The sequence below is a fragment of the Erithacus rubecula genome (genome assembly GCF_903797595.1).
Source record: "Erithacus rubecula genome assembly, chromosome: 16".
Taxonomy (NCBI): domain Eukaryota; kingdom Metazoa; phylum Chordata; class Aves; order Passeriformes; family Muscicapidae; genus Erithacus; species Erithacus rubecula.
The window spans coordinates 6602808-6742827 of NC_136668.1; the positions used below are offsets into that span (position 1 = coordinate 6602808).

Here is a 140020-nt window from a genome sequence, read left to right on the forward strand (position 1 = left end):
CTCATCTCCTGTGGAGCACCTCTAGGCTCCTAGGACACCTTCTTCTGTGGAGCACCTCAACCCCTGGAGCACCTCAGGCAAGGCTGGCCACTGTCAGTCCCAGTGCTGAGCACCATCCTCCTCGAGCAGCTTTGCTGACAAGTGACATCTTCCCACCACAGCCATTGAGTCCTGCCTGGCTGGCAGCCTGGCTGGGGCTTCTGGGCAGTCCCTTCAGCTCGGGCAGAGCACATCCCTGCATCCCTCCTGAAAGATGCCGAGCCCAGGAAGTGTCTGGGCTGAGTCACAAGGCTGAAAACATGCTCTGGGTTATCCGAGGTGATGAGCTGTGCTGCCCCAGAGTGCTGGGAAAAGACCATTTTCCCTCTTTCCACTGAAGTTTGAGTTTTCTAGGCAGCCTTAAGCAGCGCTGGAGCTTTCCCAGAGATGCCTCGTGGCTCTTCATTCTTCCCATCTCTCCTGCTCTCCTTAACTCAAAACAAGAGCCGCACGAGGAGGGAGATGCATCCCAAGTGTCCCTCCTCTCTCCTTTGGAGGAGCACAAAATAGGTACCGGCCCCGTTTCCAGATGGAAACGTGAGGCCTGAGGATGGGTAAAGAGTTTTCGAAGGCTTCGCAGCAAGGTGTGGACAGCGCTGAGAATAGCATCGCGAAATCTCAACTGCCAAGCCCTTAGCCTAACCAGAAGGTTATTCTTCTTCCCTTATGCTCATACATATCCATTAGGATGAGACCATATGTGTGAGATGTAGATGAATTTCTTTCCTCTTGACAAGTCCAGTTGGTCTTCCTAGGTAAGGAGATGGTGGTCTGTTCCCATCCAACTCCAGGCTGGCTCTTTGCCGCGATTTCTTGGGTCGTGTTTGCCCCGGAAGAAATGGAGCTACACGTCAGACCTTCAGGCCTAACTCTTCTCCACATATCAGCTCTTTCAATGCCAGATGTCCCTGGGGGGTGTGGGAGTATCCCCAGAGCGTGGGGAGTGCAAGGAAGCTTTCAGCAAAGCAGAGCAAGCAGGTGGGATAGGGCAGGGGGAAGGGCTGTGGCCTGTCCCCAGCCAGGTCCCAGAGGGCTTCCTGGGGAAGAGGTGGCTTCTCTGATGGCAGCAGCAGTGGGTGAGTGCTGCCTGGTGCTCCTGCTCTTCAGCTGGCTGCACAGGGTGTCTCCCAGAAGACCTCAATGGGAGCCTTGCACACCTGAGCTCACCCAAGAGCTGGGTGCTGCCCTTGCAGCTGAACTCTGGTGCTGAAGGTAAAGTGGGGAGGGAGACCTTAGAGGTTTTAATGGTTACAGCTGTGATGAGAGAAACATCCAGGTGTTGCTCAGCTCCAAGGCTTCCTATCAGGAGGAAGAGTGGCCTGGACATAACCGGTCCTTTTGACACGTCACAATCCATGAGAGGCTTCAATCAGTGCAGGGCTGTGGTGGATGGTGTTTGGGTCACCAAGGGGGGACAGATTCTTACACCCACAGAGCCAGGTCTGTCAGCCCTTCCATAGCATCAACCACGTGCTGATGGCTGTTATGGGCAGAGGGGAAGGGGGTGGGTTCTGGGCATTGCTCCAGCATGTGAAAGTCAGGGAGAGATTGCTTCTCAGGGTGGTGGAGCTGGGCAAAGGAGACCAGCCTAAACAGAGAAGGCAGCCTTTGAGAGTCACAGAATCACAGAGCCATGCAGGCTGGAAAAGCCCACTAAGGACACCAAGTCCTACCATTAACTCAACACCACTGTGTTTACCATGTCCCCAAGTGCCACATCCACATGTCTTTTAGCACTTCCAGGGATGGCAACTCCACCACTTCCCTGGACAGCCTGTTCCAATGCCAAATTCCTTTCTGCAAGTCAAGGTGAGCGTGGTTCACCTCCACAGTGCCCTGGTCAAGGCTCAGCTGCAGCAGTGTTGATGGGAAGAGGGGATGTGGAATGGAGGGAAATGAGTCCAGGTGGGATCTCACAGGGGAGGAACCAACCACCAGGTTGGCCAGAGGCCTCAAAACTGTGGGAGGGGACAGGGCATCACCTCCTCCTCCTATACCCACAGGCTCTGCTGGTGCAGGCCTAAGCCAGATCTTATGCTGCACATTCCAGGCTTCTTCTTGGCCCTCCATAAAACACAGACATGCTCAGATGGCTCTCACCATTATCCCCAGGATCCCAAAATCCCTGCTGCCTGCTGGGACTGTGCATGCAACACCTGAGTGCAGGAGCATGGGGGTGGAGTGCTGAGCAGGAGGCAATTCCTGGCTGCCACAGGGGCCAGGACGAGGCTAGCAATGGTTTTCTCCATCATTTCTCCAGAACTCCTGGCTCAAGTGTGCCCAAATTAGCTCTTGCCATAAGTAACTTTGGTATTTCCAGTGGAAATCATGGAACTGGCACATCTGTTTTAAAACTCAGGGTTGCTCTGACCTTTCTGTCTCCTTGTTTGTGGGGACAGGCAGAAGAGGTTTGGAAAGCCCCATCTGGCTCTGCTGTGCTGTGGTGAGGGCTCATGAGGAGGGATCACATTGGGCAGCCCCCTCCCAGGGGCTGGGGCTGAAGGATCCTGTCCCACCAGGGCTGGGGATGGATTGGAGATGACACCACAGGGCTGGCCAGGGGATGAAACGTGGGAGAACATGGGTGGAGCAGGAATAATTCCCCCCTGGAGCCTGGCTTGCTCTGCAATTCAGCGTCCATCTGAAGGGCAACATTGTCTGGTCTGAGAGCGGCTGTTTTCATGTCACTGGTGTCCTCCCAGAGCCGGCTGCTGAGCACAGCTCGGGCTGAGCCAAAAATCTGCAGGCACTGGGAAAACCCCGGTGTTAAGGTGACCCAGGACCAGTGTCCCCTGCCTGCCATGCACCACAGCACCTGCCTGTCCCTCTGTCCTCAGAACGGCTCGGGCAAGGCTCCCGTGACCCCCAGCAGCAGCGGAAGGGAAGGGAAGGGAAGGGAAGGGAAGGGAAGGGAAGGGAAGGGAAGGGAAGGGAAGGGAAGGAAGGGAAGGGAAGGGAAGGGAAGGAAGGGAAGGGAAGGGAAGGGAAGGGAAGGGAAGGGAAGGGAAGGGAAGGGAAGGGAAGGAGGAGGAAGGGAAGGGGAGTGTGCCCCAGCCCCGCGGCTGCCCGCCCTGCCCTGCGCAGGCAGATGGCTTTTGCAGGGCGCTCCGGATGTTGGAGCCAGGCTATTTTGGACCACGTGGGCGTCTGAATTTCCAGGCGAATCCCCGGCTCAAAAAAAAAAAAAAAAAAAAAAAAATTCCCAACGCCTGCCAGGGTCCCCGGAGGTGGAAACGCTGCAGCTCGAGTGTCCTCGTGGTTCTCCTGCTGCCTGGCACGTAGGCGGGACTCTGGCTGCAGCCCACCCGCCCTGCGGCACGGAGCCCCTGTGCCCGTCTCCCGTCCCTGGCAAAGGCTGCGACACCCCGATGGCCGCGGTGTCCCCTGGCACGGTGTCAGCAGCTCCTCAGCCCCCAGACGGGCCGGTTTGGGTGGGGGTCTGGCCGTGCTCCGTTCCTGCAGGCTGGGGGATGCTCGCTGCCCGCTGCTCCGCCGTGCCTGGGTGGGAGAGGGCAGAGCGAGAGCAGCTTCCTGCCCTTCTCGCAGCCGCCGCCGCGGCGTCTGTTTGCTTTGAGGCCCGGTCCCTCCTGCCAGGACATTCCCGGGCAGCAGCGCTGCCGTCTGCACAGGAGCCAGGGGGACATCCCGGACCCCCCCGCCTGCCCCGCACCCGCATCCCCTCCTGGAGCACCCCAGGAACTCTCTCTGGGCTCCCACGAGCGACAGGAGCCATCCGTGACCCCGTGGGCAGCGGGGGCTGGTGTCACCCCCCCCTCCCCGGCCCTTTCCAGGAAGGGGTGGCCGGTCCCCGCGTGGCTGGGCATGTCCCCGGTGCGCGGGGCCAGCGCGCCATGTGGGAGACAGCTGGGGTTAAAAATTAACACAGCAGACCTCAGCTAAGGGGCAGCGGGGGCCGGCGGAGGGGTTCCTGCTGCCCGCCGAACCCCGTCCTGGGGCTCTGGGCTTGTGAAACCAGGATGGTGGCGACTCCCGGCGGGGAACGAGGGGCTGCGGTGTCCCCTGGCACGGGCAGAGCCGGGCACAGCGCCCTGTGCCACTGCAGCAGCCAGCTGAGCACCAGGGTGGGTCACCCCGACCCGCGCTCGAGGAGATCGGCGCCCAAAAACCACCAGCTGCACCAGCTCTGCTTTCCAGCACCAGCAGGGCTAAGGGGTTTGTACCAGCGTGACCCCAGCTTGCCAGAATGGGGGTGTCTCCCAGGGTCCCCCATCCACCCCCTCCCCAAAATCTGGGGTGTCACCAAGGTCTGGGGCTTCTGGCACAGCATCTGGCTGGATTTGGGTCCCCTCCACCGGGAGACACCCAGCACTCTGCACGGAGTAGGTGACAAGGCAGTGCCAGCTCTGGATGGCAGTGGCTGGCCTGGGGGAATTTGGGGTTGGGAATTTTGGAGGTGTGTTTGTGCTCTGGAGACTGTTGGGAGGCCTTGGCAGCCCTCCAGCCACTGTCTCATGGTGTCCCACTGCCAACCCGGGGGAGGGGGGCATGGACCTGCAGGACCCCCCCTCACTGCTGCAGAGTCGGTTGCCCTGTAACACTCCATGTCCCACCCCCAGTTATTCCTGGCTCTTCTCCTGGAGCTGGGCAGAGCTCCTGGATTTGTTCTCCCGCTGGGGAGGGGGCAGTGCAGACCCCACTGCCAGGGCCCAATGCTCAGCATTGGTGGGGGAGATTTTGGCCCTGGCCCTGGGCAGCACTGCTGTTTACTGACAGGTTTCTGCTGTGCCCCTTTGCCATCCCTCCCCATCCCCTGTCCCATCTATCCCTGTGCCCTGGCACCATCATTTTCCTGTCTCTCTGTCCCTTCATCCCTGTTCCATTTGCCCTTCATCCCTGCATTTATTTGTCCTTCAACCTCATCCCACTCGCCTCCCAACCCTGGCCTCATCATTCTCCATCCCTGTCCTATCACCCTCCCTTCCTGTCCCATTTTCTCATCATCCTCGTCATCCTCCATCTCTGGCCCTCTCACTCTCCACCACTGTCCCCCTTGCCTTTCATCCTCATCCTCCTGTTTCCCACAGCCCCCATTGGAAAAGGTTCCAGTAGCAGATTGGAGGCTCAGGGACTGTGTCCCTTGTCCCTGTGCTCTGGGGTTCTACCTGTCTGGGAGCACTGGGGGATCCTCCTCTCCTTTTGAGGGACTCCCAGTGACTGGAGAAATGGGGACTGGGCAGTGGGAATGCTGGGGAGCCTGGAGGTTTGCTGGGGGGCACTGGGCTGAAGCCACAGATTTGTTGCTGTCACTGTCAGCAAGTCCCAGCTTGGCTTTGTGACTCAGTTTCCCTTCTCTTTGAGGATTCCCAACCTTGGTAAAGGTGATTTGCCCACACGTAAGTTTTCCAAACACTCTGAGAAGTGAAATGCTGCTGCACTTGGGGACCTTCAGTGGGTGGCAAACTCCATTTCCACAGGCCCTGCCTTGGCAAAGGGGGCATCAACACCTTGTGGTTCATGGTGGTATCAGGGAGTCATGTCAGGTCCTTAAAAGTAGCCCAAAAGGGGCAAAGAAGATGCCCCTGCTGAAGCCCACGTGGGTGAGGAGGTGTTGCATGCTGGGCAGTGTCACCTGGAGTGGTGCTGGAGGGATGCTGTCCCTTCTCCTGTGCCACCGGTGCCACCTACATCCCTGTGCCAGGCACGAGGCTCCTCTGCTCCTTTTCTGGGGGGGCTGAGAGGATGAACTGGGGAGGGAGGCCGGTTGGGAACACATTGAGAGGGCAGCAGAGGAGCTGAAGGGGTGCCCAGGAGGATGGGACTGCGCTCCCCCATCACTGCCACCCGGGAGGGAGTTTTTTTGGGAAGCTGGAGCATCGTCACAGCACCCGCGGTTGCAAATCCCAGTGGCTAAATCTGCGAGAGGCGCATAATTAACGAGACGTGGATCAAATACAAACAGCGCATCCGCCGCTCGCCCCCCCTCCCCCCTCCCGCCCCATCGCAGATTTTTTTGTTTCATTTCGAGGCGGGAGCGGGGTGGGAAGAGATTTCGCATTCCTGTGAAAAAAAAAAAAATCAACGGCAACACAAACCCAGTTTCATTTTTGTCAGGGTTTCTGCTTTTGAGAGGGTTTGGGTATTTTGCTGGCAACTGAAAAGGCTGCAGGAATTGGGGGTGGTGGGTTTTTTTTGGGGCTGTTTGTCCCTGGAAAGCTGCTCTCGGCTGAGGAGTGGGGATTTAAAGATTTTTTTTTTTTTTTTTTTTTTTTTTTACTTCCAATATTTCAGTGCCCACAACTCCAAGGGGATGGAAAAAAAAACTTCCAAACCTAACAACAACTCTCCCCCTCAGCAGCAAAAAAATTCTGGCAAAAAGTTGAGCAGGAAACTTCTGGGCCAAGCGTGTTATCCCCCCCGCGGGGCCAAACCTCGGGATTTGTCCCCTCCCTCCGGCTGACTTATCGGACCATCGATTATTTGCTGTTTATTCAGGGGGATTTCAGCGATGTCCCGCTGTGAGACCGTGAGGTCCCTCCCGGTGGCGGCAGCAAGCCCGGGGCTCCGGGACTCTGGGACTGGGGCTCCTGCTCCTTCCTGAGCCCCTGGGCGGGATGGGGGAGCTCTGCACCCCCCAGTCCCCTCCGCTGCATCTCGGCTACCTGAGGGTGATTCTGTTTTCTGGGACCTTCTGCCAGCCGCACCCCACGCGGGGACAGAGAGATGGGAACGCTCTGTGGGCACCCCACGGAAGGGAGAACAGAGGGACTGGCACCCCACAGGGGATGGGGAGGGATGGGGGACCTCCAGGGGGACACCCCACATTGGGGACAAGGGGTGGAGCACATACAGGGGGACATCCCATGGAGGGGACGGACAGAGGGATGTGCACCCCACGGAGCGACAGACGGACTAGGAACATTCTGGTCTTGTGGAGACGCATGAGGGTGTCACCCCTCGGGGAACAGCGGGGTAGGAGGAGGCACAGTTGGGTGACACCCCAGAGAGAGGATGGTGACATCCCACCGGGGATCGGTGGGGATTAGGGGGGCACACTAAGGTGGGGGGGACATGGGTGGGGGGACATCATGCTGGCACCCATGGGTGCGGCTCGGGCACGGGGAGCACAGTGGGGTGAAACCTGTGGGTGCAGGTGGGACATGGAGGGGGTAAGAACAGTATATGACATCCTGGAGGCGGATGGGACACAGGGAGCACACTCCAGTCATGTGTGTGACATGAGGGGTTGGGACACCGCGGGGCAAGGGGAGGGCGGCTGGGACACGGAGGGTGACACACCACATCAACATCCGTGTCGGGTGTACAGCCCACGGACGACACGGCACAGTGACACCCATAAAGGCATCAGGGACACAAGGGGACACATCACAGTGACACCCATGGGGGCAGCTGGGACACGGGGGAGGGTGGGCAGACCACGGCTACACCCATGATGAAGAGGCAGATGAAACACGGGGGTCAGGGCGGTACAAACCCCGTGGGAGTGGGTGGGACACGAGGGTCACGCTCTGTCCCCAACCCGCGGGGTCGGCTGGCACACGGCTCGGCGGGGTGACACCCGTGGGGGCGGCCGGGCCCCCGGGGATGGGTGTAGCCGCACGGCGATGGGGGTCGGGCGAGCCGGGGCGGGGAGGGGGGCTGGGTGTGCGGGCGGCGCGCGCGCGGGGCGGCGGGGGGCGCGCGCGGCGTGTCGTGCCGTGTCGCGGCGTGTCGCGGTGTCCGGCGGCGCGGGGCGCTCGGCCCGGTCCGGTCCGGGTTTTGCCGGCAGCCGCGGGCAGCGGCGGCAGCGCCGTGCAGCGCGGAGCGGGGGCTGCGCACTCCCAGAGCGAGCGGCGATGTGGAGGTGGGTGTGCGGCGGCGGCGAGGCACCGAGCCCGCCTCGGCTCCCCGGCCCCGGCCCCGGCCCCGGGCAGGTGCTGACCTCCCCTCCCTGCCCCGCTCCCTTCCCCTGCTGCCCCCTTTCCCGGCGCCCGGGCAGCCCCCGCCGCTCCCGGCAGCGCTGCCCGCAGCGCGGCGGCTCCCGGACCGCGGGTCGCTGCCGGCCCCCGGGGCGCTCCGGCGGCGGAGTTGGGCTGGGGGGTGTCGGGGGGTTCTTGGAGAAAGGGGAGGTGGTGGAGAAGAAAAAGTTTGGCGGGGGGATCCGCGGCTCGCCCCGCTGCCCGGCGCCGTGCCCGGGCTGCCCGCGGCGGCGGCGGGGCCGGAGCTGGCCGCCTGCCCGCCTGCCCGCGTCGGGCCCGGCCGGTGCTGCCTGCGCGGCGCCCGAGCGGCCCCGCCGCTTCCCGGGGATGGGAGGGGAGCGGGGGGGGGGAACGTCGGGGTAACGAGCAAAGTTTTTCTCGGTGCGACTGAACCCCGCTGCCGGTACCCGCAGCCCGGCGGGGATGCGCTGGGAGCCGTGGGCAGGGATGGAGTGAGTCCCCCACGTCTCCCCCCGCCGCCCCGGACCGCCGCGGCAGCGCCCGGTGGTTTCCCGGGTGACAATGGTGGCGGCGGGGCCGGGGGGCGGCGGGGGCGGCGGCGCCGGGGGGAGGCGGTGGGCAGCGGGGCCGGCGCTGCCACCCGCGGCGGGGCTCGCGTGGGGAGCGCGGGGGAGCCCCGAACCCCACCCGGCGCTGCTGTCCGCGCGTGGGTCCCTCCCGCCTCCCCGGGGCGCGCCGGGCTCCCGCGGCAGTTTGGCTCCGTCACCGGTGCCCGGCTGCGGGGTGGCCGTGGGAGCGGCGCCGCTCGCCATCGCCCAGCCATGTGCGACAACTCACCCAACTTTATCATCCCCCCGTCCCCAGCGAACCCCCACCCCGTCCCGCTTCGCGGTCAGACAGAATTCCCAAAGCCCCTGTCCCCCCACCCGCGGCGGGGAGGGCACCCCACGCACCCTGATACCCATGGAGCCACCTCGATCGCGCTGTGGAACATCCCTCGTTCGCAGCGGCGTGGGTGCCATCAGCCCCCAAACCACTGTGGGGGCTGTGGATTAGACCCGAATTTGGGAATTACGGCCTCAAACTCCGCCGAACCGCGACCCCATGTGCCCCGCGGAGGTGTGGGGTATTTTGTTGGTTTTTTTTTTTTCCCTTTTTTTTTTTTTTCTTTTCCCTTTTATTTTAATTTTATTATTCCTATTTTTTTTTTCCACCGCATCCCGCAGCCGGCAGCGTCCTTCCTGCGGGGCCGGGGCTGCTTCGGGTCGGGTTATTCTTTGCTGGGATGATTGATTGGGAAGAGGAGGATAGGGGGGGTGGCATGGGGGGTTAGGGGGTGTGATGGGGATGTGGGGGGGCCATCCCACGCACAAACAAAGCTGCGCACACATCCTGCGGTAACGGCCCCGCGTGTGCGCTGACCCGGCCGGGCAACCTTCACCCCCCGCCGCTCCGTGCCGGGGGGGCCGGGGGAATGATGGGGCACGCCGTGCTGCGGGAGGGCGGCTGGGGCCGGCTTTGGGGGGGCGTGGGGGGATGCCCATCCCGGCTACCTGGGGTGCGGAGCCGGGGCCGGCGGAAGTTTTGTTTCTCTGGAAACGGGCCCTGCTGTGTCAGCGGCCCCTTTGTGCCGCTTTGTCCGCGCCCCCCGGCCCCCAGCCCGGCGGCGGGGCCGCACCTGGGGCTGCGGGGGCACGGGGACCCCTCCGGCCTCCCCGCCCGCCCCGGCCCCCCGCGTTCCCCGGCCCCGCTGCTGCCCGCGGGCTGCGCTGCATCCCCGGCGGCGCCGAGGCGAGGGGAGTCGGATGGGAAAGGGAAGGGGGGTGACTCTCCCCGAGGTCCCGCTCAGCGGGAGCGCTGGTAGGCATGGAAACCTCGCTCCGTCCCTCCGTCTGTCCGTCCGTCCTTCGCGTTCCCAACGGGAAAAGCTTTGGGGAAACGGCTCCTCCGCCGCAGCGCATCACCGCGGGTGGCGGTGTCACCCTCAGTGTCCCCGCGCGGGGTACCCCGGAGGTGCCTCCGGAGGTGCCCCCGGCGCTGCGCCCCCTCCCCGCTGCCGGTACCGGCGTCGCCCCGTCGCGCTGGCAGATGTCGCGCCCTGACCTCGGGGACGCCGCCTGGGGGGGCTGTGGGAGGGGTGTGGGGGGGACACGGTGACGGGACGATGGGGACGGGGACGCGCCGGCGTGTGACAACAAAAGCAAAGTAACAAAGGACCCGCCGGTGCCGCTCAGAAGTTGGTGCCGGCGCCGTTCGGGGCTCGGTGGCCCCGGGGGCAGGGTCGGGAGGGGCTGTTTGCCTGGCGGGATGTGCAGGCAGGGGGTGAGGGGGCTGTGCCCGGCGTCACGAATGTCCCCGTGTCCTCCCCCATGCCTCGGTGGGAAGAGGCAGGAGCCGGCCGAGGCGTCCTTGACATGGATTTTGTGGTGGGGATGCAGGCAGCCGGCGCCGCGCTGCCAGGCACTGCCCGCACCTCCCTGTGCCTCCTGCCCGTGACACGAGCTGGGTGGGCACAGGAGAGGAGCTCTGAGTCCTGCACTCCGAAATTCAGCCGTTGCAGAGGAGATGCTGTGGGGGGTGTTTTGGGGTTCCCCGACCCTGGGGGTCCCTCACCCACCGGCATCTCCTGGTGCCACCAGGACCTTTCCAGGCAGGTGGCAGCAGTGCAGGTGCTGCTTGTCTGCGACCTGGGGATGCTGCAGGGACTGGGGGTGACATCCTCTACCCAAAACTGTCTCCTCTGGCCGATCTCCTGTGTGGGGCACTGGGAGGATGGCCAGATCCAGGGTGCTTGGCCCTCACAGCCAGCACCTGGCAGCTCCTTGTGTGTTCGTGCAAGGCTTGGCCGAGGTTGGATCCAGCCCCAGCTGGTCCCGGACTCTCCACCTCCCCCAGTAGGGACATTCCTCGGGGTGGCCACAGCGGGTGCCAGCGTTCTCCTGCCTTCCTGTTTTGTTTTCCCAAATCCCCGCTGTAGGATCAACCTCTTGATTAAGTGTATTAATAGTTAAACTTTCAGCTCATAGCTTAAACTCACCAGACCACGAAAAGCTCCCTCCTTTACTCATGCTCTGGTGCTCAACTAAAATATTGCACTCAAAAGGCTTTTTTTTTTTTTTTTTTTTTTTTTTTTTTTTTTTTTTTTTTTTTTTCTCTTCCCTTCCTTTTCCCCTGACTCAACTTTGACTCCTGGGAGCATGGAGGGGTCTTGAGGGACTCCCAGTTGCCACTGCTGCCCCTTGCAGCCACCTCTCTGCACAGAGCCCAGGCATGGAGCATGGGTGTCCCCAAAGTGGTGCTCCTGAAACCCATCCAGGTTGGGGAGGAGGATGGGAGCCACTGCCCCAGGAAGAAGCTGGCTCTCCACCCAGCTGGGGTCACGAGAATGGATGGGCTGTGGTGGCTTGGGAAAGGGTGGAGATGCTGGCAGTAGATGGTGTGTGGCATTGGCTGTTTTCCTACCAGCCAGGTGATGGGGAAGGAGGAAGGTGGGAGGTTCAACCATGCCAAGTGCAAGATCTTGCACCTGTGTGGGAACAGCCCCCAGTTCTGGCACACCTGGGCGGGTGGAAGGGCTGGGAGGAGCCCTGTGGAAAATGGCTGGGGGTACTGGTGGGTGACAGATGGACCATCAGCCAGCACTGTGCACTGCAGCCCAGAATGCTGAGAGTATCCTGGGCTGCACCCCGGGCAGCAGGGTGAGGAGTGGGTGCTCCCCCTCTGCTCTGCTCTGGTGAGACCCTCTTGGGGCACCACATCCAGCTGTGGGGCCCCTAGCACAGACAGATGTGGGGCCTGTTGGAGCAGGTCCAGGGGATGCCATGGAGATGGTTCACAAGGGCTGGAGCCCCTCTGCTCTGGAGACAGGCTGGAGATGTTCAGCCTGGAGCAGAGTAGGCTACAGGGAGACCTTAAAGCTCCTTCCAGTGCTCAGAGGAGTTTCAAGAGAGCTGGAGAGGGACTTTGGACAAGGGCCTGGAGTGACAGGACAAGGGGTGAGAGTTTTAAACTATAACAGGTCAGGGTTAACCTGTACACAGGGAAGAAATGTTTTACACTGAGGGTGGGGAGATCCTGGCACAGGGTGCCCAGGGAAGCTGTGGCTGCTCCCTTCCTGTGTGTTTGAGGCCAGCTTGGACAGAGCTTGGAGCACCCTGGGACAGTGGAAGGTGTCTCTGCCCATGGTGGGAGGTTGAAAGGAGAGGAGCTTTAAGGTCACTTCCAACCCAGCCCATTCTGTGATGTGATGCAGGGAGCAGTGTTGTGGGAGGGGCAGGGGGGAAGAAGCGTGTGGGCAAAGGGATGGCTGGAGGAGGAACCACCTCCAAAGGTGGCCATTGGGAAATCCCAGGCTGGAGTGGAGTAAATGTGAGTTTGCTGCTGCTCAGCAGTGGCTCTGCCGTGGGGATCAGCTCTGCAGCTGCCTCTGCCTTCAGCTGAGGGATGTGTCCTGGTGGGAGGCTGGGACTCACCATCCTGGGGGGCCCACTGGGGAGCATCAGGACATGTGGGTGAGGAGCAGCCTGCATCCCTACCTGTGTTCCTTGGGACACCCATGGGGCTGGAGCCCCAGGAGGGCTCCAGGGACAGCAGACAGCAGAGCAGTGTGACCCCAGTGAGTGGCTGAGGGCCACCCTTTGCTTTTGGGAAATCCAAAGGACACATTTACCCCAACCACAGGCCCCCAGGCACCTGACATCTACTGTCAAAAAGCTTTGGGGTGTGTCAACATCTCAGTGCGGGTGATGTGCCCACTCTATGTCTTTCTTTTGGGCTGCTGGAGTGCTGTGATTTCATCCCTGCTTGTCTTTTCCCATGGCTTGCAAGCAGGTGGAGTGTGTTGATGGTGTGAGATGACAGCCTGTGCTGCACATGGGTGGCAGCCTGTGATTATGTGGATAAAAGGATTTTTGAGGTCAGAAGGTTTTCCAGTGGCTGCCTTGGTGTCCCTGGTTTCCACCATTCATGGTTATGGCATGGAAGAGGGGCTGGAGTAATGGCTCCCAGGCTGTGAGCTCACCTTGGGGTGTGCAGGTCTGGCTCCATGTCCTTGTCCTGGCACAGTGTCACTTGTCCCAAAGCATCTTCCATTGCCTGAGCTGGGACATCCTTTGTGCTGGGAGGATGAGGATGCATCCCCTCCCTGCAGTGATGCTGACAGTGTGGTGGCCCAGGCAGGGAGGATCTGTGTCAGCGTGACCCTGGAAGTGGTGGTACAGAATGAAAAAAGAAAAGCTGTTTTCTGATTTTCCAAGCAGGATGTGCTTTTCCATCTCCACCCTCCCAGCACTGAGAGGTGGGAGCTGGAAAAGGGCTCGGGTTACTGGCCCTGCCCTGTGACAGCCCTGTGATATTCTGGTGGGGGCACACTGTGGGGGATGGGTGGGACCTGCCCACGGGGTGAGATGTTCCCTGTCATTTCTGGGTCACTTCTGACATGGGCTCCATCTCCAGGGTCTGATTGTCACCTGGGTGGTGGCAGGGCTGGGAACTGTGCTGTCCTGGCCTTGTGAGTGACTCCAGTGGGTTCTGGTGGCTGCTGCCACCCATGATACCCTCGGCTGACCCTGGCATACATGGGTATGATGCCCAGGAATGAGGACTGGCTTTGTGCTCAGGTGTGATGAGATTGGGCACCTCTGGCCTGCTCTGGTGCTGCTGTCCCTGGTCCCCTCCTGGTTTGTGGGTGTCTCACTGTGGTTGGAAGCAGCCCTCATTTGATGGATGGTTTGGTTTTGCCTTTGCAAATCTGCCTTGAGTCCGTGCCCGTGTTCCAGCTTTTTGTAGGGCTGTCTAGGCAATATCTATGTCCCACAGTCTTCCACGTGGAGTTGTTGTCCATGTCTAACCAAGCAATGCAGCTCCATCCACTTAGCCTCCAGGTTTTCTCTTGGTGTCCCCAAGGATCTTGGTGTCATTACTTCTCACTTCTTTTTGCTAGGACTTGCCCTTGTGGTTTTTGTGCCTCTTTCTCTCCCTCAGAGATGGTATTTTGGTGTCCAGATCCAAGCCAAATGTCTCATTTGAACATCCTGACGGTTGAGACATTCTCAGTTGAACATCCCAACCCTGAAGGTTCCCCAGTGTTTGCAGATCCAGATGCTGTTATCCTGTAAGAGCTCTTAGTCTTCTGCACCCTCCTGCTGCTCAGAGGCAGCTTCCTGATCTCCTGCCACTCCTGGACCTGGAGCAGCCCAGGGAGGACCATTCATGCCCAAGCAGATTTGATGCCTTGGGAAGGGCAAGTGAACTATACCCACAGATGATGATGCTTGGAGGCTCTGTGGGATCTTGCTCCTTCTGCAGACTCCTAGAACAGTTTGGGCATGAAGGGACCTTAAAGTTCATCTAGTTACATTCCCTGCCATGGGCAGAGACACCTGTCACTATCGCAGGGTGCTCCAAGCCCCATCCTACCTGGCCTTGGATACCTCCAGAGATGGAACAGCCACAGCTTCTCTGGGCATCCTGTGCTAGGGCCTTACCACCCTCACAGGGAAGAATTCTTCCTGATATCCAATCCCAAACTTTCCTCTTTTAATTCAAAACTCTCACCCTTTGTCCTATTATGACAAGCCCTGGTGAAAAGTTTCTCTCTGACTTTCCTGTAAGCCCCTGTAATATGTTGAAAGGTATTTCAGCAGGCCCAGGCCTCACCTGGGCCATGGGGAGGTGGCAGTGGCTGGTTGCCAGGATGTGGCGGCACATTGGATTATTCTTCTCCACCCTTCCCTTGTGCATTGTGCTCTGCTGGGGTGGCAGTGGGGAGGCAGATCCAGCACCCATCACTCCTGGGTGCCTGTGGCCACTCTGTGCCTGTGCCCTGCTGCCAGCTGGGGACTTTTCCCCCAGTTCCCGCAGCAGGGATGGAGGATGGCTGCCTGGGAGCTGGGAGCACTCCTCTTGCCCTCTGCTTTACCTTCTGCATCTCACTAATCTGATGACCGGAGGTATGCGAAGCATTTCAAATATGGCCTCGTTAGCTGGCTCGGACAGAGCAGCAGGAGCCTTTCCTCACACTCCTATTGCAGCCAGCTCTGCTGCTCCCTCCTCCCACGGGCACCCGCTGCTGTTTGCCCCTTCTGCCTGGGATGGGCACGCAGCCCATCCTGCCTGTCTGGGCAGTCAGTGTGTCCCGCTGCCATCGGCTGGTGTTGGCTCCTGAACGGTTTGGGAGCATCACCAGGTGCGTGTGCTGGGGATTGGGATGTCCCCTCTGTCCCTACCCTTGGCAGGTGCCCAATCCTCCCACAGTGGACTCAGAGTCCCCCAGGACCTGGAGGGGATCCCATGGCACATATGACAGTGGAACCTGAAAGGCATCAGGGTGGGGGATGTGGAGTGGTAGGTGCTGACTGGACACTGAACTGTGAGTGCCAGGCTGGGCTGTCCCTCCCCAGCTTTCCCTCCTGCATCCATAGAAAGTACCCAGTGTAGGGAGAGAACTTGGAGGGGGCACTGTGAGAATGGGTGCAGGGGAGGGGACCCCAGTATCCCCACTGAATGGCTGCTGTCCACGGGGACTGCAGCACATCTGCATCTTCAGCGTGGTCCTTGCAGGGGTGACATGGCACTCACCTCGGGGTGCCATTCCTCCGTCCCTGGGATGGCTAACAGAGCATCCCATCCATCTGTCCATCCATGCCTATCTGTGCGTCCTCATTCCCTCTGTGCCCTGGGCTGGTGCTGCCTGCTGGACAGGGCTCCACTGTCACCCATGCTGCCAGGCTCCCAGTGCCAGCACTGATGGGGACCCTCCACTCTTGATGTCCCTGGTGTCCCTAGCCTCACTACTGTGACAGCACGGGCCTGGCACCGTCTCCCCATCCCGCTATTAAAAGCTGGGGCCGGAGGGAAAAAAATAAGCGCGGAGGATGAAGATGATGATGGTGGCTCTGGGCGCCCTTGGGGACAGCTGGCCCCGCGTTGGCGTCCCCGCGGAGGGGATGCCACGGCCTGGCACAGGCGGGCACAGGGCTGGGAGCTGGACGCCAGGCGTTTGCGCTTTAATGCATCAGGACAGCTTGCAAATTCCAGGCTGGCGCGGCGAGGTGCCGGCCGCGGCGGAGCGTGCGCGGGGAACGCGCTGCCACAACCGGTTAGCGCGGGCAGCGCCGGGGGCGCGGGGCTGGGCACGGCCGCCGCAGCCCCCAGCTCCCTCCAGGGCTGCGTGTGTGCAGCCCCCAACTCCCTCCAGGGCTGCGTGTGCAGCCCCCAGCTCCCTCCAGGGCTGCGTGTGTGCAGCCCCCAGCTCCCTCCAGGGCTGCGTGTGCAGCCCCCGCCGCGGCTGAGCTGGGGGCAGCCCCGCTGGGAGGGGGCACGCCAGCAGGAAAGGGCGGATTTGTAGGGATCTCTGTCCCCTCTCCTGTCTGCAGGACCCCTTGTCTCCCCTCCATATCTGCAAGAATCTCTGATGTCTCCTTCTGCAGGAACCCCTCTCCTCTGTCCCTCTCAGTCTGCTAGGGTCCCCGTCCTCTCCTTCTGCAGGGCACCCTGCTGCCCTTGTCCCCTCCTCATCTGCAAAGCCCCCATCCCCCTTTTACAGAGCCCCCTGTCTGCTCCTCAATAGGCACCCCTGTCCCCACTTCTTTAGGGACTCCTGTGCCCCCATCTTCAAAACCCCACGTTCCCTCCTGCCTGCAGGCATCCCTGCCCCCCCTGTTCTGCTGAGAGCCCTGTTCCTTCATCTTCAAAGCTCTGTGTTCCCTCATCTGCAGGGACCCCTGTCCTTCCATATGCAGATCCCCTGTTGCCCCTCTTTGCAGAGCTTCCCATGCAGAAAGCTGCCTGCTCTCCCTGCCCTCCTTCTGTAGAGTCCCTTGTCCCCCCATCCACAGGGATCTCTGAGCCCCCACATCCATAGGAATGCCTGTCCCCACATCTCCCTGATTCTCCCATCTGCAGCTCCGGGGTGATTCCCAGACTTGCCCCACCAGGAGGTTGTTCAGGGGCAGCGGGTGCCAGCTGAATTCCCGGGGGAGAGGGTGACCTTTACCCTCTACACGGGTAAACTGAGGCAGGGAATGGCATGGGATCCTGTCTACGAAGCGTTTTCTCATCCTTACCCCGAATATTTCCGCAAAATCTGAGCCTGTTAGTAGAGCCAAAACCCCCAGGCTTTGCCCCTATCTCTCCACTACCCTGTGATCTCCCTCCCCCATCTTCACATTCAGATTCCTTAAATTAAGGAAAGCCTTTAAAAACATGTATTGTCACCTCGTTGGGAAAAATTGGAGTTACCTGGAGTGCTAATCTCGACGCACCCTGGGGCTATGGGTGCTTCCTGGACTCGCTCCCGCGGGGCTGGGGGAGGAGGGGGCGCTTTGCTTTGCGAAGGCGTTGGGGGATTAGCGGGAGGATTGGTAAATCTGACCCCAGGTAAAGATTAAGACCCAAAAAAAAAAAAAAAAAAAAAAAAGGAAAATCGTTGTGTTTTTTTCCCCCGTGCCTGATGCACCGTGAAGATTAAACTGGGATGAGCCTGTGCGGCAGCCAGTTCGATTAGGGGTGGGGGGACAGCAGGGAGGGATGTGAGGGATGGGGGCTGTGTTTGGGGTCTGGAGATGCCAGAGCTGGGGGGAAAGGGGAACCTGGGGGAATGGGGGAGCTGAGGGGGCTGTGGCCAGTCCCTGGGGAGTCTCCAGGCTGCCTGTGGTTGGTGCTTTGGGGGAGAACCTTATCCATAACCACTGATCCCGGGAATAGCTGGCACGGGGCTGTGTGGGCAGCTCCAGCAGTTCATCCCAAAGACCAGCAGCTCCATGGGTAGGGCTGGAAGGCACCCTGGCAGTGGGGAGGAAGTCCCCACAGCCAGCAGCTGCCTCCATTAGAGATTCCTCCCACCCCTTGTCCCTGCATCCCACAAACCATCCCACCATGCTGCCACCTCCGAGGATAACCAGGGACCTGGTGCCTAATATTCTTTACCTTTGTCCAGGTCCCCACCCTCCATGGCTCTGGGGCTGGGGAGGCTCCCAGCAGAGCTTTGGGAGCTATCCTGCTGATTTTGGAGTCTGTCCTGCTGGTGATGCTCCCCTGGGAAATGATGGGAAAGGGGACAAGGGGCTCCCCTCCAGGACACAGAGTGGGGAACATGTTTCTTCCCCAGCCAGGGCGTTGGGAGCTTCCCTGCCATGGTGCTCCTGTGTCCTTCTGGTAATGAAGGGGCAAAGGAAGTTGGGGGAGCCCTTTCAGGGCTGTCTGGCCATTCTGAAGGACCATGTGACCAGTGGGTGCACTGGGAGCAAACTGGACTGGCTGTCCCTGGGGAGGACATGGAGTGGTTGATCCCTCCTTTGGGATAAGGTTTTTTGGGGGCTGAGCACTGACTTGGGGGTCAAGCAGCATTTTGGGGTGTTGAGCACTGTTGAGAGGCTGAGCACCATTTTGGGGAGCTGGCACCTGGTTTGGTGGCCAAGCATTGTTCTGGCTTGGAGGTCAAGCACTGATGTGGGGGTTTGCTGTTTTGGGGGGGCTGAGCACCAGCATGAGAGTCAGACAGCATTTTAGGAGATTGAACCAGCTTGAGGCTCAAGCACTGTTTTGGGGTCTGAACTCCAGTTTGGGGTCTGGGCAGGAGCTCAGTGGCTGGTTCAGGGGGCTGAGCACTGCCTTGGGAGTTGAACACTGTTTTGGGAAGCTGAGAGCCAGTCTGGCCACCCAGCACCAGTGGGGATGTCTGGCCCCATTTCAGGGGGCTGACTAGTGGCTCAGAGGTCGAGCAGTGGTTTGGGGGATGGTTTAAGCACTGTTCTGGGGCTGAGCCACAGTTTGAGGGGCTGGATCCTTCCTGAGAGGGCTGGGGGGCACCCCATTGAGGGTGTGATCCTGTCTCGTGTCCCATACTGGGTCTTGCAGTGCCAGGGCAGGGGTTTGTTCTGCTCTGCCTTTGCTCCCTGTTCTCAGCACAGAGGAGCCTGTGGATGGGCAGAATCAGGAAAAGCTGGCTCTAGGTCCCTTTGCTGTGCCAAGTGTGTGGGCCCATCCCAGCCCTTCCCTGCCTCAGTTTCCCTCCTGCAGTGGAAGCAGAGCATCCCCATTCCTCTTCAGGGCTCTCCCCACTGCCTCCTGCCCACAGTGTTCCAGCTGCTCTCCCAGTTCCTGCCCAGACAGGTAGGGATGGGAAGGGTCATCTCATCCCAGTGGCTGGGTGCTGCTACCCTGGGCAATGCTGGGCTACCAGGAGCATCCCTCAGGTGTGGTGGATGTCCTGGCAAAGCCTCACACAGCCACTCTCTGCTGGAGCCTCAGCTGCTCTCCCAAAGGTGCTGGCAACCAGAAATTGAGTCTACCTGCCTGGAGCAGGGTGGCACTCAGACTGGCACCAGAGTGTGAGGAAGGGCGTGGGTGGGTGCAGGGGCACAGTCCCCTGCCAGCTGAGCTGCTGCTCAGGGGTCTGCAGCTCTGGGGAGGTGGAGAGGAGCCCAAGATGTCTCTATCCATGGGGCAAGGAGGGCATATGCCCACTCTGTGCTTTGCAGGTCACCCTGGTGGCTCTGGCTGGCCTGGGAACCTGACACCCTGCCCATGCCTGAGCCAGCAGAAGCTGCACCATCCCCTCTGCCCCAGGCAAGGGGAGAGGGTGGGACAAGACTTTTTTCTGGTCTCAGGGCCATGCTGTGTCCCAGGGCTTGTTCCTTGTGCCAGCACCTCCTCTGGAAGCATCCTTGAGCTCCTTTCTTCCTGGGGGTGCAGCTCTCCCCCTCCTTGGATGGGGATCCAGACCAGGAGGAGGATGCCTGTGGCTCCATGCCCAGGGTTTGCATCACCCCAACAGGGTCATGCCAGTGCCATGGCCCCACAGGCTTCCCAGGATGTGTTGGTACTGGGAGCTGGTCAGGGTGTGATGGTGGCAAAAGGTCTCCTCACAGGAGAGAGATGCCCCTGGGGACACTGGTCTCTCCAAGTCCCATCTTGGAGGATAAATTCATGCTCTTCCATCCCCTGTCTGGCTTTGTCCTGGGATGCTATTCTTGGCTGCACCCTCAAAGCTCTCCTGCGGGATGACCATAGGGTGAGAGGTCCCTGTGTCCACCCTAGACCTGCCCAGGAACCCCATCCCAGAGCTGGAGTCAGTGCCCTGTTGGGAGTAGCTCCTGAGTCCCTCGGGAGCAGATGCACCACACCCAGCCTTACTGCCCCTGAGCACCCGCCATCGTCGTTTTTTGTGTGGAAATAAGGAGAAACTTGGAAATTGAGGGTTGGAGAAAGGCCTGGGGATGCTGGGGGTGGGAAGTGACACAGTGCCCCAGGCCAGGATGACGTATCCTGGTGATGCCGGGATGCTGATAGCATCCCTCTGAGTATTTACCCGGGAATGCGGCCAGAGGTGTGCGCGGGGGGCTGGGTGCTCCAAAAACCCTCCGAGCCCTCAAGGCTGAGACTGCCACTAACTCATCTCAGTGGTGAAAATAGCTGCGGGGCGAGAAGGGTGCTTGGCCACATCCCTGCCCACATCCCGTCAGGGGCGGGGGGACGCCTCGCTCTGCGGGGACCCTCGGTGGGCTTTGTGCCGGGGGGGCCGCGGCGTGTCGGAAATCACGTGGAGCTGGGGCTTGGGGCTTTACGGGAAGCGAGGGTTGAGGCGAGGGGCAGCTCCCATCCCCCCGGGACGGCTTGGCCGGGGTTCAGCTCGGGCTCGGGCCCCCAAAGCAGCTGCCCCGTGGCGGGGGGGACGGAGCTGCCGTGGCTCCGGGAGCAGATGGTCCCTCGGCAGCAGAGCTGCCCCTTCCGCATCGATTACCCGCGCCGGCCGTTTAACGATCGCTTTCCGGGGTTAATTAAACTCTTCTCGCCGAGGGCGCCTGTACCTGCCTGCAGCCCTCATGCACCCCCAAAACTGGGAGGACGAGCTGGGGTTTGCTTCCGAGCCAAACCTAAATATCCATGCTTGGGTGCAGCGTGGCTGCGCTTCTCCCCGGGGCACCCGGAGCAAGGTCAGCTGCCCGCTCTGCTTCTATCCCACTTTCCAGGCTGCTGGAACAGAGGCTGCCCGCTGTTTTCCCCTGATCGCTGCTTTTTTGGGAGCGATCCCCACAGCCCACACGGGGTTGGGTCTGCGCCCACCCATGTCTCTATTCACATTGATTTGGGAGGAAGGCGTCGGGAGCTCGGCGGCAGACGGCGGCTCCGGAGCAGCACGGGTTGCCGAGCGGGTCGCAGCCCTGGGATTGTCAGGAGTTGCTGCTTTTTGCATATCTAAATGTGCCCTTTCAGCCAGCGCTCTCGGTCGAAACTGCCATCTTTTGCTTCATTGTCAGCCTCGCCGAGGTTACGCATCGTTTGCTGACTCACAGCCTCCTGCTCTAATTACTCGTTCAACTCCCTGCTGGAGCCGCCCGGCCAGTCCCGGCACATCCCTTCGCTGCTGCACGGCCGGCCGGGGTGCTGGAGCCGGGCATCCATGCACAGCCCCTCCCTGCCCCGTCCCTGCCCGCGGGCATCGCTCCACGGCCCTTGTCTGGTCCAGCATCCCGCTGCTCGCACCCCCGTCATGGTTTTGGGGTGCAGCCGGACTCTGCAGCTGGGGCATCCATGCAATTCCCCCTCTCCGCACCCATCCCTGCCCGCGGGTATCGCTCCGAGTCTCCAAGAACTTCTCTCCTGGTTTTCTGCTCCACCCCGGCATAACCCTGGTGGTTTTAGGGTGCAGTGCGGGGGCTGTCAGGGCATCCAGGCGCTGTGCCGGGGGGGCTCCGGGCTGCCCATCCCACCGGGCATCTCCCCGCTGAGGGATGCTCCCACGCACCCTCCGAGCCTCCCGGGAGCATCCCGGGTGCGCGGCCCCCCCTCGCCGGCAGCGCCGGCTGGGACGAGCGGCGCGCTAAACCCCGTAAGCTGAGCCTCTTTGATCCCCGTCCGATATGATCAGCCGCCGGGCAGCTCTGAGCCGGGCCCAGCGTGATTTCCAGCGTGGCGGAGATTCGAACAGACGCCGCAATTACCGATGGGATCGGGATGATCCCGCTCTTGGCCTGCTGTTCCACACTGCCAGAAGCAGGGAAAGCACCAGCTCTGACCTTTTAAATATTATTTTCATTACCATCATCATCACCAAACTATCCCCCCATCTCAGGCTTGCCATCACTGTCACGCCAGTGGGAAGAGCCTGCTCTCCTCTCCGGCATCTCCCTTCTCAGATCCTTACACCTTCCAAGGAGAGGGGACCCAAACTCACCCATCCCAGCAAGCCAGATGGATGTAGGGGCTCAATTTAGCTTTAATTAACTTGATTTTTTACCTCCCCCTGTTTTTGATCGGTAATATCAAGGCGGAAACAACATCCCTGCAAATCCATCTTGCTAAGGGAGGTGAAACCAAGCCGGGTAATCCGGTGGTAAGGACAGCGCTCCGACGGGTAATGCAGTCGCGCTTGCCTTGGAAGAGGAGATATTTTATATATTTATATACCAAGGGAAAAAAGAGCTGTGTATGTGTTTGCACAGGCTTCTGCCTGTCACAGAATGGTCCAACCACGCATCTTATCTCATAAAGCCATATTTTGGCCCTTTTTTTCCCCCCAAGAAAGTGAATTTTAAGCGCCAGGAGACAGTGATGGTTTCTTTGGAGCTGTTAGGATCTGCCATGTACAATAAATCTGTCTTAGTTTGTGGATTATTGGCCCAATAGACCGTAACAGCTCTGTCAGCCCCTCCTGGCGCGCTGTGTCCGGCAAGCTCAGCCTTTGGTGGGTTTTCCTGGTTTTTTATTATTTTTCAGCAGGAATTTGCTAAGGATTTTTCTGTGCTATGTGCGTGTACAGCAGCTGATAGGGAATTCACAGGAGCTCAGTAACATTCTTAGGTTTTGGGGCTTTTTCTTTTTAAAAATATTTCCCGTCTGGAAAAACCAAAGACACAAAGTCCAAACCCCCAAAACGGGATGAAGAGGAGGGCAGACCCTTCCCTGGCAGAGTGCATCCAGCCAGGGGCTGCCTCCCCAAAACTTGTGCTGGTTGAGCATGGGGTTTTACTGAATGGGGTTTTACTGCTTTCCAGTAGAATTTTCCCTGGATGGCCCCGCTCCTGCTGGTTGTTGTTCCCAGTCCACTGTGCTTGATCCAAGCCTGGAAAAATAGGATTTTGGGGGATGACGTGGGATGATGTGCTGGCCCCTCCAGCCTTACCAGGCTGTGTAGCACATGCTCCTCTCACCCTCAGCCTGGATTTTCTGGACCCTCCAGAGTGGGGGAGATGTGCAGCTGGTCCTGTCCCAGTGACAGGCACCCCCTGGTGCTGCTGCTCAGCGTGGCCCTGGGTGATGATGCAGGGAGAGATGTGGGATGCACAATCATGATGGGGTGAGGAGAGGAGCAGGAACCAGTGTGGGGCACAGGTTGCAGGTGCAGGCAGGGAGGTGTGGGTGCCAGGCTGGTGGCACAGCCTGGGGACAGTGGATCTGCTGCAGGGCTGGGGGGGACACATCCTTAAGGAGGGCAGGAGGAGGGTTGTGGGATTTGGGGTGGGGGAGCCGGCTGAGCGCTCGGGGCGGGGCTGGCGGTGGCCCCTGGCACGGTGGGCGGTGCTGGGACTGCCGGCCGGGGATGCCTGTCTGTCCCCCGGGCACTGCGCTGGTCCCAGCGGCTCCCTAAGCCCATTAAGAGCTCAGGGAGCCTTACACCTCGGGGGGCTGCAGCAGGGACTTGCACTGCTTCAGCTTAAAGCCCTTGAGCTGAAGCGGGGGTGCTGCTGTAGGGACACAAGGATGCCTGTGGCACCCTCTGGAGACACCCATCCTGAATCCCTGGCGTGGGTGCTGCCTGCTTCCCCCAGGAGAGTGAGGGCTGCAGCCTTGGCACCAGGATTTGGCTTTGTTGTATTGTTAAAATGCATCATCAGGATGAAAAAGTACCTTTTTTGTCTGAAAAATCCTCAGAGGAGGATGTTCCCCCTCCGGGTGCTGTCATTCAGCATCACGGTGTGCAGGAGAAAAGTACAGGGAGGGCAGGTAGGTCCATCTGGGATGGGGATGGGGAAGTGACACTGGCTGAGGGGAACCTGGTCAGGAATTTTTCTACCTTAACCTAGATGTTCCTTATGTCAAAAGTATCAGAAACTGTGAATAGTAGGAAACCCCCTTCTCCCCATTCAGACCAGTCTTTGTGAAGCTCGTGGGATGAAAACAGCTGCGTCAGAACACTGAGGGAGATGCTGTGGACAGTCCCTAAAATTCCAGTGGCTCATTCCAGACTCAGGGATTGGTTTCTTTTTGTTGAATCCACCACCACCAAGTCCATATCTGCTGGTGTTCCAGCTCACTGGGGGATGGATTCTGTGGGTGCTCCCTGCCCAGCTCATCCCCTAGCCTTGCTCAGGCTCATCCTCCATGGATCATTCCACTGCAGGATCCTCTGGCATGGGGAGGAGGGAGGAGGATGGGGTGGAGGAGGCTGGGGAAGCAGCAGGTGAGGAGGATGTTCATCATGGGAAGCTGAGAGCAGGCAGTGGGAACACATCTGGCTGGGAGCCCTGTGTTCTGGAGCTTCCCTTACCAGTGCTGTGGGAAGACCCATCTGGAGATGAGGATGTGGGTGTTGGGTTTCAGAAGGGATCAAACCCTTCCCTGGTGAGGGAAGATGGTCTCTTGCAGGGGGTCACCAATCCAGCAGGCAGGTTCTGGGAGCAGGCTGGGAGCACTGAACCCACCCTGGGCTTGCTGGAGAAGGGCTGGACCACCAACTACATCCAGCTTGTTCCTTGTCCAGCCTGCCACCTGGGAAGTGAGGGAAGGCAGGAGCATTGACATCTAGCTCTAGTTTTGGTGTAATCCTCAGAGCTTGGGGCCAGGAAGGAGCAGTGAGCCCAGGCAGGGGCTGACACCCTGCACTCAGCCCTCTCAAAGCACGTCTCCAGTGTGGTAAGACCTTTCCAGCTCCCACCAAAGAGTGTTTCCTTCATGCTTCAGCTTCCCCAGGCTCAGTCTTGTGGCCCTTCCCTATCTTCCTCTGTGTTGTGACAGCTTGTAGATGGGTTTTTCCATGGCTGTTCTCCTCGAGGTCATAGAGTGAACCTCTCTATTTCTTACTGTGAGTCCTGCAGCTCCTTCAGCTGAGGGTCCTCCCATCCTGACTCATGCTCTGGCTGGTGGTGGTGACAGTGACTCCCTCCTTCCCAGGACTCCAGCTCTGCTTTCCAAATGTCCTGGGATTGGTTTTTTAGGATCTGCCAGCTTCCCCCACCTCACCTGTGCTTTTTAAAAATTGTCATAAAATCAGAAAAGGCTTTGGGTTGGAATAGAGTATCTCGGTCCACTCCTTGCCATGGGCAGGGACACCTCCCACTATGCCAGGTTACTCCAAGCCCCATCCAACCTGGCCTTGGACACTGCCAGGGATGGGGCAGCCACAGCTGCTCTGGGCAACCTGTGCCACCCTCACAGGGAATTTCCCCCTAATATCATATCTACCCCTGCCCTCTGTCAGTTTAAAACCCTTGTCCTGCTACAACAGGCCATGGTGAGAAGTCTCTATTCCCTGATCTTCCATATCCCCTTCATACATAGAAAGGCCACAATGGGGTCTCATGGCTCTGCAGGACCCCCAGGGACAGTCCGAGTGTTCCATAGCAGTCCCAGTGTTTTCTGTGGTCAGACTCGTATCAAATACAGGAGCTGGACCTCCCTGCCCTGCTATCCCATCCTGTGCCTGACAGTTTTCTGGGAACAGTTTTCCAGGAACAGTTTTCCTAATAACTCTTGCCAGCAGGTTTCTTGCCAGTGCTGTTTTTCTGTCCAGTACTGCTATGTACAGAGAAGGGAGACGTCTTTCATTTCAGGCTGATTCTTGAAGAAGCATCAAGAACCAAGGAAGATATCCATGAGGAATCTCTGGAGGAGAGCTTGGCTTGGGTCAGTCCAGATGTGTCCTCTGGCCTCAGGTGTGTTTGCTGGCCCAAGAGCACTCTCTGAGTTGGGTGCAGGTCTCTCCAGACCTGCTCCTGGTTGAAGGCAGACCTTGTGTCTGCGGACATTTGGTCACCACTGATGTCAGTGTGGCAGTGTCCCCACATCAGCCAGGACAGGGCACCCTTGGGGCTCCCTGGTCCCCAAGAGGTGATACAGTCCCTCCCTGTGGCTCTGCTCTCCTGGAGGATGAGATGCTGGCTGCTCCCAGGGGTCCAGCAGATGCAGAAGGGAGGAACATCATCTTCCTCTTGATCCCAGGATGCTTCAATTTGCCCATTTGTTTGGATGCTGCATTAACATGGTTTGCCCTACTGCCCTTGCTGTTGAGTGGGGGAGGATCTGGGTCTAGTGCTATGGCCATCCAACATGGAAAAGTTCAAGGAAGAGAGGAACACAGTGATGGGTGCAGGGATCTGAGGACCAGTGAAGTGTGTCCTAGGGTGAACCAAAATGGTGGAGCAGCTGCCAAGCATCCCAGTGCTGGAAGTACTGGCAGCAAGTATCCCAATCCTCTGGCACCCAATGTCTTGGACAGCACCCTCCCCCATGCCAGGGCTCCAGAACTGTCCTTGTGCTCAGCACCTTCCAGCCTGCTCGCCTCTGCTGCCTAGAGTTGTCCTGGGCTCTCTGGTTCCATCCCCAGTTCCCCCAGCAGGATCTGGCTTGCAGCAGGGGTCAGTCACCTGTCATGTCTTGGGGAGCAGGAAGGTCTTGGGGTGTACAGCAGTGAATTCAGCTTGTGACTGAGCTAGAGAGCACCAGGGTTTGCTCTGTGTTATTCTGGATCTAAAAGGAAAAAAAAAAAAAAAAAGGATTGCTCTTTCCCAGTTCCTGCATTTCCTGAGAGCAGCCTAGCTCCTAGCTTATCTTCAGACAGCCTCAGGGGTATTCCCTGGGAGTTTGGGAGTTTAATCAGGCATTGCTGGGGCATGTGAACTCTGCGGCGAGTCGCCGTTCCCAGGGAGGGGAGCGCCTCTCGCAGATATTTGGGTTGGCGTGCCTGGGCTGGGGGCTGGGCTGGCTGGGAACTCACTGCTGCTTTTCCTGGGGATGTGACTGGGAATGGCTGGGGGTGAGACCTGCCTGTCTGGGGGCACTGGGGATGCTGTGGGCAGGGTGGGTTCCCCTGGACATCCCCGTGGCGGGGCTGCCTGGGCTTTGCTGAGCTCCTTTGGACCTTTCATCCCCTCCAGCCCTGCCTCTGCCACCTGCCTCTTTTCCTTTCAAACCCATGGGTTTTCTTTGTAGCATGCTAGGCAAGAGCTTCTGGTCCCCACCAGCTTTCCTGATTATGACCTGGCACCCTTCTTCTGGCCCCTCTGGCCATAACCTGGCCCTGCTGCTGGTTTTATTTGGGGTGATTTTGCACTGGGCAGAGAATGTGAATTCCAGTGGAAATGCCCGATACCGGGCTCTGCTTCACCGGTGGAATCGAGGGCTTTGTTGCTGGCTCTTTTGCAGGCAGTATTTCTTTTTTTGGGGGCTGGATATATTTCTGGCAAGTAAAATGACGGATGCTCTGTTTCGTTTCCAGTGGCAGCGTTTCAGATTCCTTGCTCCAGGGCAGGAGCCGAGCGAACTCCGATTCCAGAGCAGCTCTGGTACCTTGGCAGCTTAAAGGCCACGGGGTTTGCTTGAGTGACAAGCGGTGCTGAGCGTGGGGAAAGCTTGGGAGAGGCAGTTTTGTGCTCATGCCTTCCATCTCTTGTAGGAGAGAGATCCCACGGAGCAGGGAGGCATCTTTATCCTGTCTTCCTGCTCTGCAGGCAAATTGGGAGGTGGTGGAAAGACATGGAGAAGGATGGCAAGCCCTGCCTTGAGGGGATACTCATTGAATCACTGCTGGGGAGATGGAGAGAAGCACAGTCTTGAGGCATTTCTGTGTCTCCTCCCTAGGAACATCCTCTGGATGCTCTTAGCCCAGCTCTGCCTCCCCTTGTACCTGTCTCAGAAGGATAGAATCATAGAATCATGGAATGGTTTGGGTTGGAAGGGACCTTAAAGCTCATCTCATTCCAACCCCCTGCCATGGGCAGGGACACCTTTCACTATCCCAGGTTTCTCCAAACCACATCCAGCCTGGTCTTGGACACTTCCAGGGATCCAGAGGCAGCTTCTTTGGGTGATCTGTTCCAGTGTCTCACTAGTGCCTCTCTGGTGATCCAGGTGTGGATCTCAGGGGCTGGCTGAGCTGCACCCTGCAATGTTGGTGAGCTCCAAGCTACCAGGAAGGACAGGACCTGCCAGCAGGGCTGGCCTCCAGTGGGGATGCTGCGGGGATGCTGCAGTGCTGGGAATGAGGTGTGAGGAATGGGAGTTCACAGCCCAGGGGGTCAGGGCAGGTCAGGAATTTATCTTCCTGAAGCTACCCAGCTTTTTTTTGGCCTGTCTGCATGAGAGACACGTGTGGGTCTGTGGGCAGGGTTTGCCCATCCCTCAGGAACTCCCTTGCACTTGGTTTTGGTGACAGAGAGAATCCTGACTGCTGCCTGCCTCCCAGAACCTGAACCCCAAAACCTCTCAAGCCTCTCTGGCCCACTGGGCTTACTGGAAGCAACTCCTGTGGGCACCAGTGGGGATGGGATGGTGCCAGCCCCATCAGTGTGGTGAGTTTTGGCTGTGCTCAGCAAGGCTGTGAGGCTGGGAAGAGACCGACTCGCACTCCCTGAGGGCTGTGGGGTGCCTCACTGCCCCCTCCCAAAGCTGAGCTGGTCTTCCCCCTCCAAACCCTGGCCAAGCAGCCTTCCTCCCCTTTCTCTTCTTCCTCCTATTTCCCTCCTGCCAGCGAGGCCAAGCAAAACGTGGTGCTGACCAAAAATAACAACCGCCGGCAGATCCAGACAATGGATAAAGCCCCGGTGAGGGCGAGGGCGACCCGAATCCTCCCAGAGGAAGACGGGATTATTCCCGTCCTCCCAGACATCTGTCAATAGCTGCCGGCTGCGGACCCGCTCTCCGACAGGGCCGCCGCCTTCCTGCTGGGAAAAGTGCTCCTTCCAAAGTGGTTGCCTTCAGGAGCAGGGGTTGTGGGCACTTGGGGTGGGGTCTCATCACTGAGCACCATCAGGTCCCCACCACCCATTAATGGCCAAACTCAAATGCACTGAGCTGGACCCAGAGCTCTCAAGTGGTGACAGAGACACAGGTGTTGGCATGGGCACTGATAGATTTGGGCACTGCTGGAGGTGGCACTTGTGGTGGCACTGATGGATTTGGGAACTGATAGAGGTGACACTTGGAGGTGGCACGAATAGATAGGGCACCATTGGGGGTGACACTTGGAGGTGGCACTTATAGACTGGAATACCACTGAAGGTGGCACTGATGGCTTTGGGGCTCTTTGCCATCCAGTATTCCCATGAGACTGTGCCTACAACTTTTCCCCTAGTTCTCAGTTACCTTCCCCTCACTCTGCCTATGCCAATGGGTCTCTCCATGACTTGGTTGTCGTTCAGACCCCAAGTAATTGATGCTGTAATCGCCCCATCTGTTAACAGAGCTATTCACACATCCTAGCTATGGGCAGGCATGTGTGGGTCTCCCCTTCAAAGCCACCTTCAGCCCCCCACCTCTTTGGGTGTTCTGCTAGGATGCTCATTGTTGTTGACAGCCCACCTGTCCCCAGTGCCCTGGGGTCATTCTGCCTGGTCCCCTGGCCTCACAGCCCTCAATCACCTTGGGGACCCCACTTGGTGGGCAGAACATAGGGAACCAGTTGGGCCAAAGAGTCCCTGCAGGAAGGTCTGGAGGGGGCTTGCAGAGGGCAGGGGGGCTGTGCTGGGCTGGGATTGATGGCGCATCTCCGGGCGATGCCAAGCCGGGGGGAGTGGGCGAGCGGCAGAGCCGTGCCACGGCGCGTGAATGTCAGATGCTGCTTGGCTGCGAGCTGGGCTCGTGCGAGAGCAGATCTGTTCAATCCCATTTGGAGAGGGGGGAGAGGCGGGGGGGGGCTCTTCCCCAGGCTCAATCTGGTAGGTTTTAGTTACAGTCGTTTTAGGATTTGGGCAGCGAATTGGTGCAGCTTTGGCACGGGGGGGATGGATGAGCACCGAGGCTGCCAAGCCTCCCTCATCCCCCGGAATTGGGGAAGGGGGGCACCACGCAGGTGGGTGCAGCCCCCGGGCTGAGCAGCGTGGCCGTCACCCGGCTCTGGGCAGCAGCTGGGCGAGTGGAGGAGGGGAGGAGGTGCTGGCGCTGTCCGCAGGGCACCCGCAGCCCTGCAATGCTCGGGTGGACGCTTCAAATCGCGTTATCTCCATAACCGCCCGGCTCTGGCCGCTCCGAGTGGCAGCGGAGATAAGTGGATTTCTAGGGAGCGCCTGGTCGTCTGACATTTAAGACTCCTTAATCCATAACCACCACCCCGCGGAGGCAGGACCAGCCACAGTTCCCAGCTGGGGCAGCCCCGGGAGCGGGTCGGTCCCTGTGGTTCAAGGATGTGCACGGAGGCCCTGGGCATTTCCTTGTCCTCTCCACGATGATAAAAGTCCAGGGCACATTGGTGATAGGCTCTGGGGTGTCGCCTGAGTCAGGCATCCGGGTGTGGCTCTGCTGGCAGATTTGGAAGCCTGCAGCAGCCTTGTGGCTACATGGAAAAATCCAGCACAGTGGGAAAAAATATGTCCTTGCAGGATCCCTGGTGGAGGGAGCCCACCTGGGGAGGTGGCATCACCTCCTGTCTGCTCAGCAGGATGTGGCATGGCCTCACCATGCTGTCCCTGAGGATGTGCCTGGCAGGACACATCCTGGCCCACCTTGTGTATGTGTCCAGAGTTGCTCCTGGGGGACATCACCGGGGCTGAGCGGCTGCCTGTGAGAAGGAGACGGGTGAAAGCCACTCTGTGCACCGTGATGATTTGCCATCTGCTTCCAGGGCAAGCTCCAGATGCTGGATTTAATCTTCCATAGCCTTTTTAATTCAGGAGTTGGCTTCTTAACATCCCTCAGTGCCACCTCGGCAGCAGAGACACGCAGAGTGGCTGCCATGACTGGCCCTTCGAAGGATGTTCTGGAGCACAGGAGATGAACTATGTCCGTGTGAGTTGCCCATCTGGCAACCTGTCATACCTTGACCTGTCATACCTCTGGCTCTTTCACCCACCCAGAGTGAGCCTGAGCATGCTCAGCACTGTCCAAACCTCCCCCATTCCTGGGAGTCCTCTCTTGATGTCTGGAGAAAAGGTGGTGGGTCATGGTAACTTCCATGGTACACCCAGGAGTGGATCTTCTGGCTGGACCAGTTTTTGGGAGGATGAATGCAGAGAGCAGAGCTTGGGGGCTGTTGGGTTGACAGAGGTGGTGGCTTGCAAATAACAGGCTTGTCTTTGCCTCAGGCACCTGGTTATCAGGCACCATGGATGGTCCTGATCATCAGCCTTGGGAAATCATGGATTGATCTCTCTCTTGGTTAACCTGCTGCTGGACATCTGGCTGGTGAGGCTGTGATAAGACATCTACGCCTGTTTCAGCTGACCTGTGTCACCTGGTGGAGGGAACAGCAGGTTTGCCTGTGCTGCAGAAATGGGCACCTGGAAGCTGAATCAGCTGTTGTGGTGCTGGGGTTGGAGTTGCTGTGAACCTTGTTCTGGTGGGGCTTGTTCTCCTGATCCTTTGACCTGGGTTGCTGCTGGACCTTCTGGCTTGTGACAGTGCTACAGGGCCGTGCTGCTGTTCTACCCACTGGGTGTCTCATCCCAGGATGTGTTTCAGACACCAGGCTGCCTCCAGGGTGTTGCTGTGGCCCCTGCTCCTGGCCATCTCAAGGTCCTGTCCACTGCTGGCCAGGGCAGCTGGGGAGCACAGGGACCATGTCCAGCCCCTCTTTGGAGCTGCAAGGGGAAGCAGCCTCCCTTTACCTACATCTTTCCTGGGATGCCTTCGAGAGGGGCACGTGCTGGTGGTGGGCACCCTACGGTGGTCAGTCCATGGCACGGCTGAGTCTGTCTGTCTGTTCATGCATCGCCAGGGAGTGATGGTGTGGGGAGGAGGTGAGGGCCATGGTGGACGGGCAGCCACGCAGCGAGGGGGAGGAAGTGGGGACAAAAACGCGGCAGAGGGGACAATTGCAGCCTTTCTCCAGGCTGAAAAGACGCCGGGGTCCCTTCCGTCCTCGTCCTCCGTCTGCTGCGGGCGGACAAAGCCACCGCCCCCAGTGCCCACCCAGCGCCCAGGGATTAGAAAAAAGGCGAATTTCGATTTTCTCCTTTTGTTTCCGGAGCCCGGGAGCAGCTCGGCTTCAGCTTTGCTGTTTCTCCTCCCTTTACGCCGTGTCTGTGCACGGCTGACCAGCCGGCAGCTTTTCTGGAAGGAGGGTGATTTATTTAAAATTAAAGGAAAGCAGAAGTTCTTTCTTGAAGATGAGACTTTTTAGGTCGGCGGGAGCTGATGGCTTTCCAGCCATGCAGCGAAAACACAGGGGAGCCAGCTGGAATTTGCAGCTTGTCATTTTTTTAGGAGAAGCGAAGCTCATCTCCTGCTCCCCTCTGACAGTGAATGGTGCCTGCAGCTGGGGGGACTCTCAGTCCATTGGCTGGCAGGGGTTTTTCTGGACCACCAGAGATGATCCTTTTGCAACCTTTATTTATTTTGGCATTGTCAGGACTATTGCAGAGCAGTCCCCTGTGTGCTGGGGTGCAGGGAGCCCTGGGGCAGATAAAGGAGGTGAGGGGTGGTGTGGTGCTGAAGCTGGGAGCGGAGAGCTGAAGAGGAGTTTCCCATTTTTTCCCCCCCTAGGGCCATGGGAGAGCACAGCTGCCTTGCCCCATCTGAGCATCCCAGGCTGGTGGGAGGCAGGTATTTAAGGTGACCCATGGAAATAATAGAATCACAAGATGGTTTGGGTTTGAAGTACCCTTACAGATCTCATTCCATCCCCTGCCATGGGCAGGGACATGTTTTACTAGACCAGGTTACTCCAAACCCTGGAGTAAGTGCCTAACCCTCCAACCTGCCCTATAACATTTCCGGGGATGAGGTAGCCACAGCTTCTCAGGGCAACATGTTCCACAGGTGCCCTCCCTCACCTGGGATCCCCTGGCCTTTGGACCCTGGACCTGGCAGGAGGCTGGTTGTAGGGGAAAAACGGTGTCCTGCAAAGGGCTGGGAACCCCGGGGTGTGGGCTGGGGCCTCCGACCTTGGTGGTGTCCCCTTGAACCCTGGCGTCCCTCCAGGCTGTTAAGCTGCCCCGTGCAAAGACCCGGGCGAGGGAGCCCATCACGTGCGCCTTAATGCGGCGGCCGGGACTAAGCACCTTCTGACAGGGACCCAGATGACGCTGCCCGGCGCCTTCCCCGAGGGATGGGGGCCGGAAAAGGGGCAGGAACGGGACGGGGGGGGGGGGCCGTCTTTACTCGGGTCAATCATAAAGAAGGGATTAAGATCATTAATTCCTCCCCCCGCTGCAATTAACGACGGGGCCGGGCAGCGGCTGGCGAGGAGCAGCGATCGCTGCTGTGCTGGGTGGTCCCACGGTGCAGGGTGGGGGACCCCGCCTGTAATGCGAGCTAGGCACGTACCCCCAGCACCCCGGCGTGGGGACAGTGCGGGGACAGAGCCGCCCCAGCTGGCACGGCCGCGGTGTCCGGCGCCTGCTGGCGCGGTGGCCCCGGGGGCTGGAGGGCAACGCCGGGTGGCTGCAGATGGTGGGAGCTGGCGGAGGCAGAGCGGCGGCCGGGACAAAGGCGGGATTGTGCGGTGGCGCCGCTGGCACAGCTCGGCACGGCTCGGCACGGCTCGGCGCGGCGCCCCGTGCCAACAGCAGGCACTGCCTTGCGTCGCCGGGGCTGAGCGCGGCCAGGGCGCTGTGCCCGCTGCTCTGTGCGTGCGGGGGCTGCAGCGGGCAGGCTGGGCCGGGCTGAGCTGCCATAGAGGCTGCGAGCGGGGGGCATGTCCCCCCACACCATGCCCGAGTGGCACGGTGGCACCAGCCAGGGGGGCTGGACGGGATGTGTGGCTGCAGAAGGAGATGGGGACTGGTGGAAGTGGTGACCACGGCGTGGCTTCAGCTGGTGTCCTCCTCACTTTGGCACCTGGAGACCCACGCGGGCAGGACCGAGCTCTTTGCCAGGGCGGTGCAGAGCATCTCCAGCATGTCCGGCTGGACACCACCCGTAGTTCCCCGGCAGCCCCGCGGCACGGCGGCTCCGGTGGCACAGGGCGAGCGGGCCGGGTGGCGATGCCGGGGCGATCTGCAGAGCGCAGGGCGGGCGGAAGAGGCGCAGGGCCGCAGGAAAGGCGGCTCGGGCAGGCTGAGATAACACCCCCGGCGCGTTATCGCACATCCTCCGTCCGGTGCTTTTCCTGCCGCGCTCCCCGCTCCGGCCCCGCGCCCGTTGCTGTCGGCTCTGAGGTGTGACCCGTCCCAGGGTCTTAAGGGACAGGTCCCCAGCTCCCTGGCAGAGGGGACGGGTGATTCAGCTGCCTGGCAGCAGCTCGCTCATCCTCCCGGTGCTCCGTCATGCCTTTGGGGTGCAGCCCACCCCACGGCTGCCCAGCATCCCCCTGCCGGGCTGGAGCGGATGCTGGGGAAGGGCAGCCGGTCCTGCCGCCGCATCCCTCCCTCCCCACGTGGCCTGGCGAGCTCCCGGCTGGAGCCCAAGCCTTGCATCGATCGGCGCTGCATCTTAAATCCCGCAGCAGCTGAAGCAAGCGGTTTTCAGCGCCAGGGCGGGGGGGGTTTCTCCGTGGGCGAGCCGGCTCTGGCACTGGAGTGAGACACCGGGGCTGCTTCCGCAGCCGGTACCACGGCAGTTGGCACAAGGACCGTGCCCCCATCAGCGTTTTCACAGCAATGCCCAAGCGCTGTCCGTGAGAAAGGGTCTTCCTGGGCTATTGTGGGGTTCCTGGGCTTGCACTGGAGAAGGAGATACAAAGGGTGATGGATGAGCAGGAGTGGGGTGTGGGGGTTCAAGATGCCACTCACTCTACTGCATCACCCCTACACAGGAGTGAGGTTCTCAGCAGAGCTCTCCACACTTGGCCACATCCCTGTCTGGGCTCTGGAGAGGAGGGTGCCAGGATAGCCAGGATGGAGGCATGGGGTGGGCAAGGGGCCTGCTCCCAGTGCCACCCTCCCCCAGCTGCCGCTGGGGTGGGGACGTGGGTTCCTGCTCCACTAAGCCCTGCAGCTTTTCTCCTCTAAAGCCTGATTACTTGGCGGTGCCTGTGTGCGTGCGTGCTTGGGAGGGAGGAGGAGGAGGAATTTCACAACAACAAGTGTTTGCAGCCACACTGGGCCCAGCTGCCCCAGAGTCGCCCCAGGGACAGCAGCATAGCATCCGCTCCAGGAAGGCTCTTGCTGTCACTGCTGAGCCCATGGCTCTACTGGAGCAGCTGGGCATGTGTGCTGGGCATGCTGGAGCAAGGCAGGAGGTCAGCATTGGGGCTTGGAGGTGGAAGCTGTGGCTCCCTGTGAAGTTGAAGGTGGGCACTGCAGCTCCTCATGAGGCTCGGAAGTGGATGCTGCAGCTCCCTGTTTGGGTTGGAGATGGACACTGCAGCCCTTGGTGGGGTTAGGAGGTGGATACCATGGCTGTCCATGGGATTTGGAAGTGGATGGTGGAAGTGACTCAGAATTGGATGGTGCTGCTCCCTGTGGGATTTGGGGTGAACACTACAGCTGTTGGTGGGGTTTGGAGGAGGATGCTGTGGATCCCTGCATCACGTGAAGGTGGACATTGCTGCTCTCTGTGTGGCTTCCTTCCCCTGCCCAGTGCTGGCTCAGGGACAATGGTCCAGAAGGAGAAAGAGGAGGAGAAGGAGGAGAAGGGGTGCAGCCTAGCCTGAGCTGGGTGAGCAGCATCCCTGGGACTGTGGGAGCTGGGGTGTTGCCTCCATGGCGCTTGGCCTGGGGGACAAGGGTGGCTGTAGGGTGGGAGGCAGGCACCCCTTGCACGAGCTCCAGCTGCTGGCCCAGGTGCATCGCGCTGGCGCCTGCGGTCCCGTCCGGCGCGGGGCCGTGTGCCGCTGGAGCGGAGCGGGAGATGAGCCCCGTGACTTCCCTGGGGCTGCTGTCCCTGGGGGAGGAGAGCCGTGCACAGAGAGCCTTTAAGCATCACAGTGCCATTGCTACCAGGCCAGGACTTCCCCTGTGACCCCCCACTTGTGTCTGGACGGCGACCCTTTTCGAGAGCAGCGGAACGGATCTCCACCGAGGTCCGTTCCCTGGAGTTCCTTTGTTCACGGCGCTGAGATTTTCATGGCAGGGGGAGGAAGAGCTGCTTTGAAAAGCTCTTGCCAGCACTAACTCTCTTTTCTTTCCTCCTTCCAGAGCCGCGTGGTGTGTCCCAGAGCCGCAGAGTATGTCTGTGCACTGAGAGCACCCTGAGTCCTCCGCAGCCGGCGCAGGAGGAGACACCCCGTTGATGCGCGGCCCCGTCTGAGCATCCCTGGTGGCTGGTGCTACCAGAAGGGCTTTGGGGATCTTTCACTTTGGCATTGGGGTGGGTTTTTGGGGATTTGGGGTTTTGGGTTTTTTTGGTTTTTCGAATTTTTTTTTTTTTTTTTTTTTTTTTTTTTTTGAATTTTGGGGTTGGTTTGGTTGTTGTGCTCCGGGCACCATGTCAAATTCGGGCTCCCATCAAGACACTGGGAACAAGCCAGAGACGGAAAAAAATAACCAAGATGACTCTCAACCCCCTGTCAACTCCGAGAGGAGGAACAAAAGTGGAATAATAAGTGAACCTTTGAACAAAAGTCTTAAGAAGTCCCGTCCACTCTCCCACTATTCCACCTTTGGTAGCAGCAGCTCGGTAAGCGAACATTCAGAGAAAGGCAACCCCTTAGCTAATGGCAACGATGCGACTGTGGATAAAAGTCATTCTACCTCAAAGCACAAAAACATCTCTAGTATGCTGAGCAAATTAGACCGGATGTCGGAGCTCTCCTCAGAAGGACAGACCGCCCTCCAACAGTTTGCTCAGTCGACAGAAATGCTCAAAAGAGTGGTACAGGAGCATCTTCCTCTAACAAGCGAGCACGGGACTGGTATCTCTGACATGGAGGCAGTCTCAGCTGCAGAGACAATGAACGGCCCCTCTGATTTTCCTTACCTGGGGGCTTTTCCCATCAACCCAGGCCTTTTCATTATGACCCCTGCCGGCGTGTTTCTGGCAGAGAGCGCGCTCCATATGGCTGGCTTGGCAGAGTATCCCATGCAGAATGAGTTGGCATCTGCCATCAATTCGGGGAAAAAGAAACGGAAAAGATGCGGCATGTGCCCGCCCTGCCGAAGACGGATAAACTGCGAGCAGTGCAGCAGTTGTAGGAATCGCAAAACTGGCCACCAGATTTGCAAATTCCGAAAATGTGAAGAACTCAAAAAGAAGCCTTCTGCAGCACTGGAGGTAACCAGCCCCTCTCAGGCACCCTAACCCCTCCTCGGGCTGCGCTCCTGGGTTTGGATCTTGCCCTAGATAATAAAACACCTGGTACTTCTTACTTTTTTTTTTTTATTTTTCCCTTTTCCATTAACAACTCTCACCCTGAGATGTGTGCTCTGCCCAGTGCCCCCAGTCCCCACCCCCTGCTATGTACTGGGGTTGATTGGTGTGGGGAGGAGGGCTGGGGTCTCTGGGCATGCTGGACTGCACTCTCCCCTTTGCAAGCACAGGCAGCAGCAGGGCTCTGGGTTTTGGTGACAGCATCCCCTCTCCTCAGTGGGTGGCAGCTCCCTGTGCTGGGGAGCAACATCTAACCCCAGAGGAGGGCGATGACATTTTGGAGCAGACCTTGGGGTAATTGTGATGGTGAAACCTGTGGCCACAGTGCAGGCAAAGCCCAGCCCCTCAGCTCACTCAGCTCTGAGCAGGAGCACAGTGATCCCTGGTTTTGGGAGCAAGCTGCTGCAGTGTGTACTGGGCAGCATCCCCAGTGGAGTGGCTGTACTGGGTCTCCCTGGGCCAGCATCTCTCAGGAGTGCTCAGGATGAGTCCCTAAGGCAGCAGCTGGATTTCCCATGGCAGCAGTGCTGCAGTCCCCACTGACAGTGCTCTTGTTTTAGCACCCAGCAGAGCCAGGAACATCCCTGCTCCTTCTGGGGATGCCCAGGTGCCCCGGTGTCAGCCAGGTGCTCAGGCTGTCACTGCCCACCATGGCCTGCTTGTGGATGTCCTTGGCTTTGTAGGAGAGCCATTGGGTTGGGATACCACCTTGCCAAATCCACTGGGGAGAGGTGGATTCATGTGGGGACTACAGGAAAAGTCTGGTGACTTGGGTTGTGTGGGCCTGAAACTCATTGGGGGCCGTGGGCAGCTGCTGGTGCTGGGTGCTGGGGACTGGGTGCCAGCAGGGCTGGGGTGTCCCATGGACATGCTGCTGTGGCACAGCCTCCCTCTTCCTGCACACCTGGGTGTTGTGCTGAAGTGTGAACTGACCCCACTCTCAGCCATGCCAGTGTGCTTCCTCCCTCTGGTGAGCACATCCCCATGGAGAGACAGCAGAGGCTAAAAAGTCACCTGGGCATCAGCTGGATCATGCATCTTGAAACAAGGGCTTTGCCCATCCTCTGGTGGTCCCAAGGCAACCAAAGCCTGCTGCTCCCCTAGCCACGTTCTACGTTTTTCAATTAGCATCAGCTCTGAATGAATACTGAAGGGGAAAAAAAATCTATTTGGGCGGTGGGGGTGAGGAGAGGGGGACTGTGTCTTTCAAAAACCGCTGTATTGCTAAATTATATTCTTGTTCTAATTTGCTGAGTCAGTGATCTGGAAAAAGGGAGAAAGGGAAAAAAAAAGTTCATTTCTTCCAAAGAGTCCTAAAGCGGGTCAATAGACTCGGAGCTCGCAGCAGCGGAGGAGTCTCTCCCTTCTCCCAGCGCTGGGTCTGGGGGTGATAAATAGCACCAGGAGTCCATGGAACGAGCACCATTGTGACATGATAACCCATGGTCACCCCTGTGATGGGTTTCTCCATCTCACAGCTGGCTGGGAAACGGAGGCTACTGAAACAGAGTTCTGCATCTGTTAGAGTTGGCCCCCACCAGAGAGGAATCCCCAGCCCTCCTGGGCATGACCAGGTGTGTTGAGGCTCAAGAGAGATGCCACTGTGCTGGTGGGGTGATGCCTGGGCAGGTGTGGGTCTTTCCAGGGCATCACCATCCCCTTTTCATGACAGACCATCCCCTCTCTCAGAACATCCACTTGTACCCTGTGTTGTCCTTGGTAGGGTTGTACAAGACTGTTGCTGGGACAGGGACACCATGAGCCCAGCTGATGTCCCAGGTCACCTGGGTCAAAGCTGGGTTGTTAAATCTGGCTTGCCAACCAGCCTTGCTCATACATTGGGCCAACTGTAGGGCAACCACCAGCAGCTGTGCTGTGCTGGAAACCAATCTGGAGAGAGGCAGGATGCAGAGTTCCATGGACTGCTGATCCTGGTGGGGTGTCCTTGCACCACTGTACTTGATACTGGGACAGAAGGGGCCATTCAGTGGCCTTCATATGGGGCTGAATCATTCACAAGGCTTTGGGAAACCTTGTCCCTGTCTGTGGGGGGCAGTGCCATTGCCCAGGGGCAGGACAGCAACTCTGTCCTGCCACCCCTGTGTATCCAGAAGAATATCCTCAGACAGCCCAGACAGGGGTTGTAGATACAATTAAACATTGATCTAAAATCAAACAGTAAAAAAAAAATAGAATTAAACCTTTATGGCAGCATAAAAAACCGGGCTAAATCCCTCAGCAGCCGTTAAGCTTTATCTGCACATCTCCAGAGCTGAAGAACCGGTCACTGCTGGTGTCCTGCTGTGCTGGGGCTGCCTGGGGCTCTGACACCAGCCAGGTTGGGTGCTGGGAGCAGGCAGCAGCACGTCCCTGCACTGACCAGGCTCCTCTGGGCTCTGCCAGCCCCAGCAACCTGGCTGATGCTGTGGGGGCTGCTGGCCAGGTCACCCTGGGCTTGTCTGCAAGCCTGTAGGTCACATCAAGGCCACAAATAGTTGGGATTTGACTCCTCAGAGCTGTTCTCCATCCAGAGAAGCTGTGCTGAAGAGCTTTGGTGCTCTAGACAGAGCCAGTGTGGGTCACTGTCACCCTCATGTCAGCCTCACAGAGAGACATTGGCTGTGGAGGACAAGGGGTGAACATTTTAAACTGAAAGAGGATAGACTTAGCTTGGACATAAGGTAGGAATGTTTGTGATGAGGGTGTTGAGGCCCTGGCACAGGTTTCCCAGAGAAGCTGTGGCTGCCTCATCACTGGAAGTGTCCAGGGCCTGGCTGGACAGGGCTTGGAGCAGTCTGGGATAGTGGAAGGGGTTCCTGCCCATGGCAGGGGCTGGAATGAGATGAGCTTTAAGGTCTCCTCTAAACCATTCTGTGAGTCTGTGAGTGTGGGGATGAGAGATCTCTCCTGGACATCCATATTAGAGCTGGTTGTCCATCTTCCTCTAACAATAAAGGAGCAGAGGTATTTATCAGACATCTTCCAGACCCATGAGGAGCCCCGTCTCCCCTCTCCTCTGGGGTGATGGGTCTGGGTAGGTGGCCCTTACTGCAGAATCCACCCTGCTCTGCCCTGCCTGTTCTGCATTCAGCCTTGAGTGGGATCCAGTGTGGTCAGTGTGGGGTGCCACAGCCCTGTGCATGGCTGGGCACAGGCACTTGTGCCCTCCCAGATGCCTGATTGCATGTCACAGACACCTTGGGGAAGGGGTGATGCCACCCCAGCTCAGTTTGCTCCCCAGCATGGGCTGGGAGCAGAAGCAGGTGAGATCTGTCAGCAGCTTGGTGGGCACCACCATCTCTTGCCCATTCTGGCCCTTGCCCAAGCCCTGTGTTTGGGTTGTGCCTCTGAAGGGGATGTCCTCCTGCAGGGATGAGGTGCTGCTCCAGGTTTTCATTGAGGCTTGGTAGGTGTCTTGGTCCAAGAGAAGACCAGTGAGATCTGGCTGACTCCTGCATGGAATTAGGGACCAAAATGTGTCTGGTCTGGCTCTTAGGATGCTACATGAGGTGTTCCAGCCCTGCACACTCAGTATTGTGCCCCTGCTTGCCCTGTGGCAGCCAGTCTGCTGGCCCATGCCTGTTACTGCAACCTGTGGCCTCTTTCCCATTGTTGTTCCTTGCCTGTTTGGAGATTTGGGAGCTGAAGGGTCCTCCCAGGTGATTGTGTGGTGATCCTGGGGTGATTGTGTGCCTGGCTGGCACAGCTCAGCCTTGCCTGGGGGCTGTTGGCATTGAAAGATGGTGTGGTCCTTGCCTACTCCACCCATATTCCCATGAACATTGTGCAGGCTTTCCACCTCATCCAGATGGGAAATGTCCCTGGCTCTCCTTCCAGAGGACCACAGTGCTGCTGGGGCATGGCCCCACACCATCTTTCCTGGAGGTGGCTTCCAAGAGACCTTGTCCATTGTTGGGCTTTGTTGGCCGTGGGGTTGAGCCTGGTGCTCGTCCCTGTTCCCTGTGAGGTGCTGAGGTACCTGCTGGTGCCTGGGGTTGCCCTGTTGGGGTCAGGGCTGTTCCTTGGGGCTGAGCATGTCCCATGTCCTGCTCTGGTATCCTCAGTCCCATCCAGCTCCTACTCCCTGCCCCAGTTTCCATCCACATGTGCTCCTAAACCCATCTGGTGGCTCTGGGTGTCTGTCTGTCCATACCATGACAGGCACTGTGGGGCTGGCAGTGAGGGATCTGTGCTGGGCTGTGCCAGGCCATGCTGACTGCCCATGGGCTGGCCACTGTGCTCACTGCTGGCCAGAGGGGACACTGGGGGCTGTGCCACTGTGCAGCTGCAGCACGGGGACAGGGGACACGGGGATGTGGGAACAATGGCTGAGCTGCTGTGCTGCTGCCCGGCCAGGGAGGGGTCTGGCAGCAGGGGGACCCCAGTCTCCCTCCTGCTGGAAATCCTGGGATGTAGAGCTGCATCAAAGGGTGCTGAGCCTGGGCTGATCCACCCAAGGCTGGGGCTGGGGTGGGTGAGGGGTGGGTGCCCAGCCCTGGTGCTGCACACCTGTGCCAGACCCGACCTAACGCCTTGTCCCTTCTTCTTCTGTCCCCCTCCCTGTCTCTCTTCTTTCCAGAAGGTGATGCTTCCTACAGGAGCCGCGTTCAGATGGTTCCAGTAGGAACGGGAATCCCAAAGCTCTGTCATCCAAGTGCAATGTCACTGCTTGCTTGTGTTGTCTCAGGCAAGGGATTTTTGGCTGAAATGAATGGATGCACCTGTGTCTCTTTAGAACCAAAAATATTTTCTCGCAAATCTCATTCCTGTTTTTATATTTTTTTTTTTTTTTTTCTTTTTTTTTTCTTTTTTTTTTTTTTGCGTTCGTTTTAACATCTTCGAGTCCTAGTCAGACATTTAACTGCTTTTCAAATAAAAAACAAAAAAAATAATTAAAAGAAAAAAACAATGGATCTGTAAAGTACCAAGACTTAATAGACAGAGTATGGACAATCAGTTTCTTTCTGTGTTTTGGTGTTGATGTTGTTTATGTGTGAAAGATGCAGTACTTGTGTAGGGAATGTAAATTTACAGTAACCTTTTAAAATCTAGTTACTAATAAGCACTACTGTAATTTAGCACAGTTGTTTAATTGCACCCTCATTTATACTTTTTATTTGATTCTTTCCCATCATACAATAGAGTGGATAGTTTCTAGAATGCCTCAACTTCATGTTTATAAATGAGAATATGTTTAAAGCGATGTAGTATCCCTTCTCCTCGCCATTCACCTCTGGAAGTTTAACCCACAAGAGGGTCGGTATAAAAGGTGGAAGAAAACAATTGCTACACAACTGGCGGAATTCAAAAAAAGGAAAAAAAAAAGAGTAAAAAAAAGGCAAAAAAAAAAAAAGAAAGTCATTGTTAGTTTATTAATATAGAACAAGAAATGCTGCGTACAGAAAATCCTCCTAATTGCAATGGTTTACTCCTAGAAGTAATTTTTGTAAACTTACAGAAGTTAAAATCAAAATAAAACAAATATTGCAGGACCTGTGCTGAAGCAGTTACGCAAAGTGATATTTCTCTTCTGTTCACCCCCCGTCTCTCCAGCTCTCTCTCCATCATTAAATTGAAATGCTGTTTGTAATGTTTTAGCGATCCAGGCTGTTTTTGTGAATAAAATGAATGCATGTTTTGTGTCATGATTTCCAGCTTGGTTATTTCTCTCCCACCCCTGTGTCCAGCCCTCCAGGCCCCCAGCAGTGGTGGTGGCCCATGTGCCATGGTCCTGCTGGCTGTGGGGACCTCACAGTGATGATGCCACAACGTGGTGGGATGGTGTGATGAGCTGAGCTAGAGTCGCTCTGGCTGCTAAATCCTCCTGGTTAATCCTGGCAGTGACTGGGCTAAGCCAGCCTCAGTTCCTCCTGGGGATATTTCCCAGCTTGACCTGCTTGGAGTTTTACCCAGCAGTGCCAGCACAACTTGTTTTGGTGAAATAATATTAATGTGCCATGGAGAATGGCAGTGAGGCTCGTGTTGTTGGGACAAATCTAAAATGAGCTTCCAAAGGTGACTGGGCTCTGGGATGGCTTTCCAGCCTGGCCTCATGTTGGTACTGGATCAGCAGGAGCTGTCTGGGATGGAGGGGATGTTGGATGGGCTCAGCCATGGAGAAGCCATTGGGTTGGTGTTTTGGGTGCTGTGCTGGGAATCGTGCCAGGCAGGTGGGCTGGGAACCTTCTCCCAGTCCCCTGGAGGTTCTCCAGGGTCATCCCAGCCTGGCAAGAGGTAGATGTGGCTGGATCTGGCAGTGTTGGCTCTGCCTTGCTGGGAGGAGGTAGCCAGAGCCTTTGTCCCCAGCTCCAGCCAGTGTTTGGGCCAGCATCTGTTGGCCAGATGTGCACCCGGAGGAGGGGGATGATGGCAGTGCGTGGGCTCTGTCCCTGCTGGGATGGAGCAGAAAGTCCTTGGGGAAAACTGCCCCAAATGCCCTCTCCAGCAGCATTTCCCCCAGCTGCTCGTGCAGCTCCGGGTGGTTTGGAGCCCAGGCACCCCATGATAGCAGTGCCTGCACCCAGGGCTGTGTGTGGGAACGACTGCAGCACATGGTGGCAGTGATGGAGCTGGGCAGTGTGGTGAGTGACACAGCTCAAGGCCTGCAGGGACAGCCAGTCAGCCCCTGGTCGTGCCCCAGCAGGGCTCTGGTGCGTGGCTCTGCTCCCACCAGGGTGGCAGTGGCTGGGGAGCTGCTGGGAGCTGGTTCCCAACCACTGTGGCTCACACAGCCGAAAGCACTTAGCAGGAATGTAGCAGGGCTGTTATGGGAAAAAGGAGTCTGGCTGGTTTCTTTACAACTGTGGCTAAGGGTTGGGGCTGTGTGAGGGCACAGTCCTGGCCCCATGCTGGGAGTGTCCTGGGGAGCAGCACAGAGCCCCTTCTTCAGCCCTGATCCTCTGGGGAGCTGCAAGGGGGGGCTGCTTTATCCCACAGCTGGGGCTGGGGACTGCTGGGAATGTCACCCTGGTCTGGCTGTGCCACCCAAACAGGGCTGTGCTTGGGGCTGTTGGCATGGAGTAATGCTTGGGGAATTGCCATCATGCCACCATGCCACACACCATGGGCATTAGCAGGGAGATGGGCACTGGCAGGGAAGGAGAGTGATAGCAGAGATGGAGCTGCCAGGGAGGACATGGACATCAGCAGGGCACAAAGAGAGCAGGGACTCCCCTATGCAGGAAAACAGGTTTGGGAGTAAAGAACCACATGTGGGATTCAAACCCTGCCTGTGAGTGGAAAGGTGGGATATGGTGTGCTGGGTGCCCTCCACCCCAATTCCAGCTCACCCCCGTGCTGGGCTGCAGCTCTGCCTCCCAGGTGAGTGTAGGAGGATGGCCCTGTGCTGGAGCCTTGCCTAACGAGCAGGACCTCAGGCATCCCCCGAGGGTGAGCCCATCCCCTCCATGCTCACCCTCCTCAGGCACAACCCCGGTGCTGGGCCATCCCCACAGCTGCTGCTGGGGAAGTGGCACCCAGGGCTGCTGTCCCCAGGGTGCCCGCTGGCAGCCAGGTGACACAGGGCACATGGGATGATGATAACGAGCTCAGCACGGCGCTGAGGGACAACCCTGGGCGCTACCACAAGGGCTGGCCTCGAGTCTCTCTTAATTAACATCCTCATTAAACAGACTTAGCAGAAGGGCAACCAAACCTGCCTGTGGCCCTAGGGCGTGCTGTCACAGAGGGCACAGCCGTGTCCCCATCCCTGCCTGGCCTTGGCGGCACGGGAAGTGCCAGAGCCTGGTGCAGGGCTGGTCCAGCGGCGATGCCAGCGGTGTTTTCCATGTGGAGTGGCCAGGCTAGGACAGGATCGACTCTGGGGCAGCAGGAGATGGAACCTCCACAGCGGTGCCAGAGACATGTCCTGTTCTGTCACAGGGGCACCCCAGCACTCTGTGGGGTGCCGGGCTCGGTGCGGGGTGTCCCCATTCCGTGCCCCTGTGCTGGGTCCCAGCCCGGTGCTGTGAGCTGGTGGCCTCGTCCCGCCGTGTCCCCCGGGCTGCAATTAGCGGGCTGACCCCGGGCTGACCTGCCCCCCCGGCCTGGGCATGGGGCAGGATGCAGGAAGCGCCGAACAAAATGTGCTTCAGCTGAGCCGGATGGCGAGTCCGCCGTGAGCGCCGCCGGCCAGGCGTGACCTCCGGCCGGCAGCGCGGGGACACGGCGGGGACACTGCGGGGACACTGCAGGGACACTGCGGGGACACTGCAGGGACACCGGGACACGGCTGCTTCCATCCCACTGCAGGGACACCGGGACACGGCTGCTCCCATCCCACTGCGGGAACACTGCGGGGACACCGCAGGGACACTGCGGGGACACCGGGACACAGCTGTTCCCACCGCGGGGACACCCAGGGGACGGCGGCTCGGCAGCGGAGGCTGCAGGACCTTGGCGCTGCGGTGGGAATCTCCATGAGCACCGAGTCCTGCTTGCTGGGAGGGGACCCAGGTGACACCCGCCACTGCAGTGGGAGGTGGGGATGGTGGGATCAGGTTTCCTTGGTAGGGACACATGACAGCCCCGGTGCCAGGTGTTAGAGCCATCCAGCATCTCCAACACGGCTGGGCGTGGTAGGTGCCTCCCAGCATGTCCTGGCTGAGCTGACACCAGTTTGGTTGGGGTTTTGGCAGCCCCAGAGCAGCTGGATGGGACTGATGCAGGTGTCCTGAGGGTCCCCAGGCATGGGCAGCTGTGGAGGATGCTCGCTGTGACACATCTGGCTTGGCTCAGGCTGGAGGCTGGGGCTGCTGGGACAGCTCAGTTGGGACCATTCATCTCAATAAGCCTCCCAAGTTCTGCTCCCCACAGCTGGCCAGGTGACCTTCCCTGTGTCACACACATCATGGCAGCTTTCCAGGCCAATTTCCAGCCTAGGCTGAAGTTCTTCCAAAAGGTTATAGAGTTTTTGAATTTGGGCTAAGGATGTCTCTTTTCACATTCCCCATTGGGAATGAGCTCTGGGTTGGCTTCTTCCCCACAAATGTCCCATGCTGGGTGTGGGACAGGGGAGGAGGATCCCACAAAGTCTATGGGATGCTGTGTTGTCTCTGCACCAGAGCAAGACTGAAAAGGGCTTTTCTCAGGGAAGAGGAGCCATGGGAGATCCTTTATCCATGATAAAAGCTTGACATCCACATCACATCACCTCTGGGAATTCCAGAATTCCTGACTACTGCCACACACTGAGATCTCCCCATGCCTGAGCTGGGGCAGGAGGATGTTTACCCAGCAGCATCCTTGGAAAAAACCCTCTAGGTGGAAGCTGACACCCATTCCTGCATCCCGCCAGCCCACCCTGGGATGAGCTGTGTCCCCAGCAAGGCAAAGCTGCGGCTCCAGCTGGCCAAGGGCCCTGGCTGGCCGCCCTGCTGCGGCTCTGCAGGAGGCTGGGGATGTCACTGCAGCCATCACTGGGTGGTTTCTGCACAGGAACTGCCTGAGCTCCTCCTGCCCTGGGGACCAGAGCACCACCAGGTCTGGCATCCTGCCTGCAGCTCCACGGTGCTGCCTCCATGGAGAAGCTGTCTTGGTTTGGGGTGTCAGGTCCCCCCCATGACCCCACAGAGCGGGTGACTGTGTGTGGTGTGCCAGCTGTGCCAGCATGAAGGAGGACAGCTCTTCCACTCCCAGCTCCTTCAGCCCCAGCAGAGAACCACAACACCCAGCACCCCAGGGCTGCAGGCAGCCAGGACTGTTCAGCCTTGTTGAGCCATGGTACTCCTGTTTTTGATCACCATCAATGCCTGATTATTCCTGATGATGCTCCCTGATCCGTGCTGCTCTCCAGCCACGGCTGCTGGCTGCAAAGCCCACGCCAAGCCACGGCAACTCCCGCTTAATCAGGGGCTGGCTGCTGTGCCAAGGCCGGTTCCAGCACTGCGTCAAGATGCTTTAAGGCCAGAGGAGTCAGGATTTGTGAGAAATAGGTCGGCCTGTGACAGCAGAAGGAGCTGCTCGGTGCAAAGGCGCTGCTATCGGGCAGGGAGGCGGCAGCTGGCGCGGCGGGAGCCCGCAGCCCCTGGCTGACGGTGACAGTGGCTGAGCAGGGCTGAGCTGAGGTGACAGGTACCACCCGTCCCAGCTGGGGGTGTGCAGCCTGCAGCCTGCCTCGCTTTTGGCCAGCCATCGGTGCTGACAGCCCTGCTGAAGCATCAGTCTGGGGAATGGGGAATTGTGCTCTGCCCCCACCAAAATGCTGGGAGTGGATGTAGTGCTGGTGGATGTGTCCAGATGGTATCACGGGTAGTGGGGACGCAGGACCAGGCTGCTGTGTCCTGCAGCCCCCCTTGCACCTCTGACCCAGGGCTGGAGCATGAGATGCCTGTGGGGAAGGAAGGATGCCTTGCCCTCTCCTGCCTTGCCTCTGAGCCCCCTGGGCTGGCTTCTCCTGCAGCCCCTCTCCCTGAGCCCAAGACAGCCTGGGGCAGGCCTATCAGGGATGGAGGAGCTGCTGGGCCTGTACTGTTGGCAAACCCATGAACCAATGAGTGATTAGAGCAGATTCTTCTAAACCCAGGATGGCTTCAGAAACAGGGGGAGCATAGATGAGACCTCCCAAATCATTAAAATGGTCCATCTGGTCCCACCTGCCTTCTGGCTTTGCCTGTTCTCCTGCTTCTTGTTGAAGAGGAATGGTGCCCAGGGTGTTCCACAAGGCCACCTCCTGCCATGAGGATTCCCTGTGGACAAGAACACAAGAGCAGGACAACCTTCCCCTCTCATCCCTGCACTTGCCAGACCACAGCAGCATTTTCCCCTGGCAGAACCCTGGGTTTCTCCATCTCCCCACATACCCTTGTCACTGAGGTGTCACCCTCTTGTCTTTGGGGGGCTTGGGAGTGGGCAGGGGGTGATGCCAATACCCACCTGCCTTCTGTCCTGGCAGCTGGGACTGCAGCAGAGTCAGCCAAGCCCACCCTCAGCAGCCAAGGGCTGATGCCTCCATCAGTACATCCTGCTTGACCTTTACAGTCATTAATTTCTGCATTTTACCTCATGTACTGGCCCTGTGCTTGCTGAGGCCCCACCTGCTGTGGGCAGCAATACCGCCAGCAGTGGTGTGGCACTGACCCTGCCCAGCTGCAGCAGAGCTCATTTTCCAGCTCTAGGACTGCACTAGGCAGGAACTATGCCCTTGAAGATCTTGCAGGTCTTGCACCTCTCTCTGGCAGAGCTGGACCCTGGCAGTGAGCAGGAGTGCTTGGCACAGCCCAGCACCTCTCAGCTGTGCCCTGTCACCCTCTGGGTGCTCAGGTGGCATCACTGCCACTGCCATCCTTCCACCTTGCCACCATGGACACAGGTCTCCTGCCAGGTGACCTGAGCACCAGCCAGTGGGAGATGCTCCTCCAGCAATATTCACTCTCTGAGCAAGAGACACCCTTCTCCTCTCTTTGTTTTTTCCTGGTGTTTTAACCTGAAGCAGGTGGGGTGAAACCAGCCTGGGGCAGGTCCCATGTGTGTGCTCCCCTCTCCCTGCAGTGAGGAATGGGGTGCAGGCCCTGGGCTTGCACTGAGCCCCATCTTCTGCCTCTCTGCTGGGCTGGAGGGCTCCACCAGCAGCACGGTTCACTGCCTTGCTGTGAGTCCTGACATTTCTCCACCGAGACAGCCACAGGGGGAGGTATAAACTGGCAAGTGTGTATGTGATGGGGGCTCCCTGTCTGTCCCCCAGCTCCAGTCCATGGAGTGCCTGAGCTGGCTGGTGACCCTGTCACCTCTGCTGAAGCAGGGTTTGGCCGTGGTGCCTTCCAGGAGCGTGGCAGGGGGTGATGCTGCAGGGCAGCTGAGGAGGCAGAACCACTCCTGGGAGCTTGGGGCCAATGTGGGGGAAGGGGCCGGGGCAGGGCAAGACATGAGGGGATGGGGAGTGCACAGGGAAAGAGAGAATACCCTTTAGGCTGAGGAATGAGAGAAAAGAGGAGGAGAAGAGGTGAGAAATGGGGGTGGGAAAGGGACACAGCAGAGATGGGAATCCTTGGAGAAAACACAATCTGTTGGGTGAGGGAATGGTGGAGATTTGGCTGCTCCCACATCCCACCAGCCCCCCCATGAGATGGGCCACCAGGGACCCCCATTTAAGCCCCAAGTGCAAGATGGGCAGCAAGTCAGGGCTGTGCCTCCAGAGAGAGCAGTGCCAAGGGCTGGGAGATGCCCACAGGCATCCCAGTGATGGGTGTTGTCCTGCTCCCACCCTGGGGACACTCTGCACCCCGGGCCAGCTCCCCAGCACAGTGCAGAGCTGCCTCTCTGTCCCACAGCTCCATTTGCTTACGTCTCCAGACAAAGTGACCGCTTATCCGCTTGGATTTCAAGCTGTGTGCACAGCCCCGTGCTCACCCCTTGGGCTGGACACGGGCAGGAAGAGGAATGCGACCAGGCAGGTTTGTGCAAACACAGGCACTGCGTGGTCCCCCTCGGTCTTTAGTCTGGTAAGCAAAATCAGCATCTAATCCAGATCAAACAGGACTTTAGCTCCTGTCAAAGGACTGATCCCCTATTCTGCCCAGGCTGTGGTATTTAAAGGGACACGGCCAGGTTAAGTATAGCTGGAAACAAAGGGTTTGTGAAAATCATCATAATAAAAATAACAACAACAAAAGCTGGGAAAGATTAGTGGGAAGAGAGACTATAATGAAATATAACTGCCAAAGAAAACTGTGGTTAATGGAGACATCTCCCTAGAGCATTTGAAACCTCAGGTAGTAGAGGAGGAAAGAGATAAGTGAAACCACTCAGAAACCAGCAGCAAAACAAACCAGACTGTTCCTGGATCAGGGCAAGATCTCTCCTCTCCTCTCCTCTCCTCTCCTCTCCTCTCCTCTCCTCTCCTCTCCTCTCCTCTCCTCTCCTCTCCTCTCCTCTCCTCTCCTCTCCTCTCCTCTCCTCTCCTCTCCTCTCCTCTCCTCTCCTCTCCTCTCTCCTCTCCTCTCCTCTCCTCTCCTCTCCTCTCCTCTCCTCTCCTCCTCTCCTCTCCTCTCCTCTCCTCTCCTCTCCTCCTCCTCTCCTCTCCTCTCCTCTCCTCTCCTCTCCTCTCCTCTCCCTCTCCTCTCCTCTCCTCTCCTCTCCTCTCCTCTCCTCTCCTCTCCTCTCCTCTCCTCTCCTCTCCTCTCCTCTCCTCTCCTCTCCTCTCCTCTCCTCTCCTCTCCTCTCCTCTCCTCTCCTCTCCTCTCCCATGCAGGATCGGGATGCAATAATGGATAATTTATTTATTTGATGTCCAGGCTGCTCTGGGTGTTGGGGATGGTGCCAGGGGGCACAGCCCCCCAGAGTACCAGGATGCCTCCCCAGACTGGCACAGCCCCGTGCCACAGCCCCAGAGAGGATTTAGCCACCCGACTCCTCCTGACCTTAATAACTGGCGCTGACTTAACCGGAGTCTGGTGGCTAAATCCCGCGTGAGTCTGGAAGTGTAGGAGTCAGTGTCACAAGTAATTTATTCCATGCATCTCTCAGCCTCCTAAACTTGGAGAAGCCAGTTCTTAACACAGATCCCAGCACTGCCACAGGCCTGGTGGAGCACATCTGCAGCAGCCCTTCTCTTTCCCTCACAGCTGCTGGCTTGGCCAGGCTGGAGAGCAAAGCCCTGCTCAGACCCTTCTCCCAGCCCAGGAACCTTCTAGACCCAGACAAAGCCTCTGCTGCCCACAGAACCTTCTTGGAGCATCCTTCAAGCCCCAGGTCAGCCATCTCCAAAGTGGGGCAAGATACCCCCAGAAACATGACTGGGATAGGTGCAGTCCCTGGGGCAAGGTGTGGCTCACACATGGGTGCTGCATCCTGGGGACCTCAGTCTTGCTCTGTGGATGTCGTCAGTGCAACGTGGCCCTTCTGCCTCATCCCAAACCTCTGTTGTGCTGAGGCTGGAGAACCAGAGGCAGCTCTTCAGCTGGGCTCTGTGGGGCTGGGGCTGGGTGAGTGTGGAGGGGTTATGACCATGGAAAGGGAGGACCAGGCTCCACTGGATACAGAGTGCAGAAGCCTTTGCTGAGGTTTCTGGTCCTTTTCACAGCCAAAGAGCTGGAGGCTGGTGGGGTCCCACTGAACACAGTCCTCAGGCAGGGCTGCCCAGCCCTGGCACCCCCTCACTGGCTGGGGGTGCAGCCCCTGTGCTCAGAGCTGGTGGATTTCTCACGTCCACATCCCCTACTCTGCTCTCCACTGTGACCAAACCCAGTGGCCTGGATCTTTCCCAGGCACGACCACATGTGAGTTACTCCCTCTCCTTCAGCATCTGCTCAGACACTGCCAGCAACCTCTGCTGTGCCATGGGGATGCCAAGGACTGCATGGCTGTGGCACAGGTAGGCAGGAGAGCCCCATGGGCAAGCACGGGGTGCAGGCAAGCACCAGCAGGAGGGCTGGGGCTGGAGGGAGGGTTTTGGGAGGTGTTTTTCAGCTGGGCTGGCCTCGTCCCTGCTGCCTGCAGCTCAGGATGGATCTCTGTGGCTGGGGAGTTCAAGCTGGGTTACAGCCACTGCCACAGCCTGAACATCACATTCATATTCTAGTCACAGATTTTGGGCATCTTTGCTTCTCTTGGCAGTGTCAGAGCTCCAGGACAGCAGGGAAAAGAGAGAAATGGACCTCACTTGCCATGTCTCTGCTGCTGCAGCTGTCTCAGAGGAGTTTGCTAGTTGTCCTGAGTCATGTCTGTGATGAGCAGAGCTGAGCTGACACCCAGCACAACCTGGGCTGGTGCATTTGCTGCCTTTTTGTTCCTCCCACAGTCAGGTCACAGCCTGTCCCAGCTGGGCGAGGCCAGTGCTGTGGGCACAGGCAGGGGTGGACATGCCTTTGCTGCCCAGCACAGATGGTTTTCAGCCCAGCAGCAGCTGCAGGAAGCTGGGCACCTGCCCTGGGGCTCTCCCTCTGCAGCCCTCTGGAAGGGCAGGCACAGGGCTGGCACCCTGCCCGGTGCCCAGGTGCTCCTGGGCGGGTGCCACCCGAGGCATGTGGGACAGTTTGGGAATAAGGCTCAGAAAACACAGCCATGGTGGGACTTTGTCAGCCTTGTCCTGTTCCTTCTTCAGGGTCCTGTGGGTTTCTTTGGCCCCAGTGGCATTGCTTGCTTCACTGGGTATTCCCTGCCTCCTTCTCCAGCTGCCTCTGGAGCTCTGCTGGGAAATTAAACCCTCCTGATGGTGTGAGGTCCTAGAGGAAGCTGTTCTGTCTGCAGCATCATCACCTCTCTTTGCCCTCAGGTGGGATCCAGGAGCCACACAGGCGAGGTGTGAGGCAGGTGAGTTCACAACTAGAGTTTGAACTGTCCTGCAGGTACAGCTTTCAAACCTGGCAGAGACAGATTAGGGTTTAAAAAAAAAGCCAGACAGAAGAGAAAACACAAACATGTCACCTCCATCTTGCAAAGTCCTTGAGTCACATCACTAGGGCTGGAGCATCTCATCCCAATGGACCCTGGCTGTGTCTTTTCCTTGGGCATCAGCTGCTGGGAAAAGTGATGCTGCACCCTGCTCCCTGGAATATCCCAGTTTTCCAGAGGCTGAGCAAATCTTGTGGCATTTCCAGACTTCAAACTCCTCTGCAAACAACCATTCCCAGAGGCTGATAATTCCCCCAAATGCATGTGCAGCTCCTTGGGCAATGGAGCAAGGCTCAGCACAGCCATCTCATTCCTGATTCCAGGCAAGGCAGTGGGAAAGCTCCATAGTCCTGCTTGGTGGGCAAAGCTCTCTGCTCAGAAATGAGTTTTTGCTTAAATTTTGGAGTGAAAAATGTAGTCTGACTCAGCCACAAAGCATGGAAAATTTCAAGCAGGCATTTGATGTGTGGCAAAAAGTATCCTTGGGCTGGGAGAATGAGTGGGCTTGTATTGTTTGGGCTGTTAAATCAAAAACCCAGGGGAAAGAAATAACTTTGGATCAACCCAAAATGAACTGTTCTAGATATTCTTTTTGAAACAAAATGTGTTGCTTTGAACAGCAGGATGCCCTTGGTTTTATCCACTAGTGATATAAATGACTTTTCTAGATGGCAAGTGAAAAGTCACAAAGTTCCTCTAATACCAGAGACATCAAAAATAAACATTGCTCTTCCCAAGATAACAGATGCTCCTTGTCCTTCCAGATGGAGCCCAAATTCCCAAATCTTCGAATCATAGACTCATGGAATATCCTAACCTGGAAGGAATCCATAAGAGTCATTGTATCCAACCCCTGGCTCTGCACAGGATATCCCAATAATCCCATCGTTTGTCTGAGAGCATTGACCAAGCTCCTCTTGAACTCTGTCAGCCTTGTGTCCGTGATCACGTCCTTGGGAAACCTGTTCAGTGCCTGACCACCCTTTGGGACAAGAACCTTTGCCAAATATCCAGCCTAACTCTCCCCTGATGCAGTTCCAGCCATTCCCCCACATCCTACTGCTGGTCACCAGAAAGAAATAATTAGAGCTCCTCTGAAATCAGGATTTTGGTGATGAACTATCAGTGTTAACAACTCCAGCCTGCTTGGGAAGCTGGGGATGGATCCGTGTTGGGATCTGCCCTTCCTACATCAACACCCAGAGGATGCAGTGCTGAGCAACCTTTACTGTGTGTGCTGCCACCATCCTCTGGGCTGGGCAGGGTGTGATGGCTGCCATGGCCACGCTGCCCTGACCAGGACAGGGGCTGGTAGCTCTCTCTCCTGGCTTTGCCCACGGATCCAGCTCTGGAGCTGGGCAGTGGAGGTTGGGTGGATGGGATGTGCAGCACTGGATGTGCCTCTGGCTGAAGTGGGGAAGGACACAAGACCCTCACTGGGAAAATGTCAGAGTATTCAGTTCATGATTTCCCTGCTTGTGCTACCTGGAATGTGTCTCTCCACCGTGACAAAGGCTGCAGCAGAGACACGTCGTGCCTCTGCACGTCCTGTGCTTCTGCTCCTTACCAAGGCAACCTGCAAGAGGCAACGAACTGGAGCAAGTCACCCCTTCAGGAGGCCACAAACAGCCCCCACTCCACCTGGATCGGGCTTCCCAGCCCAAATTCTGTGCCTGTTTTGAGAGGGTGTGGTTCTGGGCTCCCCTTGAGCTCTCATCCAGGCAGGATCTGGCTCACTGGGGAGAAAATTCTGCCCTCCACCTCCCTGTCCTGGCTCAGCTTCACTGCTTGCCAGTGGGGTTTGGCCAGGGAAACACGAGTCCTTTTAGCTGCCTCCCCTCACCTTTCCTTAGGCAGGACAAGCAGCAGAGCCTCTCGGGGTTGGGACAGCCTCTCACCCCATCCCCTGCTCGGGGGAGCTCCTGCAGCTGCCCCGCTTTGTGCTCTGCTTCCTCGGCACCGCTTATGCAAGAGGCTTTGGAAGCAAGACCAAATTACAGCGGGGAGAAATCATCGCACGGCTCTGGTGGGAAAAGATATTATCCTGCGTTGCCAGCGAGACTGGCCGTCGGCAGGTAGGGCCCGGAGGAGCGCTGCGTGGCAGGATGATCGCTGATAAGATGCCGGGTCCTGCTCCACGGCCTCGGGAGAGGGAAGCGCTGTGCTGTGAAGCTATGGAAACGGGCAGGCTGGGTGCGGAGCGGTAATTGGGCCACTCGCATCACCGCAGGTACGCGGCTCTTTGTGTGCGCCGCGCCGGAAAGAGCGCGGCTCGGGGAAAGAAAAGTTGCTCCATTGGAAGCGGCGGCTGTGGCGGCAGCTTCCCCCCGGCCGTGCCCCCCTCCCCGGCCCCCCGCTCTGCCTTTGAGTCACCTCGGCGGCGTGACGGCTGCATCCGCCCCGCGCCAAGGTCACGCTTAAAAGCATTGGACATGGCTGGGCGCGGAGGTGGGAGCGGCGCTGCACAAGTCGCATCGCGTTTGGAGGAGTTGCGGCCAGGGCAAACCTCCCCAGCGCGCCCTTCGAGGAAGGGGGCTCCCACCGCCTTTCATTATTTGCCAAGAAACGTAAGCCCAGAGGTCCGTGAAATTGTCAGGATGTGTGAAATCAGGCACCGCCGGGCAGCTCTCCTGCACGACCATTTTAAATATTTAACGCGTTGATTATACAACATTTGTATTGAAACGCTGGTGTGGGCCCGGACCCGGCGTTTGGGGAGGGGTTGGTGGGGGGGATTTGGGATTTGGCCACCCTGCCCTGGGCTCTGGCAGCCGCCGCAGCGCCGGGAGGGGCTGTGCGGGAGGCACTCAGGCGGCTCTGCGCTCCTGCTCCGAGCCTCCGAGTGACAAACGCGCTCAGGAGCAGGAATTCATTCCTGTAAATATGTTTGCATTATTTATTTTAAGCGTTTTTATAAATCATAATAGGAGAGACATCTGCTGTTAAAACTGCAAACTGCATTCATGCCTAGGGCAAGGCGGGAAGAGGCTTTTCCCCGGGAAAGCTTGGGAAAGTTTGGGGAGCAACGCAGATTTGGGGGGTGGGGACAGGGGGAAAAATGTGCGGGGACATTTTCTTGGTGGGAGTTAAATATACCCGTTCGTTCTCGGGGGCTTTATTTAACTCTTTCCCGCCTCCTCCTCCCCTCTGGCTTTTGACACCTTTTTTATAAGGGCTTTATCATGAGGATGGCATTTCCCTCTCCCATTTCCTGATGGCCAGAGGAGCTGGGAATAAAGCACCCCACTCCTCTGCAGAGATGGGAGGGCTTATGTGAGTCTCGGTGGGTTTTGTTTCCCTTGGGTGAAGAGGGAGGGGGATCCAGGACCACTCAGTGATGGCACAGCATTAAAAAAAAATATAAATAAAATCCCTCTCCCCAACCAGGTGGTGTCTGCAGGTCCCTGGAGCCGAAAGCTTCTGGAGACGGCAGCGGCTGGTTCTGAGTGAGGGGAGGAAGCTCCGGGTGACTCTGACTCACCGCTCCGCAAGATTAATTGCCGGGCGTTGCAGGAGGTTTATCACTGCCACCGGCGCTGCGCGGCTGCGGCTCCTTCTGCCCGGGGAGCCGGGGCCAGGAGGGGCTGCGGGCACCGGGCTGAGCCCGGGGAGCCGGGGCCAGGAGGGGCTGCGGGCACCGGGCTGAGCCCGGGGAGCCGGGGCCAGGAGGGGCTGCGGGCACCGGGCTGTGCCCGGGGAGCCGGGGCCAGGAGGGGCTGCGGGCACCGGGCTGTGCCCGGGGAGCCGCCGTGTCCCTGCCGGGGCAGGCAGTGTTGGGTGTCTCCCCTCGGGCGCAGGGGGCCCGTGTGTGTTTTCTGAACGGGTCACTCTGTCCTGTGCCTCAGTTCCCTGCCCCTCAGGGCAGCTGGGGTAGGGTTGGCTCCTGTTTTAGAGCCTTGTGGAGAGGCCCCACAAATCCACTCGCTCTCCAGGGCCCATCCAGATTTCCTCTCCATTCTGATGTCCTCAGCCATCCTGTCCCACAGCACTGACAAGCTCAGCAACTGTGATGAACAAAATCTTTTGCATAATCAATAATTAATGTCTGGGGTTTGCAAGCAGCTAATTAATCTCCTGGTGAATCGTGAAAAATAATGTTTAGGATAAATGTCGGTGTTTCCAAGCCAGGTGAGCAGAGGTTCACACTCAGCCCAGCTCTTCTCTTAACCCACATCCACCCCATGAGAGCTTCTTGCTGCAAGTGATGCTGTTCATTGCCAGAGTGTGGACAGTATTGATCATAAATATTTGCTTAATGAGATCATATCTGCTTTCCAGCATATGCAGTGAGTGACCTCAAAAGGCCCAGTGTCCTTTGGGTGAGCTCCCAACAAGCTTAATTGTCTATCTGAGTCTTGCAGCTCTGGAGGTGACCTGCACTGGGCTCTGTGGAGGGGTCAGGTCAGTCCCAGCAGTGCTGGCAGTGCTGGAGGCAGGGAACAAACCTTTGCTGGGCCACATCAGAGCCTCCCAGCCCAGTGCTCCCACCCAAAAGCTGGGAAACACAGCACATAAACAATTCAGGTTCCAGCCTTAGGCAGAGATTTGAGAGGATTACTCTGGTCACTGGTTGCAGATTCAGGGAACATCACAGACTTCATCCAGCTCATCTCCAATAAATTCCAACTTGGGAAACCTCTGTTGGGTTCTCTAGAAGCTTCAGCAGCAGTTGTACTCAGCCATGGCAGCCCTGGGCAAAGGCTTTGACCCAATTCCAGGCGACCTGAAGGGTTGAAAAGTGCTCAAAGCAGAGATTTCTCTCTGTGACTTTCAGGGAGCCTGTGTGGTTCTGCCCTGCTGGAGATCTGTGAGCTCTGGTAGATCAATCCCAAGGCAGATCTGCAGCCACAGCTCCTCGCTGGTGACCAGGGACAGAGCTCCACAGTCTCCCATCAGGTCCCTGACAAATGTGCCTGGGTGTTGGTCAGGTCCAGGCTTGCTGCAGTCCATTTCTGTGTAAGCAGGCTATGAATTCGTTCTCCCCAGCTCTGGCTCTTCAGCTCATCCCAGAATAGCCAAGTCAGTGACTCGTGGCTCATTTTGAACGATTGCCAAGCAGCTGCAGCTGTCCTTGACTTTATCTCTGCTCCAGTGTGGCTTTGCCCAGCTCCACAAGTTCACACTAGGAGACTCCACTCCCCCTTCCCAGAATAGAAGACATCCAGGGCCCAGTGTCAGCAAGTTTAGCAGCTGTGGGAAGTGTTATCCTTTGAGCAATCAGTAATTAGCCTGGTTGAAAGGCCAGAGTCCTTGTGGCTAATGAGTAGCTCGAGGTGAGACCAACAATCTCCTGACCCTCTTTAAGTCATGCTGGTTGCTTCCTAAGGCTTCCTGGATTGCTCCCACCTTTATGGAGCTCCCAATGGCCTTCTCTCATGGGACTTGATCCTCTCTAGCAGACCCAAAGCTCATGGTCACTCTTGCCTGGTCACCTCTGGTTATGTCCTGTTCCTCCCCACACCACCTGCCCTACACACTGCCCTTAACCACCTGTTTCCATCACACTTTCTACATCCCTGCTCACTTCCAGCCTCTAGCCCACAGCTGCACATCTGGATCTGCTGTCTCAGTGACCAGGGCTGGTCTTGGTCAGTGCTGCTAGAGGAGACTCTGTAGGGTCACCGTGGGAGGCAGAGGGAAATGGCTGATGATGGTGATACCCAGATCTGCTCCTGATGGATGGAGCTCACTCCTGTGCCTCCAGCACCTCTTAATCTTGTCAGCCTGGAAAAAGATACAGCTCACTTTCTGAAGAGCTCACCTTGACCATGTGAGCACTGATTTTTGGCTTTGGCTTGTGCTGAGGCTCTGTGAAATCAGCACAGGGCAGGAGATCCAGCCAGGGGAAGAGGCTGAGCAGGCAGCAATTGCTTCTCCATGCAGATACTTCATGATTTAACCAGTAGCTCCTCAGAAGCAGCATGGAAAATGAAGGCACGGTGGGATTAACAGATTTACCTGGGACCTCTGGAGCTTCCTTTTCCCTCATTTTACCTATTAAGTATCTCTGCTTCCCTGCCTTACAGACAGCAGCTTCTTCTCCTTCAGAGGTGTTCCAGGCTGGGAATATTCACTGTGTTATCTGGTGTCAGCAAAGAGATGGGAACATCTTGCACTGAAGTCAGTTGATTTATTGTTCCTAGTTCTTAGAGCAGCCCAGAGTATGACAGGATGGGATCTTCTCATTTGCCATCACTTTTAGAGTTTTAGTGGGATTGGAGTGACGAGGGTCACACAAGTTTGAGGTAGTTCTCTTTCTGTTTTGTTTTTTTTTTTTCTTTCTGGAGGTAGTTCCTCCCCTTTCCAGGATGATGAGAACAGCAGTGGGAGATTTATCCTTGAGAAGGGAAGGATTCAGAGGGATCTAAAGCAGATGTGTAGTACCTGTGAGGAGGTGTTCAAGAAGACAGCCAGACTCTTCAGAACAGTGTATGGTGAGAGGAAGGGAGACAACAGGTATGAGGTAAGTTAAGAGAAGCTCAGACTGGTGATAAAGACACACTTTTTTCCATGAAGGCAGCCAAGCATTAGCAGCTTGCCCAGCAAAGCTGTACTGTCTCCATCCTCTGAGGTTTTCAAGCCCCACTGGACAATGAGGTCTTGTAGCTGACCTTGCTTTGAGCAGAAAGTTGAGACCTCCTGAGGGCTCCTCTGACCTGGGGAAATCTGCCACTTTATGTTGAGGTCTGCATTCCAGGGGTGCTCCACCTCCTCATACAAGGAACTCCAAAGCAGTTTTTGGGGTCCTGAAGGCTGGAAGAGGGTGGCTGTGGATCTAGGGCCATGGATCACCATGCACTGACTTTATAGAATCACATCATAATATCCTGGAATGGTTTGGGTTGGAAGGGACCTTAAAGCTCTTCTCATTCCAGCCCCTGCCACAGGCAGGGACATCCAGGCTGCTCAGAACTCTCCCTGTTCAGCACCAGGACATGGGATTTGATAGAGCCCACACCCCATCCATGGCATCTCCTGGGCACGTGCCCCATCCCAGGATCATCCCAGGTATCAGAGTGAAGCAGAAGGAGAATCACAAGGTCTGGCAGCTGTCCAGCTGTACCTGAGCCAAAGGGAGGCAGCAGGATGCCCAGAGATGCCCTCCTGCCATCCCCTGCTGTGCTGCAGGCCAGTCTGGAGCACCTGGGGCCTCGGGGGAGCAGAGGGAGGCTGCAGTGGCTGAGTCAGTGCCTCTGAGCTCAGACTCATAAAAACCTACAGACCACAGTGGCTGATGTGCAGCACTGCCACAGTTCCTCCAGTCTGCTGTGACCTCTTTGCAAGGCAGCTTTTGGTGCTGAAGGTTCCCATCCTCTCCAGAACTGCTGGCTGTGGCAAAACAAAATTCGCTCTGCACAACTCCCCAGCTCCACACACACTTCCCTGCAGATGAGATGGGGAGGCTAAAACTGCAGCATGCTGGTTGTTCTGTCAGCAAGGCAAACCTCACCTGGGGGATGCTCAGGGTTCGTTCAGCCTGTGCAGCTCCCCCTCCCAGCTCAGCTCCCCCTCCCAGCTCAGCTCCCCCTTCCTGCTCAGCTCCCCTCAGGGATGTGCTCTGCTCTGAGTGGGGAGTGCCAGTTCTTTAGCAACTCAACGTCCAGAAAAACCTGCAGTCACAAAACTAAATATAGCCCAAGAGAGGCCATGAATATGGTGACGCAGTCTGGAAGTGGTTCCTGGCTGTTCTCCAGCAGCTGGGAGCAAGGCATGTGGCTTTGGCTTTTTAGGGGCAGTGGTGTGCAGGGGAGGTGGGGGCCAGGGCTTGGCAGCAGTGGGCTCAAGGGGGGCTCCATCCTCCCGTGGCTCTGAGCACAGGGTGGGGTGAGGCAGCAGAAATGGAGCCACTCGTGGTGTTTGGGGCTGGGGAGAAGTCCCAGTGGGACAGAGACCTGGTCCAGGATTCACTCAGCTGGAACTCCCTGGAAGATGGGACGTGAACAGTCCTGATGAGGAGACTTGTGACATTTCCCACTGTGGTTTGGGACCTCCTTTAGCTGAGTCTCACCCTACAGCCTGAGGACTGTGGGGTCTCCTGGGCTGCAAGACCTCATCAGAAGGGATGCACAAACCACCACCACCACTCGTGGCTCCATCAGGACCAAACCAGGAGGAGCAGAACACAGCAAGGAGCCAGGTAACCTCAGCTCCCCACCCTACACATTGCTGGGAAGGCTGGCAAAGGGCTGGAGACCTCAGGCTGGACACCACGCTCAGCCAGGGTGTCCCTCCTGCACAGGGAGGTACAGCTGGCTCTGGTTGGGAGCTGGAATGGGGTCACTGGGGACTGACACCCTGCTGGGTACCACACTTGTGCTGAAACATGGTGAGGGGCAGGTTTGGCCACTTCTGCCTCACTGGGAGCTGCTGGGAGTGTCCCCAGGGCAGACCACAGCACTGAGTGTCCTTCCTCTTATCCCTGTGGCAGTAAGAGCTCTTCAAAGAGCCAGACTCAGTGCCTGGCTGCTGAGAGGGAACCTCAGGAGCTATTTCCAGCATGAACTGCAGGTCAAATTGACAGAATTCTGCCCACCCAGCCTTTTGGGGTGTGCTGAGGGTGCTCACCCTGGTCACACCCTCAGTGTGCACTCCAAATCTGCCCTTGACTTTCCTGCAAAGTGTCCTCATGGAGGGGATCCTGCAGAGAGCCAGGTCTTGTGCCAAGGGAAAGGCAGGAGACTGGCAGAGCCAATCCTCACATCCAGAGTGTGCTGGGAGCTGCAGCCATCACCCCATCACGGCAGGGTGTGCAACCCTGTCTGCAGTTGCTTTTTTTGGACAATCTTTGGTATGATAACAGCTTGATTTTAACTCTGGAACCTACTGATGGGAACCAGAATCAGCTTTAGGTCTGCCCCACTATTTCTCTGAATGATTCCCAAAAATCCTAGGCAAAGCTAGGGAGGACAGCAGGAGCGTGCCACTGTCTGGGGTGGTTCATTGTGTGGACAGCCCTGGAAAGCAAGGCATGAGGCTGGGTTAGTGCACCCCTCAGAGCTTGCCACGTTCCATTCCCTGACTGCAGCAACAGTCATGGTCCTCCTCACTGATGTTGGGATCTTTATGGCCAACATTTTGGGAAAAATCATGGGAGAGGTGGGTGACCTGCACCTGGCCATGGTGACAGAACTGCTCACCCTGTCCCAAAATCTGTCACAGGTGCCCTCCCCACTCTGCTGGATTCAGGTTTACCCCTTCCCTGCCCATGCTGAGATGCAGAGCCAGCCTCCTGTACATCAAAATATTAATCTGTAGGTTTCAGAGAGCTGAAGGAGCAGAGAGAGCCGCAGCGGGAGCGCTGGGAAGCAGACGGTGCTGCTGCATGGAAATCTATGCCCAAATGCTCCATATCATATCCTACAGCATATGTCTAGAGACAGGCCAACAAATTCAGACCTGAAAATGTGTATAATTGCCAGGCAGGACTTTGAGACTGAGAGAGCTTCAAAGAAAACACAGTTCCTGTGTGTTGAGAGCAGCGTGGTGGCTCTCTGGGAGTTTAGTGGGACAGACCCTCCCCTTTCACATTACTTCAGTGCTAGCAGAGCCTGAAGGTCAAACTTGGCTCACTTGCACCACTCCAGTTTTTGCTGGTTTGGCTCAAAACCAGAGCTTGCTGGTCTTAGCACAATACACAATATCAGAGAATCATGGAATATCCTGAGCTGGGAGGGACCCGTAAGGACTACTGAGTCCATCTCCTGGTCCTGCATAGGACAGCCCATGAATCCCACCATGATTCTCATATATTTCCATCTATTTTTCCATATAGCTCTTTTTGCCTTTTCCTACTCTCTCTGCATCTTAGTTTTCCCAATCATTGCCCAGAAACTGCCCTGGAACAGTGGAAAGTGCTCTTGCCATCAGATTTTACCGTGGTCAATGGCACGTGGCCTGGAGCTTAAAGGGAGACCCCCAGTCACAGTGACAGATTCCCTGGAGAGCCAGTGCTCTGCCCTCCCTGGTTCCCAGCACATGTCCCCAGGCAGCAGTGCCACCACCTTCTGCTGTCACATACTCTTGTGCCCTTGGTGGGCAACACCTTGAGGGCAACCAAGTCTGTGAGCAGCTTGGAGGTAGCATTTGGTGGCCTGAATGGCTTGCGTGGGCTCCAGAAGTGACCTGAATGGTGGTATGAGCTGCCCAGGGGGTGCCAGGCTGGGTGCTGTCCCTCTGGTAGCACAGGCACCCTCCCAGGGCTCCTGCCAGCTCTGCTTGCAGCAGCAGCACAGCGATGCCTGGGCACGCCCCAGGCTGGGAGTCACGTCCCCTGTGGGAAGGTCAATCCCAGTGGGACTGGGAAACCTCATCCCAGCTTCCCTCTGCTCCTCCCAGCCCTTTTTCTCTGTGGGATCTCCTCTCACAGCCCACCCTGAGCCCTCCTGGCAGTACCACCAGCCACATCCCTGCAGCATCAGCTCCCCAGTTGCAGTCTCCCATCCCTCCCTCCCTCCCTCCCAGCACAGCAGGCTCTCTGTGGGCTCTCCCTTGCTCTCCTCTTTCAGCAGCCAGGTGAAACCCAGTAGTGTTTAGGATCTGTGTTGGCAGAGAAGAGCGAGCAGATGGTGCCCTAAAATCCCCGCGCCCCGAAGAGTGAGCTAGTGATCATTTGTGAAGCTCTTGAGATCTATTTTTTCCCCAGACCCTGCTGAGCCTGGCGAGGACTATAATTGCAGCCTGGACTGGCTGGAGAGGGCAATACCCGGATGGGCTCCTCGCCTTTCAGGCTGTAATTGGGCCCTGGCAATACAAAGCACAAAGCTCCTTTCCTTCCTGTTTGCCGGGCTCTCTCCGTGAAACCTTCCCCTGCCTGTGCTGGAAAATATGTAAATACCAGGGCACGGGAGAATTGCTCCCTCGTGCCTGCGTCACGTCTGAAATACCCATTAAAAATATATGTTCCAAAAAGAGCACCTCTGCACCGAGCACAAACTCTCCTGGCAGTGGGGGGTGTTTGAAAGGAGAGGGAGGGAGCGGATCAAAGGGAGAAGGGACGGCGCGGCCGTCCCAGCTAAATTAGCAGCAGGGATGGGGTTTGGAGGCTCCACAGGATCAATAGGACTATCTGGAAATGCCTGGCAGTCACGCAGGAGGTTGGGACTCGGCAGCGGGGGCTGCAGAGCTGTGCTGCGGCTGTGCCAAGCCTGGGGAGGGACGGGGGGAGCCAGGGAAAGGGGGCGAGAGGAGGGGGGAAGGGGCTCGTGCAGCAATAAGCAGGGTTAATGAAGAGCCTTGAGGACATCCTTGTCCCCCAGCACCAGCGGGATGGGGCTCTGGTGGCATCACCTCCCTGCCCCTGTTCGGGTCCTGTCCCAGTTCGGGTGTGGTGTGACTGCTGGGGAGAGCAGAGAGTCCACACACATCCTCCTGCCCCCTCCTCTACCTCATGGCCTTGGGGCCTGGGAAGATAATTACACATAAATTTTATTGCAAAATCTCCCCTTCAGAAAGGCAGGGGACAATAATTTGTCCCAGAGACCCCACGTGATGAAGGAGCACAACCTGGCGTTTTTGGGCGACCTGGTAGGACTCGGAGGATCTGGTGATGCCTCTAGTCCTGGTGTCCTCCAGGAACACCCCTAGGGATGAGCCTGGGGCTGGGGGAGCCACAGGGCTCTCAGGCTGGGCACTGGGATCTCTCACAGCTCCAGCCGGTGAGAAAGGGCAACCCACAGAGACATTTTCTTCTTCTTCAAAGGAATTCAGTGTTTGGCTGGAGCGTTCAAAGGAGATTTAAAAAGAAAAGATAAAAAAGAAAGTTAAAAGCTGCCCAGTGAGGGGTGGAAGAGGGAACGCGGGGAGAGATCAGGGGCAGCGCCGGCAGCAAAGCAACGGCAGGACAGCGAGAGAGGATGAGGAGAACCTTCATCCCACAGCTGCCCGGCCAGGGCACTGATTCCCATCCTCCAGCATCGACATCCGAGCAGGGGCTGGGCATTTCCAGAGCGGGAGGAGCGGGGTGGAGGCAGCGGTGGGAGCAGGGAGCCGTGCCCGCGGCAGTGGGACCAGCAGCGTGGGGAGGGTGGGATGGAGCAGGGATGCAGAGCAAGACACCGGGAGGGAAAATGTTAATCAACTGCAGTGCCTCCCTGAAAGGAGCCAAATGTAAATGAGATAATTAAGCTATTATTTAAAGCCGGGAGACGGTGGGGACAGGCCCGGGGTGGCCGGACTGCATTTTAATCAGCTGCCTGGCTGGGGCTGGGGAGCCCGTGTTGGTGGTGCCCCTGCCTCTGCATCCCTGCCCTGGCTGCCAGGCTCCTGGGTTATGGAACAGCCCCTCTGGGAGCCACTGTCAACCCCTGTCCCCACTGCCCAGCCACTGCCATCCCGTGTCCCCAGCTGTCCTGCCAGGTCAGGGGAAAAGGGGTTCAAGTGTGGGGGGATCTACACCTGTGTTACCACTGCTCTGTGGGGTTTTGTTTAGGCTGCAGGAGCTCCTCTGGTGCCTCAGTTTGCCTGCTTTCACTGTTTTGGATATTAAAAAGCTTGTAACGAGAATAAGCAGTGCTAGTGAAGATAAATCCACCCAAGGAAAAGCAGAATTTAAATGCCCCAATGGTGCTGGCCAGACTGGCTTTTGGGAGCCTTTTTTAGCTGTCTTGTGGGGAGTTAGCAGGTGACCAGAAGAAGTCTAAGCAATTGCCCTGTGGCTCAGTTCCCCCACCTCTGGAAGTAGTGCTGAGGTTCAGAGATGGTCTCAGCACAGCAGGAAGCTGCAAGGTCACTTGTGAACTGCAGTGAGCCAGCAAATGGGGCAGAACAGAATTTTCTTCCTGCATTTCTTTGTTTTGATCAGGGATGGAAATTAAAACTATCTCCAAAGCCATCCACGACAAGGAGCATGAAGTCATTTTGTTCCATGGCATTGGGACCATCCTTGCTGGTGGTGGAAAATCCGACTCCTGGAAGCAGAGACTTCTGAGCAGCAGGGGGAAAACGGGTGGTTGTTCACTCCTTTTCTCATATATCAGCTGGGATCTGGGTGAAACACGGTTAGTAGGGGCCAGGTTCAAAGGAAACCTGAGAAGATGTCTGTTCATGGAGCATCCTTAAGAAGAGCTCCGTGCTGCAGGGGGAGCGGGTGCTCCCACTTCGCATGGGAGGTGTGAGAGTTCAAAGACACGAGGAAAAAGCCCATGGAGAGCCCTTAAGGAGAAAGGCAGCACCTCTCTAGCTCAGAAAACCCAGCTCCATGAATGTCTTGAGATCAGGGGAGCAAGCAAATGTTACACATGCCAACCCCATTTGTAATCACTTCCCCAGGCACCTGGCACTGGCCCCGATGGAAAGGGAGGAACCAGGTTAGGCAGATGCCTCCTGCCTCTCTACAACACAGCCCTTATCTTTCAAGAGGCTTTCTTACTGTATGGTTAAATGGTAAATTAAAGCCTGATCCAGAGTGGCTTTCAAGTGCCTTGCTCTTATTTAGGTACCTCATTCCTGCAATTTCCATTCCTTCACAGAGCTGGGCCCTTAAATCCTGAAGACACTTCAGAAAACACTATCCAGCATCCCATCTTAGCAAAAGATTATTCCAGCTAGTCCACGGACCTCTGAGCATCCTGCCAGTGATGGCATCTGACCCCTGGGGATGTGTGGGCTGGTCCTGTGCCATGTCCCTCCTGAGGCTGCCAGTGGTGGTGAGATGTTGTGGAGGGAGTTGGTTTTCCCAAAGCACGGTGCTGGGGAGCACCACACTGACCCATCCAAGCACGAACCCAGCCTCCCACTGCTTTATTTGCCCAAAGCAGCAGGGCTTTTTTCCCTTCTCTCCACCTAGGCAGCCAGGCTGCAGCTGCCTCCCCTCTCCTGGGTGTGGGCAGGGACTTCAGGTGCTGTTGGACTATAAATTCTTGGCACCAGCAGCACTGCGGTGGTGCTGCAGTTTTATTAGTGCAGTCAGCATGAGCATGGGCAGGTATGGCCTGTGCTGACTGGGGAATGGGTTTGCACCCTTGTGTCTCGATTTCCCTCCCCCCAGCTCTCAGGTGAGGGGAGTGCCACCAGCTCTGCCAGGGGGGTGTGAACACTGAGGGTGTCCAGGGCTCTGATTGATCACCAAGTGTCCCCAGAGCTCACATCTCAGTGGCCCTGGGCAAGATCACACTGGCTGAGCTTGGCAGCTGTGCTGGAAGTGCTTTATAGCTCCAAAATAATTTGAGGAATGAAGAAAGCGAATTCCCTGTGATTTATTCAACCAATCCCAGAGCGTTGAGGAGGAGTTTGGGGTCACACGTGGCACAGGGGTTGCAATGCCTCAGTCTGAACTGGCCATTGGATGATGTGAAAAGGGAATACAGGAGGTAAAATGTGTGGCTCTTAGGGGTTTATTTGCCACAGGAAACAATTTGCATTTCTGTTTCCTTCTGCCTGGTATTCATAGGCAAGACAAAATTAGCCAAACAACCTCTCTCTGAGCTGAGATTTACTGCCCTGTGACTCAACTTCCCCAACTGTGATCTAGGGAGAACAATCCTTTCTTTCCAGTCAGCAGTGTGGGAAGCTTTGTGCACCTTTTCCTTCAGGCAAAGCACTGTCCAGAGCATCCAGATGGGAAGAAACTCTGCACCTGCCTGTCTTTAATACCAGTTCCAGGATTGTTTTGCAAACTGCTGGTGAGTGTGTCATAGGACCATGCAGTTGCAGGTGCTGGGGACAGGAGGACATGCTGATGGCACAGCCGCTCTGGAGAGCAGAAACACAGCCTGCTGCCTTCATTCCTTGGGGCCAGCAAGGCTCCAGGCAGTGAACTCATGAATTTGTTAAGGCTGGAGAAGCCCTCTAGGATCATCAAGTCCAACCACTCACCCAGCACTGGCAAGGCCACCACAGAACCACGTCCCCAGGTGCAGCATCTATGCATTTTCTAAACATTTTCAGGGATTGGTGACTCCACCATTTCCCAGGTCAGCCTGTTCCAGTGCCTGACAACTCTTTTAGTGGATGCCAGGGTACAATGGGATGCTGAGGGACATGTTGCAGATCTCAGGGGAAGCCTGGCAGTGCCTTGGCCTCTCTGACTGTGCAGGAGCAACCCAGGGTGGGTAACCTGCATTTCTAGGGGTCCTGTGCAGATATATTGGGGTGGCAGAGGTGATTCCTCACCTTATTGTGCCTGTATTGAGCAGAGGAGTGAGGTGACCTCTCCTGAAGCTGAGCACCATCCTAGAGAGCTTTTTCACATCATCTCCTCTGGGGTAGAAATGTGGCTGTGAGGTGGCCAGGGCTGAGTGGGACTTGGTGGCACTGCCAGGCTGGATTCATGCCTGGAGGGGCAAAGCTTGGTGCCACAGCCTGCAGTGCTGGCACAGCTTAACAGGCTCCCAGCAAAGCTACTGGCACGAATGGCCCCTGGTCTGGGCAGTGTGCTGGGGGGGCTTTCACAGCCTGCACAGTGATTCCAGGCAAATCCATCTCAGGATGAGACAAAATTAAATAAAAAACCGACTCAGTGCCCCAAGCACGTGTGAAGTTGTTTTCTCAAGGGTTTGTCCAAACGCCGAAGTTCCCATTCTCCCAGCAGGAAGAGGAGAGAAAAAAAGCCAGGCACAAAAGCCTTGGGAGCAGCCAGTGGCTGGTGTGGGTGGAAGGGGGCCAGCCTGGGCACCGTGCAGTGGCAGTAATTTTCCACACGCCGTGGATTAGGTGAGACTCTCGGTCAGGAGTGAATTCTAGTTTTTTTCCCTCTTCTTCCCCACCTCCAGAGACCAGTGTTGGATGGGAGCCCGGGAGAGGCGAGATAAAGGTCTTCTCTATCAGACAGCTGTTGAAAGATCTCAAATGAAGAGGCAGGCATCGCTCAGGAGCCATTCAAGGCAGCAAATGTGAAGGGTAAACTGCATAACAGGTACTGTTTGTTGCCTCGAGAGGCCTTTGAAGATGCATCCTCTCCCGGCTGGGCAGCTCCCCTGACCCCCATCTGCCTGGGGCTCTCAAAGGCTCGGTGAGCTGCTGCCCTGGTGGGTTGGCTCTGCAGCTGCCTTTCCAGCTAGGGCTGGGAGAGCATCATTTTGCATCCATCAGGAGGTAGGAAAGGGGTAATCATCTGCTGGACTGACAAAACCTCTATTTCTCCCTTCACCCCTCCTGCAGTCCTCAGATAGAGATGGGGGTCCCTCCCCAGGGCGAGGGAACCTCGTACCCTCCCTTCATCCCTCCTGCAGTCCCCAGGGCTGGTGGCTGCCCCGGGGGATGCACAGCAGAGCCCAGCTCATCACCCAAGCTGGCCGGCAGCCAGCCCTGCCCCTGTCCCGTGTCTCGGGCCGGGCACATCCCCGAGCACACCCTCCCAGCTGTTCCATCCCCTCCTGCTGTGCCCGGCTCGGCCGTGGGGCTCACACCGTGGTCCTGCCCGTGGTGTTGTTGCCACGCTGCGGTGTGTCACGAATCTAATCACATCTCACGCTCCAGGGAGCAATTCCTGTCACCATGGGAAAGAGGGAGACGCCTGTGCTGGGCTCGCACGTGGCTCCCGCCCACAGTGCCGTGCCCAGCGGGGCTCCGAGGGCATGGCTGGGGTGCTGGGCAAGCACCTGCTGGGCTGGGCTCTGCCCTCAGACAGGAGGCACTGCTGGGCCAGCCCAGAGTGGCCACAGGGACATGGCTCCCAGGAGGATTTCTTGTCTCCCTCATCTCACCCATCCTGTCAGTAGTACATCCCATCCCATCCCATCCCATCCCATCCCATCCCATCCCATCCCATCCCATCCCATCCCATCCCATCCCATCCCATCCCTTCCCATCCCATCCTGTCCAGTCCCCCTCAGTCACCTGTTTCTTTTCCATCCCAACCCCATTCCTGCTGGGTGCATGTCCCACTGTGCCAGCCATGCCAGAGGCAGGAGTGGCAGAGCAGAGCCAGGATACCGTCCCTTGGCTGTCCCACAGCTCACAACCGCTCTCATGTTGGGAATGAAGGCTGCCAGGATCCAGTCTCTGCTCTCTTGGGACCCAGGGCAAGACTCAAGGGAACAGCTGGAGCTGTGTCTAGGGAGGTTTAGGTTGGATGCCAGGAAAAGATTCTTTTCTCAGAGGATGATCTGGCACTGAACAGGCTCCCCTGGGAACAGCTGTGTCTGCCAGAGCTCCAGAAGTCTTTGGACAATGCTCTGAGGCACAGGGTGGGATTGCTGTCCTGTCCTGTGCAGGAACAGGAATTGGACTCAATGATCATTGTGGTCCCTTCCAACTCAGGGTATTCCATGTTTCTATGACCTCAGGGTGAGCCACTCCCAGAGGATCTCCCTGGCATGAATCCCCTTTTTCTCTACAGCTGCTGTCCCACGTGTTTGCCTCCTCCTTGGGTCATTTTGTGTGTACGCACCTCAAGTCATGGACCAATGTTCAACAGAGGCTGATTTACCTCAAATTAAGTGGCCAAGGTCTGATTGTGAGCTGCCTGGAGTGCAGTCCCAGCCCTGGAGAAGTTGGGGACTGTGCCCTTGCAGGTGCTGGGATACCTTTGGGGTTTTTGCAGTAACTCAGGGAAGGGATCCAGACCTGTCCTTGACTCAGCCATTTTATAGCATCTCCTGAGCTCAGTGAAGCTGGCACTAAACCTCGGTTGCTCTGATCATGACAAATAGGAGCTGGAGAGCCAAATTCAGTGCAGAGTCACTGCCTGCCTCTGGAGATGCTGCTTTTCCTGGTTTTGGATGTTGATTTGGTGTGTGGCTGGTTGCTCTGCCACCCATACTGGCCAGGATGGTGCTTTGTGAAACCAGAGGAGCCTTGGGATGCTGGTGGGACTGGTCCTGCCCGTGTCTTCATCCACCTCTGTGGAAGGAGTTGGCCTGGGGGATGCTGAGGATTGGTGTATGGGACTCCCCTCGTGTTAACTGATGGCAGAGCTTGTGCTTTTCACTCATTGAATGTATTTCCTGGGCAGGAAGATACAGTGGGGTGGGTAATTGTGTGTGGCAGTCACAGAGTTGCTGTCCTGCTTTTGGTGGGTGGGCATGGGTGCCCAAGTCTCTGTGAGGGCACTGGTGGCCCAGGACATGCAGCTTCTGGCCTCCTCAGCTACGCCTGCCCCTTCAGGAGCTCAGCTGGCTTTGTGGCCGAGTGCAAGGCAGGGGACACTGCCTGGGGCTGGGAGCCCCACTGAAGAATGCCCAGGTAGGTGTTTTCCAGCCCCTGGGCTGAAGGAGCCATACCCGAGGGCATGGAGCTCTTCAGGCATCAGCATGAGGTCTGTAGGTCTTCTGGAAAGACAGAAAAGCTGGGATGTCTGCCTAGGGGGTGCTGGCAATTCTGGGACGGTGTGAACCCTGTTCCTGCTGCACCAGCACAGCTGCATTCCCAAAGAGCCACTCTCGGGGGGATATGAGGGCGCACCCGGCACGGGCAGTGGGATGGGGCGATGGGATGGGGCGGTGGGATGGGGCGGTGGGATGGGGCGGTGGGATGGGGCGGTGGGATGGGGTGGTGGGATGCGGGTGATGGGATGCGGGCAGTGAGATGCTGCAGGGGAATGCAGCGAGGGTATGCGGGTGGTGGGATGGTGTGGTGGGATGGAGCGGGGGGATGGGGAGAGGGGATGCGGGAGATGGGATGCGGGCGGGGGGATGCGGGCGATGGGGTGCGGGCGGTGGGATGGGGCAGTGAGATGCTGCGGGGGGATGCAGCGGGGATATGCGGGCGGGGGGATGGAGCGGGGGGATGCGGGCGGTGGTATGGGGCGGGGGGATGCGGCGGGGGGAGCAGCCATCCGCTCCCCGCTCCCTCTGTGCCTCGCTCTACTTGCCGCGCTCCCCAAGCTCCCTTCCCTTCCCCTCCGCTGCCTTTTATGCAGCTCGCCCAAGGCTCCAGGGCCTGGGGATCTTTCCAGGCTTCCCCAGCTGGGGTTTGGCAGCTCTAATTTTAGGCACTTCGCAGTTTTGCTTTCTCGCTGCTCGGTTGAGGAAAGCGCTTGTGCAGGGAGGCGAGCCTGGCCCTTCCCCACCACTCCTGGCTTTTTCTTTGTCTCTCTTTCCGGCTCGCTCCCGCCTGGTGCCGGCTGCTCCGAGATGAGATGCCTGTGGACATTAATAAACCCCTTTTAAAAGCTGGAGCTCCTGCAGGGGTGCAGAGTGGGGATCCACTGAGTCAGGGCCCCTCCAGACTGGCTGCTGCCTGCAGTGATGGTCTCCAGACCGTGGTGTGACACCCCATTCCCCCACAAAATCACTGGGAAAGGCTCTGGTCCAGGCTGGGAGGCTGCAGGCTCAGAGGAGAGCCCAGTCTAGGACATCAGGCTGGCCACGGTCACCCAGCACCTTTCAGTCAAAATGAGTCTTTTGGGAAGAAGGTAAAGAATGCTTTGATGCAGGAAACCCCAAAACTAAATATGGATTAAAAAAAAAAGAAAAAAAAAAAGGTGATCAGATCAATCCATGCACAGAAAACCCAGCAAGAGCTAATCCAGCCCTCGGGTCCCTGTTGGCAGCCTGTTAGAGCTGCTGGGGGATGTGACCCTGGACTTGGTCAGCCTGGGGCTGAGGCAGGACAGCTGGTGAGTTCTAATTCCAAATCCAAGCTAAGGACAGCCCTGTGGGACACGGGATTTTGCCCAAAGTCCTTGTTATGCAATTTAGGCACAAAAGTGGAACATCCCCCTCCTCACATCCTTAGGGATAGTATCTTCTGGGGAAGACAAGGAGAATTTTTTCCCGAGGAAGCAAAAATCAGGTGAGGAGGTGGGAGCAGCTGGAAGAGCAGGATGGGCTTAGTGGGATGGATCCTTCCCACGCAGAGGATGCACTTGGATTTTGTCTATTGTACCCAATGAGCTTTCATCCTCGAAAGGGGAATGACTGGGGCTGGAGCTGTCTAACTGGATTGTGAGTTGCCTACTCCTGAAAGGGCTCTGCATCCCATTATCCATAAACCTGTTCATGGCACATGGCTAATTCAGGCAATTTCCGTCACGTTCATGCTGCCGACATTAGAACCAACCCTTCGGCCTCAGCCGGGCCGGAGCCCCGTGCCGTGGGCAGCGATCTGCAAATCCGGCTCCGGCCGGGGCTGCGGGACCGCGGAGGGCTCGGGGTGCTTGCGTGCCCTCCCTGCTTTCGGAGGTGGGCAGGCAGGCTCCTCAGGGCAGCACTGCCCCGCAGGTGATAGGAAGCTTAGCTCCCACCTGGCAGGCTGTCACCCCTCTTGTCACAGGTCTGCAGGACCCCACTCCAGCGTTATCAGAGGCCGCAGCGCCGGCGAGGGGCCCAGCTGGCTGCTCTGCGCTCCCATCGCTCACTGGAGCTGTGGGTGGACGCGGCTCTGGCTCCGCTCCGCTGCCAGATGATTTCTGGGCACGGCCGCAGCCGGACGCGGCAGGGAGTGCGGGCCGTGCCGGGGGTGCCGCGGGGGGCACCGTGCCGGCAGCTGCGGGCCGGGACCCTTCCCGCTGTTCCCTCTCCCGCTGTGCCCTCTCCCGCTGTGCCCTTCCCCGCTGTGCCCTCCCTCCGTGCCGTCCCCACGGTGCCGTGGCTCGGCCGCCCGCTGCCACCGCCGTCCTCCCCCTCGCCGCCGGCTGCGAGCGCGGTGCGTCATCCGCCGCTCCGCTAATTCGGGGGCAACTATTTTGCGCCTGCCGCGGATCACGCCACGCAGCGCCGGGGCCCCCGCGCTCCCCGGCCCAGCTGCCCCCCTCCCACCTGGCCCGCTTCCCCCTGCTCCCGTATCCAGGGAGAGGGATCAGCGGCGGGCGGGGGCAGCGGGGCTCTGACGCAGGGCTCGCCCCGCCGCTAATCGCGGCTCCAGCCCCCCTCGCCCCCGCCGGCACGGCCGCGCTGACCCCGCGCACGCAGGGTCAGGGACCCGCGGCTGATTCGGGGCTGAGCGCGGCTGTCACGCTCCCTCGGCAGACGCGGTGCAGCTGCCGCTCGCCGGGAGCCGCGGGGGCTGCTCGGGGGGTGAAGCTGCTCCGCAGACACCCCGATGCCGGTGGGCTCCTGGGGGGATGGCAGCCAGGCACAGCACGGGGTTTGTCCCGGGGGAAAGGGGGTGAAGGGCTGTGCCCGCTCCGGGGTCCCCTGTCCGTGTCCCACACAAGGGCTGGGAGCATCTGTCGGGATGAAGCACGCACCCGGCAGGATGGAGAGGGATCGCCGTGCTCAGATGAGCTGCGTGCGAGCTGGGAGGGGCGAGCTGGGCGCGCACCCCGCGCCGGCTCCACGGCGGATCTGTGCATGCCCAGGCTGGATGCGCGGATGGGGTCCCGTGCCCTTTGGAGAAGATGCTTGTGTAGGAGTTCGCCTCGGGATGAGCTGTTCAAGCGGAGCTTTTCCTCCTCGAAACCCCCACTCTTTGCGCTCCCGGCACGGCTGGCGAGCTGTCGGTGCCGGCAGGGCTGGCGCAAGGGCAGTGGCGGTGGGGGCATTGTCCCCAGGTGGGCACAGAGCTGCGTGTCCCAGGGCTTTGCGTGCGAGGCTGTGCTGGACGCTGCAGCTCAGGCACACACACGGTGCTGCAGTGAATCCCACCAGCACGCCTGCAAGCTGGGGTTGGTTTTCATAAACCTTCCTGAGCTCATACTGGATCTGGAGTCGTCCTGCATGGATGGACATGGGAAAGCAAGCTCGTGTGGACATTCACGCTTTGTGAGGTTATGTATCCCCATCCTTCCTTCCAGCTGGGGGCAGGATCAGAGGAGACAGAAAGGAAGGAGAAGGCTTGGAGGCATTCCTATTCCTGGTGGGACCTCAAGAAACATCCCTAAAGCACTCACAGTCCCCGAGGATATGGGGGGAAGGATGCACATCCCCTTCCTCCAACACACTGGGGATGCAGCACCTTCTCCACAGTGTAAAATGGAGCAGGATGCAGAGGGAAGAAGGGCTTTGAACAGTCAATTTCCATCGCTGAAAGCTGACAAGTTTAAAACAGCTAATGTGCCCCGCAAGATGAGGCCTTGGGAGATTTACAGCTCTCCTCGGCTGACTGCTCCCATACGGTGTGTATGTCAGCCAGGGAGCCTTTTAAAGAACCAAGATAAAGCTGCTGCAGGGCTGCATTGCCCACCAAATGGATGGCAGAGAGAGAGGAGAGGAAGGAGAGAAGCTGCTCTGTGTGGGTTTTTTTTCCCATCAGGCAGGTGCTGAGCTCATGTCCCCTTCTGCAGCCACCACTGTGAAGTTGCTCTAGGTCAAGGTCGTATCAGACCTCTTGGAGCAAACTTTGCCTAAATTGGTGCAGGAGGAGGTTTGTAAAATTCAGTAGGACCCATCAGGAGCCCATTGGGGTGGGTGTCAGCAGATGTGGAGTCTTTCAGGGATCGTTGTATGGTGCCCATGGAGTGAGGAAGCCCTGGGGATGGGTAAGAGACAGCCTGAGCCCTCTGCTGTGGGCTGGAGGCTGGTGCTGGGCTGGGTGGGATGGTGGAGAGCAGCCTCCTGGGTGGGTCAAGTGGGAATGTTGGGTTTTAGCAGGACCTCAACTGGGGTCAGCATCCCTTGGAGAGCTCACACAACATTCAGGAGCTGTTGCAAAGTCTCTGAATGCTGCTGCCTATCAGCTTTCTGTGCCACATCAAAGCCCAGCCGGGGTGCTGGGTGCTCCCCAGGGCAGTTGGCTCCTCACTCTGACCTCTCTGTCCCTCTGAGTCCTGTGCTGCAGCCAGCGGCACTGTGTGCATGAGCAGACTCATGACCAGCATCGAGTTTGGTGGGGTGTCAGCTGGCCAGGGCTGTGGCCAGGGGACCTTGGGCACATGGGGTGTCATGGGACCTGCTGCCCATCCCCAGCATACTTGTGGTGTCAGCAGCGTGGGAGCTGTGTCCCTCTGCCTGCTCTGGCTGGCACAGACATCAGCACAGGATGTCAGGAGGCAATTCACCTTCCTCCAGGCCACCAGGAGCACCAGGCTGGAGGCATCATGTCTTGAGAACACCTCTGCCTCACACAGAGGCACGACACTGCCTGGGGTGGAGGTGCTGCTGGCAGGGGATGGCAGCGATTCCCATTTCCCAGACTGGGCAGGCTGCTGCTCTGGGACCCCCACATCTGCTGAACTAACAGTGCTTACATCAGTTCCCCTGCTCTCCACAGCCAGCTGGGGTCTTCATGTATGGAGCAAAGCTGCAGCCACTTCAGCAGGCTGCTACTGCACCTGAGGATAGTGAAGCTCAAGACAGAGGTCCTCAATCCACAAAACCCAGAGCAAACCATCCAGGCAGACTTTTCTTTGCCTTCATTTGCTGCTCTGTCAGTCAGAAGGTCAGTCCTGCTGAGGGGACTGGGAATGGGGGAGTTGACTCACTTGTCTTTGCATGATGCTTCCAGCAGACACCTCTGGGTACCTGCAGGTACCCAGGATTGCTGCTGGAGGTTTGGGTAAGGAGACCTTCCCACAGCCTGAGGGTGATTTTCCTGTGTTCCTAGCTCCTCAGAAGCAGAGCTCACTTCCCTGCCTTGGCTGGATGGTGGACAAAGTGCCAGTGTGGCCTGGCCCTATTGGGACTGGAAAATGCTCTCCAGGCTGGTTTGGGGCTTCGTGGCAGAGCAGCTCTGGCTGCCCTGGGGTGGGGGATGCCAGCCGGGCTGGGGGTCATCCTCCTCATCCCACTGAGGGGAAATAAGGACAGAAGAGTCTCTTGCAAGATGTTCAGCAATGGGGCATTTGGAAGTGCTCTCCATTGTTTCTGCCTGTCCTGCTGCCCACTATGCTACCCCAGAGGCCACGTGACCCCCAGCTCCTCTGGACTGGGAGGAATTTTCCATTCCAGCACCTAACTGATGCTGCTCCTGGCAGTGGGGCTGGGGTGTGAGGGCTGGTGGAAGCACCCTGCACCCTCAGTGCTGTGGTACTGCCTGGCCAGGATGCACCAGGACCTGGAGGAGCAGCCCCATCCTGGCACCAGCACCTGACAAGTCTCTGGCTCCTGCAGTTCCCGATGCAGAGGAGTGGGATGAGGTGGATCCACTGGGAAGGACAAAGCTATCAAGTCTCCTCTGCTCCTCTCCCTCAGAGCAGCAGCCCCAGTGGTGGACCCTGAACACCACCCGGGCCAGTTGCCAGCCCTGACACTGGGGAGAGGAAATATTCTCACTGCTGTGCCATGTCTGCACCTCCTCTGACCCGCCTGCCGTGCTGGGAGCAGAGAGCCCTCTGCCCACCTGGGGGAAGAAGCAGCTGCCCCCTGGTCCAGGCTGACAGCCTGGGGACGGCTCAGGGACACACATCTCCCCCTGCCTGCCCCAGGGAGTGTCCCCACGGCTCCTCTCAGGGCCCTGCCGGGTTCCAGCAGCTGCCTGCTCTGCTGGTGAGGTGCCCAGCCCTGCCCAGCTCGGGGGGCGGAGGGAGAAGCCTCCCCTTATCTCCCTCCCTTTGTGCAAACACACGAGCCCTCCTGGAGCCGCCGCGCGGTGCCGCCAGCCGGGAAGCCGCAAAGGCGGGGAGGTTGCCCAGCTTCTGTCTCCTTCCCAGCAGGTGTGGCTGGCCCTGCCAGGCAGATGGCTCCGCGCCTGGCAGAGACGGGCGCCGGCGCCAGGAGCAGCTGCCTCCATCCGCGCCGGGCCAGGAGCGGGGATGTGAGCAGCGCGGGGAGCTCACGGCGGCAAACCAGGCACTGACCTGCCCGGCAGCATCGGGCTGGGCGGGCACCTCTGGGCTCTGCACCCATGTGGGGTGTGCTGCCAGCTCCTGCCAGCTCCTGCATCCCGTGGGGACACGGGGAGAGGGGTTGGCAGGGATCGGCAGTGCCCTGGAGGGGACAGGTGCTTCCTGTCCCAAAGCCCAGGGCTGATGCAGGAACCTCCAGGACACCTTTGCTCCAGTGAGATCTGCCAGTCAGACAGCAGGGCCTCTGCTGCACCCCAGAGCAGCTGGGACTTGGAGCTGAAGAACCCCAGCGTGGCCCCTGCTCTCAGCCATCAGCTCCCATCCCAGTTTTGCTCCTTGTGCCTGGGCTAATGATCTGCTGGGCAATCAACAGACCAGTTGGAAACCCTGTTAGACCCTGGCCAGGCACTACCTTGTTATTTCTATCCAGCCAAGTGGGGGAAGCAGCCCTTTTTCATCCACTGACAGTCACTGTGCTGTTGTGCAGCTCCTGGCACAGCAGGACAGGCTGAACCAACCCTCAAAAATCAGGATGGAGACAAGAAAATGCCGCTCCCAGCCTCCAGGCTGTTCTCTACTGCAGAAGGGGAGCAGCCCATGTTTTTTTTGACGATGGCAGCAATAAGGGACTGCAGAGGCTCTTGTGCTGTGCTGGCCAGCCGTGCCCATGAGGGATCAGCACAGCAGCCTCACGCTGCACAGCGCAGTCTCATTTTCTGTGCAGTTATTAATTCCTCTGTTTGCCTGGCTCTGAGTGGAGGCAGAGAGCAAAAGCAAATGAAACCCACCAGGACTGATGGCCCAGGAGCTCAGTGCAGGTCCTGGGCCTGGCATTAAGGGCTGGGAGGAGCTGTTCTTGGAACCTGGCTTCCCAAGAGGCAGAGGAGAGATGGAGGGGGGATGGTTCATGGGAGCAAAGCCCCTGGGCAGACTGCTTCCATCGTCCAGGCTCCTCCATCCTCATCCTGCAGCCGGCGCTGGAAGTGGAAGTTTTGAACTCATGCACGGAGCTGTTTGCTTGGTATTTCCTGCCCCCGAGAACAGGAAGCAGCAGTGAAGCCCAGGAGGGAGCTGCTCTTGGGAGAATTCCAGCCTGACACATTTTGATCCCTGCCTAGGGGAAAGGGGGTAAGCTCCACAGTCTTTCCCTCACCCCTGTGCCCAGTGCTGGGAGATGATGTGCCCAGGCTGGATGTGGATTGCACAGAAACATGGCAGTTGGAATGATTTTCCATTTGCCTCTCCCTTGTACCACTCTGACCTGGACCTTGTTTGCTCAGGCTCTAGGACAAGCATGGAGATGCTGGAAATGTCTGAAGTCCACCCAGCTGTCCCACTCTGTGCTGCTCTCCAGGGACTGTCCTCTTGGCCCCATTAGCTGCAGGTCCACTCTTAGCTCCCCTCCCCTGCCAGATCTGGAGCAGCATCTCATCACCCTCACAAAACCCCTCCTGTTTTTGAGGACTGGGTCCTTGCTGGTAACCGCCAGCCCTGCTCATAGGCTCCCTCAGCCCACCAGGGCTTGAGTGCAAATCCTGAGGCTGTCCCCTGCCCTGTGTCACCTGGATCAGCGAGGCCCCTGCCACAGGGCTGCTGGTGATGGCCAGGGGAGGGGCATGTGGGGCTGGTGCCTGGTGGCAGGCAGGAGTTGCTCCCACCAGGGCTGCCAGCGTCTGTTGCTGGCAGATCATGGCAGCAGTCTCTGAGGAACGTGAACAGCACATTATTAACAATCTTTTAAAGAGCTGCCAGTGTGTCCCAGGTCCCTGTTTATTTCTGCATATGGCCTGTCCCCTGCTGAATGCAGCATTCATGGGAGGTGTCATCTCAGCCTAAGGGGGTCTGTTACTTACCCCAGTCAAACTCCTGCAGTAGGTGATTCCTCCTCCGGCCAAGGACAAAATCCACAGAAGGAGGGAATTCATTCTCCCTTTAAATCATCCCTGCTTTTGTTTTCTTCCTCCTATGGGATGCATTTTTGCAGAGTGGATGTTGGATCAAGGGTGTCCAAGCTGGAACACATTGGTCTCTGGATCTGCTCCCAAATCACGATCTGCATGGATGCTGGGGCTGCTTCTGTGGCACCGCCCTGGCCGTGCCCTGCCATGGAGAAATCTGGGGATGCACTGGCTGGAGAGGACATGGCTGAGGAGCAGGGACATGCCCAGAGAGAGATGGCATTCAGGGCTGGCACAGAGAGGGCAGGTGAAGCTAGAGAAGCCTAGAGAAGAGAAGACTGAGGTCAGATCTCCCCAGAAGCTGCAGCTCCTTCTGAGGGGCAGCTCTGATCTCTGGGACCAGGGACAGGACTCAAGGGAATAGCTGGAGCTGTGTCAGGGGGATTTATTCTGGATATCAAGAAAAGGTTCTTCCCCCAGAGGGTGGTCAGGCACTGCCCAGGCTCCCCAGGGAATGGTCACAGCCCCAGGGCTGCCAGAGCTCCAGGAGCATTTGAACAACACTCTTAGGCACAAGGTGGGATTGTTGGGGTGTCTGTGCAGCACCAGGATGATCCTGATGGGTTCATTCCAGGTCAGAATATTCCATGGTTCTAAGGTTCCATCCTCAGCTTAGCACAGGCCCACCCCAGTGGCTGTGCCCACCTGCAGGGGCACTCCAGACCCTGCCTGAAGGATGTTGAGCTCACTGTGCAGAAAGCTGTGATTCCATTCTGTGGTCACAGAGGCACCAACTGGGACACAGACTGAGCTCAGGGTCTCCTTTCTCGCTTTGCAATGTTAACAGCAGCCATGGGACAAAACAGCACAGAGCAGCCTTGCCTCAGCAAGGGGAGGTTGCAGGGGTATGTTTGGCCAGACCCTCCAAGACTGGGCTGTGTGGGTGTGTGATGTGTTTCAGAGGTGCTGGAGTCCCCAGCCCAGTGGTCCTTCCAGGGGTGCTGCTGACAGGACACAAGGTTGTTTTTCTGGGCAGACATGAACCAGCTGCTCTTTGGGGCTGCTCAGCTGCCTGGTGCTGCCCTGTGTCTGAACACAGCCAGGTGACATGTGACAGACCAGGCTGGGAGAGCCAGCACCTGGGACACCTCTTTGGAGGATGCCTGCGTGGATTTTCACAGGATCCTGGAACCCTTCTGCTTCTGCTGCTCCTCCAGGGTCTCTGCTCAGGAGTTTTCCTGCTTCTCTGTTCCCTACAGGAACCCATGGCCAAGCAGCTAAAAATCACAGACAATCCAGCCCAGGGTCCACATGGAGAAACAACAAGGAAGTTGAACAGAAGCAACAGGAAGTCCCTGATTGCTCTGGGCAGCACCATCCAGGGCCTGGCACAGACCCACAGCAGTGGCAGTGGAGGCAGCAGCACACTCTAGCCCTGATCAATCCATGGCAAGGGGGTGGGTCAGGATTATCCCTGATTTTTTTTGGAAGTCACAGATTCTGGCACCTGCACCGGGCAAACCTGGGGCAGTGTGAGCAGTGAGCAGATTATGGGGTCACTCCTGGGGGTGTGAGCAGGGGGTTTGGGCAGTGTGAGCAGTGTCAGGTTATGGGGTCACTGTGGGGGGTGTGAGCAGGGGGTTTGGGCAGTGTGAGCAGTGTCAGGTTATGGGGTCACTGTGGGGGTGTGAGCAGGGGGTTTGGGCAGTGTGAGCAGTGTCAGGTTATGGGGTCACTGTGGGGTGTGAGCAGGGGGTTTGGGCAGTGTGAGCAGTGTCAGGTTATGGGGTCACTGTGGGGTGTGAGCAGGGGGTTTGGGCAGTGTGAGCAGTGTCAGGTGCTGGGGTCACTGTGGGGGGTATGAGCAGGGGGTTTGGGCAGTGCCAGCCCCCCAGGAGCGAGCAGGGGGCGCGGAGCTGCCGGACCAGCAGCGGAGCCTTTGTGGCCATGCGCGCTTTTCCAGGAGCAGTCGCCTGGGCAACTGTGAGCGCCGAGCCAGACGAGCCATCAGGACAGGAGCCATTGTGCTCCTGCAGGGAATGATTCCCAGCCCTTCTCCCGGGGCAGGGGCTCCCTGGCTCGCCCCATTTTGCCAGCCCAGAGGTGGGCAGCGCATGGCCTTGCTCGGGTTCCCTAAGCATTCCAAATCACTCCTCCAGGGTGGGATGACAGGTGAGGGAGACCACAACCCTCCAGCAAGGAAAAGCTGCCAAATGCCATATGAACTGGGAGTCAGGGTGGCAGCCCAAACCAGCACCAAGCACGGGGGATAAACCCAATTACCAAACCCTCACTCCTGACCCTACACAGACAGCGGGACAGGTCTCCCTCTGTGCTACTACTTGTAGTAACCATGGGTGTGTGGGTACATGTAGGTGTGTGCATGTGCATGTCCAGAGCAGCAAACGCTCCCCATCTCACTGCATTTCTGCCTCCTTGTCTCTGTTTTGCTGCTGTTGCTGCCTGCCTGACACCTGTGTGCCCTGGACGAGCTGCTGCCTTGCTAATGAGCTGCAGCACCTCGCTCAGGGTCCTGCTCACCGTCGGAGCACAGGGACTCTCCAGGCTCGTGTGTTTAGCTCAGCCCCACGATTTCAATCCCTGTCAAGAGAAATGGAAGAATCTGGTGCAGCCAGGCCTGGAAAAAACAGCAAGGACAGTCTCCGGTTAACCCTTCCTGCTCCTCTCTCCTGCCTTCCCACGCACGGGGAGCCCTCAGGCTTCACACCCCTCCCTTCCACACCCTGGTCCATCCGCGGTTCCCTACCTCCGGGGAAAAAGCAGCTTTTCTCGTGAGATTGCCCAGAATAAGCAAGGAGTGAGTATTCCCACGGCACTTGAATGCGTGCCCCCTTTGATGGTGGGAGGGCAAAGGGCAGAGATCTGGGAAAAGAAAATAATTTAAAACAAAAAATAAAACAAAACCAAAAAAAAAAAAAAAAAAAAAAAAAAAAAAAAAAAAAAAAAAAAGGAGAGAGGAGAAGAGGAGAAAGAAATTAAAGCAATTCAAGATTCAAGCAGAAGCTTTCCTCAACCTCTATAAAATACAGTTCACGTTTCCTGCGAGCCTGGGGCGCAGATCACATTCGACGTGAGGTGCTTTCCCCAGCCCCGGTGTAAATTCCGGAGCCTCGCATCTGCATGGCGTGATGGGAAAAAGCTTAAGAGGGGCCCGGGGAGCTGCAGAGGAGGCTGCTGAGCCTATCTGGCTACCGCAGGGGCTGTGGATGCACAGACATTCCAAGGCTATTTGTGAAGGTGAAATGGTCTGTAAAGATTCCAGGACACCATGTGGCAGGATGGTTAGCAGGGCTTCTCCTCCGGTGTTTGCACAGCGCTGCCGGGCTGGAGGGAGGCTGTGTGCGCAGAATGCCTCGCGGTGATTAGAGCATCTGCAAATTTCAGCTTAATACGCGGCATAATGAGACACGGAATATTATTAGCCTGCAGCCATCCCCCCGCCCCAGCGGCGATCTGCAGCCCGAGCTGGTTTCACCTTCCCGGCGCATCCCGGGATGCTCGCCCCGAGCCCTCGGGCGGCTCCCCGGCCACCCGGGACCGGCAGGCACGGAGGGTTTGCACTTTGCCTTATGCAAAATGAGGCTGTGCCGTCCTCCCCCCTGGCTGTGCATGCCAGTCCCGGCTCCACGGGCTTCATCTGCATCACCCCGAGCCACAGCCAGCCCGCACAGGGCTGCTGAGTGCAGCTTCAGCTCCCCGTCCCAAAGCTTGGTTCACATCCCCAGGCTGAGAGAGCCGATCTGGTGTGTGCCACCCACCGGGAAAAGAGGTGCTGGGAGGGCGCAGGCGGTGCCCAGGCTGCACAGGGAGCTGTGGCAGCGCTGGGAGCCAAGAGCATGGTTTTGTTCAACAGGGAGTGACACACTCATGGGGGTGACCCTTGGTGAGAAGGGGCATGTGGGGATGCTGGGCCTCCTGGCAGTGGGTGTGCACACAGATCCAGGCCAGCTCTGGGCCCTCCCCTCCATCCCACTGTCTGGCAGAACCCTGTAACCCCAGCTCACACAGATCCAGGCCAGCTCTGGGCTCTCCCCTCCATCCCACTGTCTGGCAGAACCCTGTAACCCAAGTTCACACAGATCCATGCCAGCTCTGGGCTCTTCCCTCCGTCCCAGCACTGGCAGGATCCTGTAACCCCAGCTCACACAGGTCCTGCTGCACTGCCTAATGGCTCTTGTTTTCTGGCGGCCAGGAATGTCCCAAATAATGGTACTCTGAGATGGAGAGAGTTGCTGGGCAGCACAGAAGGCTGACATGGTGGGATTCGTGGGGTCCTGTGCTTGGTGTGAAGCTCGGGGAAATCCCTGGTGTGAGTCTCCATTCAGACAGGAGTAGCCCAGTGACTGCCCAGGGTCTGGGGGCAGCACCAGCCTGGGGTGATGGTGACAAGAGTGGGGCTGTGGGGGGTGGGTGGGGAGCACAGGGTGGGCAATCCCTGTGCCTGGTGAGTGCATGCATGTGTGTGTGTGTGTACACATGTACAGAGGTGCACAGGATGTGTGTGTGTGTGTGTGTGTGTGTAAATTGTGTGCAGGACGTTGTACCCTGGAATACTGTGTGTGTCTGTGTGTGTATGTGTGTGAGCTCACAGGCTGTGTGACAGTGAATGTGCCCATGGCAGGGACAGTGCCTGGACATGTGCAGGCTGCAGGCAGGTGTGACAGGATATCTGTGGGGTCTCTGTGAGTTCACAGGCTGTGTGACAGTGAATGTGCCCATGGCAGGGACAGTGCATGGACCTGTTCAGGTAGGTGTGACAGGATATCTGTGGGGTCTCTGTGTGTGCTGAGGCTCGTACCACATGCAGACAGACACCAGGTCCAACCCCTACTCTATGGACTTGCTGGCACCAGGGACACATGTGAAGGACAGGAGGTCATGTCCCTGGAGCTGCTTCCTTTTTTCTGGCAGTGACAGCACAGGACAGTGCTGGCTCTGCTGCCCTGGGGCTTCCCCCACCCTGTGCTGACCCTCATGGCTGCATGACCTTGTCGCTGCCACTGAGTGGAACCTTCCCCAGTTTTGCCTGGGCTGTTTTTCAGTGACATCAGCTCCCCTGCCTGCTTCAAAGCTGGCATTTGCTGCCATAGGTATGACAGTGACATCTACAGCTGGGGGCTTCCCCCTCTCAGAGATGCTTGGAGCTGCTTGAATCCCAGTCCCTCATGCTCAGCTCTTAGCCTACTGTGGGTAGATTTTCATGAAGCAAATTCCAGGGAAGGCATCACCACAGCAAAGCTGTTCTGGACATTGTTAAACTAACACTAACTACCACCATGGTTAATCTGTACCAAGGTCGAATTCACAAATCGGCAGCTTCGGTTCCAGACTGAAATTAGATCATCAATTAATTAAATCATCACTTTGATACAAAAAGAAAACTGGAGAGGACCCAGTCTTCCTAAATCCTGTGGAAGCCTCTGAGAAAGTGGCTCTGTATTTTATTTGGAAGAATTTGAGTGAAGAAATTCAGATCCATAGTGTGATAGTGAGAACAACTTATCACCCACAGTCTAAGCCATAACCCCTGAGCTGAGCTGGGCACTGCTGTGTCCATCGTGCCCCCAGCAGATGTTACAGCTCAACATTAACCTCTGCTCCAATAACCAGGGGTTTGAGGCTTCCCATATACCAGGATTGACTGATGACTATTTCAAGTTTCTTAGGACTTCGAAACACAAACCCCACTTTAATTTTATGAGTAATTTTATGGGACAATCTTTAGGGCTGTGAAAGCTGGAAACTTCTCCTTCAGGTGCCTTGACCTTATGGCTGCTCATCTACCCATGCAGGAGCCCCTCTCCACTTTCATCTGATCACCTTTGAATTCAGAGCTATAAAAAGGATGGGCTGTCTCCCAGCTAATAAAAATAGAAAAAAAGGGAGAGGCAAAGCCAAAGATAAAGGTGTCGTGAGCCCTCCCCTCCTGCAGTCTTTGGAAAGTCCTGGAGCAGGGACAGGTGACTGAATCAGCAAGCAGATGGTGAAGTCCTCCAGGCATGGAGCTGCTCAGTGCTGGCTGCCCAGGGCACAGAGCCTGCTCACTCCCAGGTGGGATGGCATGCAGAGCCAGGGTGGGTGGTGCAGGGCTCCTGAGTCAGGGACAGCTTAATAGGGTCTTCACCACTATGGGCTATATATGGGCTAAAGCAAGACCAGGCTTCTGGCCTGAGTAACTTGTGAATTCCCAAGCTCCAGCTGTGCTGAGGTATTGGGGTCTCCTCCCATGCAGTTAAGAGTGTGTATCCATGTGTTTCTCCATGCACCTACAAGCAAAGAATGCTGAACTGGGACAAAATGCAGATATGTTGCAAATGGAAGCAAGGCAAGTCTTGGCTCCAGCCACAAGGGAGGTTTAATCTGTTTAATCTGTTCTTCATCTTCTAGAACTGATGTTCACACATCAGGATGACTCAATTCAGTGCCAGGTGCAGCACTACAGAGTGGGGGCTTGTCCCCCTCTGGCAGTCATCAGGAGCTGGCACAGGCACCTCTGGGTCTTGTTTGCTCCCAGATAATCAATTCCAGCATCATTTCCCCATCTCTGGCATCTATGAGCAGACATGGACTGCATTCCTCAGTCTTTGCTCATCCTTTTCAGTTGACTCCAGCATTACATCCACTGACAAGTCACATCCAGCTTCTCCTCCACCTGCCCAAGAAGGAAGCTAAAAATGCAAACACTCCCTTCGCCCCAAATCTGCTCTCACAGAGGGGCCTGGCAACGTCTCTGACAACAACCAGCAACGTGTCATTTGTTTTTATTACTCTAGGAGGGCAAGCTGCTGTGCGTGACCAAGGAAACGGAGAGCAGGCTGCCCTTGTGAACCTGCCGAGAGCCTGATGGAGCTGGGGAGGAGAAGAGAGCTGGGGGAGTAGGAGAAGCATTGCTTCTCTGCTGCTTGTTGGCCGAGGCAAAATTGATTGGTGGCACTGGTGATAGCATAGCAGGCGTCAAGGTAGGCACGGGATCGTGGTGAGCACTAGAAAACCACCAGCTGTGGGGATGAACCTAGTGTGAGGGAAGACACATGGGTGGGTGCAGGTTTTGTGTGGGGCTGGGGAGTGGTGTGGCTCCCTGTGGCAGGGAAGGGAGAGGAGATGGGTCTGGCTGAAGCACAGAGGTGTGTGATGGCACTGGCTGGTCTTGATAGAGCAGGGCTGGCCTCATTCTACCTCCCTTTTGATGCCTCCAGCATTTAAAGCCAGTGATAGAGGGAAAAGGATGCTCCTAGGATGCAATTTGCCTCCCCAAATCAGCCAAGAGGTGTGTCCAGAGGTTACTTCACAGGTAGAGGCTCCCTCCCTTGGCAACTGAAGCCCTGCCCAGAAGAGAAGATGCTCCCAGGTAAAGGACAGGCCTAGGAAAGGGCCTGAAGAACAGGGGGGTGGCTGGGAGGCACATCAGAGATGATGATGGGAAATGGAAAAGCACCACAGTGGTGACTCAAAGCCTGAGCAAGTGGCTGGGGATGGCCCACCAGCTTGGTGCCATGCACACTGTGGAGGGATGGCAGAGGAAGAATCAAGGTCAGGGTTTGTGAAGAGAAGGGCTGGAGGTGTTTTATGGCAACATAAAGCTGGTTTGGTTACCAACAGTTCAGTTTTGCATGATGGTGTTGTCTCCAGTCCTATTTCCCACTGACAGATATTCAAACCAGAGTCATTTCCACAAAGAACATGGAAATTACTTTTTGGATAATTCCTTTCTTTAGAAAGCCTCAAAAATTTGCCTCGCAATTCACCTAAATTTGATGCTTCCAGCCTTCAATTTCCCAAAACTGAGGGTGAAAACATTCAGTTTAAGGGGGAAGGTTAATGCAGCAGCATTTCCCTGCCGCTGACCTCCACCGACTGAATTTCCCCACATCCGAGACCGAGCACACAGCAAGGCAGGGCGCAGGAAGGAGCTGGGGTGTTGGGGAGGAAAAGGGCGCCTGGCTGGTGGAGGCCGGTCTGGGAGCTCCCTGCCGGGGCGAGCAGTGGCCAGGGACCCGCACGGCACAGCCGGTCCGGTCCCTCCGCCTGCCTGCGCGCTGCTGGCCCCGCAGCCTCCTCTGGCAACGCCTTGCGCAGTCTATTTTTATGCTGTGTGAAAAAGCGAGTCCTTCTGCGAGCGGAGGGAATGCGGCGTGGAGAGGGAAAGTGAATTAGTGAAGGTCACAGGCGGAATGCGGCTCTGCGCGCTGCTGGGTCAGAGCGCGGGGAGCTGGGGATGGAGGGCGGGCTGGGACACACTGGGATGGGTGGGAATGGCTGTGGAGCAGCTCCACGTTCCACCTCTGCCTTCCCGGGAACATCCCGGCTCCGTGGCCCGGCCAGGAGCTGGCTGAGCGCTCCTGCGCTGCTCGCGGTGCTGGTGGAGCATCAGTCGCTCCACGGGCTGGAACCGGGCTTTACATACGGCATAAAAAGTAATGATCGCGCTCTCCCGCTAAATCACACGCAGCCAGGCTGAACGTGGAAGCCGCCCTGGTCCGCAGCGGCAAAAGGTTCATACAAGAGAGAGCTCAAATAGACTTTATTCCCTGATGGAATCACGAGGGGAGCAGTGCCCAGCAGCACGGACCCGGGACATGGCCAAAAACCACAGCCATCCCTCTCCCCACGCTTTCCCCGCTCCCTCTACAGCCGTGGTTTTCCTGAGAACAGCAGGGAAAGGTGAACGCAGATGATGCCCTGCCTGCACATCCCTGCCGGCAAATGGGAATTCGGGATCTGGACCACGCTTGGGCTTTCCTCACTGGGTTCAGCCAAGCGCAAAGTTGGCCATGGTGCTCCTCCCCTTGGCGCGGGCTGGGAGCGGGGCTGGAGCCCGGGAAGGGGAGCGCGGCTCTCCCGCTGCTCCCGCTCCGTCCCGCAGCGCGCCGCGTCAGGTACCGCGGGGAGCCGCAGCCTCCGCTCCTGCGGGACGCTGGAGGCACCGCTCCCATCACTTTCCCATTTCGGAGCAGATTTATGAGCCTCCCAAAAGCTCTCCTGCAGCCATCCAGGAAGGCTGGGGCTGGGGGCTGGCGGGGGGGGGCCGTTTGCAGGGAATTGTGAATCTACTTTCTTACACGGCTGCGTACCACTGTGCAACGGTAATCCCCTGAGCAGGGTGAAACGGAGGCCTAGCTACCATGACCTCCTCTGTAGGTTTCCATGGATACCATGTACTATAAATAAAAAAAGGAATTTCAAACCAGTTTTCAATCCTGCTTAGTGGGAATAGGAAACCTCTTTTGAATTTAGTTTCCTATCTCACCTTACGGGGGTTATTTTGCAGCCTGTTTGAAACAAATAATTACCCCTTCAGCCAGGAAATTACCACCAATCTTACCTATTTACTTCCAAACACTCGGCTAATTAGCACATTGGGGAGAGCTGCCTATTTGCACGCTGGAGATGGGAGGCTTAGTGTCTTTATTTTGGTGGTGCTGGGAGAAAGGACGTGGGGCCAAGGGTCAGCGAGGGGCGTCAGAGCCCTCCGAAAAAAAAATAATAAAGAGAGCAGGAGAGCTGTAAAACTCGAAACGCCGAGATGCCGTGTGAATTAGCGTGCGAGGAGCCCCGGCAAAAAAGGGAATATTACATCTGCATCCTTTTGCAATGAATCAGAGTCATGCTGCAGATTTTGTCTGGCATACTGGGTCTCTGGAGGATAGAAAATAATTTGGTCGCAGCAGTGGGAGGTGTGTGTGCGTGGAGAAGGGAGTTGCTTTCCAACAGCCTGCTGTGGTGAGAACATGCCTGACACTTCATTCCTTTCCAGTTAATGCAGCGAGGCCGGGAGGAAACTTAACCCTCTAATTGCTAAAGTGTACCGGGGACTTGGGAAAGTCCTTGGGAAGCAAACGGGGCTCCCGAGGTTGGTGTCCCCTGGCCCGGCACTGCTGGCAGACAGCTGAAGGATTTGCCCAACTGGCCGGCGGTGGGGGCAGGGGAAATGCTAATTCGAAACAGGCGCTGGCGAGCGGGGCCGGAGGACAGAGAGGTTGTGTTTGTCAGACCCCTGGGCTGGCAATGGGCCGGCCCAGTCCAGCCCGTCACAATGCTGGGTCTGAGCCAGCTGGACACGTGGTGCCTGCCGAGGGGTCTCACGGTCTGGAGTTCCCAAATGGTTCTGCTGCCCGAGCTCAGCGCCGTTGCTCCGTGATCCCGGCACTGAAAAACCCCTTTTCCATTTTCTTCCATCACCACACCCATATTATGTCCCCTTAGCTCCCTATGTGGCTCCTGCTGCTGTGGCCACCCAGCAGAGCCCTCACAGCGTGGTTCTGGCAGGGTGACCCACAGCTCCCACCGGACAAGGCAGGGAGGATGCTGAAGGATCCATGGGCACAGGCTGGGCAGTGCCATCTGCTCCAGCCCCGGCCCTCTGAGGCTGCTGGGGCTCTGCTCCTCGCTGCTGTCCCTCAGTGGTCTCTGGGGGGCTGTTCCCAACAGGCACAGTGTGAACCAGCTACCAAGAGGGATCTGTCCCTTCAGGCTAAGGTTGATCACCCTTGATCACAAAGCCCTGGGACTGAGAGAGCATAAGCACTCCACAGCTGGAAAGGAGCAGGAAGAGGAGGAGGGATGCACAAAGCACCTGGGGCTCAGCCAGAGCCTCGTGTGCAATAGGGGTAAGTTCTTCTCAAAGCTTGTCCATAATGTTTAATAGCACAGGATGATCACGGGCATCTGACTTGGAGCCTGTTCACTGCTGCCCTCTTAAAGCTCCTTATTAGCATTTCCAGGACATTGATGTTGTGCTGGGATATACGGGAAGGCACTCATAAGTTACACAGCAGCAATAGATCAACGTTAGAGAAGGGCCCATTTAAGCTTAATATCAGAGGCTGTGTATTTCTGGAGTCAGGTGTCTCGTTCCCATTGAAATTCAACAGGAGTTGGAGTCTGCTCCCAGGGCTTCTCTGAAAGTCCCAGACTTAATTAGTATTTATCTTAATTAGGGGGATGTTACCTGCTCTGGGAACCTCATGCTATCTGCTGTATTCATCCCCACAGCATCCTGGGAAAGGGCTCCCAGCCCTTTTTGCAGTAGGGGACTGAGACACACGGTGCTGCTGCTGCCAGCCTGCTGCTCAGCAGGGAGCAGAAAACATCTTCTGGGGGGCTGAGAGGGTCACAGCACTGCCCCTCTCCCTTTCTGGGTCGTGTTCTTTTGGGAGATCAGGTGAAAACATGCAGGAGACCAGAGGGAGGTTGCTCGATGGGGAGCAGCAGGAGGATGCTGAGCCCCCTTTGCCTGCCTGGCCTTGGGGAGTATTTTCAGGGTGACCTGGGTGGACACAGAGGTGGCCCAGCCCTGGCAGTGCTCTGGAGCACTGCTGCTCGTTCACCATCTTCAGGCCAGGCCACAAATCGCAGGGTGGAGGATGGGAGGGTGGGGAAAGGAGAAAATCAGGGCTTTTTTTTTTTTTTTTTTTTTTTTTTTTTTTTTAAAAAAACCCAAAGTTACCGGCTTGGGAAGAGCATAGAAACCTGATCTGGTCCGAGCCATAAACAGCCAAGAAGGACAAGCCATGGGGCTCTCTTGGCAAGTAGAATCTCACCCACGCCCTCCTGCAGAGGCGGGGAGAGCCAAACGAGTCCAAACAGCTCCGAGGTCCTCTTGGCATGGGCTCCAAGGGCAGAGCAGCTGAAACCTGAGCCCTGCTGCTCCGCGGGGCCGGGGAGGATGGGGTTCCCACCGCGGTGTCCCTGTCCTCCCCTCTGCCTGGCACGAGGGATGGGGTTAGGATTCCCAGCTGGGCTGGCAGCTTCAGGGAAGGGGTTTGGAACAGGAACAAGGCAGCTGTCCCCTGGCAGAGCCATCAAACACAGTGACCTCCCCCGTGGTGCTGCAGTGGGTGGGATGTGAGCCCCGGGGGCTGGCAGTGCCACGCAATGGGGACCTCCAGGGATGTCCTGGGGAAGCTCAGGGGATGCAGATGCAGCATGACCCAGGGATTAGGGCAGAGGAAGAAAGAGAGGATGAACATCTCCCTCCTCCCACTGGGAAAGCTGCCTCCAGGCAGAGCTGTGAGCCTGGGCTGGCTGTGCTGGCAGATATCTCCAGAGGATCAGACTTGCCCACAGGGCTTTGGGCCAAGGGCTTTGTGGAGGGGATGGTGAAAGGCAGCAGGAAGCTCAAGGCTGGCCCACAGAGCATGCTGGGCATGGCACAGGCAGTGCTGATGTCTGGACAGAGGCAGGAGAACAGGGACTCCAGAGAAGGGCAGGGGTGGGATGAGCCATCTGCAAACATCATCAACAGTGGCACAAGGGGCAGGGAGCAGTGGGAGCAGGGACAGCAGGAGGCTGAGAGCTGCCACTTCTGCTGCCAAAAGCCAGGTGGGTCAGCCTATAGCTGACCTTAGGGACATTTTTGGTGGTCTGGTGACTGGTGACTCTATCCATGGGTCAGGGAAGATGTCCGAGCTGGGTCTGACTGCCGTGGTGCTGAGCATTCAGCTGCTCATCAGGAGCTGAGGAAAAGGACAGGAGGGGACATCTGTTGCCCCACTGGACCTGTGGCCAGGTCTTTCTCCAGCTCTGCTCCAAAACTGCATACCTGGAGAGCAGGAATGGTTTTCCAGATTTTCTTGTGAACCATAGGGCTGGAATTTGAGAATGGGTTGGGGTGGAGAGGTCTCTTCAAGGGGCCAAATTTGGCTTCATGATTAAGAGAAGGAAAGAATTAGTCACTGGGGTGAATAGTCCCAAAATGCAAAATATTGCAGAAATTCCTTCATTGACCAATTGGTTCAAGATTTTGAATGGTCCGATCTCCACTCTTGTTTTTCACTCACCCTGGGAGAAAACTGGCAAAAGTTTCATAAGGAAAGGGAAACTCTCAGGAACTATGGGTTGATGTTGAATGTCCCAATGACAATTCCTGGAAATGTTAACACAACAGACCTGCAACTAGGAGCCATATCCTCACAATAAACATGGGAATCTGGATAAAGAGCATTCCTTCCAGGTCCTGGCGACACAGGAATACAACAGGTGGCACTGAATTTAATACAACCATTAAACAACCTCTTTTATTCAGCCAGGAGAGATGTGGTGGCTGGAAAGATGGACGACTCCAGCCTTTCATTCTGCTTCATGCAGAGCTACCATTACCTTGCTGGATATTTTATGGAAAACTCGCTGGGCTGAGCCTGGAGGCTTCGAAATCATCGACAATGTGCTAATGTAAAGTTGCCTGAGCTTATGGAAGATTTTGAAGGCCTGGATTCCATGTGTTGAGACTGGCACCATATCAGAGGAACAGCTGAGTATATGGAGCAGGGAAGCTACGTGTAAGTTATCCAGCAAGGAGAGAATCTGCCTGGGGCTGCAATCCTGGGTGCTGTGATGGGGAGGGGAGGCAGCGGTCCCGGCTGGTCCTTCCTCACCATGCAGACAGGCTGGGGCTTTGCTCCACACAAGAGCAAGATTATCCTCTTGGTGGACACTGTCCTGGGCAGCTTTGTCCTGTTTATCCTCAGGCAGTGATGCAGAGCTGGGGCTGTGTGGAGACTGGCATGGGATGTGAAGCAGGATTGTGTGTCTTCCCTCTGCTGTGGGACAGTGCTCTGGCTGCAAGTGCCAGCCTGCAGAAGTGGCTCTGGGGCCATAGGGCAAGGGACAGGATATTTGGAAAATCTAGTTTAAGGTTGGCAAGCATTTCTCTCTCAAGGTCATCTCCTCTCTAGCGTGGCCAGCAGAGAGAAGCTCCTGCCTGGAGGAGCTGCCTGCCCTGCTCAGAGGGAAAGGCACCAGGCCAATGCCTTCAGCCACCACCTGGAAACCCCTTGGAGTGCTAAAAGGAGTTACCAGTTCCCAAACTGCTCTGACAAAGATCCCAGGAACACCCAGGTGTGCAGCGAGGTCCTGCCCCACCACGAGAGATTTCATTCACCCATGTGGAGAAGAAATAATTGTCCCCCAGCTGTCCAGGCTCACTGCCCACCCCATTGCAGGAGGCACTAAAGCAGGAACAGCCAGGGCAGAGCCCAGAACAGCTGGATGGATCTGGAAGGGTTGGAACAATCCAGGCTCCTGTCACAGGTGGTGCTGGATTAGCAGGATAGGTAAGGAGCTCAACATTTCTGAAGCCACATATGAAGCAGTTGTGACTGGAGGATGCCTGGGAAAGGAGGAGTGGGTGTAAAGGCAGGGGGAAAAGCTTTTGTGACAATGAGTTTTGAACTCTTGCACACACCACAAGCCCACCTCAACTGGTTTTCCTGGGAAATCTGCAAGACTCCAGAGCATCCAGGCACCATGAGCAGCACGATGCTGCTGCTGAGGACAGGCTGAAGCCTTTGTCTTTCCTGGGTGAGTGAACAAGCTGAAGACTTTAGGTACAGCCACCAGCATCCTTCCTTCTGGAGCAGGTCACCCCTGGCCACCAAGCCAGGCTGCTCCTTCCCCAGAGCACTCTGTGCAGTGAATTTTCACACTGGCCCAACTCGAGTGGGCTAAAAGAGCTGCCTCACTCATCTGAGCTCTTTGGGAAGGCTCTTGGGCTGGGGCTTTTGCTGTCCTTAGAAGGGGCCACCAGGATGTGTGAGTGGAAGTGAGAAATGAGATTTCCTGGGAATAATCCTCCTACATGAAACTCAGTGGCATCTGTGAGGAGGCTCGTGTGCACCAAGGCGCGATCCACGTGAGGGAGCGTTGGGGGATTCTGGAGTGAGACCACGGCCCATTAATTTGCTCAAATCTTGTGAGGGTCAGGTTGAGTGGGGTGTCCAGGCTGATCAGACAGAGGCACCATTGGCCTGGATCACAGAGCTGAGCTCAGCACACGGCAGATCGTGTCAAACACAGAGGCAGAGCCCATCCTGAGCCCCTCCCTGCACTGAGAGCTCCTGAATTGGCTCCCACCTCCCAGGAATTGGGATATTTTGTGACAACCCAATGAAGACCTGTGCTCCAGAGCCCAGCAGTGACCAGAAGGTTGAATAAAAATGCGAGGCTCCATGGGAGAGATTGCAGAGAAGGATGCCAGAGCCTCCCAGAGGCGTTAGGCAGGCGGGGATGTCACCGTGACCTCGCCTGGAGCACTGTGGGCAGGGCTGCACATCCCACCTCACAAATGACAGTCACAGGCACGATCTGGAGGAGGGCTGGGAAAATAGCTCCAAGACTGGCACACCCTGGGGCTTTTATATGCACAAGCTTGGGCCCATTTGGCTTACAAAACTCTGGAAGTCCTAATTCCAGCTGGTAGTTTCTGGGGTGGCTGGAGCCAAAGGCTTGCTCCAGGGTTGGGGAAGTCAGCTGGACTTTGCGTGAATGTTCTGACCTGCAGTGACATGGGCTGGTTAAAACCTGACAAGAGATGCTCTGAAGTAGGAAACTCCTGCCTACATCAGACCAGGAAGGTGTTTCTGCTCCGTGCTGTGGGTCAGCATTGTGCTGCCTGTGTTTCCTCAGGCATTTGTTAACAAACCACTGCTAAATAGTGCTAATCCTCCTGATGCAAAAACCCAGGCCTGAGTGTTTGCTGCTGCAGGATAATGTCCCCAGCTAAAGAGTGTGTTTGGAGCCCATGCAATGGCTCACTTAAATCCACGTGAGACTTGGGGGGTCTTGGCAAAGGAGCAACCTAAATCAAATTAGGAGGACAAGGGGACGTTCCCACGGGCCACTGCCTCGGAGTGAGCCCACAGGACTTGAAACAATGATGTTTCCTTTGCCATGGAACAGCAGAAACAGGTAATCCAGATTAGTTGCTAAGTGCCTCCAGGAGGTAGGATTAGTAAAGGGAAGAGTCTGCAGCACTCAGCTGGCAGAATCTCATCAGCTAAAGGGTATGGCCATAACTCTGCCTTTGCAAGTGTCAGGCTGGTCTTAGAGGGTGAATCATGGGAATGACCACGAGAAACTCCCCAAGAAGCAATGCTCATGTGTACAGGAGATGTCTGTGCATTTGTGCCACCTTGGCTCTCACTCCAAACAATGTGATTAAAGCAGTGACCTTACTAATTTTGGTGTTGCTTTGGCATAAAGCATTTGCTGCATCAGTAGATGTTTGAATTCACAGACAACCCGAGTAATAAAACGCTATTTTATACGTCAGGTTTGTTTTCTCTTCAGAGAACTGGTCAAAAATGGAAATTTCTGTTTGAAGACATTTGAGTTCCCAGTTATTTGGGTCCTACATAAGTCAGAAATTCTGATGAGCTTCCAGAGGCAAAGCTTCTGTCCTTCATGGGAGTATTGGTTCTGCACAACAACAGTGCACAGCAGCTCAAGGTACCTGTTTTGAGTCCATCCTTGGTTTAAACTGATATCTGACCATACCCTGTTTCTCTTCTCTCCCTGGGGATTCTTTCCTGTCTGCCCATCTGGAGAGTTCATTGAGACTGGATGATGCCAGACCCAAAGGAAGCACCAGCTAATCCCTGATACTGGGGTGAATGTGGCATCTCACTGTGGAAAACACCCCCTGGACATGGGAGCACTGTTAGGGACAAGACCTGTGCTATTTTCTCCAAAAACACAAAGCTCTGGAACATTGATCTGCTTGTTCTGGAATCACTGTTGCTTTTGAAGTAGCTATACTGGAGGCAACATTTGTGCCTCCAGGGCCTCCAAAAACTAGAGGAGGCAGCAAAAAAAATCAATGGAGGTCTGGTGGAGGAGGTTTCTGAGCTGCCTTTCCCTGGCTGTTGATAGGAGTGTTTGGAGTGCCACATACCCTGGTGAGGTCTGAGCACTTTGTCTGCATTGAAGGTGGTGAGAAACACCTGCAATACAGGGCTTGGGGAGCAGAAATAGAGACCGCAAAGTGTGAGAGTCAGTTTTCCCTAACAGGAATGAGGTGAAGGGTCTGATTCCTTTAGGCAAAATAACCAAAAGGAGTGGGGGTCACTGTGGGTCAGCAGTGCTTGGATGGGAGCTGTGAGTTTTGGGGAGCTGAACAAATGGGGGAGCCTCAGAATCAGGTGTTTTTGTTTGAAGATGGGGTATGTTGGAGCAACATACCCACCCAGGACTGCACAGAGATCAACCCCCTGTCCTAATGCCCCTCCTTGTTGGCATCGAGTGGTCAGGGATTGCAAAGTGCTAGTCCAGCCCTTCCCAGAGGGATGAGCTGCTGCAGCATCCTCCCTGATCCATCCCTTCCCTGCCCCTTCCCTCCAGGCACAGCAGTGGTGAAGCCCCCAGAGGCTGATGGAGAGCCAGAGCCTGTGCAAACCTGCTCTGTCCTTCCCAGCCAGTGTGATTCGGACTGGGACCTAACCCCAGCCATCGTCTCTGCCTGGGATAAAGGGAGTTTGTTTCTGCCTTAGCTCATTGCAGTATCTCCTGCTGGCAGATTTTCCAATTAGGGAGCCGAGTGGGAGTCAGGAGAGACCCCAGGGTGGATTTCACACTCACTCTGTATTTATATGTAAACCTGGATGCAGGGCTGAGCTGCTGAGAGTGGGAGCAGGAGCACTGAGGGCGAGAGGCCAGCCTGGAGAACAAAGGTCTTTGCAGCTCTCATTTGCAGTGTGTGGGGGACAGAGCTGAGAAGGAGGCAAAGTCTGGCTTGTCTCTCCCACTGCTTCAGCTCATGGGCTCTTCCCAGACCCTGCTTGTGCCTCCCAGAAGGGCACCTGAGCATCTTTGAATGACAGAGATGGCAAGTTCTCCCCTGGTGACCGACTTGAGCATCCCTAGGTGCCCCAGTAGCCACCTGGAGCACACACAGTGTGGAGGTGCGTGGCCTGGCTCAGGTGGGTTATGGGGACTGCCCCTGCATGCTTCACTCTTGTCTTTGGCATTCCAGTGCCCCAGAGCTGAGCCCCGAGTGTCTCTGCTGTACCCTGACATTGATGGTGCTTCTGGCCCCACAGAGGGGTCAGCAGAAGCTGACCAGCAAGGGAAGCAAGGGAAAGGTGGGCAGAGGAGTATGGCACAGCTGGAGGGCACAGACATGGGGCAGGGAGCAGTGGATGCTCCAGGCAAGGCTGGATCACCTTCCCTCCCATCCTTCCCCACTCTCTCCTCTGTTCTGTTTCCATTGGGTGGGATCCTTTCAAACTGCCAAAAAACACTGCCCTTGCTCTCCATTAAAAAAAAAAATAAAAAAAAAAATATATATATATATAATGAAGGCAAACAGATGTGAAATTAAAACCTGGAGGGAGCAATTCTTCCCTGGACAAAAAGGATGAAAGTGTTGCCCCTGTGGGCAGTACCCACCATTCAGGGGGGATGAGTGCCCCCAAAAAGGCAGCTCCACACTGAACTGTTCTGGTCACCAGGGCCTCTTTGCCAGGCTGTTTTCCAGGTGCTGCTGCTGTGCTTTAAGGTGTGATTATGGCTGCACAAACAGTTCCACTGGCTCAGCTGCTCCCTCCCCTCCTTCCCTTTGTCTGGGAAAAGCGACGTCTCTCCAGCTAGTTTTTGCTGGATGACAACTCCTGGAGATCAAAACACAGCCTTGGTGGGTTGGTCACTGTAATGACAAGATTTTGGTCAGCTGGCTGGGTGCTGAGTTAAGCTGGGTGCTTTGTTAAGCTTGGTTTTAGCTGGTTTGCTAAGCAAAGCATCTCTTGGGTGGGAACAAGGACATGCAGGCTCAGCACCTGGTTTCCAGCTCCTTGTTTTGCATCAGGGGAGTGTTTGCTACCTGGCCATGCTGTTCCTCACTGGAATAGGGGTAAAAGGATTTCTTAGCTTGGCAGGTGTGCTGGAAAGATAAATTCAGCAATATTTGGAGGGTATCACAAGACTCCAGCTTTACTGCGAGCCACAGCATTTCTCATCCACACCACTGAACTGCAGCTACCTCTCATGAACAGGCAGAGCAGGAAGAGACACCTGGGGGGTGCCTGAGAAATCCAGGAAAAGATGAGCAGCATGGGGAATGTGAGCAGGGATTGCTCATTGTCCCTCCCAGATGAGAAGCAGGGGCACAAGGCAAAGGCAGTGAGTTGAAGCAGATGGATGGAAGTAATTTTTCAAGGAACGTGCTGTGGAACTCCTTAATAAAGGGCATCAAAGCATTAGTGTGGATGCAAGATCATGGAAAGGAACCCGTGGAAAAGCAGGCACTCTGCAGACAGCATCTGGATCAGGAAGACCAGAGAGAGACTGGGAAAGTGCTGTGGGAAGCACTGTGTGTTTGTCATAATCTCATATCCCAGGGAAGGATGTGTAGGAGAGATCCTTCCCCTGCAGGGCAGGACAGGTCCTTGGCAGTGCCAGCATCCTGGTGCAAGGCAAACTGCAGAGCCTGTGGTGCAGCACCACCCAGAAAGAAGTGGAATCCCACTTGTCACCATCATCCTGGGTCCTGCAGGGTGACACCCACACCAGGAAGGGCTCTGGTGTTTACTGAATGGGCAGGTCTGGAATGCAAAGCTGTGGTCAGCTCTCTGCCTTCATTTTGAGGTGTTGCAGGTCAAGAGATCAGAACAGTTTGGATTGGAATTTCAACCCCCTGCCATGGGTAGAGATGCCTTCCACTATCCCAAGTTGCTCCAACCCCCATCCAACCTGGCCTTGGACACTTCCAGGGATCCAGGGGCAGCCACAGCTGCTCTGGGTAAGGGGAATCAAGAGAGGCCCAGGAACAGCTACATGGATCCCTGCCATGCTCAGGTGAGGAGGGGCAGCTTTGGAGATGGACAGCACCTCAGTGGGATGTTACCTGGGGGTGTAAAATGAGGTAAATAAATGTGATGGTCAGGATAGGATTCACATGTATTTGGGTGCAGACCTGTCCCTTAAATCTTTGTCTCTACCTAAAATGGCCTCAAAGCAATGTGGATCTATAAACCCATTGCTGATTTTCAGAGCCAAATCAAAGTCCCAGAGAGTCAGCAGTCATCCAGCAACCAAGCTGAGCCAGAAGGCACCTTTGGAGCCAAAACCCCAGGGCCCAACAGGAGATGTTGCCATCTCCTGCAGGCTGAAGTGGCCCCCAGCTGGGCCATTGCATCCCCTCCGAGGGCCAGCAGAGCCAGCAGGCAGCCAGCCCTGCAGCACTCACCCTGCATTGCTGAAGGGCCTGCTGCAATTAGGGAAGCTCTGGAGAGCAGCCAGCAGGGACTGCAGGTGTTGGTGCCTCCCTGGGCACGGGCACTGGGAACAGCTGGGCTCCACCTTCCTGCCTTGCAGCTCTCAAGGGCACTCCCAAAAATAGGCTGCTGCAATCACCTTGGCCAGAGACCCTGCTGACACAAATCACCCTGGCAGAGCAGTGGGAGGAAGAACACGCTGTGATTTGCACAGGGGTGAGAACAGAGCCGGCAGAAGGGTGATGATCGTGACAACTTGCCTCTCCTCAGACGTCTGGAGGGGTAGTTCTGGATCAGAGCATCATGGGTGTGATTATCCTAACCTCACCAGTTTGTCTTATTCCCTCCTTTCCAACCTTCCCCCACCACTCCTGGCCCTACTGGATCCTGTTCTGCTGCCCTGTCTCACCCCAGCCAAACCTGTTTTGTGGCACAGCCCCTGGCAGGAGCAGGGATCTGCCAGCAGCAGGTGCTGAATGCTGCCTTCCCACTGTAATTAGCAGGCTGAGCTCCTCTCCTCGGCTCTCTGATCTCTGTTTTCATTGCTCTCTGCAGCTCACGGGAAATGTGATAGGCAGTATCCAGGGTCTTGTGTCAGCAGCAGGCATTGCTAAGCTGAGCACCTTAGCAACAGGGACAGGATGAGGTGGGAACACTGCAGGCAGAGGTACAGGACACACCTCTGGGCACCTCACTGAAGGGACAGCCCTGCTCCAGCTGCTGCAGAAGTTTCCAAGAGCATTAATGGCTCTGTGGAAGAAAAGGAAGGGTGTTCAGGATGCTCTTGCAAGAACCAGTGGCTGTATTTGTAGCAGGCATTTCCCAAGGACCAGCATGGTGGGGCTGGCTCAGGTGAGCCTGCCTCCTCCACAGCCACTAAAGCTGTCCCTCAAGACTGCATCACTGTTTTTCTGCAGCAGGCACAGCCTGACTCATCTTTGGGAGGCATCCTCCAAAATGTCACTGCGAACAAACCTGCTTGGTTTCTGTCACTACCTGCCGAGGACTCAGCTGAGGGAGGAGAGGCAGGCTGCAGGGCAGGCTTCCAGGCTAGCTCCCATCCCCACTGCTCTCCCAGGATGTCCCTAAATGCCTCCAGGGAGCTGGCTGCCTTCCCCAGTGTTGCTCTGCTGCTTCCTTGCCTGTGTCCTAAGGCTCTCTTGTGTCTGGAAGGGGAATTCTTTAGTTGTGACCAAAATCCACTTGATCTGACCATGCATGGGAAACTGGTGAGGATGGAAGACACCTTTCTTTGTGCTTCAAGTGGGGGATTTTGAAGTCCTGGACCTTCCAAACACAGAGGCAGAAAATAAGACATATAACTGAAACAGGCTTTGTTCTCTCAAGAGTCCAAAATGTCACTGTCACTGTCCCCATTCACACAGGTCCCACAGCTGCCCTTTGGAGCTGTGACTCAGAAGCCAGATCTTTAGTGGCCCAGAAGCCACCAGGACACTTGGCAGATGGCTGCTAGAGTGGGGTCTTTTTCCACCTTCTCTTGGAGATATCCCTACCAAGACACCCTTTCTTGGTCCATTGTCACATCTCTGAGCTCATTGCTACTCAGGAAATACCTTCAAAACTCAGGATGCCATCCACGGGTTAAACAGTTTGCATTTTGGTGAAAACAAGTCAGGAGAGCTCTTTTCACAGCTAGAGCCTGTGGTAAATACAATGAATGTTCAGCTCTTGTGTGAGCACCACAAAAGCCAGGACAGAGGCACCCCCAATCCCTCTCAGGACTGTTTGGAAGAGATGTGCTGGACACGCTGTGCTTCCAAAGGATAACACAGGGCCACTGGGCAGGACATTCTGGGACTGGAGACAGTAGCAATGACACCAGAGAGAGTCACTCTGTCCCTGACAAGAGGGAAGAAAGGCAGGCTTGGTCCAGATGGGGATAGGGAGGGTGTTGCAGGAGCATTGGACATGAATCCCAGAGCAGGAGGGGCAGGACCCCCCAGGAGGCTCAGCAGGACCACAGAGAAGCCAGTGGCCCACCTGGCACTGTGTTGGGTGGACAGAGATGTTTTGTGCTGAAGGTTTTGCCTTTCTCAGCCTCTCCTTAGGACATCACTTCTACCCCCAAGCCAGGCCCCCCATTACAAAGTTGTGTCCCCCAACCCAGCTGGGGAGGGGGTGGCTGTGCACACCTGTGTGACACAGGAGGAAGGCTGGTCAGTGTGGGGTGGTCTGGGGAGCACGCAGGGCATGGCTGGAGAGCTGGGTGAGCCTGCTCCAAACAATTCCCAGTAACACAGACCTGAGCTGTGCTCAGAGCCCAGGCTGGAAGCCAGTCAGACCCACCTGAGGCCAGGGGCAGGTCCCAGGCTGGGCTGGAGAGCTGTGGGAGGTGAGGCAGGAATGGGCTGGGGGGTGAGGACACCCTGGCTGGAGCATCTTTCACATTGCTGTGCTTTGCTGTGTCTCAGTGCATGCTCTGGGCACGTCCAGGGAGCAAAGTCCCTCAGATCCCCAGGGAGGCTCAGGAATTTTGCACACATTAGCCCAGCTGGGGACTGAGTCCCTGCATGCCTGGGTCTTCACAGCAACCCAGAAATGGTGCCTTGTGTGCAGTGCTCCCTCACAAGCACTCAGCCCTCCTCTGCTGAGATTCACCGTGGGGAGGAGGAATTTGCTGGGTGTGAGGAAGTGACTTGAGCTGTGGCACAAAAACTCTCTGGGTGGGTGTCATGAGCACACGCTGGGGAGTATCCCGTGGGCCTGAGCTCAGAGCTGCATATGCTGCTCCTGTGCCAGCACCAAACACGGCACCTGGCATCTGCTCAGCTCAGACCCCACTGCTACAGACGGGCGGTAGGTGGAAAGTCCAAGCCCACAGCACAGCCCATAAAGGTCGTGTTTTATTCTGGCTGATCTCCTTCGCTTGCCTCATCTCCTGGAGGAGAATGAAGTGATAAACAGCCAGCAGCACAGTTTTGTTAAAAACAAACCAGGGCAAACAAACAAGGGATAATTCTCTCTCTGGTTGGAGTGGGGAGTTCTGCTGAGCAGAGAGCAGAACAGACGAGGACAGACATCACTCCAAGTCCTGCATGGCCAACAGACAGTGGCCAGCTCCTTGCTGGGACAGCATGGCTGGGCCCAGGGTCTTGCTTTCTGGCCAGTGTCCTGGGGAACCTAAACATTTTTTCTACTTCTGCAGAATTCATAGTCCTGCATTCCTGCATTTTCCAGGCTCCTATTGAGTGGCCCCCAATCCCAGACTTTGCTGAGCCTGACTGTGCCCAGAGCAAGGGACTCTCCTCATGTGAAGAAAGCTCAAGGATAAAAAGAAGGAATTGGAGGCAGTCTGTTTGAGCCCTTGCACAGAGCAGAGCAGGCAGGGAAGCAGAGGAGGGAAGCCTGGCAGAGGCAGGGATGGCTGCAGCATTCAGAGCCTTGGAGAGAAGGAAAACAGGACAGGGAGAGCAGAGAAAGGGGGTCCTGGGAGGTGAAGATGTGCAGAGTGATCACATACACTTGATAATGTGCAGAGAGGAGGGGAAAGGACAGTGCTGGGCTGGGAGGTGCTGCAGGGCTCTGGGAGCCAGTCACTCCTCCTGTTTTAATTCTTACCTTCCTCCCCCAAGTTCCAGGATCTCCGAGTCTTTTACAGGGCTTTGCGATCCCAGAACCTGGCAAACCGAGGCACCGAGAAGTTAAGTGAGGCCACCAGAGAAGATGAGAAGGGATTGTGTTACTCTTTTCTCCCCCTGAAACAAAGCAGAGCTGTCAGTTGACACTTCCCTCGCTGCCCCAGCTCCAGAGGGTTGCTGGGGCCGCTTCCAGCAGACCAGAGACGTCACGGAGGAGACGAGAGCCGTGGGGCGAGGCGTGGGATTCCTGCAGGGCAGGGTCCTGTGCAAAGCAGTGCCTGGAGTCCATGTCCTCCCACCAGAGCAGGGAGAGGCTGTTCTGCTGCCTGTGCCTCCTGCCAAGCTCAGGGCTGGGAGGCTTCGAGCCCTGGCAGCCTGCAGGTGTCCTGGGAACCTGGGTTTGGAGGCTGCCTGTGAGGAGAAGGGTTAGGAAATCGGGCTGGCTGCCACCAAAAGTCTGCCCAGCTTTTGGCAAAAGTCTGCCTGAACGATACAGCTCCCTGAAACATTTCAGCTTTGACAAATGTGTGGTTTTTTGTTGTGTGTGTGTGTGTGTTGTTTTTGTTTTAAAATGAAAAACCCAACTCTGGCGCATTGAAAACTTGCCTGACTGGTCGGAGGATGGTTCAGCCACTCCGTAGGGGAGCAGGGCAGCAGGGCCTTCTCCTGCACACAGGATGCCTATTGTTGTCTGGGCAGAGCAAGAGGATGGCTGGCATTATCCACAGGAGTGGACAGGACCCCCTGGCTCATCACCTGCATGGGCAAACCCCTGCCCTGTGTCTGTTTTGGCTGGGTCTGGCCAACCTCCACACCTCCAGACTGAAGAAAGGCTTCCCAAGGCCTGGAGCAGTCTCAGACAGGCAGGGAAAGGCTAAATCTGCCTGCATGACCCATCAGCTGGCACTGCAGCACCAGCAGGATTTTGCTGTCCCTTACCCATCCTTGGGGGAATGGCTGTAAACTGACAGAGGGTTAGGCGAGATCTTGGGAAGAAATCCTTCCCTGTGAGGCTGGTGGTGCTGTGGCACAGATTGCCCAGAGGAGCTGTGGCCGCCCCATCCCTGAAAATGCTCAGGTTGGGCGGGGTTTGGAGCAACCACGGCAGGGTTGGAACAACATGAGCTTTAAGGCTCCCTTCCCACCCAAAGCATTCTGTGATTCTTTGATTCCCACTTCCCTCTCTCTGCTGTGACACGGAGGGACGGAGCCCCCTTTGCTGGGGATCCCATATGGTCTGCAACGGCTCTGGGCACCGAACCGAGCGTGGCAGGAGGGGTGAGGGGACCTGCCAAGCTGGCCACGCCTGGGTACAAATCCCACTGAGCTCCAGCCCCAGAGCCCCCACTGCTGTCACCTTGGCTCCCCCAGCCCCTGCGCTGTCCTCTGCTGCTTCTCATCTGCTTGTTATTCATGGCAGGGGGCAAGGAGCCTCCCCCCGCCCCCCATTCACGGCAAGGACCATCCCCATAGCCCCAGAAGGTTGAATTTAATGCTGGGGGATTTGCAAGTCAAGAATTCCTGCGCCCACACAATGCGCAGCTGGGCTTTGAAAAGGCGTCAGGATTAAAATGCAACCGCAAACTTGACAAACCGGCGCAAGGGCCGCAGACAATGGGCTCGGCTCGCTGTTATCATTCACGGCGTGTGAAGGACCAGCTCGGCGGGTTACAAGTCATGCGCTGGAGATGCTGCTGGCCCGGACACCAGCAGGGAGGGCTCCTTTGTGCGGCTCTGGCAGCGGGGAGCGCCCCAAAGGCAGGCTGAGCCTGAGACATCCCTGCTCTCACCCACAGGGAGCCTCCGCCACCGCCCTGGGCTCGGAGCTCCTGATTCACCCGCCCCGGGGGCTCCGGGTTCACCGGGCTGCGCTGGGGGCGAATTAAGGAGCTTTTCTTTGATTCTGTCCTGAAACTGTGACTGGGTTTCTGCAGGACAAATAGAGCACGCGGAGATGCGGGGGACTGGGGCAAACAGGGATGCCAGGACGGGCACAGGGTTTCAGATGATGACGGATTAGATACAGGTCAACCGTGTAATAGTGAGGGACAATGCCACCTGGGGCTGGAATAATTAACACTGCGGAGCCAAGCCGGCAAAACAAGCGGCTGGATGTCCCCGTGGGCAGCAGAGAGACACCTTCCCCAGCCCCCGAGGCAGCCCAGGCTGCTGCTCCCCTGCGGCACCCGGGGCTCTGCCTCGGCCCCGGGGAACACAGGGCAAGGGAAGCTCTGGCAAAAACAGACCTGGGCCTGGCCAGAGCCCTGGGAAGGAAGGAGCCACCCAGGAGGTGATGTGACAAGCATGGGGGCCTTGTGTGACTGTCATGGCTAGGATCAATTATTTTAATGAGCCCGTGGACAAAGGTCAGGGAGGAATGTAATGTGTAACGTCAGGCGGGTCCTCATGCTGGGTACGTGCTGGCTACTGCCATGGCATTCCCATTCCCAGGCAGCAGCCATCCAAAACACTCTGTTTGGGGGTCTGAAGGACATGGGACTGAGCCTTCATGTGTCCAACATTCCATAAAATCCATACAATTGGATCAGGTGATCAGCTTCTTCCCAGCTGCTTTCCCACCATCTTCCCATGTGCACTTTCTGCACAGGAGGGTGCACACCTTCCCTCTCTGTACCTTGAAATTTGGGGAGCAGCAGAGGCTGGGATTAGTAGGAAAGAGGATTTTCCTCTTTCCTTGGGCAAAGATGGGTGTGGGGTAACCCCTCCCCCCTGTTGGAGCCCAGAAGCCTGTGAGTTTTGAACTTTCTGTGTGTTCTGGCACTGACCCCAGGAGAACACTGCATTTGACCTGAGCCTTGGAAATGGCTTCCAAATTTGAGTGATGGAGTTGGGATCACTGGTGTGTAGTTAGAATAGAAGTGTGTAACTTCACATGGTGATGGGGTTTGAATTTGGGGTTTCTAGAATATAGTAATAGGTGTGGGACAAGATGGACATTCTTGGGCATTGTCTCTTTCTGTCTTCTTCCTTCTTCATGATTTCAGGTAGTAATTTTTGGTTGGACAGTTAGTGCTGCACTGTGGGTCACAGGAGTTTGGTTATTTAGTCAAAAGTATAAATAATATAAGTGTTAGTTCTTTATTGGACTGCTTAGGTTTAGAAGACCTTGTCACTAGCTAGATTCACCTCCATTTTGCTCGCTTTTAGCTGGTAGCTGAAGTCTCTGTACTTTAGATAAGATTTAATAAACAATCATATTCAAACATGAGAAATTTGTCTCCGTGTTTTAAATCCTGATTCTGAGTGAAGACAGAAGAAAATTAAGACAAGTCACTAATTAGGTGGTGCAGTTACCCCATTTACACATCCCTTCTAACAGATACAAACATAGGTGAGCAAACTCATCCTGGAAAGGTGGAACTGTGCATGAGCTACACCAGCCTCTCAAGGAGCACAGTCCATGTGGTGGGGCAGGTCTGAAGGGACCAAAAAATCCCAGGGCAGTCCTCAACACCAAATGGCACTGTGCCATTTAGGGTCCTCAGGAGGGTTTGGTTTTGTTTCTCTTCTTTACACAAAAAACTTTGTCCTTCACTCAAAAAGGGACCTTTCAAAAATGATGCAGACCTGACAATATTGGAACTTAAGGGAGTTTCTTGGGCAGCAATGATCTGTAAAAATATTATTGGATGGAGGATTGACATTTTTCCTATGCTGAAGAGGACTTTCGTAGCATTTTTGAGGCTAGTTTAGATAGCTGCGCTGAAGAGCAGATCACATCTGGTTTTCAAGTTAGCACAGCTATTTCAGAGTCATAGGGAGACTGAGGCTTTTACCTGACTTTGCCCAAATCTTACACGTCAGGACATGAGCTTCAGCAAAGGGGCCTTGGCCTGACAGGGAAATCAGAGCTGTGGCATGGGATCTGTCTTAGCACAGTTCTCTGTGTCACACAGACTGAGCTTTTTAACCACCTGGAGAAAAAGCTCATAAGCAAATTCTTCTCGTCCCTACCCCCTGAGGCAGCACCAGCAGCTTTTCCCTGGTGGTCACTCTGTGCCCAGCTCTGAACTGAAATTTGAAAAATTACATTAATGACCAGACGCCTTTGCTGCCTGCAGTGGTGCCCTGCAAAATGGTTTCTTGTCAATCCTGCAGCCTCCTCTCTGTCCCATGGAAGTGCTGGTTCTGACATGGTGTCCACCCTGCAGGCCAGGGGTGCTGGTGCCCACTGGTGATGGCCACAACAGAGCCAGGCTCACTCCACCATGATGGGCAGACACTGCCCTGGAATGAGAGAATGCTGAGGCAGAAGGGCAGTAGCTCATGGGGCTGAAAGAGGAAATGATGCCAGGATTCTGGGGAGCTGCTGGGGCAGACTGGATGCAGACTGGATCTGCCTGGAGAGTCCCCACAACCCACAGCAGGTTGGGCACCCACCCAGGCTGTCTCTGGGGCTGCATTTTAAAATTAAAATAACAACAGAGCAGCAAGAACTATAACTAAAGGAGACTCCTGGCCCTTGTAATGGTAATAGTGACTGACCCCCCAGTAATCAGGTCCTAAGATGCTGCTTCTATGTGAAAACTGCTGCATCTGCTTCATCCCCCCAGCTCACATGGCCAAGTGTCACCCACACAGCTCTTCCCAAGGGACAAATGCCACCAGGCCACCTTCCTCCTGCCCGGCCCCAGCATGCCTGTGCACTGCAGAGCTGCCAGCTTGCCTCCCTTGGGGTGGGAGGCGTGCCCTGCAGGGAATTTGGGTGGGTGCCCTATGGTGCTGGGGAGGGGCTCAACCTCTCTGCAGGGCAGGCTGCAGGGCAGGCGTGTTTGGGATGCCCGCATGCCCGGCAGGCAGATGCCTGGCAGCAGCTATATTTGGAAGGTGCCATTTGTTTCCCTCCCCGGATGCTGCAGCAAGCTGTCCCCAGAGCTGGCCCTGACGCTTGGTGTGCAGCTCCTGAGCACCAGCACCCCCCTCCCCGGCCCCACACCACACTCTGCTCCTTTTTTCCCCCCTGCTTTTCTTTCCTGCGGGCTGTGAAAAGGTGCAGTCTGCCTGTGACCATTTCTGCTCCCTCCCTTCCCCCTTCCTGCTGGTCAAAACCGCCATCCTGGAACAGCCCGGCGGATTAGTGAAGGGATACCTTTGAAACCGATGCCAGGAAAGCTCCGTGGATCAGTTAACAGCAGAGGAGAAAAAGCCGTGCCTGTGTCCCCCCACGCTCCCCCCATCTCCCTTCCTCCGTGTCACTGGCCCTGGCTGCCGGCTCGCCCCTGGCTGGGGGCCTGCGATCCCAAACGTGCTCTCCAGGCTGGCTTGCCTCATTAATTAAAGAAGACAGATTTTTAGCTTCTCTTTCCCTCCCTCTCTCTCTCTCTTCCTTTTTTTTCCTTGGGCTCCTGCTGGGGAAAGTGGAGCCAGTCTTGTGGGGGCAGGAGGAGGACGAGGACGGGCGCCAGGGATTAGAGCTGCTGATGTGCTCTGCTCCCGGGGCTGGGACAGCCCCAGCCTGCTTGGTGCCAGCCCAGGGGACACGAGGAGAGGCCACTCAGCTCCCACACCCAAATCCTGGGATTTACAGCAGCATTTGCATCCTCCCAGGAACATTCCCTCATGGTTGGCTTCCATGGGCATCCTGCCTGTCCTCAGCACCCCCTCACCAGCTCCTGGTCCTACAGGACCCCGGCACAGCAGGGACTGTGTCTGCAGCCATGCATGGGGCTGGTGCAGAGTGAAGCATGTGGGTGTGCAGGGAGTGTGGTACAGCTGTGCAGTGAGTGTGACAGAGCCATGCAGTGCATGTGGGGCAGCTGTGCAGGGAGTGCAGTACAGCTGTGCAGTGAGTGTGACAGCTGTGCAGGGTGCATGGTGTGCAGTGAGTGTGGTACACCTCTGCAGGGGGTGATGGGTGTGTGCAGATGTTCACTGAGTGTGCCACATCTGTGCAGGATGTGTGTACAGCCATGCACAGTGTGTGTACAGCCATGCAGTGAGTGTGGCACAGCCATGCAGGGCATGCAGCACAGCTCTGCAGTGGGTGATGGGTGTGCACAGCCATGCAGTGAGTGTGGCACAGACATGCAGGGCATGCAGCACAGCTCTGCAGTGGGTGTTGGGTGTGTACAGCCATGCAGGGTGAATCCACACATGCAGTGTGTGCTCCTGCTCCAGGGATGGCTCACTCCACCAGAGCACTGTTACAATTCACTCCACCTGTGTCTGTGTTGGGGTAGCCCAGCTCAGAGCCCTTCCACAGCACAGGCACAACCCTCCACATGAGCTCAGGCTGGGAGGCAGCCACCCCAGCACGCAGTGCACAAGGGCAGGAGAGCAAAATAGGGACAACAGGAGCTCCAGGAGGGACCTGAGGGCTGTGCTGTGCTAAGAGCTGGCCCCTGACTCTTCCTGGCTGTGCTATTCCTCCCTGAGGAGAAGGCCTAGCTGATTCTTCTGGCTGAGTCATCCCCAGGTCTATCAGCCGGGCTGCAAAATTAAATTCAAAGCTCGTCTTTTTAACACGAAGATCACTTACATCCAGCTGCACGAGCTGCGGCCCCTTTAGGATTTAATAATAAAATGAATGCCCATGACCTGGCTGTTTGCTCACGCCTGGATCTTCCTTGATGGATGAACAGAAATTGCTCCCTGGCTCGGGTCACCTGCAGTAAAAATCGCCAGTCGATGGCTGGGCCCTCCCCGGGCTCCTCTGCGTTCGGGGCTCGCTGGCTGCCTGGGTCCTGCCTGGGAACGGATAATCAATAATCATCAGGCTCGACGCTGCAACGGCACCTTTGATCCCAGGATCTTGCAGCACTTTGCAGCGGATAATGAAGGGAGCCCCTGTGTGAGGTGAGGCAGGCAGGAGTGGCTGCATTTCATGGGGGGAGCAGAGCCCAAGGATGGGCTGACCCTGCTGCTCCGTCCTGCTCCCATCCCACATGCAGATGCTCGACTGCTGGAACGTGAGAGAGCTGCTCCAGAAGGGGATGTGCAAACCTCTGTGTGGCTCATTCCCTGGCAGCTTGTGGGTCTGCTTCCTTTGTGAGACAGCCTGGATTGCCCTGTAGACAAAGATATTTTTGGAAAAGTCGTGCTGGTTGGAGGCTCAGTGTAGCAGGGAACACAGCAGCCCTGGGTGAGGTGTGTTCCACCAGGGATGAGTGGTCTCAGGGCTCCTCCACTCCCAAACTGGGGCTCCCTGTGATGGGCTGCAGCACCTGTGTCCGCTGTGCTGGGTCCAGAGCTGGGGCTGAGGCAGGGGAGTGTCACTGCCAAGCTGCAACCATTCTCAGACCGGGAAAAGATGCTGGCAACAAGAAGCAGAGCTGTGAGTTTCTATGTCCAGCCCTCCTGGAGAGCGCTGTGACTGCCTGGGCTCTGTTTGCTTTCAGGGGTGGTTTGATGGTCCGAGCCCAGTGATGCCAGCCCTGCTGCTGCACACGGCCACCTCTGGGTCCCCTCCATGGGCCCACATTGCCCCCAGGATGTCAGTCTGGGCTGGCAGCAGCGACCCTCCTCACAGCGGGAGCGCAGGGCTGGTGGCACAGACCTTGGCTGGGGTAGTGAGCCCTGCCTGAGGCAGTGCTGTGTCCCCCACGGATGGGGACAGCCCTGGGGATGCCACCCCCATGTCCCCAGCCTGCACCCCTCAGCCAGGGTGACGTCCTGCTGTTGGAAGGGCTGTGTCCCCAATAGCTGGGCAGTGGGGACAGAGAGCATCCAGCTCTGGGGATGTCACCCTTCTATTCTCAGCCCGCACCCCTCGGCCAAGATCGCATCCTGCCCTTGTGAAAGTGGGTCCCGCCGTGGCCAGCCAGGGGAGGGGCAGCTTTGGGGTTGTCACCCCAGTGTCCCCAGCCCGCACCCCACCAGGACAGGCTGCTCTGCTGGTGTCGCAGCGCCACCCCTTGCCTCCCGGCGAAAGTGCCCGCTGGCTACGTTTGCACTCTCCAGCAATTAAACCACTAATATATTAATTGTTCCTAATCTGCGCATCTCCAAGGTCACCTGCAAGACCGGGAAAGGGAAACAAACTTCCCCAGGCGATCCCTGTCACACACCCAAGGGGTGAGATTGCAGCGCAGGGACTGCCCTGTGGACCCCCAGACCCCAGACCCCAAATCCTCCCTGGGAGCCTGGCCGTGGGGAGCAGCCCCGCGGGATGGAGCGGGATGCTGGCTGGGGATGCTGGCTGGGGGATGCTGTGCTGGCCTCCAGCGGGAAGCACACCCGTGTCGGGCTGAAAATCCAGTCAGGGCTGTCCGTGTGTCCATCCAGCCGCTGCTCCCGCCGCCCGCCTCCGCCTCTGCCTTTGTCTCCGGCGCTCAGCCGCGCCTCCAGTCTTCAAAGTGTTAAAACTTTTCAGTGTGTGCTGCAGATCCCTTGCCTGCAGCCTCCTGCCCTGAGTCAAATTAATCATGTACTGGGAAACACAGCAGGCATGTACTAGCCCTGGGCATGGTGTATCACGTACTTTCTGGAATCTGTCACATGGGGAGCTTTCTGTTTTAGGCTCAATTGATCCTTTCTCGGTTTGATACTGTGTTTAATTGTGAGATGGGGCTGTGTGTTTTTGCTTCAGCCGAACTTAAAGGGCCGCTCTTCCCAGCCTTGTTTTCAGATGTCCGCAAGAACAGACCGCCGCTGTCTCCTCACCCAAACAAAAAGTCTTTCTCTCCCCACACACAATATCCCCTCTGTATTGTCCACAACAAAGAGAAGGGCTAAATTAATTTTAGGTCCGGCTCTTTTAATGTAGGGCTGGGAGGGGAGGTGCTTTTATTGCTGCAGCTGACGGCTCAAACAGGAGAGGCGAGAGGTGGCCCGGGCACTCCCCGGCCCTGGGGATGGGGAGGGGGATGTCCCTGGCCCAGGAACCCCCCGAGCCCCCTCAGCTGCAGTGCCCCGTGCAAGGTGAGGTGAGCTCAGCACAGCCCAGCCATGAGGATCACTGCAGCATCACCCCAGGTGGGTGAGAGCCTTCCTGGGCTCTCCCTGCACCCCCAAGGAGGGCTTTCCACCTGCCCTACACTGGGAAGAGTGGTCCAAGGAGGCTGGGTGGGAGAGAAGGTCCCTGCACTCCAGAAGTGATGTCCCCTGGAGGCTGGCATCTCCCTCTGGCTGGCCAGATAGCCATAGCAGGGTGATTTCTCATTCTGTCTCCACACAAAAGATTCCAAGAGACAAATAAAAAACCAGAGCATCCCTTTGAAACTGGTTTAAAAGGGAAAAAAATACATTTTTTTCCATGTGCTTTTCCTTCTGAAGAAGGCTTATCTGGAGCAGTCACTGCGGGCTGCCGTGCACAGCAGTGTGGGATGGAGCTGTGTGTACTGGGGCAGGGTCTCCTCAGGGTCCCCTCCCTGCCCTGATGGGGACAATTCTCTGGTGTGGCAGTGCCACCCACCAGCACCAATGCTTTGTGTGGCTCAGCTGCCACAGGGCCATGGCAGGAGGAGGGAAGGGCTATGCAGCCACTAGTTTGTATCTCCAGGGTGTGGGATGTGCAGAAAGGTGGGAAGGGGTTCTGGGAAATAGTCAAAATTGAAACAAGGAGAGCTAAGGACAGCAGGGTTTGGGGAGGGAAGGTGTCTGGTCAGGGAAGTGAGGATGCTGAGGGGAAGATGGGGACAAGGGACACTGGTTGGGAGAGTCAGGCTTTGGGAAGGGCTAGGGCAGCACAGGGGTATGGGAGGGATGACAGGAGAGGGGAGGGAGGCTGGAGCTGGTGTGGTTTTCCACAAACTTAGGCAGAGATGTAAGATTGAAAGGGGAGGCAAAGGTGTTGCAGACAGCTCAACTCTGGGTCTTCCTTGTCCTCATCTTCTTCCCCTTCCCGAGTGGGTGCACAGGGCAGATGCCTGCCTGGAGTGAGGGCAGGCCCTGGCCAGGTCACTGTGGCAAGCAGGGGCCATGTGCTGCTCTCTGCCCCCAGTTTCTCGGTGGCTGGGCAGAAACTTGCTGTTGGGTTTATAAATATTCAGCACCAGCAAAGCCCATTAATGTTGCATTAGGGCTGTGAATCGGAAAGCCCCAAAGCCAGGCAGCTCCTGCTGCAGCTGCAGCACGATCCTGGTCCTGCCCATCCCTCTCCAGCCAGGGCTGCCAGGACAGCACATGGCTGCAGCCACGTGCTCTTGAGGGGCATGGCCTCAACCCCCGACCTGCAGCACACCTGGCACAGGTAGCACGGATTGCTACAGGTGCAAGAAAGCAAGGGTGAGGTGTGGAGCTCTCAGGCCCCAAATCTGCCACTCCCAGGAAATGCAATGAATGGAGGTTGAGGGTTGAGTGGGGTTATTTGGGTGGGATGTGCTGCGAGCAAGGCATGGCCCCCTGAGGTAGGAGATCTCCAGATCTGGCCAGCTCTTTGGGAGAACAATGGGAAGCCCCTTGGCTGAGTCAAGCTGAGTCGGTGTCTCGGGCTGCTCCCTCCAGCCGGCGCTGAATTGCATCTCCAGGAATAGGCAGGAACGCGCGTATTAAAACAGAAGCTGGAGAAAGGAGTTACATCTGTGCGAAGCAGCGATCCAAGTGTTACTATCGGGACCAAATTTTCTCACTTCCAGGAGAGCAGCTCTGAATGTGACAGTCTGCAGACTTGGGCATCAGTTCAGCCAGCTTCCTCATCTCAGCAGATCTGCAGATCCACCCAGCAGCCGTGTCCCTCCGCCCCAGCAGCGTGCCAGAGAGCCCGAGGGCATGGCAGGAGCAGGAGGGCTGGGAAAGGGGCACACAGAGGGGAGGGAAGGGGGAAAGCTTTGGGGTGCCAGTGTGGAGGGCACAAGGTGGAGAGAGGGGCTGGGGAGGCCAGGCAGAGGTCAGGGAATCATGCCAGGGTGAACTCCTGGAGGTTCAGCAGTGCCACTTGTGCTGTTTGTACCACTGCTGATGTGTGTGGGGCTGGCTCCCCAAACCCGGTGGGCTGGAGGGAGTGGCTGTGCCAGGCAGCTCGGTGTGCTCAGACCAGCCAGCGATAAAGCACTGCTCGCTCCTGGTGACACCCCCTGCCTCTGTCCCCGCTCTGCCTCTTCCCCACAAACTGCCCCTGCTGCTCCCTCCTGAGCCTGGGAGAAACACAGGGAGCACAGCACACCCCTGCCTGCATGCAGAGAGCCCCAGGTCTGGATATACATGCAAAGGATGTCAAGGTCTGGAGGAGAGGAGGGGAGGGCTGAGTCCCTCTGGGCTGGAGCAAGGTTCAGTGGCTCTTCAGGATGCCTGCAGCCTCCCTCCCGGAGGGCTGGGCAGTGCAGGAAGCTGTCTTTGAGCTCCTGGAGGAGAAAAGGACTGAGACAAGAAACTACTCGAATTAATTTCTGTAGCTCACCTGAAATACTGACTTGAGAATAGCAAAAAATAAAAATGAATGAGAAAAGGGGAGGTATATTTCATCAGAGATAAGAAATCCATTTTAGATCAACAAATGTTAGAGACAATGACAAGAAGTCACCTGTCCTGAATAGTTTAGATAGAGAACCATGACAAGGTAGGGAAAGGTAATTTAGAAAAGCAGCAAAGAATAGAGACTTTGCCTTTTGAGAAAAGGCACTGGGAGGAGTGTGTTTCCCCAGATTTAGAGACAGGGAAAAACTGAGGATCCAAGGACTGGAGCATCTGTGGGCAGGCAGTGGGATCTTGGTGCTTCATAGCCAAGCAGGTAACTTTATGTGGATGGAAATGGACTGCTAATCTTTAGGTAAAACTTTGAGAACAGAAAAATTGCAAGAAATTTCCAAAGAAGAAGAAAGTCCAAAGCTGCTGTTTCCCCAGCTGAGCTGGGTGGCATTTTGGGGTGTCACACTGCAATCTGCCTTGTTGGCTGCTACCCCAGCCAGAAAAAAAGGGTTAAAAACATCCCAAGGTCAATCCCCACTGATTGTGAAAAATTACATTTAGTGTCTGGATATATGACCCTGCTGTGTTCTGTTACACCCTGAGCTTTGGTGCCACTGCTGCTAAATTGCCTCAGCTTTGACCAAAGGGTGTTTCACCTTCTTCCTGCAACTCCTGGTCAAAATCAGGGATGGGAGGATGCACATCAGCACAGTGAGTGCAACTGCCTTGAGCTGGGAGCCCAGGGCTCACAGCACCACAGGAGAGTTTGATTCCACAGCAGTCTTGTGGGGACCTGGAGCACTGCTGAGCATCTTTCAGCTGTGACCTTCACCAGCAGAACCTGGGCAGTGCCTGGGCCAGCCTGAGGCCTGTCACTGGCAGGGACACTCCCTGCTTTCCTGTCTTTTGAAACTGGCATGTTATGTATCAGAAATGGCTTTTTGATTAAAGAGGTGGAGGGGAGAGGAGAATCACATTTTGGAAGTTATTCCATAGAATCATAGAAGTATTTAGGCTGGAAAAGACTTCAGCAGTGCCCAGCACAGGGGGATAATCACTGCCCTGGTCACTGCACACTGTTTCTGGTGCAGGCCAGCTGCCCTTGGCTTTCTTGGCCACTCAGAGGAGCTCACCTGGTGTCAGTGTGCCACTGGTGACATAGCAGGTCCTTCACTGTGGGACCCAGCATCAACAGCAACCAAATCTGGGCTGGGAGGGTCCTGCCTGGCCTGTACAGCAGATGGCATCCAGGAATTTGGGGTCTGCATTTGTGTTGGGAAAGAATTTCTTCACAGGGACACAGCCTCAAGGTTCACCAGGGGAGATTCAGATTGGACATCAGGAAGAATTTCTTCACTGGAAGGGTGGCCAGGCATTGGAAGGGGTGCCCAGGACAGTGGGGGAGTTCCCATCCCTAGAGGTGTTCAAGGAATGACTGGATGTGGCACTCAGTGCCCTGGGCTGGTTGACAGGATGCTGATCACTCAAAGGTTGGACTTGATGATCTTGAAATCTCTTCCAAGGCCTTCTTCTTGGAAGTAATTTCTTGAATACTTGCACTTGACTCCACCACCCCTCTGGGCAACCTGTTCCAATGCCTGTCCACCCTACCAGTGAAGAAATTCTTCCTGATGTCCAACCTGAACCTCTCCTGGTGAACTTTGAGGCTATGTCCCCTTGAAGAAAATCTTCGCCATCACAAATGCAAACCCCAAATTCCTGCATGCCATTCTTCCTCATGTCCCACCTGACCCTCTGCTAGTGCAGCTCGAGGCTATTTCCTCTCATCCTGTCCCTGTTCCCTGGCAGCAGAGCCCAACCCTCCCTGGCTGTCCCCTCCTGTCAGGGAGTTGTGGAGAGAGAGAAGGTCCTCCCTGAGCCTCCTTTTCTCCAGGCTGAGCCCCTTTCCCAGCTCCCTCAGCTGCTCCATGTGCTCCAGACCCTTCCTCAGCTCTGTTCCCTTCTATGTTCTCCATCCAGCCTCTCAGTGTCTTTCTGGAAGTGAGGAGACAAGATGCAGGAAACAGCACAACCCAAATAAGAGATTTCCAGAGGCTGAAGGAACCACCTCCAAACCCCAAGAAATCCCCTTGGGAATTACCCAGGGAACCCAGGGAATAAGCTGATCATCTGCGGGGGCAGGGAAGGAATTTGTCACCATCTGCCTCTTGTCTCTCTGCTGTGGGGAGTAATAAGCAAGTGAGGAAGGGAGGATTCAGCAGTGTTATTAGGTGGAGAACAGCATTATTCCCCCTGTCTGCACCGTATAAATGAGTGTGTATTTTTCATAATGGGGGAATACATGCAGGGAGAGAGAAAAAATGTTTTAAAAAAGAAAGAAGGAAAGGGGGGAGGGGGGAAATGAATCGATATAACAGAAGCATTAGGGCACTCAGGGGAGTGTTTTACTGGGGCCATTAATATACTTCTCAGGTGGTAAAAGCCACTTAGCCTTTAAAAATGATAATGAAATGTTAACTACCCAAAGCATTATTGCTGAGTCACGGAGAGCCAGGCAGCCCTTCAGCTCCCATCTGATGGAGGGGTGCTGGCAGGGCTCTCACCAGCCCTGGGGAGCAATGATCCAGCACATCCCTCCTCCCTGGGCACGGGGAGCCCAGCTCCAGGCAGCCCTGCTCTGCTGGCACAGCTGCTCCAGCATGGGCACCCCTGCCAGCGTGCCCCAGCTCCTCACCCAGCTGGCACTGGATCATCCACCCAGCCCCAGGTGATCCAGGGAGGAGTGAGGAGGATCAGACCCACATGCTGCAGCCAGGCTGCTCCCCAGCCAAAGGGAGCAGCATTTACACAGATCCATGCACAAGGATGTTTTGGAGTGGAAAGTTGCAGATGCCATGGTGTCCTCCGGCTGGAGAGGATCCCATGCTGGGGAAGCTCAGGACCATGAGTGCCGTGAGTGTCCAGCTTCTGCCAGTGCAGGGATGAGATGTGCAAGGGTATGAGATTCCCTCTTGGCTCTCAGGAGATGGCACAGAACCACAGTGGAGGCCTCATGGGGTTTTGGTCTACAAACCCTTGGTGACTGCAGGTACCTGGCTGGTGACACCCTAAACCACTTTAACCTGCATGAGGTTCTGCAGACCTCTTGATGCTGATGGAGACCCCCAAGATGATGAGCTTTGGAGGCACTGGGCATCCCCAAATTACTGACCAGCTCTGAAAACCAGAGGGGGTCAAATTCTGGCTGTGTTTTTTAAAATGAGAGAAGCAAAGGTTCATCCTGCAAGGGGGCAGGAATTCTCATTGCTCATTTTTTATGTATCTCTGACTCTTATTTGATTGCAAAGGGCCCAAACAGCCCCTCATGGTGTCACATGAGGAAATTCAACAGGCTGGCATGGTCCAGTGAGCTGCAGTGTGAGATGAAGGTCTTCTCCTAGGACGATTCAGTGCCCAAGCAGAAAATTAATTTCCTTCCATCCATCTGTATATGACCCAAAACCTTCCCTAGTCGTGGAGATTATGAAGTTTTTTCACGAATGTGGATTGAAAGTCAGAGGTAGCTGTGAAGGATGCTGGAGGAGGGCTGAGTCTCTGGGGGGACAGGGAGCAGCTTGGCTCCTGGAGGCACACCATCACTCTCATCCACTGCACCCGCTTCAGGCACTACTGGAGACCTGTTTCCGGGGAATTGTTTTACTTGGGTGAGTTTTCACCTCTATTAAGGAGGAAATGGCAATGCCTGAAGGAACCAAACATCTCTCCTTCCCCCTTTTAGCCCCACACAGAAGTCACTGCATTTGCAGCAGTGGGATGTATTTGGGAATGCTGGCTGTGGCACGGATCCTGGTCACTGCAGTGTGCAGGGCAGAGTTAAGGACATTACAAAAGCGTGGCTGGGACTCCTGCACAGCACTGAGCAGGCTGTGAGTGTCCCCAGCCATCCTGGCTGGTCTGAGGCTGCGTTTCCCCAGTAGCTTGTGGGGGAGGCTCCTGTTCACCAGCAGCTCTCTGGGAATGCAGCCCCAAGGTCAGTCTGCCCTGCACATGATGCCAGTCCTCTCGGAGCCCAGGGAAGGGCAGGGCAGTGGCAGCTGAGCTGCATGCCCAGCTCGGTTCCTGGGAGATGGAGGAACAGGAACACTTCCCTCCTCCCTGCCCTGCCCTGCCTCACCTCCGCGCTCCATCCTCTCCAGGGAGAAATGAGCAGGAGGCGGCTCTGCTCTCTGCAGGCGCTGCTGGGACCCGCCCTGGCAAAGCCTGGCTGTGCACGATGGAGGCAGGGTCGCCCCAAGGAGCTCCAGCCCGGCGAGCAGGAGCTGTGCAATCCTGTGCCCCTGCCCTAACCAACGAGAACCGGGCTCGCTTTGTGCTCTGCAGACAGCCTGCAGGTACGGCATCAGGAGAGGGCATCTGAAGGGCATCTCCTTCCAGCGTGCCACTCTCGGAATTAAAGGACACCGAGGGCTTTAGCGTCTGCTGAGAGAAGCGCTTCTCAGAGCGCGGTCACGCCGTGCCTGGAGCCGTCGGGGAGCTCTAAATGGGTCACGCTGCTGTGCAGAGTCTGGCCAGGGGCTGTGGCCGGAGCAATCCCGCCGCTCTCCAGCCCCAGAGCCCCAGGACAGCGCACCGAGCCGCCCCGGCCCCAGCGGCACCGCAGCCCCGCCGCCTTGCGCTGGAGCGCTTTATCCCCAGCGCCCGCTGAGAGCAAAATTGCCTGGGATCAGGTGGTGCGAGCCAATTTTTTCTCGCAGCAGGGGCTGCAGGTAAAGCACCTCGGTGCAGAGGAGCTTGTGCTGCTCTGAACTTTTCTGTTGCCCGCCTGAACTCGGGGAAGAGGAGAAGGGATATTGTGTGCACTCAAGCAGAAGCAGAGAAGATGCCAAGAGAGGAGAGAAGCAGATGGAAAAGACAGAGAAAGCTCAAGATGAGGAGAGAGCAGGAAGGAAGGAGCAGAGGAAGGATAAAGCAAGAGGGAGGTGAGAAAAGAGCTGGAGCTGGGATGCCACAAAGCAGTGGCCAAGGCAGCAAGAGAGCTGCATCTTCTCTTTCTTGTCCTACAAACCAGACACAGACGTGGCAGCAGCTAATCTTCCTGGCTCGTGAACAAAAGGATTCTTTTCATGCCAGTAATCCAAGAGCTGCCATGCCACGGCTCTCCCAGCTCATCTGCTGTGAATGCACTTCTGTGGCGTCCAACTGAACGGGTTAGCAAAATAAAGACAGATGGCAATGGATTAGCTCTAACACTTCTTCTGTATCACAATGCAATCACTGCAGTCTTCTCCACTGCCTCCTCCCAGGACAGTTTGCTTGTGCTGCAGCTGTGCAGCCACCCCCAGTCACACACAAGTGTCCCAGCTCCGGAGCCACAACCCCTCAAGCAGGAAAGGTTTGCCATGGTTGTTGTCTTTGTCTCTTGGTAAACCCATCCTAGGGACAGGCTTTGGTCAGAGGGAAGGGCCAGGGCAGCCACCTCTCCACTGAAATGGGATTTCTGCAGGGCAGGCTCTGAGGCACGTGGTAGTGAAGGAGATGCATTGATGAGCAGCATGTGTAACATCTAGACCTATCATCCCTAAGAGTGGGGCCTGTGGTCCATTAAATGATAAGGCAAATATATCAAGAGACAGAAATGGGAGTTGATGCACCTCTTCACAAGTCAACAAGAAGACTTCTTGTCTTCTTCATTTAGTCCACTTTTCCCAAGTCAGGCTGGCTGCAGATGTAGAGCTTACAGAGAGCCCAGGCCCAGGTGATGTGACAGGAACATGCATTTCTGCTGGACACAAAGTGTGCTGGACACAGCCTGGCTTTGTTTAAACTGGGACATTTTTCCTATGGTTTTTCATCCAGAAGCTATGTGGGAATTCCAGCATCAAATCTATAAAGAATCAATCTTTACAACTTTGTTGGTAACTATTCTTTCCAACTGCACGAGTTGCTTGGGCTGAGCTGTCTCCTGCAGCAAGGGAAACTTCACTCTAACATCTCAGTGGAGCCTGTCTAAGCTCAGTTTTAGGCAGGGTTTGGCATCTCTGGTGGTGCTGGTAGCTTCAGGGATACCTAGGTTCCTCAGGGTGGACACGTTTCTGTGCTGCTGGAGAAGCCCCCCTGGTCTCATTCAGTCAGTTCATGGGATGTCTTCACCTCTGACCCTGTGGTTTGGGAAACCATCCCTTCTGAATATTCATCCAAAATCACCACATGAGCCAGCAGTCCCATTTCATCAAGAAGATGCATTTTCTCATGAAACTGAATATTTCTTAGATGTCCTGCCAGTACAATTCAACCAATTTTTCTGTCACTGGTCACTTAGAGATCATATAAACAAAAAATTACCAAGAAACTTGAAACTCTTGCTCCCTGAAAAACACCAAGACTTAGTTAATGCTCTTGACAAGAAGATATCTTGTCTCTGCACTGTCTTTGGAATTGTCCAATTTATTTACAACCTATAAGAAAGATAAGGCTCCAAGCAGCCTGATTTAGTCTTTAAATTAGCCCTGCTTTGAGCTGGAGAATGGAGCAGATGACTGCTGAAGGTCCTTTTTCAACTCCCCCTGGGATGCTCTAACCTTGCAGCTGAGTCCCACAGCTCAGAGCTGAACCTGCCTGATGCATGTTCTGAGTGCCAGTCCTACCTGCCAGCCTGCTTAACCAAACTATGCTCCTCAGTGTGCCCAGGGATATCCTTATGGATGTCCTTTGCTATTTTCTAAAAATATCAAGTTTGTTCCAGGATGCACTGGAATCATGTACTGGGATCAGTTCTAAGCCCCTCACTACAAGACACACATGGAGGTGCTGGGTCCTGCCCAGGGCAGGGAATGGAAATGGGAAAGGCTCTGGAGCACAAGTCTGATGAGGAAACTGGGGGGTTCAGATCCCAGAGCAGTGATGGAATGAGGAGTGAGGGAGCACCTCTGCCATCCATCACACCACTGCCCACAGGAAAACCCTGAGTGAGCAGCAAGCTGTGAGATCATGGATGATATGAGGTGAAAGCTTTGGGAAAGGTAGGTGACCCCTGAAATGAGCTCTGTCAAAACCCTGGTGCCCTCTGCACTCAGCTGTGCCCATCCAAGATGAGAGGGAATGAGGCTGGCAGGAGTTGGCCCATGCTGGAGCTGCACATTACTGGCAGGCTGAGCAGCTCTGCAGGAATGGCTGCTTGAAGCTGGGCTGCCTGCAGCCCCCTGCACCCCTCCCCTGGGGGAAAGGCACTGGGAGAGCAGAGACAAAGGTGTGGTCCAGGCAGAGCTGTGCTCCTGCTGAGAACCAGCTTCACTGCAGCACCAGGGACCAGCCCACCTTGCCAGGCAGGGACAGGGCAGGCTGAGATCATCACTGGACACCTCCTGATACTGGTATTTTTATCTCAAGGAGCCAGAAATCAGAATTATACATTCCAGAGCCCAGCCCAGAAGGGACAAACACTTCCATCACCATGACAGCATCAGAAGCTTGCCCTGAGCAGGGCCAGGACACCCACTGCAGACACTGGGGAAGCAAAACATCAAACAACCTTCCACAGCCTGAACTTCCTCAACACAGAGCAAGGCATGTTTCCCCTCATAAAATGTAAGATTCATTCCTTTCCCACTGGCATTCTGAGTTCTGCCAAAGCCAGACTGAGCGGGCAGCCTGGATTTTGACACTTCCTGTCTTCAGGGCGCTTGAGGTTTTTTGCAGCCTCCTCTTTGTGTTTGATTTTTCTTGTGCAAGGTGGAATTGGCCAGGCAGCCAAGCAGTAGGCACTGATGACAGCCTGCCAGGGCGTCCCGGGCTCCTCCAGCAAGCTGACAACAGACAGCCATTATCACCCCTCCCATGCCTAGGAAAGGTCTTGCCAGGGGTGATTGCAATCACAGCCCTCAGCACAGCTTTCCCTGCTAAGCACACACGGCTTTTAGGGATGTGGTTTGACTCTGTGGCAACCAGCAACTGCTCCTTTTGCCACCTGACGTGCTCAGAGCCTGCTTCCAGATGATCTGTCTCACCTTTTTGCTTCCCACAGCATTTCCTCTCCCCAGAACGATGCCCTTCCTTACTTTGCTGCACTTCTGCCACTCTGGCCAAGGTTCCTGGTGACCCAGCTAGGAAGGGCTGGCACTTTGGACAGTTGTGTCCTCCTGGGGAACAGCTGCCAGTTTGCTTGGTTCTGCTCCCCAGCTCCCTCCCCTCACACCCCAAAACAAAAGCCAGTTGCTGCTGTCCATGCTGCAGGTGGTGTTTCAGCCAAAGCCTCCCTGGAGACCCACACCTGGATCCTGCAGGTGGAACTGGAGCCTCCAGCACACGCTCTGCTCCTGGTAATGGCCACGGTCACCCCGTTTGTAATCAGCCTGGGAAGAGGTGGGAAAAGGGAAAAAAAGGGGCATTGATGTGGACAGAAATCTTGGAAGGTTCATCCACAGCAAAACCATGGAGCTGCAGCCAGCACAGGATCATCTCCTTCATAAACCTCCTCAGGCAGTGCTGCAATTTGCATCTGGATGCGTTTCATTCCCTATCAATGTTCATTAGCAGCTGCCCAGCACTAAGCTGCCTGCTTGGGAATAATTAGTCCCTTCCTCTGAAGGTCATGGCAGTGCTAACATCATAACTTCCCTTCCTTTGAACGTGCAGACAGTTGGATGCTGTGAGCATCCTTCAAAGTGCTCCTGTGAGAGGTACCCAGAGCACACAGGCAGAGGGGCAGCACAGTCAGCTGGGTGCTGCTGGGGTTTATTCTTACAGCAAATATTAAAGTTGCATGACAACTCTGCTGCTTGAGCTGGAGACAGCAGAGGTCTGGAACAGAGGGGGAAGAATGGAATAAACCTGAGAGGCAGTGTTCTGTCTGAGATTTTGCTTCTATTGTGAGCTCAGGGCTCTTCATTCAGTCATTCACAGACAGAACAGCGGCTCCAGGACAGGGTTTTTAGGTGGCTGGGTCACCATAACTCTTCCCTGCCCTCGAGCTCGTGGGCTTGAGCACTGAAAAGTAATTTCCAGTGACTCATGCATCAGTGTTAGCCAGCCAAGGGAGCCCCAGGGGCTGCGTCAGCTTTGAAGAGACTCTTCAGAGAACAGCCTGTGCAAATGTGGCCATGGGAGCTGCTGCTTCACAGCACAGTGGCCTCCTGCTGGGGTTTGTGGCCAGCTTGGGGAGGCTGCTCTCAGCCTCCCACAGGACAGGAATGCTCCACTTCCAGCTGTGGATCCAGCACTTTGCACCCTTGGGCACAGAACTCCAGAGCTGCAGCCGCTCCCAGTCTGAGCTGCCCGGTGCCTGTGCCTGTGGTCAGGGGGCAAAAGGCAGCTGGCAGGGTGTGTGGCAGCTCCTCTGAGGTCTGCCCACACTGCACAGCTCAGGACAGCTTCCACCTCACGTGTCTGGGGAGCTTCTGGTCCCAGGCCACAGCAGGCACCTCTGCAGGACTGAACTTTGCCACCTCTGCCAGGTGGCTCTGGCTGCCCTTGAGAATTCCTGTGCTGCAATGTCTCCTTGCTGGCTTGTGGCCACCACTCCTGGCTCCTCCAGCCCTGCCTGCTGTGGTTATTCCCTGTGTCCCAGAGGGCATCAGGTGTGCAGTGCAGGATGAGAGACTCTGGCTGACAAGGGCTGTAGCAATGTGATTTTGTGCAGATTCTGACTTCATCCGGGCACTCTGCTTTGTTCTCCATGATTTCAAGCAAATTTTCTTCAGGTCATGGTGCAAGGTGCAGTAGTCCTCCTTCATCTCAGGGGGCTGTTTCCATGGCCAAACCCAGCCTGATTTCATAAAGAAGAATTCCCAGCATAGACAAAAGCCAGTATCTGAGGTCCAAGCACAGGAAGGAGCTGGGATTGTTCAGTCTGGAGAAGAAAAGCTTTGGAGTGACCTCATTGTGGCTTCTAGTTCCCAAAGCCAGCCTGCAAGAAAGATGGAAAGACCATTTACAAGGGCCTGGAGTGACTGGACAAGGAGAAATGGCTTCCCACTGAGAGACAGTGGGTTCAGAATAAATATTAGGAAGAAATTCTGTCCTGTGAGGGTGATGAGGCCCTGGCTCAGGTTGCCCAGAGAGGTTGTGGATGCCCCATCCCTAGAAGTGTCCAAGCCAGGTTGGACAGAGCTTGGAGAAACCTGGGATAGTGGAAGGTCATGGCAGGGGGTTGGAACAAGATGATCTTTAAGGTCCCTTCCCACCCAAACCATTCTATGAATACAGCCTTTGTGTAAATATGACACAGCAAGTCTTTGTTACACTGGAGTAACCTGCTTTTTAAAACTTTAAATAAGGGAGTAAAGTGCAACCTGGAGCCATTTCAAACTCCCAGGCACACAGATAGCTGTTTTACTTGATTGAATCCATGCAGAGACAGTTTCTTAGTGAATAGACAAGAGGTACTCTATCTATTAAAACCTTGTATGAAGGTGCAGCGTGTTTTGGTGTCTCTGCAGAAGGCTGCATGCTCTGTTGAGACAGGGGCTGCTGTATTTGGTGTTTTATGCAGCACCTAGGAAGGCTGGAGTACAAAATCCACCAGCTGCACTCCCTGGTGTGGCATGCCAGTGCACGCACAGCATCGTGTATCAGTGCAGCTGTGGGTCACTGGGATGGCTTGATGATGAGAGACTTGCATAGGAAATGAGAGAAAATAATCAGGCATTGAGTGCTGGCTGCTCCTTCCACCCTGCTCTGACCCCAGGTCACTGCTGGCAGCTGAGGCACTGCTTGGGAGCTCGGATCCAGCACCAGCTCTGGGGCTGTCCTGGCATTCTGCACTGGTCTCTGCTTTATTCAGGTGGTGTGATGGGTACCAAATTAACAGGACATCACAATCCACATGATGCTCTGGGCTGGGCAGCCCCTCCCTGTCCAACTGCAGCTCCCCTTTCTGAGTGGGGTCAGGTCTCCAGTGCTGCATCCTGTGTTCTCCTGTGGAATATCACCATCTCCAATGTCTCTGCTGGACTCTTTTGAACCGATCACTGACTAAACTCTTGTGTTGGGGGGTGCTGGCAGATTCTCTGCACCCAGCTGGTCTGGCCCCCAAGAAAGACACTGAGGTGCTGGAGTGAGTCCAAAGAAGGGCAGCAGAGCTGGTGAAGGGTCTAGCTGGACATTTCTTGTTCTTCATGCCCAGAAGTAGCTGTGCAGATCCTCCTGTGCTACTCCTCACTCCCCAACATTCCTGCATGTCCCAGGCTTTCCCTTCTGAGCAGTTCCCCAGCTCAGGCACTCAGCATCACAGCTCCAGGATGGGTTGGAGAATTGTAGGGAAGTGCTGAGAGTGCTGAGCTGGAAGAATTTCTCATCAATCCATGAATGGCTTTTAAAGAAAGGCTGTTTCATCTGGTTCCCCACATAAGAACCAGTGGAATAGTACAGAACATCATCCAATCCAATCCAGTCCATCTCAATCCTCTCAATTCCATATGCCACTGAACCCCACTGAAAAAAACCCCAGAGCTTCTCACACAACCTTCTCCCAATCAGCCTTCCATGTTCACTCATTTCTTCTATCCCCCCTTCTTTTAAGGACTTGCTTTTTCCCTGTAGGGTTGTGTTTGTGTGTCCGGGTCTTTGTTGTAATTTCAACCAGCTTCTGGTTCTCAGGACAGACTCTCTAAATGCAAGGTGAGGCTCTCAGACCCGTGCTCTGTTCTGCACACACTTAAATAGGCCCAAAATTTTATTGTCAACTAATTCAACTCATTTTGCTTGTTCCCAGTCCCTCCCATCCTGACCTCAGTGTCTCTTGAGTCCTTGCTATCCCCAAGTCCTTCCTTCTCATGAAAACACAGTGGAGCAACAAATTCCTTCCTACATATTTAAACACCACTTGTCCATGACCAACTCATGGCAGCATTGACTTAGAAAGATTTATTTAAATTCACTGAAGGGTGAAGGCAGTGCCCACCAATCTGATAGCAGAGTTTGATTTTCATGGACGTGGGATCTGTGATTTAATAGGTTTTCCAGGCACCATGGTACAGCAGTTCTCCTTCAAATGCAACAGGATTGGAGAACTGACCTCATCTCCCTGCCTCTGAATGCTTCCCTCAGTTCCTGTGCTAGAAATACAGAGCCTGAATATTTCACCATCATTGGAAGATAGTTTAATCCTCTTTGTAAACTTGGCAGAGCAGATTAGAGTTTCTTCTATATTAAATTAGAGGCTTCTCTAAAGCATCCTAAAAAGAGCCCATTTCATTAGCATGCTGTTGATTTATTATTTATAATGACTGTTTACAAAACAGCCTGCAAAGATGACGAGGCCCCAGTCAGGTGACTGGAAATTTCTACAGGCACATCCAGCCCTCCAGAGCAACCTGCATGCCTGGGCTCTGCAAAAAAATGAGCTGCTGATTAGAAGTGATTTGCAAGAAGAGTTTAAACATGCGAATGCAGCCCTGGCTGGAGGAATGTTGTTGTGATGAAGCTCACTGGGGACGTTAACTGGGGGTTTAAGTGGTGTTTGCCATGGGCTGTCCACCTCTGCTTCTTTCTCAGGAGCATGGAATCCCAGAATGGGTTGGGTTGGAAGGATCTTAAAGCTCCTTCAATTCCACCCCCTGCCATAGGCAGGGACACCTTCCACTATCCCAGGCTGCTCCAAGCACCATCCAGCCTGCCTTGGACACTTCCAGGGATGGGGCAGCCACAGCTTCTCTGGGCACCCTGTGCCAGGGCCTGCCCACCCTCACAGGCAAGAATTTCTTCCTAATGGCATTGGTGAGGCAAGAATTGGTGCAGTCCCATATTGCCCCTTCCTAGTCTCTTCCTCTGAGCACCATCCACTCAGTCCAGTCCACAACTGAAGCTGTGCTCCCAGATCCTGTCCATTTTAGCATTTTTTGTGACATTTTAGCATCTTCAGCCTAAACTGCAGTCTTTGACTCCTCTGGGGCTTGAAAGGAGCCTGGGGCAGTATTGTCCCTTCACTCCCCTGATGTGCTGGAGGATCTCTCCAAGCCAAATTTTCAAAATTTTCAAAATTTTGCATATATTGAGCTGATTAGCAAAATCCTGATGAGTGCTGGGCTTGATTCTCGTGGTTTGGGTGGTTCCTGTACCCTCCACAGTGCAGGAGGGGAGAGGTGAGTGCTGCACAGTGTGGAGCATTCTTTCCTTCAGCATCAGTCACACCCAGAGCAGTGGCTCCTGAGCCTGCAGGTATTGGGGAGATGGCCAGGGATGTGAGGCTGTGCTGAGGCCAGCAAGGGGAGGAGATGGATGGCTCTGCTGCTGGAGCTCTGCTGCAGTGATGCAGCCTGCAGGCTCCAGGCAGCAATGCCAGCTTCAGGTGTTTGGCTGATGGTGCAGGTGCTTTTCTCTAAAGGAATCAGGCTGGGCTGGGCTGCTTTTTTGGGAATCACTTTCTCTTCTCTTTGTTCTGCACCTCTGGAAACTTCTATTTCAGAGAGTCACTCAAAAAGTCACACCCAGATAGCATCCCTTGTTCTTGAGGAAGGAAACAGCTTTCCTAATCCTACACACAAAGGCAGAAATGTGACAGAGAGAAGCCAGAGATCTCTGCTGAAGGCTGGTCTTTCAACACTCAACCTGGAGGCAGAAGGACCCAGCCCCTCCAGGAGCAGTGTGCAATCTCTGCAGGGCTCATAAAGCCACATCCACTGCTGAGTGGAGGTAAAACAAGAAGTTGTGGCTGCTGCTAAATCACAAATCTTCAATGCAGGCTGGAGAAAATGCCTCCAGATAAGTATGGTTTGTTGTTGATTTTGTCAGGCTTTTTTTTCTTTTTTCTTTTTTCTTTTTTCTTTTTTTTTTCTTTTTTTCTTTTAGAGAACATAGTTTTCCAATCAGGAAAAAGGAATGGGACCAACACTTCTTTAGTAAAATATTCTCCTCTACATCATTTTTCCTTCAGAGGGAGCACTAAGGGAAATCTTCAGAGTGCACCCAGGTCACAGCACAAGAAGGACCAGCAGGAGTAGGGGCAGAGGAGGCCATGGAGATGTTCCCAGGGCTGGAGTCCTGCTCTGGAGTCAGGCTGGGAGGGCTGGGGGTGTTCAACTCTAGAAAAGGCTCCAGGGAGACCTTAGAGCCCCTCCAGTGCTCTGAGGGTCAGAGGGCTCAGTACCTCTGCCACCTGCACCTCTGTCCTGTGCACTCTTGGGGCAGCTTGTCAAATTACTCCATGCAGCTGGAGAAAGTTCCATCTCATTTAATCAACCTGCCTGCCGAAATCCCAGGTGGTTCCTGAAAAAGTGGCTGAATCCAGTCCTTTTTCCTGAAATGTGATATGTGAATTCAGCTTATTGGATGGATCTGTTCTGTTCCATCTTGGACCTCAAGTCCCTGTCTCTGTGTTGGGCCAGAAGAAAGTTTTGCTGCCTTCAAACACACCTCCAGAACTGCTTGAAATTCTGGGATCACCACATCCTTGCTTTGCTCTCCTCTGAAATGAGGGTCTTAGCATGTTCAGTGGCATATAACTGAGACATAAAGCACTTGGATGGGAAATCAAGGGCAGCACTTTCCACACAGGTACCTTTGGCTCTGTGAGCTTGAGACAGAACAGGCACTCAGGGCTTTTTGTGTCAGATAAACTCACGTTCCCAAGCCAACAACCCCTGTCCAACACTGAGAGGCTTGGTCTGATTTTCACATGGCCCTGGGGAAGGCACTGGGTGCTCCCATTGCTGCCTTTCAGATGTGCTGGGTCACACTTGGGTCAGTTCTGCCACAGCCACTGTCACTGTCACGCTGCCATCTCCTGTGACACCTGTGGGCACCACCTGCCATGGCAGTGCTGGCACTTCCCACCCTGGCAAGGGCTCAGCCTAAGGATGGGTAGAGGCATCAGCAGCTGGGGATGCACAGCACAGGAGTTTTGCCTCCTCTTTTTGAGTCACAAATTGTTTGTGAGCAGGTCCAGGCCTCTTTGCCCTCATCCTTTCAAAGTGTTCCCTCCATCCTCCCGTGCATCCCCTTGTATTTCCTCATGTGCTGAGTCCCTTGTTTTCTGGTCCCTGTGTGTGTTGTAGGGTAAAGCACAACCACACAAACACCCTGTATCTGCCTCTGATAAATTCTCAGGAGGTCACATCTGCTCTGGACTGACAGGAACCCAGAAGATTTGCCTCTAAGTCTCAACCTTGTCACTTCTGAGTTACTCAGGAACATTAACTGTGTCATCAACACATGGATGATGCAGCCCTGCTCTTCCCAAAGATGCTCCCCCTTAGAAGGTAGGTTTTTACAGGAGAGAAATCCCAACTGCACAGACACACAAGAAGTTCTTTTGTGTCTCTTTTATATGTTGTTGATGCTAGTGTTGTTTTTCCAAACCTGAAGGATGAGTGGTGTTTCAGAGAGGCAGGAGACGACCATGCTGAATGGTAATAACTGGATTAAGAGATTCAGCAGCAGACTCTCACCTGTGCTGTTTATAATACAGATTAACTATTTAATCCACCTGCATCTCCAGCTTCAACTCTCTATTCCCCTTGTCTTGCTTTCCCTGATGTCCTCCCCCACCCCTCCAGTCCCCTGCTGCTCTGTGCCCTCCTCCTGGGGCAGTGACTCTGCCCCATCCCAGGGCTGGTTCTGCTCAGTTGCTCCCTGGAAGTGTCCCCAGTGAGGGCAGTGAGCTGCTGCTGCCTGGCCAATGAGCCCTGTGGCTGCTCAGTCTCCAGGAGCCGCTGTAATGACCACAGTGCTGGGGATGATTAATCAGGAAATGGTAAAGAAAATGCTTATAATGAAACACTTGGATTTCTGACTTTACTGGGGGGTGCAAACTCACAAACAAGGTCATGGAAAAGAAATCCATTGAGGAATTGAGGATGACTAAATGCAAGGACTTTAACTCTGGGTCAGGAAGTCTCTAAAGCACAACCTATTACAGACTGGAAGGATGTCATGGGGAAATGTTTGACCATGGTCACACTGTCCTGTGTATAGATCAGTGCTGGGGACAGGTGCTGAGCCTTTGGACCACTGTGTCACACCACAGCCATGGCATCATTTACCAAATTTTGATGGTGGAGTTGGAGAGTGGCCCTTGCCATGTGCCATGAGACAGGCAGTGAAACATCAGGCTTGGCGTGTATGTCACCCAGCCCTCCTTTCTACTTGCACTGGCCATGTCCTGTGGGAGCTACACCTGTGCCCTTGGAGAAGATGGCAGAAGCAGCTCCACACCAGGACTCTCCCTTCCTGTTCAACCACAGTGCAAAAGCAGGGCCCAACCCAGGGTTCAAACTCCTCTGTCTTCTGTGGAGAGTCCTGTCCAGTATTTAAAATTCCTCTGCCAGCTTGGTGTGGGACCAAGCAGGACACTCTGAGTGCCAGGCTTGACTCGTGAATACAAAGTGGAGAGAGGATGGCCTCAGTCACAGGGGTGTGGGGGTCCTGCTCTCTGCACTGACAGCACAGGCTTCACATCCTCTTCCCTCTGAAATTTATCACATTCTCAATTTTTTGCCTCTGAAGCCACATAGATTATAGGAGTGTGAATATATGTTTGTTAAAACCCCCAAATACATTCCTGAGATGCAAAGACTGTTTTCAAATCATGGGTTTTTAAAGGGGCACCTACCACAAAGGGCTGAGGGTGGTGAATACAGCACATACCAGCCACTGGCTGAGAGGAATAAGCAGCATTGCTGATAAGCTCATTTGATAAAGCCTTTGCTGGGCACTGCAGATGCAGGCTAACTCCAGCCTTTAATATCTGTCCCAGTCCCACAGGCAGAGCTCTCAGACAGGGCTGCCAGGAAATATTGCAACCCTGTCCACCTCTCCTGCAGCTTCCAGTGAGTCCTGGCAAGTCCTCACCGTGTGGTCTCACATGCCACAGCTGTCCCTGACCTGGCCATAGACCACCAAGCAAATGTTGGCACCAAGGTTTCACACACAGGCAGCACAGACCCTTTGTGCAGCACTGTGGGGTTGTGGTGTCCTGTATGGCTGAAGCAATGATTAAATCCCACATAATCGTTCCAGCTGGTCATTTAACCAAAGAAGATCTTTTCTGTTGGAAGCTGCTGATGTTGCCCCATGAGAGTCAGTGCTGGGGCTGGGTTATAACAGCCTGCATGTGCATGAGCTTGTCCCATCATGAGAAATAATGGATGGGAAGGAGCTGTTCAAGGAAAGGAAAATAGAGTGTATGTGTGGCCTCATCTGTGTGCTAGGAAAAGCACAGGATTGCTCTGTGCCCTGGTCCTCACACTACAGAGGACTGGGTCCCTGTGGAAGCACACTGGGTGCTGCTGGCTGCCAGGCTGCACTAACCCAGCTCCCAGCTGATGCCTCACCAGCTCTCATGGCATCCTGTCAACTGAGGAATTGGGGAGGGAGGAGCTGGGCTCAGGGTGTTTTCAGGACATGCAAGACATGTGCCACTTGAAATGTGGCTCATCTCCCTTCTGAGCCTGAGCAGAGATGAGTTTCAGTCTGGGATCTGCACTGGGCTGGATCCCAGAGCCCGTGATTTAAACCCAGGGCTCACAGCCCCTTTTATGAGCTGCACTGGAGGGAGAGGGGTTGTTAAGGTCACACCCCTTGAGGGTCACCGCTGGGTTTATAGACATAGCCTCAAACCAAGGGAAGGAGTTCCTAGTGACTTCTCCATTTAACATCAGTTTCCCAGTCTACCCTGAGGCTGGGTTGAAAGACCCTGAAGAAAAAAAAAAATTGCTTTTGGGTTCTGCATGGCTTGAATTCAGCAGGAATGTTTGAGCCTCTGGTATTGCACGTGGACAGCAGGCTGTGTCTGAAGGAGCACAGGGCATTCCCAGCCCTTCCATCGTGGTCCCTGCACCATCAGCACTTTCCTCCACGCTGACCTGGAGTGGCAGAACCTCGGGGCTCCTAAACGTGCTGCTGATCCAGAAGACATTAAACCGTTATCTCTGTGTCTCACTCCATCAACATTTTTTCAGTCTGTATTAAAAATCCTACTATGGTTTTTCAGCACAAAAGGGGAAAGAAGAGAACCTTCTATGTTCAGGACATTTGGGACATCACTAGAATTTCATCCATCTGTGATTGGCCCTCAGACCGTCATACTCAATTTATTTCTCAGCCAAAGTTTTTCAGCCATCTGCTCAAGTGGAACAGCTTCCAGCATTTATTCCCAATAGTGCTCCTCTGAGGGAGCTCATGGATTTTCTCCAGTACGACAGCATCACTATTTTCCAAAAAAACCCTCAGCCCAACCCCGCAGTGACTGGCGGGGAGCCCTCCCTGCTCTGCACCCCGACCTTGAATTTTAAGCAATTGATCAAGAAAACACAGAACAGTTTCTGTTCCACTCAGGACCACCGTGACTGATGTTTTTTCAAGGGCTCCTCTGCAGAGATGTTAATGAGGTCGCCTTGGATACTCAGCTTAAAATGGTGTTGCTTCAGCTTCTTTTATGTCAGCAATCAACAATAACACCAAAAAATACACAACACCCATCAGCAGATCTGCTTGAGGAGGGGTGGGGGACTCCTGGCAGGTGACTGGAGCAGATAGTGATTCACAGTCCACCTGCTGCCAGCAGTTCAGTGCTGAGCCTCTCTGATTGTCTACTGGAGCATCAACACAATGATCTCCATAATTATTATCTCCTTAAATTGAAAAAAAAAATAGAAAAGCCTGATTTTTCTAGCTATCCTATTGAAAGTGCCCCAGGAAAGGGCTTCAAATTGGGAGTAATCAGAGGTTCAGGGACAGTCAGGGAAATAAAAGCAGTTTCTCTGTGTGAGCAGAGGAGAGGCTGTGTGTTCTTAGGGAATTGTTTGCTGGGCTGAGACCCACTTGCATTAGTTCTGCTTAATGAGTTACCATCCATCAGCTGGGCTGTGAGAGTGGGCCATGTCCAGGTTTAAAAAGCAGAGGGAAAACCACCTGGGGCAGGAGCACCAGGCAGGTGCAGTAAATGTTTTGATGATCTACATAACACAGCACTCACCATGACTTCAAACAGGTTGCTTGGCTTCTCTGAACCTCAGTCTCCTGCCTGGTGAGCAAGGATAAATTCAGTGCCACATCTCACAGGGTTCAGTGCAGTTCTAAAGGAAAATGTGGAACCACTGATGGAAGGGTATGAGCAAGTTCAAAGGAGTAGCTTTGGCAAACACACCTTTATATATGAAGTGAGATCAGACTGATTCCTCAATTAGCAGTTAGATTAATCACTCTAGAAATGTTTATTATTACTTTATTATATGTTTACTACTCCACCAATCCAGTTTATAGGAATATGGAGGAGCTGCTTCTCTAACCCTCACCAGCAGTGCCCAAACATGATGATAGAGAGCATCCTCCAACCCTCAAGTAAATTGGCATCATGGTGTGAGCACCTCTTTCCTTTGAGGAACTGCAGGTGTGCCTGGCACCCTGTCTGGGGTCTTAAAGCTCAGGTTTAGACCCCAGAACAACCCAGGCTGGCTCTGCAGCCCCAGGAGTTCTGTCTTTTCTATCCCTTCCTTCAGGGAGCTGCAGAAAGCAGTTTGATCCTCCTCCTACTCTCTTCCAGGATGAGCAAACACATCTGGTTTTGCCTGTCTTTGTACCTCAGCCATCCACTGGTGGCCTCTGCTGGACCTGCTCCAATCTGTCAATGCTGGTTTTGTCCTAGGAAGCCCCAGACTGGACCAGGATATCCAAAACAATCTCAGAAGGGCCAGACAAAGGGGATTCTGCCTCCCTTGATGTGCTGCCTGTCTTCTTGCTAGCACAGCTGAGGGTGCAGCTCACCTCTGCTGTGACACAGCAATGACCCCTGTCCAATCCCTGACCCCTCAGCAATCCCATCTCCCTTTCCACAAAGCTGCTTCCTCCCAAGCTGCTTCCCAGCCCAGCTGTTCCCTGGTCTGTCCTGTTCCCTTGTGAGGTTATTCCATCAGGATTGTGCACTTGTCTGCCCATTTCTCCACTCCCTCTGAACAGCAGCTGCAGCCTCTTGGGTGTCAAGTGCTTCCCTGCCCACTGCTTCCTTTGGTGGCATCTGAAAACTTCCTGAGGGTGTGTCCAATTATCCAGGCCATCAGTACCAGTCCCTCCAGGATCTCAGCAGCAATGAGCTGCCAGGTGGGCTCTGTACTGCTGAGCACCACCCTGTGAGAGAACCAGCCCAACTGATCCTCCAGATTCCTTTTTTCCTGTTTGTTTGGTCCAAATCTCCCCAGCCTGGCTCTGGGGGAGTAAGCATTGAAAGCTTTACTACAGGGAAATCACTCAATATTCCCTTATTTTTCCCCTGTATCCTCACAGCCAGTTTTCTTGCCTTTCTAAGTAGCTGGGTCCATCATGTGTGACATGACCTTTATTTTGCTGGGTTCAAACCAACCCATCCCTGATAGACATTCTTCTACCCAGGTCAACAGCTTTACAGCTGCACCTGTACTACTTCTGTAAAAAAGTCACAGAATCACAGAATTACAGAATTTTTCAGGTTGAAAAAGACCTCTGAGATGCTGAGTCCAACCTGTGGCTGAAAACCACTTTGTCAGCTAGACCAGTGTGCAATCCTTTCTTGAACACTCCCAGGGATGGTGACAACCCAATGCTTGACAACCCTTTCTCTGAAGAAATTACTCCTGATGCCCAGCTTAACCTCCCTGGCACATTTCATCTACAGGTTGTGTTGATCCTGCAGTAGGCATGGTCTGTGCATACAATCAGAGCTGCTCCTTCTTCCAGAGACTCTAGAGCTCCTTGTCCAAACAGAGAGCATGGTAGGAAGACAAAGAAATGTGAGACCACCAGGGATCATTAGTCTGAAGTTGGATGTTGTGGTGGTTTAGTTAAACTGCACTTAGAAGGGTTGTGTGGATAGTCCTATTCACAATAGGAAAAAAAAAAAAGAAAAAAGCTGAGTTTCTTTTCTTCTCATTTATTGTGGACATGAGGTAAACCAGGATGAGTGGAGGCTACTTGAATTCTGAACAGGAATGTCCACATAGACAGTTTAATGAAGTTTAGCTAATCCAATTTGCAAAGGTTAATTCAGATTCATTTTCCTGATTGTCTCTGTGTAGATAAGGCCAAGGTCACTTCCCCAAGGTGACTGGCTGAGCCAGGCACAGGATCCACACTTCCTTCCACCATTACTTCCCCAGGCTGGTGTGTCCCTATCCATGGACCCCCTCCATACTCCCTGTACAGAACACAGTTTCTCACATTTCCTCCAGCAGCATCACTGATCCTTGCTGATCAACTTCACTGTAAACCCTTTTCCTGGGTGAAGTGGAACAGGCCCCACTGTTCCTGGGGCCACAGCTCACACTGCAGCTTGGAGGTGAGCTACAGCACACATGCAGGAATTGATGATGCTAAAATCCCTTCCAGGAATCCAGAGCAGCCCCAGGATCTTGCTGGCAGAGGTGGGCACTTCCAAGCACTCCAGCTGGCTGACAATGCAAATCTCCTAAATCATCCTCATGTTTTTCTGGCTCTTCTGGGCTCTCTTATAGGTAACTACAGTTATGCAGAATGCCCCAGCCAAAGCAATAGAGGCAGTTTAGGACATGAACCTCCCCTTTGCAGCCCTGCCAGGTGCAGACTGTGATGGGACCTGATGTGCAGGGACATCTGTCCCACAGTTCTGCCAGCAGGGTTCTCACCTCTGCTTCTCAGCATCTGCTGCTGGCCCTGCAGTGCCCCAGTTGCTTATTAGGGATTGAGACCCACAGATATCTTAGAGTATTTAAAAAGATATAGATAACCTAACCAAAACTGAGGAGCTGCCTTAGCCTTAACTGAAAACTTTCCCAAAGGAGTTACAACCCTAGAACAAGGAGCTTACATCTCCTGGTACATGATGAATGGGTGCAGGAGCTATTCTGAACAGCAGGCAATAGTGAATGGTTACATTTCCTTGGCCAAGATGAGGAAGCTTTAAGTAACTAATTAAAAAAAAAAATCAATAGAAAGTCTTTTCCCACGATCTTTTGCCATGAGTCCTTGGCAATAATTTCAGTGCTCACTTCAAAGAATTGAGGTCTCTTTTCTGGGTCTCTTTCTACCATGGCAAAGGAGTTTACAAAGAGAAGTTGCTTGAGCCCAGTAGCTGGCTGTTAGCTTGCTGTTCTGTTTTAGGGAGGACTTGCAGTCCCCAAGTCCTTGTGATCAGGGTCTCTGCATGGGTTGTTCTGTAACCATGACATGTGTGCACATCTCTGGCCTGTTGCCATTATTAGAAGATAATTCCATTTCCTCTGGACTTCCTCAAGTGACCATTTCCTTAGATGGCTGTCCAGCTGCTCATTCTCTTCCCACCACTGCAGCCTCTCTCTTAGACCTGAAATGCCCTGAACTGTCCAGGGCTTGGTCCCTGTTGAAAGGACTTAACTTGGGAAGTGAAGAACAAGACAAGGAGCAGAGGGGACAGAGAGCTGGAGTGTGCAGGAAGCAAGGATGTGTTTTTTGCCAGCAGTGGTGAGAAGTGCTCTCCATCTTGCACTGTCAGTGTAGCCTTTCCCTCCACAGTCATGGCACAGCTGGGACATCACCAGTTGGACACAATCTTTACTTTCCACATCTGCAAAGCAGTTCCAAGAGGTCTGTCAAAAACTGCTGAAGGTGTGATGGCCTCTCTGTTCAGGAGGATCTGCCCACACCCTGCTGCTGCATCTAATTCGCTGAAGATTTTGCCTCATTTCAGCAGAATTTTGATTTCTCTTGGTCAAGTGGGAATGTTCCTTCTCCTTGGTCTGGTTCAGCCACTCCAAGTTAAGCAAAGCCCAAATCTACCCTACAGTTACTAAGAAGGGACCTGGCTGCTGCCTCTCCCATCTGATCTGATGTTGCCTTTTGCTGCTTTCCTCCTCTTCAGGAAGAAATGCAGTGGAGGCAGCAGGACAGCAGAGCAGGTGTGCTGTGGGCTCTGTGTTGCCTGGTCACTAGGTGGGAAAGGCAGCTTCCAGATCCCAGCATCCCTGTCTCCTCCTCCCAGCCTGACAGCTTGGTAACAATTCTGAAACAGACTCTGAGCTCATACCCCAGTATCTGCAGGGAAATCCTCACCACTATTCTTCTCACTGGCCCAAGAAACATTAAAGGCAACCTACAACTCTTCTTTTCCCTCCCTCCCAGCAGTATATTCCTTTCAGTGTGTAGCCAGAAAAAAAAAAAAACAACCCACAAAAAAAAAGGGATTATACTACTTTCTACTGTTTTTATTATTTCTACTATTTTTCTTTCCAAAAGCTTTTTGAGAGAAAACAGGCATTTGGGAATCAGATCCTCAAGGAGGTGAACTTGCCTTCACTGTGGAAGGATGGCTTTGAGCCACATCAGACCATTTCTGTTTGGTGAAGAGAGAGAGACAGTCAAATTGCCCTAACAGGACCACATATGATTTGTAGCAGTATATTCTGGTCTAAGTTTCTCATGTTACCCCAATACAAAGCAGGATTTAATTTTTTTTGTAGCCTTAAAAGGCTGTTACAAGGCAGTGGGGCTCTTCTGCAGCTGCAGAGCATCTGAAGAGCATGTACAGAAGAGTTCATATAGCAAATAAGTGTATTTTTTTTCTTAATACAGGCTAAGGAGCATCACTAAAGACAACCCATCATTAGTGTCTGAACTGCTGGTCCTTTCAGTTTTGAACTGAAGCATCAGATAATATTTAGGTTCCTAAATTTTTTTTTTTTTTTTAATGGGAGGTCTTATGGGTCTATTGGGTCAATCAATTTTATTATGACTAATACAAGGTCCCATTTCCCAAGATGCAATTTAGGAGCCAGTGCTCCTCAGAACTTGTCCTGTGTGTTCAGTCTCTTCCCAATCACTGTAACCCTCAGCTCCTTGCCATGGCCATAAGAGACTGCCTCATTTGCAGGTTCTTCTTGGTCACTTGCATTAACAGTTTTCCCTGACACAATGTGATAATCCTTGTGTTTGCTGTTGAGCTCCCTGGGTAGGTTCCTCACAGTGCTGTCAATCCTGCATGGAGGGCTCTGATGTCTTCTCCTGTTGCTGCACAAAGGTGTTCCTTCCATTGATCTGGGATGGTTCAGGTTTAAATTGAAGCCTAGAAATAAATAATATGTTCTATGATAAAAATATCCCCTTCCAGGAGATCTCATGCAATAGGGAATATCAAGTTTTTGACTCCCCATGGGAACAATGTTCAAAGGACAGTGAGGAGTGAGCATCACTCCCCATTACCCAAAGGAATGAGGTTGTGTGAGCAGCCTGAAGCTCTGGGGTCTATTCTAGACCAAATGTGGCCTTTAAGAGGCTGGGATTTTTCAAGAGCACTCAACACTGCTCCAGTTCTTCTGTGAATGAAACCTCCTCTGACCATAACCAAGGAACCACCCTGTGTGCTTCTTATTGCCACCTTTAAAATGGATCAGACTCTTCTGACCTGCTTCACAGGCCTGTGCTGCTCAGTCACAATATCAATAAGCCCCTCTGGAAAGCCCTGGTAGGAACTGCACCATACCTGACCTGGGCAGCTGGCAGGAGAGCTCTAGGGGCTGATTCCAGTGCTTGGGAGATGCTGGAGCCAAGGGCAGCCCTTCCCAGCACACAGTTAAACAGTGTTGAGGCCAAGAAGTGGGGATTTCTCCCACCCAAAGGAGGCCCTCAGGCTTGGTTCTGGGGATGGATTTTCCACTGTAGGAACAGGAATGTCTGGCATGTCACCTGGGATCTCCTGTACCAGGGAGCTCTCTGGTTTCAGGGACTGGACACCCTCTCAAGGAAACTCAGGGCTCCCCAAGCTGAGGTTGTCCCAGTTTTCAGTTATCTTGCCAATGCCAGACCTGTGAGAGGCTCACACTCCCAGGCCACCTGAAACAGGACCCTGGACTTATCTGGCTTGAGGGAGGTGAGGCTGGGCTCAGTTCTACAGGAGAATTTAAATTTTTCCAGTTGCTCACTGCTGTTCTCCCCTAGCAAATGGCTTGGGCCTGCTTGCTGCAGAACATTTGTGTGCTCTGCTCACTTGCTGCAAAACATTTGTGTGCTCTGCTCACTTGCTGCATTGTCCTGCCCCAGAGCTGTGGGAGACCAAGTTCTCCCAGCACCAGCTGCAGCCCTCAGTCCATGCACACACTGCTCCCTGCCAGATTGCACTGAGAGTACAAAGGAGAAGAAAGAAACTGGCTCCTTGGCTGGTGTTTGTGTGCTTTACAAAGGCTCTTTTGCAGGGTTTCTGATCCCAGTTGGCCAGGGCTGCTGGGCTGTCCCAGCACTGCCCTGCTGCAGAGCCCGGGGAGAGCAGGGCAGAGGGAGGGCGAGCAGGGTCTGTCCTTGGGAAGAGGCTGGCACAGAATGGGGACACTGGCACCTCAGCACCCTCCCCAAAGAGCTCCTGTGCTGGAATCTGGCTGTCCAGCCAGGGATGCACCTTTGCTGACCCACTGGAAATCCCTGTGAGGCACTAGGGGCAGAGGATGTGCTGTGCTCTGTACCTGCCATGGGTGTAAAAGCTGAGGGAGACTCCAGTTCTTGAAGTGAGCCAGACTGTACCCCTGTACCCCACAGGCCTGGGCATGGCCACAGCCACCCCTGCAGATGCCAGCACTCCTGGCAGCTCTCCAGAGGAGGGGCACAGCCGGGTCATGGGAATGATGGCTGTGCCTGTGCACCAGTGTCTTTATTCCTCAGTTCTGCTTTTGACCACCAGCAATGCAAAAGACGGCTTTCCATCATATTTTTGGGGTGCTGCTGCTGAACAGTGGTTTGCTTTGGGCTACCACAGATCATGGGTCATCTTCTGCCTGGCCCTTGTCTGGGGGTGAGGCTGTGAGCTCTTGGACGTGGGGACAGCCCTGGTGAGGGCCAGTGCTGTCACACCATGCTCATCCAGGGCACTGTGCTTGTATAAATGATCAGGATCATATAGATCCTGGTGGGCTTTGAATTTTGACCTTGTTTGCTGTGGGAAGGGGACTGCTGGACTTTGTAGCGTAGATATCTCCTCAGAAGTGAATGTTGTTGGTCCCTGAGGGAAGAACAAAGGAAAATGCTTCTGATTCGAGGGGGAAAGGCCAGTGCTATTTATTTTACAGCTCTGAGGAGGTAAACAGGGCGGCAGAGTCCAGGACAATTAAAATATTGACTGAGCAAGGATGACATCTCAGAGATGGGTCTTTTTCTTTTAATTTTAAACCCTGCAGACAGGGAGACAAGCTGCTATCATGTGAGATTTTTA

General features: G+C 55.7%; 1 protein-coding gene and 1 long non-coding RNA gene across 6 annotated transcripts; both read left to right on the top strand.

Annotated features, from left to right (window-relative positions):
* Positions 1-4191: 4191 nt before the first annotated feature.
* Positions 4192-42925, top strand: CXXC5 (CXXC finger protein 5). 5 transcript variants are annotated; one of them, XM_079319507.1, is made up of 3 exons: positions 4192-4212; positions 36107-37181; positions 41857-42925. In XM_079319507.1, the coding sequence occupies exons 2-3, from the start codon at positions 36396-36398 to the stop codon at positions 41899-41901; spliced, it is 831 nt and encodes a 276-aa protein (XP_079175633.1). In that variant the 5' UTR covers positions 4192-4212; positions 36107-36395; the 3' UTR covers positions 41902-42925. The 5 variants fall into 5 exon arrangements, 4 of the variants coding, with proteins under 4 accessions (XP_079175633.1, XP_079175631.1, XP_079175634.1 ...); XR_013776090.1 differs by lacking the exon at positions 4192-4212 and adding an exon at positions 7719-7861 and having other exon boundaries at positions 36107-37265; XM_079319505.1 differs by lacking the exon at positions 4192-4212 and adding an exon at positions 7719-7861.
* Positions 42926-55067: 12142 nt separating this feature from the next.
* On the top strand, positions 55068-69078 carry LOC306808699. The gene is made up of 4 exons (XR_013776091.1): positions 55068-55183; positions 58892-59060; positions 60620-60741; positions 68312-69078. It is a non-coding gene; the product is annotated as an uncharacterized lncRNA (long non-coding RNA).
* The last annotated feature ends 70942 nt before the right edge of the window (positions 69079-140020 follow it).

Bases quoted from the DNA above. Each gene is read 5' to 3' on its own strand.
- CXXC5 (XM_079319507.1), top strand. From the start codon at position 36,396: ATGTCAAATTCGGGCTCCCATCAAGACACTGGGAACAAGCCAGAGACG. The intron at 37,182-41,856 runs GTAACCAGCCCC...TCTTCTTTCCAG, and splicing joins AGCCTTCTGCAGCACTGGAG to AAGGTGATGCTTCCTACAGG.